Source organism: Megalopta genalis, chromosome 10 (assembly GCF_051020955.1).
Source record: "Megalopta genalis isolate 19385.01 chromosome 10, iyMegGena1_principal, whole genome shotgun sequence".
Taxonomy (NCBI): Eukaryota; Metazoa; Arthropoda; class Insecta; order Hymenoptera; family Halictidae; genus Megalopta; species Megalopta genalis.
In genome coordinates, this window is record NC_135022.1 from 10,647,512 (window position 1) to 10,791,690 (window position 144,179).

Below are 144,179 nucleotides of genomic sequence, written 5' to 3' on the forward strand. Positions count from 1 at the left end.
TGTTAACAAAGCTGCGGATTGCATTTTCGCTAAGGAAAAAGTTACCTCAAATGACCTCAGAAATCAGCTTTTAACATAATTTTATGGGACACCCTGTAGATATTTCCTTTTCTAATGATTTTAATGCGTTGAACATAAAACAATAGCATTTTGAATTTTCTCAAAAAGTTTCAACGTTTTGCATTCAATCTACTCATTTTTATCATGAATGCATAAAATCCGTAGTCTACCAATAACCATTGTAAACAACGGAAATATATAACATAATCATTATAGATGACGAATACTCTTTTTTTGTTATAAATAACAATTGTCGATAAATATATACTTTTGATTCAAAAGTGTTTATGATATGAACTTAATATGCTTCATAGTCATTCGATATCTCTCTGCAGAAGAAACGGAGAATGCAAGTATAGAAAAATGTAATGTAAACTTGTTCACTGCTTGCAAGAGAAAAGTTCGGCAACACGAAAATACCGATTTATTTTTAAATTGTGCAAGGTCGATGACCATGGTTTCACATGCAAATGCACACTATCGGTAACGAAAATAAAATTCTGGTCGTCAGTAATGAATGTTGGCAACGAATATGTAATTTTGGTTATCCGTAATGGTTATTCATAACCCAATATTGTTCTCGTCAATTATAATGGCTATCTGTAACGAATTAACATAATTATGTTAAATTATATTATATTATATTAATATATAATATATTATATTATATTAATATATAATATATTATATTATATATTATTATATAAATTATATATTATGTATTATATATTATATATTATATATTATATATTATATATTATATATTATATATTATATATTATATATTATATATTATATATTATATATTATATATATATATATATATATATATATATATATATATATATATATATATATATTATATTTATATATATATATATTATATATTATATATATTATATATTATATATTGTATATTATATTATATTAATTATAATTTCGATTTGTAACGAAATACAATCTTCGTCATCGATAATGGTTACTTGTAACCGGAAACTATATCTTTCAAATTTTTCTGCTTTTGTTTATAACAGTAATGGTCTCTGGTAAAATGTGGAAGCTCGATATCGCGCAACCTATGCCGCAAGGAACGCGCGCCGCCGATTTTATCGCGCGCGATTTCTAGTTGCGTTCGCGTGCGCGCACGAGTCCGCGGTTATTAATGACACTTACATGTGTTCAGTTTAATTTCTTCGTTCGCGATGCTCACATGCCTGCGGGACTCGCGCGCATCCTGGCCAGAGAGTTAAACTACTCGAGATCAATTACCTGAAACAAATTAAATAGCTTTTTAGTCGACTTCGCAACATCTTCGTTGTCATCGATATGCGAAGAATAAGGGAACATGCTAATCGATTGGAAATTATCTTTAATTTCCTGAGATTCGTTGATCGATCATAAGATTAATATTATTAGCAATAATTAGATTGCGAATTTTATGCACTTATGACTAAAATTAATAGATCAAATGCAAAATAGCAAAAACATTTATGCAATTTGGGAATGTTATTGTATTACTGTGAACCCATTAGAATGATTAAGAAAAGCGATAAATGTCTATGTAATTTCGACATCTTTCTAATTAATGAGAAAAATTTTATTTTGCACATAAATCCGCAGTCTAGTAATAATAATAATGATATGAATATTAATGATATGAATAATAATGATAATAATAATGAATGAATGAATAATAATAATAATTGATTACATCTGATGTGTAAACGTGCAATAATTTTTTCTTCGATATATTCCATCCTACAAAAGTATTAAGATACCTGTTGATTTAATATAAATTGTAATTTCTCGTTCTGTTTTGGGGTAATGTTTTATGTTTAGTATTAAGTGTTATGGCATCGTATTGTCGAATGTACACGTTTAGTTAAAAGCAGTTGTCGCTTGAGCAGTTAGTTTACTCATTTATTGCATTTTGTTCCGAATAGGAGCAATTTTGAAATCAAATAGGAACAGAAATAATAAACGAACTGATAAAATGGATACCGAAGTTAATCCAAAAAGTAATTTAAAAACCTTTATCCCGAGGAACAATACGCTCTCGTTTCTAGTATCACGTTCGGGACCATGCAACGGATCTGCTCGGCGGGTCGATCGATTTTCCCTGAAAATAATCTCTCGGCCGACGACGGCGACGGCTAGAAAGTCCGGAAGGCGACCGGAAGTTGCGCCATTCAAGGATTTCTCGGCACTTTCGTGCTCAATGCCGTCTTCGTCCATTGAACGATATCTTCCAGCCGTGCAATTCGACTGCTAAAAGGAATTGTTCAAACCCCTTTCAAATCCACCGCGAGAAAAATTGTTTCCAGAAATATCTTCGCGTTTGGAACAATGAAATTTCATAACGATTTTCGTCCTCGAAGACGATACAATTTAACCTAATGCGATAATAATCATAAAAATTAGATCATACAAAAAGAATCATAAAAATTTTTACCAATACTGAGATACCAATTGTATCGGAAAGATCCAACTGAAAACGTAGATGCAGTGTGATGCAGAACTGAGTGAACACCTTTCGAAACAAATTTTTATTATAATTTTTTTATAAAACTGGTCTAAGTCACTTCAATCTTTTTAGAGTTAGAGTTAGAGGAACTGGTTTACTGTACAGTGACTAAAATACTTTTTTCTTATTTTTCCCATTACTTGGAATGACACAAGAAAATAAGAAACTACTATGTTTCCAACTTTTTTATTTGATCTTGTAACAAGAATTTGAGAAATGCGTTTCGGTAACTTATATGCATGCTGAAAATAATTTGAACGCACTTTTTACATTTTCGTTATGAGCTCAGATAAAAAGGTTAAAAAATGTGAGTTTTGTTATTATTTGTCATTCTAAGTAACAACAAAATTAAAAAAAGAAAGTATCTTAGTCATTGTCTAGTAAGCTAGTCCTATCATTTTAAAAAGATTCGAGTCATTTAATCCAGTATTGAAAAAGTTTTATCGTGTTTACAATAGTTATTATTTAAAACTCATTATACAATGAAGATCGTTTGCTGGACTTGCATAACTATTTATTTTTGCCACCATATTGGAGCCAAAATTATATTGGATACGTATGCTCTAATTATATATATATATATGTAGACACGAAAGAAGGGTTAAAAATCGATTTTATTCCAAGCAAGTCACATAAATATTAAAAAATATTCTAACATATCATTTTTCGAGGTCCAGCAAAGAAGCCACAACTAGTATCCGAAAAAATAATATCATCGAACATCGAATCAAGGTATTTTCTCAGCACAGGATATAAATAATAGCTATTGTAAATAATTATTTGAAAACTGCGTATACCTTACGCAATAAATAATCTTGTACGTTTTATCTTTTAACTTTGAAAAAAAGACTAGTAGGTAAAAAATTCAAATGAAACTCAATGCAAATATTAAAATTTATGCTCTCAGCTGGAGTAATGTGTTCCCACTCGAAATAAATCAATGTTTTCGCGATCCCGACAAAAATGGCCGAGAACAAAAGCCTCGGATGTAAATTGAAATTTGTTCAACAATAACACGCGATATCCTCTTGTTCTGCATACAACGGACCGACCAGTTCGCGATGTTAATCATCGATCGCCTGTCTGTTCTCTCGTTTGTCAATTTTTTTCCTCTGCTTTTTTTCTCTTGGTTTTTTATTCCCTGCAATGCTATTGTATGTCGATCTCTCTCTCTCTCTCTCTCTCTCTCTCTCTCTCTCTCTCGCTTCGGTTCTTTCGTTCTCGCAAATCTCGTGGAGATCATAAAAATTCTTTATGCTCGATTCCGTTGCTGAGATTAGTCGCAAAAAACAAGACACGCGATAAGAGGGAAGAAAAATGGCCGGTGAAATCGAACGAAAACGAATCTCGCGACGCTAATCTTCAGCGAAAGAGCTGACACGCATTTATACAATTTTTCTTTAGCTTCCCCAAGGGCAGACTTGCAATATCTTTCCTTTAATCGGTGATTTATGATGGAATGGCGATCTCCGGGAATCCTTTTAAAAAATGCACATAAAATGATCGTGGTCGCCAGAACACGTGTCAAATTCATTAATCTTTCGTTCGCATCTTCTGGATCGCTTCCTTTAATAAATAAATATCCTACATCGTGATGGTATTGTCTAAAAAAAAGTTGAACTACTTGGGAAATAAAACGAGTAATAATTTAGACAATCGTACGATCGAATAGAAATGAAAACAAATGGTAAACGAAAAATATTTTGTTCGAACGGGATTAAAATCGATCTCATTGAAACAAATCATTTTTGAGAGTCTACAATTCACAGTTGAGAATCTTCGTAAAATCCACAGTGATAATAGCAATTTCAATTATGTTACAACACGTCGTCTCTAGTAATACAATCTAATCTAATGATTTCAATGTAACGATTTCGTTTTCGAAACAAGATTTGAAAGATTCCTGTCACTGTAGCGCAATGATTTAAAATTCTGTTAATAGGTTTCTAGTAGATAAATTGACTAAGTTAACCAAGGAACGAAAGTATTAATCGTCATTCGCCGAAAAATGTGGTTTAAATACCGTACAAAAATATCCACGAACATTTGGCACTGGAATGAAGACACTTGTCCCCATCGAATCAGAACGAGAATACTTTCGAAAGGAATAAAAATAATCCACACCAAGGATGCACGATTGGAAATAGAAGAGGCAGTCGAAGGTATAAAAATAATTGCGAAAGAAACGATACTGCTCGCGAGAATGAACCGAAATGTGAAAACGATTCTGTCCGAACGGTTATGTCAGTTCGTTGAACCCCCGAATAAAAAAAAAAGAACGAATGTCGCATAAATCTCCATTAGCAATTAATGTTGCACAGCAAGTTGCACGGTGGTGGAGTTGGGATCCTGCACCTCGGAAGACGAGATTGATCAACTTCCTCAAAGTCACGCCGGAACAATCAGCCGTGCGCAATTAAAGACGAGCCTCGCGTAATTCTTTTAATATCACACTCGCGTTACCCGTCTCGGGAATCGCTGGAGCAGATCGCGCGGGCTGCACGCATTCATGGAAAGAGGATAGTCTTTTCAGAAAACGTAGGACACCTTTTTATTTGCTCCGTCGACGGAGAGTGCGGTCGCGTGAACGACAAAACGGCGTCGGGATTTAGTCGTCCGGGAATAGAAAACGTTCCTCTCATCGCTGAAGGAAAAATGTTACACTGAAATGTCCTTTTATACCTTTAGAAAAAATATTTATTCAGATACATTGATATAAATATATTGATTTAAATATATTTATTCAAATATACTGATTTAAATATATTTATTCAAATATACTGAAACAAATATATTTTTGTTTAGATGTATTGATTCAGATATATTATTCAGATATATTGATTCAGATATATTTATTCAAATATATTGATACAAATATATTTATTCAAATATATCGATTTAAATATATTTATTCAAATATACTGATTTAAATATATTTATTCAAATATATTAATACAAATATATTTACTCAGATATATTGATTCAGATATATTTATTCAAATATATCGATACAAATATATTTATTCAAATATATATTTATTTAAGTGACCCTTTGAATAAAATACGAAATGATATAACGTTATAAATAATTACTCTATTTCAATCACTATAATATCGCGTCAGTCTCGTCGCGAAGATTTCGAACAAAGTCGACAAAATAAAATTCAATTTTTTTCGTTGTTGATATTTGACAATTACAACGAACGCAGGCATACAATAAATACACATATATTCTTACCCCTAATAATATTCTCTTTCGAACGAATAAAGAATTGCTAATTAACCCGACTGTGGAAGAAGAAGTCATAAAATTCAATACAAGATTGACAAGATTGATGCATGAAACGAAAAATATAGTAATCTTATAAATATCATAATTGGCACTACTCTGTTTATATCCGTCGAACGGGGATGCTCGAGTTCGACAGATCGATTAATTACGTGGGGTCGTATCAGTATGAATTGTTAGCCAACATCCTGAGTTGCAATTTGACACGCAATTTGGCGCAACGTACTGAACTTCGGATGGCCTGGTTTGACGGACGACGTTATTGGTGCCGTTCGTGATCGAACCGCCCTTAGAGATCAGACTATTCGGTCCCGATCCCCTCGCATTCCTCTGTATCTCGGCTCGCGATCCACCCTTAGACGACAATAACAACACGTACGCTACAATGTTACGGTACGATGGACATCGCGACGTCCGTTACAGGAACGCTCGCGTGTGACCGCAGCCTGAGGCGCATCGGTGGGATCCAGTGACGGGCAGAGAGCGGGGTTTCAATCCGCTTGAGAATTCTATTTTGCCCATTACGAAATGCCGGTAGTGCGCGAGCCGCGCGGCGCTCGGGCGGATTCCATCGTGGCCGTTTTCTCAAAGTTCATTTCGATTTCATGGGCCTGCACGAAAAATCCGGGGGAATTGGCCGCGCCGGCGGGAATGAAATCAACACACAGGGACGAAAGAAGGAAAATATTTGGAGTGATTTGCGTAATTTTCTTAAACGATGTTCGGTAAGATTTTATAATCTGATATAATAATAATATTTATTATTAATTATAATAACAATAATAATCATTATTATTATTATTATTAATTATTAATATTATTATATAATATTATTATTATATAATATCATTATTATATTATTAATATTATTATATAATATTATTATTATATAATATCATTATTATATTATTAATATTATTATATAATATTATTATTATATTATTAATATTATTATATAATATCATTATTATATTATTAATATTATTATATAATATCATTATTATATTGTTAATATTATTATTATTATTATTATTATAAGTAATGTTACAATCCTGTATTTGCTAAACGAACGATCTGATTTGAAGCATTAATATATTAATAAATAAATGAATGAATAAGCTAGAGAAAGAGAGAAATATGAAGGCAGCGGAAGAGAAATATAAAGTCAGAGAGAAGAGCGGGAAAGAAAGAAAGAGAGTGAGGAAGAGAAGGTAGAAAAAGGAGATGTTCCGCGACGAAGCGGCGGGGAGCCACGCAGTTTAACCGATGAAAATTCAGGATTAACGCCCGTTAAAAGCCGTGAGAATATTTTCCGTGCGGCCGGCATGCGACCGCGGACCGATAAGAATCCCGATTTTAATTTCCCCCCCTGGATGCTTTCGATTTCCATCCCGTATACCTACACGGACACCGGCGTGATCTACACGTATCGTTAAGGGCGGGACTAACTAACGTCTAATCGGCTGGCCTAACGACCCCACTAACTATACGCGATACGCAGCCCCGCTAACAGCGGCAGCATCCTCGCATAACGATCCCTACCTTACTGCCTGTTAGTCATCGTTGAATCATGATCCAGTGATACACGACCTTTCCTTAGCAACCGCAGAAAGAAAAAAACCAGCCCGTGGAAGATTTACGATACACGCGATAGATACACCTCGTAGTTTGTCTTTTCAGACCACTTCCGTGTGTGTACCACGGCGACTCGTACCGCGCGTCACGTCGCGTCGCCAACACGGGATCATTTCCAACGTGCCCTCCGCACCGCTTGATTAACCCTTTGCACCCGAGTGATCGCTGTTAGGCACCGACAGAAATTGTTAAGATGACGTTCCAAAATCCTTTTCACATTATCGAATTTGTCCGTATTTAACCCTTCGCCGGCATCCCCTGGGTCTTTAAGTACCCAGGCGATACTTTTATCTCTTTGAATATCTTCGAAGCGGAAGGGTCGGCGTACTAAAGAGACGTCCAAGTGAAAAAGGTAACGAAATTGTGATTTTTTTTTCATTGAAACGATTTGATAACTCGTCGTTTTCCTTCTTCAAAACCTTGAAGCGATCGGATTTGAGATCAGTGTGTTAAAATCTACGGAAAATGAAGTATCATATGCCATTGAGAAGAAAAATTCAACTGTACATGGTGTTGGATTTACATGGTGTCAAAATTTTGTTGGAATATATTTCAAGTTCAATATAAACTTTCAAGATTAAAAGAAGGTTCGACATTAAAAAATGCGCTCTCTATTCCCCCCTATTCTGCAACATTTCAGCTTTAACGTAAAAACTACAGCGTTGCTTTATCTCATTTCTGTTAAAAATTCTTCGATTTTGATACATACTTCGTCACTTTAGCCCACTTTGCGGCATTTAACCAGCTCACAAGCAGCGTACATGTAATCATGTACATGCGAAAATCATCGAACCAATTATTGTGACGATTGTTTCCTGTGAATATTTAATTTGAATCAATAAATAAACAATTTCTTTCCGAAAGTTTTGTTTCTCATTATTTCTTGCGTAGCAATTTTTATTGACGTCTCGGAGTCCCTGCACGAGTGCAAAGGGTTTAAGCAGAACATACATTCCCATCGGTCTCTCCTAGTTCTTGTAATTTACCAGGAACATTTTTATTTTATATAAAAATCTACAGTATGTTTATAGCAACGACAAAATTGAATGTTTTCGGACTTTTCACCATTTATAACGAAAGCTTGGATTAATATATCGATTGAATCATTCCCTGTGGAAGAGTCTTTATATTTTCAACAGCTTCGAAGTGAAACACATGAAACCGGTCGTTTTGACCGGCTCGGTAGGTTTAGTCTTAATGTGCTTTTCTGCATAACTCATAATTCTGACTTATAGCCAGTGGTTTTCTGCTGGTTCATCGGAGATGCATTGTAATATTGCCAATATTGTGCTCGTATATTGACGAACGGCATTGTTTCCGTCGATATTATTGGCATCCTATTGTAGAATTGGTCCATTCTTGTAACCATGATGAATTGTCTGTATCGGCAGAATATGTGAAGTAAAAATGTTTTCCATCGAAGTCTCGCCAATATTGTACATTGTATATTGACAATACGCCAATCTGTTCCATACATGTTCGATGATATTGACGAATACGTATTGATCGTTTCTATATACAATAATCCTGAGAGTCCAGAAATATTAACAATTGCAAAGCTTCGAAGAATTACAAAATATAAAATTCAACAGAATTCAAAGTAGTATCTTATTATTCTTCGCATCAAATCGTCATCAAATATATATATATATATATATATATATATATATATATATATTTTACTTATATTTAAAAACAACGTTATTACATTTTTTAAATGAAATTTGATTTATATATATATATTATATATATAAGTTATTATATATATATATATATATAAGTCGCATCAAATCGTTATCAAAAATTTAAAAAAGTTAGTTTCCGCAATTTATAGAGCTACATTTGACCTGTAAGACCTATATTTGCTTCGGTTATGGAAATTAAAGATCAAATTTCATTTAAAAAATGTAATAACGTTGTTTTTCAATATAAGTAAAATTATCGTAAAAGCATAGTAACCAGGGGGGAGGGGAGTGGCACAGTAATTGACAGACTCGTCCTACTAGAACAGCTCACATTTCTTTCGAAATCAAGGAATACCGCCGGCCCCGAACGCCCAACACGGCAATACACCGCCTCAATATTTCACATCCACCTATCTCCTTTTCATATTAACTTAACGATTCCCCTATGGATCATTTATGATCGATTGACATTTAACGTTATAATTATCAAGCAGTAAAAGCGACACTCCCGATCGGCCTATAAAGCCAACAAGCCCGCGTTATGTAGATTCGCGTCACTGTCATTACCCACGTGCCCGATCGCGAATCAATTCATTTAAGAATTCACCGCGAAACCGCGTGCGTGATCCCAATAATTAACGGTGATTTCGACTGATCCGCCGATTCTAGCGCTAAATCGCCGACGCGTTCTAGTCGTCGCGCTATTAATGCGATCACCGGTGTAAAAAAAAGAAAAGACGATCGAGATTTATGTTTAACTGGACTTAACTATATGGAACAAAGTGCTCGGAGAAAAAGAGATCGACGAGTCGGGGTTCTGCGGGATACGGGATACGCGATAGTCGGCAATTTCAATTTGCATCGCGGCGCGGCGCGGCGCGGCGCGTTGCACGGGTCCCAACGAAAGGTGGATGGAAATTGTTATCACCGACCGGGGGTCTATATCGGAATAAATTAACGCGCATAAGGTCGGTGGCAAACGGCTTCATCGCGTAATCGAGAAAAATCCGTAATACCACGTCCCGCGGTGCTGCGGCCTGTATCCGTTCGTGCGTCCGTGTCGTTAATGCATAATGCACCGGCGCGCCTGCAGTATACGAGCTACCAGACACGATCGTTTTCCCAATCATTAATCGATCGTAGGGGCATTAGATTAAAGGACGATCGTCGCCGCGACCGCGCAAATTACGTCCCGCAGCATCCGACGATCCCCCCGAGAGTCCAGTGATTTTCACCCTACAATATATTCGATTTTTCTTTGCGCCGTCCGTCCGGCAAAAAATTCGACCCCGTTAAAGGATTCCGCGACTCTCGTGGTCTATTTGGCAGAAAACTGGTATCGCCGGGTCGTAAGCTCGGCCGCCGCGCCGCCTCGAAAGTAGAGCGTTCGCGATGATGACGGGGATGATTTGCGCGCGATGCTGAAAAAGGGCGCGCCGGGACCGACCGCGATCGGTCGATTTTATCTTTTTCCTTCGTCTACGCGCTGCATGCGCGTTTACTCGCATACAGGGCGAGTCGCTTTGTACAGAAAGTGAAAATATCACGAGATATTTACGATGAAATTGCGTGCGATGGAATGCGTAATTTTGCGTGATTCAATAAAATTATAGTTGGGGAAATATGCGCGTCTAATTTCGAAGAGCAGCGATATTATCGTGACCCTTTTGACTCTCTGTCGGCATTCTTACACTAAAATTATGATATCTTTTCCTGGAATATTTGCACACGACGCAACGAACGAGAACGAAAATTATAAGATCTTACAATTTTGGAAAACGCTATATATATAAACACACAATATAAAAACACCTCCAGAAATATATATATATATATATATATATATATATATATATATATAAAAGTATGATTTTTGCTATCTAAAAAGTACAACTTCTGCAATTCGAATTCAGGTCGGAAATGTAATTATATATATATATATATATATATATATATATATTTCTGGAGGTGTTTTTATATTCCTAATTACATTTCCGACCTGAATTCGAATTGCAGAAGTTGTACTTTTTAGATAGCAAAAATCATACTTTTTAAACAATTTTATTTTACGGTTATCCTAGGCCAACGAGATAGCAAAAATAGATGTAGAAAGTATTTTCGTGATTGTGTTTTTTCCTATTTCACCTCCTTTCTTATGTTTTCTGTTGTTATTTGATTTTTTCATTGTACATATATTAGGGGGACCGGAAAGTTATGTCGTTTGTTTACATTAAATTCCAACAGATAAATATGCGCAGAAACGACATTACTTTCCGGTCCCCTTAATGTTTATTTCTGTCGCAATCATAATACAACTTTGATATGATAATTTTCAGAACAACGTTTTAGGCAAGGTTTTATCAAATTATTTGTAAAACGAAAATAAAATACAAGAATCAAGTAATTCCGTAGTGTTATTTCCACTTATCAAAATATTATTTACCACATAACCACTTAATAGCAAATCTGAAAACCACACCTACACCATCCAACATCGTACATATTAGGTTTCCTAAATACTTTTTCTCATAAAACGAGTTAGTGGAAAGGGAACTTTCTCCAATATACGTTACAATATTAGTAACCCCATATGGCAACGTGCCGGCAGTCTAAAGGTTAAAATCGCGTGGGAAGATTATTTCATCTCTACGTTAGCTGTCAATGCGAGGAATTGAATTTTGTAAAATACAATGCTGTCGTTTTTAGTTGAAACGTTTTGTCTACTAATCTGCCACTTTTCAAGTTAGTTGGAAATATTTTTTTAGAGAAAATTTACTGTAGCTCGATGCCTTTTATAAGCAGAAATTATAAAATAAATATATAATAATACGAAAAACGCTGTCAAGAATATCTTCCCAAATAATTAGAAATCGAATGAAATAAAAAAATATCACAGTTTCGTTGCGTCATAGGTGAATACGTATGCTTTTGATCAGAGGTGCATAAACTACGGGCGATCTGTTTGTTGTTTTTTTTTAATTAGAGGCGCCGGTCTACCAACATCGCATGTGTTAAGAGATCGTAAAAAAAGTAGTAATTTAAAAAGCCACAGAAATAAGTTTAAATTTAAAATAAACATTTTAGATAATATCAGACAGGCGGAATTAACAGGACTAGGAATAGTTACGGGGTCGACGCTTTGGCCAACCCTGTTTTAAGCGAACACAAAGTGTCGACATTTTCCAACATGGCCGTTCTCTTCTTCCGCGCAGAATCCAGTTTGTCAGACAAAGTGATTGCCGAGTCTCTTGTAGAGCAAGATACTTGCACTAAATTGCACCTCGTAGACAAGAGATGAGACAACACTCTTGTAATGTGAACATAGGCTCTGAATCATGCTCGGCGAAGCTTAACCTATTAACGATCGTAGTTACTTGTCAGCGCACATGCTCATGCAAGAACAGTTGAAAATTAGTAAAACTATCTAGGATATTTTGTTCGAGGAGAAGCACGAAGTTAAAGTAGCTTACATTTTATACAATAATTATTTTCCATAATAATGCAAACTTTATTATTGTAATGCGAGTATCGCGATGCGACGAACAGTGACTCTTTTAATTCTGTAAACGAGCAAACCAGGATATATATATAAAGAATATTTTTATCCTGGTTTGCTCGTTTACAGAATTAAAAGATAATAATAATGCAAACTTTATTATTGTAATACAATATATATACATATATACAATATATTATTGTATACAATATATATAATACAATATATATATATATATATATATATATATATATATATATATATATATATATATATATATATATATATATTGTATATTAATGTCATTTAATGTCATCCATTCGAACGCTTAATATGTTAAATTTGTTTCATATTTTTGAATCTATTTCCTCGAGGTCAACATTAAGTCCCTTATTAGACCTAATACTAATAGATAACGATCTAAAATTCCGGATACGTGAAACATTCGAATTCTGATAACAAAACTTTTGTCCAGATACTTCTATTTAACGCACAGTTGATCGAAGACTCCAATTGACGTCTCCCATTTTCCGAACAGTGTCGACCGGAGACGCCAATTAACGTCTTCCATTTTTTCGACCATTAATAACCGATGATGCCAGTTGGTGTCCTCACATTTCTTAGATGCTGGTGGCATAATTGGACGAATGATATCTCGTAAAACCCTGTAAGCGTATCTTCTATCGTGACATCCGGTCAGCAACGTGTTAATAATGTCGCTCGTATAGCGACAGTAAATGTAGCAAGACTGTATGTACCAGTAAATTCACCGTAATAGACGCTCGGCTCGTACACAAAAATAGACAATTCGAGAAGAGGAGGTACGATACGATCGTTTTTATAGTTACCGATTGTCAACAACTATAAAAACGAGCCGCGAGGCTCGAATAATCGCATCTCCCCTTCCCAAATTGTCCATTTTTCTGTATAAGCTGAGCGTCAATTAGGGAGAATCTATTGTATTCAAGAAACTCTGCTAAAGATAAAAGAGAACAAAACAGCAACCACCTTCGCAAATCCGTGACGGAGATTACGAAAGATTACTAATTGACCAAACTATCGCAGCAGTTCGACTTCAGATAAGATTCTCGTTAGAAATGACTGAGCAGGAATAATATAGGCGTCGCTAATGCAAGTGATCCCGATACCGTAGACAATTTCTTAACTACGTTTATTCGATTAGAAACATGTTCGCGATGCAATCTCAATCGGACATTTTTCCGACGGTTTACGTGGCGGTTAGTCGACTCTATTAGGAAGATCATACACCTTTTCCGATCGAAAAATCCAGTCGTTTTCATAAAATTACTCTCGATCACGTAGCGTCTAGTTAGCTCTACGACAGCCGCGTGCCGATTTAACACGTGGCAGTTAAACACATCGATTCCAACGACCGACGAGGCAACTCTGTACCGGTTTAACGTTCAAATATTCATTAAGCGTAACGACGGGCTGGATATCTTCTGTGCGGCACCACCGAGCTCCTTTTGTGCTTCTGACACAACCACATAGTCTAACGTGAAACACACAGCTCTGCGCGAGCAGAGCCCAGCAAAATAGTATTTCAAATGACAAACAGTGAATAGATATTTTATTTGAAATTATAGTGTATTGTTGAAAATACGATATTTACAAAGGAATGTACTATTAGTAATCAAATATTTTATTCGTTGTCAAACATTTTTTTGAGATAATATTTCAAATAGTATCTCACATTTGGAAAACACTGAAAATATTTGTACCATAGTTCGGAATATTTTATTCATTTAATTTACCCTATCGTCGAATAAAATATTTTTATTTTACTAAATCATCATGTAAAGTAGAATTGTTCTCGTAATTTAAAACGGACGAAGTACTTTTTCTCTGCATTATGAACATACATACAATATAAATAGTTCTTCAACGAATGCTTTTGAAGACGATCAATTCGATTTGCAAATATTACGATCTCTTACGTTATCTCGTTTTACGTTAGATCGAACGTTTTCACAGTTTATTCTCAGGTCAAGAACTGTGGCAAACATTCCATTTTATGCTTTATTTGAGTATTTATATTATGCTTTATTTTATTCTATGTTTCAGATTATCGCAATAAAATATTTATTAACTGAAATTTCATGTCCTACTTAAAATACTATTTTATTTGAGTCGCAAAGAATATATTATTTAAAATAGTATTTCAAATATTTTCTCTATATATGCTACCCAGAGCTCTGTGCGCGAGGATCGCGAGATTATTATGCCGCGTTCATAGCCGAAATCGTCGCGGACAGCGGCGATTGTTCGAACATATTTTACGAGACTTTTTATTCCGGCTTGATGGCCATTTTTATGGTCTCCTTACTGTTTACGGCTGTTTTTGCACAGCCGCATTCTCCGTCGCGTAATGTCGCCGCTTATCTTTCAATAACTACGGCCAACGGTCTTCAATCGCGAGACTGTGGGAAACGATTTTGCAAAAAAACGAACACGGGAACACCCGAGCCTTACATTCTTGGCTGTGAAGCCGCTTTGTAGCTCGTTGATCGTGTCCGTACATCGGCGATTAGCGTCCGAAATTATTTACACAAACTTTCTGTTTCGATAACGCAGTTCGTCTTATATTAACTTATCATTAAGATATTGTCAATAAAGACATTTAAATCATTCGCGAACACTGTTGTAATCCTATCAACCCGTTACAATGATTAATAAGAAAAATGAATGCCCATGTATCTTGCAATTAATACAGACAATTTCTATTTCGCATACAAATCCGCGGCCTACTTATTACAATAGGGTAAATATCCTGAATGTTAAATAATCACTTTTACAAATTAAAAAGAGCATCGAAGACTCGGAAAATTCTTTTCTACAAATGGATAAAAAAAAGAGTATGTCAATGAATCACGCAAATCAATGTTTGGAATCGTCGATTCGTCGAAACAAGGTCCAACTGGATAAATATGTCCGGGCGCGATTATTTGTTCACGATGAAACCGAATTCGGCCGGTAACTCAGAACCGCGGCGAAGGAGAACGACGAAGTCGGCGGATTAAACACTCGATAATTGAATCTATCCGTACAGGATGTGATTTCCTCCGGAGTCGTAATGGTCCTGCTTAATGACCGGAGCAATCTAGCCAGAGGATCGAGACGATCTTCCGTCTCACGCTCCCCCGTGCACGCGTTTCGAAAAGTTGAAAACACGATATAGCGCGAGCCCGGAGGATTTTTCAATTCCGAACGGGAAAATGTATTACCATATTCATTTCGTCAGACCGATTAATCTAATCGCCTACGAGCCAGTTAATCCTACCTGACGTAAAATTTAATTACGGTTCTTCTCATAAATTTAAACGCCATACCGCGAACATCTAATCGTTGCGTTCATTCGATTCTTTTTACGCGGCAGCTAATCAACCGACCACACATGTGATCGGTTATTTACTGTTTTAATAATTAAATAAAATTATGCTCTCCTCGCACAGATCGGCTTAACGCTGGAAAAACAATCACTGAAACTGGAGAGGCCGTCTCGTGATCCACGAGCCTCGGTAAAATTAACTGCATACACAGAATTGTTTACTTCCGACGATTTCTTTTCCCGTAATTATAATGTCTCTATCAAATTGAAGACAATTTTTTAACGCTGATTTTTGAGTTACCCGCGATTTAACGGCCTTTTTCTAAACCACTAATATTTAAAGAAGTATTTAAACACACATTCTATTTACGATGTTTTTTAAATTAGGTCTCGCTGAATTAGGTTCGCTTTATTTAACACGCGAACGCCGGACCTTTCTGACAAAAATATAACTTGCTATGATTCGGATCATTTATCATTTTATTTACCAATGTTTTCAACAGTCGCTCTGCTTACTTTATGTCGTTGTTTACAACATAACCTCTTGTTTTCTAAAATTTTGTGTTTTTGCTATTTATTTAGAATTCTGTATGATTATGAATTATGCAAATATTTATCCACGATAACACTCGACATGAAATCCACTTCACTATATTCATCCGATCTATCGCCAATAGATTTTCACTATTTTTAAATACCCGGAACTCTCTTTTTACGGAATAAACGCTTCGCAAGCGAAGATAGCATTAAAAAGTCCACGGCCGAGTTTATTTATTATTTATAGAAACATTAAAGATAGCATTAAAAACTCGTTGGAAAAATGTATCGAATCGACTAGGTCATATTTTGATAAATAATTCGCTTCAAAATTCGACGTTTCATATACGCCTATCTAATAATTTGACCGAAAATGTGATTTGTGTTCGGAATTTATGGTATTCTCGTCCGACACAATATTTTCCGCGTAACTCTTCCTCTGGAATAAAAATATGACATTTAAAGCAGAACTGGTAAGTTCCGATAACTGTGCCAGCTCGAAACGGTCGGTTGAGTCATAAAGTTCTTACTCGGTTTATTTGCGAAGCGTACGACCGTGCAACGATTGTTGAAATTACGAACAGTGAAATAAGGAGACTATCACTATCGACTGGCACACGCATGACATACAATAAACACTGATGTGGCAACGATAAAATAATATGACGCACAGAGTGTACAGAAACTTGTGACTCAACGCAACAGTTTACGGCATAGTTCATCGAATTTTACAATCGGAATAAACGTGCCGTAGATCTCGCTATTCGACAAAGTCTTCTGAGCGTAAAGAGGAACGGCCGAGAAAAATCGTGGCGGTCTAAATACATAGTGAATCGAAAAATCACAGCGATATAAATAAACAGTAAACTGAGATCATGCAAATGTGAATGAATACTACATTGAAATCACAGTCAGATCTAAAAATAAATTTTGATACTAATTTATTATCTCTCAATTTTGTTCTCTTTATTATATGTTCTATTTATTATTTTGAAAGTGGCATAAGTCACATTATCGTAATGAAAAGTGGTGATTTTTTAATGTTTATACGAGATTATTTATACCGAGAAAAATATCAGTATCCCGAGATAATAAATACAAGTGAATCTTCTCGAAAGATAGCATCCATATTTTGAAACGTGTTAAAACGCAAACCCTTTAAATATATCGACTTAAAAACAACGTGACTTATGCCACTTTCAAAATAAACGGCTCGTATCTTTATTCTCCCAATTTTATTAAGATCCGCAACATCCGTGAACGTTGAAGATATAATTGATGTCATACAGCTTAACTTTCCAGTTTTAATTTGAGTGAATAAAATGCTCTGGTGTTATACAATTTTTGAGGTTATTGGTGCATTAAAAAAATAGTAAACTAAACCGAAAAGTTTCGGTTCAAAATATTCAAATATTTCGGTAAAATAGTGCACTGCGTAAGACAAAATAAAATACGAAACCTGTAATTTTGAAGGCTTCACATTTCATTATTCTCTATATTGTCTCTGAACATGTGAAAAAATTGTTACACGTTGGTCGTCCATTAAGTTTATTAATTAACACGTTCCGTGCCGAGCTTTTTTTACTCGAATCTTCACACTTTGATATTTTACTAAAACTTGATGTATTACGTGCAATTATTAATTCTCGTACACATAACAACGTAACAAAAACTTATCAACGCCCATTCTTGCGGTGGAAATTGATTCTTCGGTTCTAAATTTCTTGTAAACAATTTGTTCAGTTCACTAAGTAAACATGCAAGCGTGTACCATCGATGGTACACGTGGCACGGAACGTGTTAATCTATTGTAAATAATTATATGTTTACTGTATAATTTCTCTTTAAAGAAGGCATTATTTAATTGCAGTGAATTTTCTCTGAACGAAACTTAGATTCGATCTACTATTTATATTGCAGGTTTAAAATTCACTAACTTATAGATTGATTTGTCGATTGATTTCTTCGTCCGATTTTGTAAATAACAGAAATCGCTCGAAGAAAGTATCAAGCATTCGACTCGACGTAATATAGAACACGTTCTGAAACGGGACCTTGTTTGCGGTAAAAGTGTGTTTACGGCAAAGAAGAAAAAAATGATAGTGCACGAAGGCAATGATGACTATGGTATCGTGAATAGGAAAATTGCGTTTCGTGTGTGCTCTCGTTATACACGCTTGGTCAACGATACAAGAGAATTTTCACTAGCCGAGCTATCTGGAGCGTGTGTGTTTGCGATCGGTTATTTTCTTAGCTCGTTTCGTGCCAGCACGGTATTGTCGAAATGTTACTTTGGCTCATGAAAATCATTATCGGGTGACCGTATAACGTGATTTTTCTTACTTCGTAGTGCCGATAAAGCTCCACGGAATTTCTCGGCTCACATTTGTCCTCGATTGAGAGACAAAATCTTGTGAATTTTAACGGATCCTCTTCTCAACATTGTTTGTACATTGATTAATACTACTTTCACAGTAATTCATAATTTATAAATAAGTTTAAATTTATAAATTTACATATATATTATAAATATAATATATATTATTATTATTATTATATTATATTATATTATTATTATTATTATTATAAATATAATATAATATATATATTATATATTATAAATTTATATATATTTATAAACAAATTTATAAATAAGCTTGCGATAAGAATTACCGAAATTTTCAGCGTGAACGTTATAAAATCTATCTATTGCGAAATAATTTTTGAAAATTACGTTAGTATGATACACTAATTGAACGACGTATGAAACGACAAATGATATCAGTTAAACAATATTTATGCGCTATTTCATCTTATATGGTTCATTTGATTCTCATCGCAGTTCAGCAACATAAAAGAGCTGTTACAGTTAATTGTAGTTATCGACCTCCTTTATGCTCTATGAAATATTAAAATATGTATCTCAATTCTTGTTTTTCTATTATTCCTCGCCAGTTCACTAATCAATTTAAATTGATGAATGCTTTAGGAACGTTCACACAAATGAATCATAAGTTCATGGTGTACTCGGTGAAATTAATTTTCCACGCTCCGTACTTTGTTCTGCGTTAGTGTGCCATAAATCCACTATAATTTAACGGAAAACGACTACCGCGCGATATATTTATTACTGTTTTATGTAAGCTGCGGAAAAATCGCTTAGCCCAAACATCTGGAAAAACTGAATTTATCAAGTATTTTACGCCGCATTAACTGCAGTTCTAGCACAATCCTGCGACGTCTCCGTTGAAATAAATAAAAAGATAAATCTACTGAACTGCTAATTTCCGCTGAATAAAGTTCGAACGGTTCGTTCGTAAATAAATTTACGGTCGAGCCAGTAAACTTTAGGAACATTCCTGTTTTCGTTAATTGCATGCCGGAGCCATAAATTTGCATGAAAATCCAATCGACCGACGCCGAACAGTTTATCAAGAGTGACTAAATATTTTTCTGTTTCCATTCCCGTCGTTACACGTGCGAACGCGATGCTGCTGGATGAATGAAATCCCGGCGAGCATAATTAAAAGCCGCGGTGCCACTATCTGTGAATGCAGCAGGTTATTAACCTCCGTCAAAATATACTCCGCGCGAACCGTTAGGCGAACAGTAAGTGCGAGCGTCGGCCTCGCGAAACTCGTTGAAAAAATCATTTATTTTGACAAACGCATGTTGGTGGTTGGCAACCGGTCATTTTAACGGATGCCAAGAATGCAGCTTAGCGTGTTTGCTACCTGGTGACACGTACTTGCGACGACGTTCGAACACTCGCGTGAAAACGTGCCGATACGAAAGCGTGAGCACGTGTGTGCCAGCCATAATTTTACAAGTTACGATAAAAAAAAAAAACCCGAACGGAGCTTATACATATGTGCATACATCGTGTTACGTTCGGGCGCAGAGTATAGCGCGACATTTGAAGAACTTACAAAACCTGTTCCCGGCGCTTTTTAATCCTTAATTAACGAGACATTTTATCGAAGAGAGTAATAAAAATGTGACATAGTCTCTAAGAACAGTTCCTAAATGAGGATCGGTGACGAGCGCGTTTAACATATTTTTGTCCAGCTTTAGGCCAAAAGGAGAAAGCATAGCGTCAAGTAATGGTCGCAGCGTTTTCTTGTGCGCAATAAAGGGTGGAATGCTTTTTTGAAGATTGAATTGCTTCGTTTTTTTTATTGTTATTGTATGTTAGCATGCTGGAGAGATGTGTCTCTTGTATCGCTATCAGAATTATTATTATAATCGAAAAGTACCTGAAAATTGTGAGTCTTTTTCGTATATAGATTTTATGTTCACTATATTCTGACTAGTACAGTGGTGTGCATAATTATAGATTCAAAGTAACTTTTACATTGTTAACGATATCTAAACGGAAACTTAACGAAATATCATATTTGTAAATTTCTATATTAGAGAAAAACTGTTGAAAATATAATATATTTTTAGAAATATACAAATGTTAAATATTTTTTAAATATACAGGACGTCTCAGCTAAAGACGCCGTCTACAGCACCGTGAATAATTATAAACTCAAAGTATCATTTACAGTTTTACTGATAATTAAACAAAAACCAAAAAAAAAACTATATTTGTATATCTCTATTTTCTATTATTTTTAATATAGAAATATACAGATATATTGTTTTGTTAAGTTTTTGTCTAAACATCGCTAAAAACATAAAAGTTACTTCGGCTCTATAATTACTCACACCGCTTTAAGTAGAATTTAAAGGAAACAGAGAAGTTTGTAATCGGCAATTCTATTCTTTCCTGTAATAGTATACAGGGAATGAATATATTGTAAAAGATTCATTCTAAATTGCTCATATCCGCTAGATACACCGAACTGTTGAAGATTTAGCCGATACTTTCTTTGAAAAAAAGAAGAAATATAATGGACGTGATATAGTTCGATTAAATCTTGATTAAAATTAGAAGTAGCCAAGTAAAACAAAACGAAAACCTCCCTCGAAAACAACTAATTTTAGACGATCCAAGCCAGATAGACCGATAGTATATGTAAACTAAAAGTGTCAATAAACATACATATACCTAATTTTATATTCCGTACCATCCTGATGCTTCCATGGCGGTTCGAGCTCTATAAACGTAGAGCAAAAAGTAAAAATTAGCTACTAACGTTTGCCATATTGCTTATCGTGTTTCATTTCGAAATTTAATTATACCTGTATGGAGAAGTTACGGAGTTTATTTCATAAATAATTGATAAACTATAATAATTAAATATACATCGGATAGCATACGATCATTTATATTCAATGCAATCTATATTTATTTTCTTCATTAAAATCTTGATAGACCAATTCTCTTAGAGTTCTGAAGTATCACTATATGAAATTGCTTTCAAATCTATACGGATCAGTTTCTTTTACATAGTTTGAATCTGCTTCTATGAAATCAACGCTACTCCCCTTATTAAACCCAATAATGAATAGCTCTAATCATTCAAGTAGTTTTTAGTTTTTAGTTTGCAGTGTTTACTAAAGTGAAAAAGTACAGTGAATGGAAGAAACATCTGCTTTTTATATTATTTTCACGGATTATATGAAGATCATGGTAGATCAAATTTTTCATTTAATGTTCCAATTACATTAATTAATTAAGAGAAATATAAGGAAAAGCTTGTTTTTCAAAACAATATGTGTCTGTACTTTTTTTCTATAGGTTTACTTTCTCTAAAAAAATATTAATCGTAAGAAATATAATTTCAAATAATTAATAGAAATTTAGACACACGAAAAATACTATTTCAAATAATTATTTCCAGAGTACATCTTAAGAAAATACTGCTTCGATTAATAATTGTTAACATAATCTCTATGACGCCAAATAAATCATGAAACATTATTTCATGCAAACAAGAAAATGACGATTAACTATTTTCAATAGCTCTGCAATGATTTTCATCCAAGTCTGGTTTCGCTGCGAGTCGGATCGGTATCGAAGAATCGGAAAGAGCGTTTCTTTCCGCAGCGATCATTTGCCCCCACTTGTTCGTGGGACGCGAGAAATAGCGGGCATAACTGTTGTGCAAAGCCCCTATCTCGTTGTCAGTCTACTGTAAACTCGATTTTATGGGCGTTGCGCGGCTGCGAGCGAGAACCGAGGCACGGCGCGTAGCTTTTTCGCGGTTACCTCCGCGTTTTGCCTCGTCTCGCCGACGTAACGGGTTGTTCCCCCCGTTGCGGTTGTCGGGCCGGAAGATCGAATCCCCCGTCGACCGACTGGCATTTTTCTTTTCCCAGGAAGTGTGCCACGGAAAAGCGCAGCCGCCGCCGCCGCCGCCGCCGTCGACATTTTCACCGTTGGCGGACAAGCATGGCGCGTGCGATGGCGTTACCAACGGACGTCGACTGAATTTCGAAACGCGACGACCACGCTCTTTAACGAGACGCAATGACGAAACGGTGCCGCACCACGCCGCGCTCCGCGCCGCCGGGACGAAAACGAGAAGCAACGCACGTCCGGCGATTTCTGCAAGGGGAGAAATTACCGTCGACCGCCCCGATACCTCGGATTCCACGATCCGATCGAGAATGTCGTTCCGCGATCCTGCGAAACCGCGTGGCCCGATACGTTGCACTCCTTCGGATGCTTTCGATCGGCGTCGACCCATTTCTTCTCATGTATTCGAGAAATTTGAAAGAGTGATTTATGCTCGTGATAATCAAGCACAATTTTTCGAACTATTTTTGTTCAATGAAAGAAAAAATTCTTTTCTACTTGGAACGAAGTTTAATCTCTAATGTATTTTCCATTTTGTTCGATGACCTTTTGCCATCTCTCCGACAACTTGAAAATTCCACGCTCGTAGAAAGTCTGATCCTTTTCGGCCAAAAACTGAGTTAAGTGAGATTTTACAGCGTCATCGTCGTTAAAAGTTTTACCACGAAGGGAGTTGTCCAGGGATCGAAATAAGTGGTGATCCGATGGCGCGAGATCGGGGCTATATGGTGGGTGTAACATCGATTCCCAAGCAATATCCATGAATTTTTGCCGAGTGGACAAAGACGTGTGCGGCCTAGCATTGTCCTGCTGGAAAATGACACCTTTACGATCGACCAATTCTGGTCGCTTTTCCTTGACCGCTGCATTCAATTTGTCCAGTTGCTAACGTTCACGAATAATAAAAAATAACATAATAATAATAATAATAATAATAATTTTATAATATAACATTTACGGATATCATAAAAATGGGAGTGAGAGACATCTATAACTGAAATCGGCAATTACTTAGTTGCCAACCCAATAGAAGAGAATGAAAATCATTGCAATCTTACTGTTTCTCTTTCGCGTATTGACTTAGCAGATGATCCCAATTTGTAGGTGCGACAGTATTATACAGGATATTCATACAGGACACTCCTCCCTTCCATAATCGAAGGACTACATTTCCTATACGCAATTGCATCCACCGGTCAGCATTGAAACTTTGTTATTTAAACCTAATATTTCCACGTTTCCATATATTTGTCTTTCTTTTTTACAAAAATGTAATCTTAGTGTTTAGTTACTTACAATAACATAATAATAATAATAATAATAATAATAATAATAATAATAATAATAATAATAATAATAATAATTTTGTAATGTAACATTTACGGATATCATAAAAATGGGAGTGAGAGACATCTATAACTGAAATCGGCCCTCGAAAAGCTGTGAGGGCTTCTGCAATCTTTAGGAATGATTATGCGACGACTAGACCGCAAATCAGAGTTGTTGGGCATTGTTCGAAATCAAATTTTATCCCGGAAATATTTCAAGTAAATTCGTCGACTTAAATTTTATCCGGATATTTCGAATGAAATTTGATTCGAAATGTATTACTTGCATCAAGATTGTGAGAGAGAAAAATTACAGGCTCTTTTTCTTTACATTACTTCAGTAAGTATTTCAAATAATATTTCGAACAGAATTTTATTCGAAATATTTACTGAAATATAATATATATATATATATTAGTGTGTTAGATATTAATATTAATATTAGATTATTAAATATTAGAGATTAATATTGGATATTAATATTAATATTAGATATTAATGTTAATATTAGATATTATTATTAATATTGGAAATAATTGTAGTATTAGAAAACTATTGGTAATCAGATTGTTAAACATGAATATTATTCATTACTTCTAAATCGAAACACAATTTGTTTCCTCTGTTATCGAAATAAAATTTGATTCTTCTGTTATCGAAACAAAATGTATCGAAACGAAAAATATCGTTACAAGAAACAGAAATTGTCGTATTGTTTTGTAATATTTTGTAGTATTTTTAACATGTCGGAAATAGAGTATAGCAACATTATTAAATGCTTATAATTTTTCTAACGTTTCACATTGCAGATACTGTTTTCCCATAAATGCATGAAATCCGTAGCCTGACGATGACCTTCTGGGATATTTTTATGTACTCATGATTGTTCCTCCCCAATTGGTATGTGAAATATTCTATGATAGCTCAAAAACAATGTTGGAGTTATCGGCATGGAACAGAGTTATTATGTTGATAGCTTCTAGTTTGACGTAACGTGGATCAGTTGCAATTACACTCGGGCTTTGATCGTTATCGATCACGCTATGTCTGTCGGAACACTTATCACCAACGCGAGATTGATCAGGAATCTTTTTGCACGATTCTTACAACACTCTTTCATTCACACGACTATCATAACGCATATCTATCCGATATTTGCACTGTACTTAAACGTAAAACGTAAGAAATTGCAACCGTACGTATTTTTCGCAGAAAACTAGATCGTGCATCAAAGACTTAAATAATGGAAGAAATGAGCAACATATCCTTCGTATGCATAATTAAATTAAATGTCTCCAACTTGTGGAATAAAAAACATGTAATCTTGATGTCACCGTGTCGTCATTTGTCCTAAACCGATCAAATTACACGTATTACGAGTAATCTTTTGTGTCATTGCTGATTGGCGAATATCATTACAATTTCATTTTATTACCCAATTATTGAAAACTTGAAGGCACTTGTCATCCTGGTATCAACGTGTACATTCGTGACAATGATTCGAGCTCATGGATCGCGTTTGTTATTCTTCGATAGGTTGTTTAATTCGTTCTGATTGTGTACGTTTAGTGTGCGATGACCAGGCTGCGGATTTTATGCAATTTATAGCAAAAATGGGAGCGTAATATTGAAAACAGTGAAAAGATGCGATGTCTCGCAAAAAGGTGATGACACACGACTGTTAATAATTTCGATAAATCGAAAACAGTGTTAACGATATTATTAAATTCTTCGTGTGTCTTCACAATTTCATATTTCGCCTGTACATTTTCGCCATAAACGCATAAAATCCGTAGTCTTCGTATAATAACAGAAAATTGATGTCTACGCCATATTTGTACTTCCTCTACATAGTTAAGCATCAATAACGGAAGAAGGGAATTTCCTTTCAGGTTGAAAGAAACGAATGAAATACGAATTCAATAAACTGTGTTCAAAATCTTCATCGCGAGCCTGGCTCGTTATTATAAAGCAAGTCGTTCAACGGTTGTTTTACCAGGAATAGTATGGTTCATGCGATTTACAGCCGTGAAGATCCGCAGACGTTAAGAATAATAGAAACAATTCGAAAGACATCATTAAGGATAGCCACTGGAGCCTATCACAGAAACGCTCGTTTCTTCCGCCACACAGAAAGATGCATGGGTTTCGCGTGTTCTTCGAAGTGCATTCCTGTATTTCATGTTTACGACTGAATAAATTGATAATATCTGAGCGAACTAATTTTCCCGATCTTCTAAATATTAAACTTGGTTAGTAGACTGTAGAAATCCATAGAAAACACTTATTTTTCTCCTGATCAAGTTTCGTGCCGTATGATTCTCCCAATTCAAGCGAAAGCCTCAAGTAACCCGTTAAAATAAGGATAATTTTCGGCTTATTTTTATAACGTGAAACATTCGCGAAGCTAAACAATACGATTTGATTCGATGCTATCGAATAGATATTCAATCGAATAAAACTTTATCTAGATACAAATTTATCTGAATGAACATTTTACTCGACGCTATCGAATAAATATTCAATCGAATAAAAATGTATCCGAATAGAATTGTATTCAAATAAGAATTCATTTACGTGTTGTATCGAAAGAAATACACGTCGTATGTAGCCATTGTGATTTAAATTGACCGGAAGTTTCATGGAGAACAAGATTTATTGTTTCGGTAAATGTCGATAAAATATGACGGAAAAATAATGCAGGGTGTCCCAAAAATGTCTCGCAATCCGAAAGTAGGGGATTCCTGGGGTGATTTGAAGCAACTTTTTCCTTAGCGAAAATGCAATCCGCGGCATCGTTCACGAGTTATTAACGAAAAACCGTGACCAATCAGAGGCGAGATCATTCGGCGCGAGACGGCCGAGCCAATGAGCAGAACTGGGCTCCGCGCGCTCATTGGCTGGGCCGCCGCGCGCCAGCCGAGCTCGCCTCTTATTGGTCAGTGTTTTTCGTTAATAACTCGTAAACGAAGCCTCGGAGAAAATTTTCGCAAAGGAAAAAGTTGCTTCAAATGACCTCAGGAACCTCCTATTTCCGGATGTATATGTATCCTGAGATGTCAAAGAATATGCATGGTACGTGACGAAAAGTTTCATGAATGTTTTACGTTATAAAACAATTCTAAAAGTCATCCTTATTTTAACGGTTTACTTGAGAGAAAATAACCCGATGAAAAACCAGTCTAACGTGGCCTTGTCTGCAAGGTTCCAACGGGTCGCTGAATTCGTTCTATTCTTATCATTGCCGACAGTGATTTACTTTCACCTTGGCGACAATTCGTCCACTGATTCGTGTCGGCGGAAACGATAGATTTTTCGCGGCATTCCGAGTCGGTTTCGTTGCACGCCTGATCCCTCTGTATTCGCTCCAGCAACTCGATGATCGGCGCTCGTTAACTTCCGCGGTTAATTACATCACGGTGAGTGACGTAAGCCGAGAATCATCTGCATGGAGCTCGCGGTATGCGCGAAATTAGCCGGGAATATTTTCGCGATGCTCGATCCCCGCCGATCCCACCGGCCGCGCACCGTGACAAATTATGCGACGCTCTACCCTCCGTTACAATTAGACGATCTTCCATCGCCGTTTTGGATTTGTTATTGGCCAGTGGACGCGCGAATCGCGAAATTACGTTATTCAGTGTGCACACGGATCCCAAAGCCTAACGGCATCTCTGTAACTGCGCCGCGCTTCGTTCCATTTTATTTAATAACGTAAATTAAATTTCGTTCAGTTACACGCATTTCGAGGGGTTTTCGGAAAAATATTTTGATGAAATAAACTTCAATTTTTTTAAACTTCAAAATTTTAATATAATAAATAATATTATATATATATAATATAATAAATAATTTATATTTATATATTATATATATATATATATAATTTATATTATATAATATAATAATATAATTTATATTTATAATATAATATTATATTAATATATATTATTATAATTTATATTTATATATTATATATATATATATATATATATATATATAATATAATAAATAATTTATTTAAAATAAAAATAATATTCTGACGAAATAGATTTAAATTCAATTAAAATAGAAGATGAATGAGAATAAATAATGATATAAATCGAAAGAAATCATAATGGAAAAAAAGCAGTGCAAGTTAAGAAAGACACGCTAATTAGAAGCAAAAGGAAGGAAACAAAAAGAAAAAAAATACGAAGAATGAAAGAAACAAGAGAAACAGAACGCGAAATAAATTTTTTAAAAATGAATAAAATAAAACTACTTTTACGTTATCACATTATATGTCATTATATATGATCTAACGCCAAGATTTTCAAATACCACGAAGTAAAATATAGAGAACCGAAATTTGTTAAATATTACGCCGCATTTTAATAACCTTTTAATAACCTTCTTTATTATAAATTTATGATAGGTGTAACGTTACATTTTTGAGGTAGTCAGAAATGCTACAAAACATGGCCAGGACTGGTGTACAAGTGGCGACACTTGTTTTTCACAATTTTTTTGTATATTGTAATAATTCTTTAATCACTTCGATACCATATGGCAAGTTAGATATCAAAACTAAAGGTACAAAAAATAATCTATTAACACATTGTTGAGACCGGTCCCAACATAAGTCGTGTTCTTATATCCAAACGTTGTGAAATTGCCGGTCAACAATGTGTTAAAACTTGCACATTTCTTATGCGATTCACGCTCTCAATTTTTCGCAAACGTAACCAGAAGGACGGCGAACGAATGAGTTCGAATAATTTCTCTGGAAGAGAATTGATCGTCTATGTAATCGTGAAAGAAGAAACATGAACTGTGTGTGCCACCGACGTTATCAGTTTGAGATAATGGTTCTTCCGGTACTTCGGCCGATACAGCTGCAAGAAAAGCGAAGAACAATCGAGCTCATCCTGACGGTTACGAAGGTATAATTGTAGAACGCGCGGGCAAAAGAAGCGGCTTTATGGCTTATTAGCCTAAAACGAGTCACGCAGTCGATGCTGCTCGCGCGCGGTAGCCGGTCGCGAAATTACGAGTTTGCACGGGAAGAGCATGCCGCTGAAGAACCATCAGGTTCTATTCTAGTCACATCTGGCGTATCAAGCGCTTAATAATCATCGCCGCCGTGTTCATTTCCACTCGACCGTTTCCCGTTGCATATAATTCCAAAGGATCGTCCATCTTTCCCGCGATTATTAATTAAAATCCGACGCGGCCGATCCCATCCTTAATTCGCGAGCTACTCGCGAGATTGCATTCAGCCGGTGTTTGTGCCGCGGACTTCAAACGTGCGAATCTTCCATCTAATGTTACATAAATCCGTCGCCTCGCGAAAATATCTGTGCGCGTTTACATGTTCGCAGAAAACGAGAATCGCCGCGTTGAGTGGCTGCGTCCGTTACGTACGGGTGACACTAATATTTCACTGGTTCTTAAAATTCATTTTGATACCAATATATGAGCCGTTTATTTTCAAAGCGGCATAAGTCGCTTTGTTTTGAAGTCGAGATATTTAAGGATTTGCGTTTTAACACGTTTATTAAAAATATGGATGCTAACTTTCGAGAGGATTCACTTGTATTTGTTATCTCGGGATACTGATATTTTTCTCAGTATTTAAAAAATCACCACTTTTCATTACGGTAAAGTGACTTATGCCACTTTCAAAATAAACGGCTCATATTCGAAGAAACTGAAATCTTTGCCCAATTCCGTCTAATGGTAAATAACAATTTTATATTCACGGTAAAACAAAAGAAGTATCGTGCATCTTGATTTTTCCATTAACACTTTGACAATGCTTAACACAATTTCTGTAACAAACTTTCAAATATTTATAACGATCAATTAAGTAAGCTTGTTGTGATACAGGAGGTGCAAATGGGTTGCAGATGCTGTTTTGCTACGCTAACTCTTGTCTTTTCTGCTCTTTATATTAATAAACAAGTTGGTCCGGTTTTTGGTGTGTCCTTCACGGGTACTGGTTAAAAGAGTCTAAATGTTGGAACGACCGTGCAAAACATTCTCGGAGCAATCAAACACGTTTCCATGTGTGTCACAGACCTATTCCGAACTAGGGTACTCGAGAACCCCACTCGCGCTAACGCGGATATTTGTCGCTCCCTAGAGACAAACTTCCGCGCGACACTGTTAATCCAAAGGTGTTAGGGCAACGAAAAACACGGTGGAACTTTAAGTAGTCGAATCAGCTTTTCATTCCACGAAAACGTCGCCTTCCTGGCCTTTTTCGTATCTACTACTATTTATTGCGAAAGTACTGTTAATTGCACTATTAACAGAAAATTATTGAAATAATAATTATTCAATACTGTTTCTACACGATAGATACATTCCAAAAAACCGTGTATAAAAGGACATTGTACTACGTACATAGCAAAATAGGGGATTGATTGATGTTTATACACGTATAAACTCAGTGTCACATTATATACTCTCGACAGTGTGACATATTTCTTGATACGCGTATGGACTGATATAAATATATCTAGAAAATTACGATTAATAAAATTAATTGCCCTTAAAATTTCAGTGAAATAACTTTCTTGAACGTGCTAAATCGAATGAAAGCATGTAAAAAGAAAATTGAATTTATTTTTCTTAGACCGTGCGAAATCAAAACCGTGTAACAAAAGACCATGTAAAACAGAATCGTGCGTATTTTCTGTGCCAATAACAGGTTGGAATAGAGCTTAGATATCGCAAGAATTCTGTGCTAATTAATAAGCAGAGATCATTCTCTGCGAATTGAAAACGCGAACAGTAAATCGTTCAACGATGTTTCGTGCATAAATACCTATGTCATATGAGCGCTGCTTTCTCCGATAATGTTTAAACAGTGGAAATTGTGATGCTGGCGAAAGAAAATGTTGTTCGCCAGATAAACATACATCTCGCTCGGAACCAGAAATCCTAGAAATAGAAGTCCTCTAACTTCTTATTCCGCGTTCTAATAAATACAGCAAGCAATTAATTTCACAGTTAAAATTCACTTCATAGTTATCATCTGGTTACTAACGACCAGTGGATGCAATTTGAACGGAATGCTAGATGCAATCGAAAAATAATTCAGCGAACGCTGAATACATTGCGAAATTTTTTCCTGGAATTAAATCTCCCTTTGATAATCGGATCGGAGATTACAATAAATAAATATAAGAGCTAATAGATCACGAAATAAGTCGTCCGAATTATTCTGCCTAAACTCCTCCGCGGAACGTGAGTACAATGCTAATCGGTCGAACAGAGATAAGGGAAGAAAACATTTGCTCGACGAGATGACACGATTTCTGCTTCTCTTGTTCTACTCGTCATTATGTAAATCGGATCAAGGATCCCGTGAATCAACGGAACGCCACGGCGATCGTTTCTCAGAGGATGCGAATTATTTTTCGTGAGATGCAACAATAATTTGCGACCCTATTATCGCGTGGAAGGATCTAAGACGTCGATGGAAAAGTTCAGGCGATCCTCTTGCAAGCACCGCACGCGGGACGTGGTGTTAGCGATAATATCGGGAGTTCGTAGCGCGCCAAAGTGGAATAATTTTCTGATAGAACGTGAAGAAACTTCGTCCGAGGTCCGAGGCAATTTTCGATGTCATCTGCATCGGGGGAGGTAGCATCAGTGTGTTGCACCGTGAAGTTCCCGAGGAACTTCGTCGCAAAATCCAGAACCGCTGCGAGCTGTGATTTTATTGATTTAACCCTTGACCCTTCGACGGCACCGCTAGGTCCTGCTTAATTCAACTTATCGGACTCCCAGGTTAAATTGTCCCAGGACAAAATAGACACGTCACGCCCAACGAAAGGTCGTCGAATAACATTATTTTATCCGATTCATCCCGCTAAAAAATTACAAGTTAACTTTATAATCTTTGTATGTTTCTTGTAAAACACTAACAAAAATGTACGTATGGTATATTTGGTAATACTTGTCATTTTTTGTAAAATTGTAATATGTAATGTATCAATCAGAGTTGTTTTGAATACATTTTTAATTTATAAATCTATATCTAAATATTTATCATACCGAATGAATATTTTTCAGTCGAATATTTTATTCAAATAACAATCATTTATTCTAATCTATTCACAAATTATTCTAGCTATTTATTCGAACGAGCACATCGACAGTGTCGATATAAACTTATTGAAAATATTGAAAGAAAAAATAACTTCCCACTCATTTTCCGTTCGTTGCAACTGATGCACTTTTTAATTTTCCCCTTAATGATCCACAGTCCAGTAATATGCTATAACAATTTAAACACAGCAATTGTACACGAAGGCACTGTTCGACAAAAATCAAAATTAACTTGCAAGTAAAGTATTTAGATCGAGTGTTAATCTCGGATAATTCTACAGTGCACCGAAGTATTGTCTTCTATAACTATCCCTTTCTCTTTTTATATGGAACAGAAGACGAGCACGAACGAAATGTAAAATTCAAATTTCAAATTACTGGAAAAAGGTTCCGAGAAGCTGATGGTTTTGCTAATCTGTTTGGAACACAGCCTCGTAATAATCGCATTCTCCGTTCGACCTCGATGTAAATTAGTATCAGCATTTATGGAGATGCAGCGGAGCTGTATCAGAGAAAGGCTGGCATCTCTTTTTATCCAATATATTAACTCCGAAATTAATATTTGATCAATAGAAGTTATCATTCGTGGCACTGTCTGCGATATTTCTGGGCGAGCTATTTCACAGCACGCGTAATTCATCGATCAATTACTTCTTGTCAGCTGAGTGGTAATTTCTTCATCTTGATTTCTACATATCTGGACTTTTCACTTCCGTTTACCTAACGTGATCGATACTGTGTCAGAATTAAATTCGCGTGGACAGTTCGACGATGAATTAAATCCGTCAATTATGTTAAGCATAATCATGTTAGGCGTGATTATGTTAAGTGTAATTATGTTAAGCATATCTTCGTGACTCGTTAAGCTGAAAATAAAATACAGAATCGCATAGTGGCAAATTTGCACTTCGTACTGCGATTTATTTCGCTCGATCGTAAGCGAAATTACAATTGTAAATGTTTGTACGTGCTATAACTTACTGAAGACTTTCGTGTACACTTTTATGTACACTTTTATGTACACTCTTATGTACACTTTTAATGCCATTTACCTAAATATAATACAAGCCTAAGGAAAAAGTTCCGAAGTTTGAAACACGAAAAGATGTTCACAAGAAGAGTTTTGCCACAAATGTTTCAAATATCATCCCATTCATTCGATACGATAGACCACAAAAACTCGTAAATCGCAAAACGTTCGCCGGTGTCATCGGACAACTGTAAACATCGTTGTTTTGATCGTTCCGCATAAACGATCTTGAGAATTCCTATTCAGATTTCCAATTGTAAAAACTCATTTACGCACGCATGTTAATAATGTTAATCTGGCGGGAACGCTAAACGAAATTCAATTCTACAAGTCGATTTTTACGTAATTACTGTATACCATTGTTATACGAAATTGCAAATTTCAGCTGAAATAGTTGCATTAGATAAAAGCTATTAAAAGTGAACGTACGATTGCATTTCTGCTTTCCAATTTTTACGTGTTTCGAATTTTAGTTCGCGCAAGCTTGATCATTTATAGCATTTCGCCGCATTCCAAACTGATCTCGACTACCAATACGAATGAATTTCCAATATAAATGTAAATTTAAATTACAATGCGTTCAATGCATTCGGTAAAATTTAATGGATCATCATTCACCCCAGACCGTTGCAGGAACTTTTAAATTATTCTTTACCATAATATTTCCACGCACCTTGAAAAAAGTTCTAAAACATTTCCAAATACAGTAGAACCTTGATTATCTGAATCTTTGATGTCTAAATTCTTTATTATACGAACGGGTCTCACATTTAATTAAATTTGTTCAAGAGGATCTATATACAACACCATTTAAGGAAACGAATCAACAAATATTTATATTAGTACTGTAACCAAATAACTCGGGTTCTAACATGCGATAAACTCAACCAAACAAACGCAACGACTGGTTCGCAAGCCATGGATAAATGCATCGCGTAACTTGGAAACAATACTTTAAGTTTCCTAAAAACCGACGAACTTTCGATTTTCTGGAGAAAAGTAGAGGGTGCTGGTACAACAGAGATAACTGTCAATCGTCGTCACCGATTAATGTTCTATGATTTTTAAAGTACCAAAAGTATTTTCTTCTTTATGTTTAAAAAAACTTGAATAACGAAGAAAATAGACTCTATATCTTGATATTTTGTTCTGTAAATAATGATATTAAACATTTGGCACTTCTGTAGTAAGATGCAGTGAGTAACGGTAATATTCTGACACCCTTTAAAACGTTATAACTTCTTAAAAATCCCACCAAATGATTTAAATTCTCTTTACATATTATTTGTTAGATATTTAAATGTTTTTATATTTTCACAGATATTGCACGTGGCCGGAATGACAAAAAAAAAAGAAAAATAAAACACGATGTGTTTCCAATTGTTTTATCTGAGCCTATAACGAAAATATTATTTATATATTATTAATGTACAGTGAAGTTACAAACATCAACTGAAAGTTGTGAAACACGATGTTTGTGTGAACATAACAATGTTTTAATATTTGCAGAAATTTCAATTATGCGTATAACTTCTCAAGACCTACGAAATCGATTATTTAGATTTTCGTTCCAGATCCAAGTAAAATCAAAAGTAAGAAAAACATCGTTTTCATATTTTCTTCATCATCCTAAACAATTACAATTTCCGCAAATTACTTATTTATCTAATAAACCGGTCGGTCTCTAAAATCTCACAAAAATCCAAGTCACTCGGTTCAATTTTTCAAAAATCGTCACATCTTAAAAAGTATACGAATATATTCGTTTCTCACTGTACACAGTCCTGACACGATCACTATGTCTACATTCGTCCTCGAAGGACTGAAATTTACCATCCCGAGGATCAATTAAAATGAAAATAGTTGTTTACCTGTGATCAAAGAGATCCACGGGATCTACGCACAAAGCTGCAGAATCACGAACACAGAACTTTCGGTCGCGACGGTCGTTCCGTCCGCGGTCGCGAAAAACTCCCGAGCGATGATGTTGCGCGTTTGACGGTCCAGCACCGACTGACGACGCGCCGTTCGCGACGACGTCACCGTCTGGCTACGGACGGCGCCTAACTACTCGCTACCACGCGATTGGTCGCCACGGCCGACCACCTTGCGCGCGTACTCTTCTTCGAGTACACCTGGCTAAATTGCGCGCGATACTCGTGCACGTTTCAGCGGCCGGGAACAATAGAACTGGAACCGATACCTTTACAGCGTGACGCTTTTTTCCGCCGTTTGGGACGAATGAATGAGATGCGTCCGCTCCACGCTGACTCGCGTCTAGTGACGGGGCTACTCAATGCTCGATTAGGGAAGTTCCCTTGGTAGGGTGAAGGTACCTATTCCTGCGGAGATAAGCTTTGGTTGCACTTTTTTCCCACTATTTTCTCTTGATTTCTTATGAAGAAACGATTTGAAATACGAAAGAAATGAGTGATCTCTGAAAATGTAGCTTAATATAAGAAAAATATTGAGAATGTCATTTGGTACGAATTACTGCGGGCGAAAAGAGTCGTGTACTAATTATTGTACACGCTGCTGCGGATTTAAATTTTACACAAACATTGTGATGAAGGGAATTTTGTGAAAACCTAAATAGCTCATGGAGATAATGGAATTATACGGTGTTTGACTGAATGATAAATTTGATAAATCATTTAATAAATTATTTAATGCAGGAAAAATGAATACAGATTATTTATTAAAGCTTTTGTGCTCGTATTAATTATTTATTATAGCAAACTTTTAATATTTGCGACCAACACAAAATTATTCTTCCTTCATTATTATTTAATATATTCATTATAATATACACACATATTACAATATATTCATTACAGATTTCTATTTTCTTCAGTCTTTCTTCCTGTTCTATTGGTCTGTATGCATTTAACAATTGGTTTTCTCATTACTGCAACTTATTTTATTCATTCGTTCTATATTTATTTGTATCTTTTTATCTCAAATCTCTTTGTATCTCAAATTTTGTATTTCATCTATTCGTTTTTTTTTTTAGAATTGCATAAAACCCGCAATCTAGTAATCATAGTAATTCAGTAACGATGAAATATCATATCGCACATTTCTTCCTTTTAAAAATGAGCGCGAAGACAATACAAAAAAAATGCTCTTCAAGACCGACGATCTTCAAAATCGGATAAGCTTCTAGATCACTTCTGTTTCTGCTAATAACTCTGCTAAAAACTCGAATCAGCATGACAAATCGCAGTTATGAATATCGTAGAAAATTAATATTTATAGTAAAAAAAAGTTAAGATCTACAGTTCAGACAACATTTAAACTGGTACAAAACTTCCGGCACGTTCGATGATACACGAAGGCGACTGCCATAAAACTTGCCACTACAGTAAATTCTCCCTAATTGTCCTTCAGCTTGTAAACAAAAATGGACGATTTGGGAAGAGTGGATACGATTGTTCGAGCCTCGCGGCTCATTTTTATGGTTTGCCAATTGTTAACAATTATGAAAACGAGGTGCAAGGCTCGAACGATCGTATCTCCTCTTCCCAAATCGTTTATTTTCATTTCTAGGGTGAAGGAAAATTGGGAAGAATTTGTTGTGACAATCGGCGACTGTAAAAACGAGTTGCTAGACTCGAATAATCGTGTCTCCTCTTCCCAAATTGTCCATTTTCGTTTACAAGCTGAAGGAAAATCGAGAAGAATTAACTGTACTTAGATGTGCTTTCTGACTTACGACACAACAATGGCGGCACAACAATCAGGATTATGAATGACAAGCCTGACGAAAGATACGGCGCGTTGTAATGGGTGTACGAAACTTTATCTTGAATTTCGACGACCTACTACGGATAACTTCATGAAAGTTTCGGTGTTAACACATTAGCGACCGTTGTCATGTGCCGTGCAGAGCTGAGAAGTTGGCTAGCGGGACTGCATGCAGGCGTGGAGAGGCAAGCAAAAGCACTCTACTTGCTCTCCCCGCGATTCCGGCTGTGTACGAGTTGATGGGCTGTCATAACTCATGCAGTCAAAAAACGCTTGAGAAAAGAATACCTTCGTGCGAGAAACGTCGGGCAAATCTTTAAATCGACCAAACATTGTCTTCTTTAATTGGAGGCATAAACAGATGCTTGGCTAACCCAATCTAAAGCTATGCTAATTTATTCCACTTTTACAAAATGTGCAGTCAAAATCAATCCTTTTGTAGATCATTAATTTTTGTTTGATTATATCCATTTTTTATACTCTAAAATTAATCCTTATATGTGTGTAGTATAGATCGCATTCATCACTTTGTGCTCTAAATTAATTTTTCTATTTTTATTCTTTTTCACCTTTTTGTGGATTCCATATTGATCTCTTTTTTTTGTCACATTCGTTGTTCTGCAAATTAGATCTTTTGCTGGTTCATCTTTTTCCACCTTTTCGCAAATGAAATCCGCTCTTTTGCAACTGAAATTTATTTATTTCTACTTATTTATAATAAAATTCATACCAAATTTAAGAATTTCACTACATTTTATAAATAATTAATGAAGATTAATGAAACTATATTATTCCTAACGAAAGTATTATTTTATGAATATGTGTTTAAATGCGTATCTTGAAAAATTGAATAAAAAACGATCAATTTTAATCTCTGATAGGATTCATTTTATAAATGATTTTCAAAAGGATGAATAAAATCTGCGGTAGGTTTGATTTGATTCGTGAAAAAAAAAAGTGAATACGATAAAAGTAAATTTTTCCAATTACTTACAGATCTCTCTGTTAATTTATATTTATAAAATGTCACATAGATATGAATTCTATACAGGTGCTTCCTGCATTCATAAAATTATTCTCAATTTAGCTGAGATTCTCAGTTTAAAAATTTGTTCACTCGTAGCGTTCACTGCCACTTAATATTCCAGCGGTTGAAAAATGTTCTACTAACTAACCAGTTGGTACAATAATCGCGAGAACATAGATGAATTCCTCTGATAAGCTCAGATTTAATGATCTTTAACGATTCCTTGTGATTAGGTGAGTAAAGATTTCAAATTCTGATCTTATTAAAAGGATGTGCGTAAGCCGCGAGGGAATACCATTTAATCTCGCGAACCATTTCGAGGAAAATTCAGACTAACAGATATGAAATGGAACTAGGAAGAAACCAGTGACGTGGAAACCGCGACGCTCCGGGAGTACCAGGGCATTGTTATCGGGGAAAACAATGAAATGAGATCGTGCCGCGGATTTCACGTTTCCGCGATTCCGTCGGGTTTTATCCACGCTTGTCATTCGCTGCCGAAAGAGTACGTGATCGCCGCGCACAAAAGTATGCAAATAGAAGGAACGAATTCCCCGAAAGAAAACTCGTGGAACGTTGCATCACCGGCGACAGTCTTTTACACGGCGACATAAAGAATAACAACTTTCGCCGTCCACCATTTATAATTTGGTGAAAGTGCGCGCGCGCGGCACTTCTTCCATCTGAATTTCGTTCAATCCCGTTTCGTCGTTGAATTATCATTATGTTTCACCGTTGCGTTTAATTAGCCGCCTTGTGTCATCGGCACGAAATCATTCGCATCGTTTTATACGATTAGCTAAAATATATCTGGAATATTTTCTCGCAGCTTTTCAATTTTACGGATCCGTCGGAAATTATGCAATCGTGTTGTTCAGGGGAATAACGATTGCAGCTATCGCACGAGTCTAATTGTAAGTCGAGATTTAATTAAACTCAGTTGCAGGGAGGAAAGTTCATTGTTGGAAATCTGCTGTGTTTAAGCCCTGTTATAGCACGAAATTAAAATTATTTTAGAAGCATATTTCAATTTCGTGCTATAACAGGGCTTAAACACAGCAGATTTCCAACAATGAACTTTGTGTTTGAAATGATTATGTGTTTGAGAAACACACGAGCCACTTTTCTGCGTCCCTTAAAATTATTTTAGAAGCATATTTCAAGGAACGCAGAAAAGTGGCTCGTGTTTTTCTCAAACACAAAATCATTTCTAAAAAGTATTACACATCGAAAAAAGCATCGTTAAACACTATTATTATTAAACATAATTTCGATACAGTGTCTGTTCTAAGAGTAGCTCCATATCGTGTGCATCGAAAAATTGTAGACATTTCAAAATTATAATTAATTGGACCATGTGTCTACTCGAATGATTGAATTAGGAAATGAAAACCTATATTCAATTCTAATTTTTCTTGATATCTCTAAAAAATAGTTTTGAAATCAGTGTACAGTTTTCTCGAATATAAAATAGTCTTTGAAACAACAATAACTTCGGGTCGAAAAATGCACGCATTTAAGTTACAAACATTGCCAAATAACAGTTAATAACATCTTGCGTTATCTAATTCAGCTTAAAATATTATTTTATCTTACTTCGAGCATGGTGAAACGATTGAATAAGGAAATAAAAACCTGTTTGTTCCTCTGAGTGTGTCTAAAAGAGAAACATGCGCACGTAATCTAATGATCGGAAACGAGGTGCACGAGAAATCTTGATGTTCCGAAAAATTGCGGAAGAAAGTGAATGGAATAAATCTGATTTCTGGGTCCGGGAAGACCCAGCGGAGAGTTCGCAAGTGTTGGCGGCCATCGGGAACACAGAGCTCGTTCACCCGGCTCGCTAATCCACGTGTGCCGCGCTATTGCAAAATCGCAGAACGGACTAGCCACGCGCGGAATATCACGCAAGGATACGCTGCGATGCACGTAAACACGATAAGGGCTGCGAGCTGAATGTTAAAATAGAAACGGCGATTTTCACCTGTTTGCAAAATACCGATTGGTTCATCTTATTTTAATGGCGATCGGTGTTCAGCTGATCGGAACCTGAATTCACGTTTACGCGGAAGCGAAAGACTCGATTTTACCGATCCGGTTGCGATAGCGAAAAGAAACGCGTACAATTGGAGGTCATCGTGCTCCCCAATCTTGCCGTAACTTAAACGGTAGTTAGACAGCAGAGTTTGCTTATTTGTCGAATGAGAGAAATTTTATTCGAATAACATCTCGAACACATTCTTCGAATAAAATTTTGTTCGACAAATTTTTTAAATAAATTATTCGAATCAGACTTTATTCGAATAATATTTCAAATAAATTCTGCGGATGAAATTATATTCGAATAAATTTGTCGAATAAATTCTTCGAGGAAAATTTGATTCGTTGCTCGCATAAAATATGCCCAACTCTGTTAGACAGTTAGTTAGATTTGTAATATGATTCTCTATGGTACTGCGTAACATTTTTAAGTCCCACGTTCATTGTTGGTGTCTTTTAAATCTGATTTTATTTCTTTATCGTATTCCCTAACTTCTCATCTTAAACTGTAGTTACACCGTTAATTAATTAGATTTACAATTTAATTCTCTATAATACCACGTAACTTTCAAGTTACACATTTACTATTTACGTTTTCCAGGTATTATTTCGTTTCTGCATTGTGCTCCCGAGCTTTTTATCGTAACTTAAACTACAGTTACACAGCTAATTGTTTAGATTTGCAATTTAATAGGATACCGTGTAACTCGCAAGATACACATTTACTATTTACGTTTTTTCCAAGCCTCATTTCACTACTTCATTGTGTTCCTCTAACTTCTTATCATAATTTAATCCGTAGTTAGAGAGTTCGTTAAATTTGCGTTAGTATTTAACGCAATTTATAAAATTGCGTCAGTACTAATTTTATGTAACACAGCGTTACTTTTAAGTGACACAATTATTATTAATAGACCGTGGATCTTTATGCAAAATGAAAATGTCCTGCGTGTGATGCAAGAAACAGGGGTTACTTTATCGGTTTCTATCATTCTTTAACATTTATAACAAATAGAAAATGGTGCATTGAAATTCTTTCGTTATGTTAACCCTTTGCATTCTCGCACCCTTCGTACCCTTCCCGTCTCCCTTGTGGCTTTCGATCGCCACTTATATTGTTGCGACAACTCGAGTGGTGACTCTCGCTCACTTCTCGATTTGACGCGATACGTCGAGCGACGTATATTTATTTGCGTTCGATTTCTGGTGGCGAAAACTATTTCTTTGGGTTTATAGAAATATGTTTAATCAATTCGTACATTCTATTTAAAACAGTAAAACAGCAGAGATATAAACAACCGCTTAGAAATCTGCGATATGGGAGAACCTCAGTTGAGCAATTGATTGGCCTTCGAATTGCCTTCGAATCGTGGCACGAAGCCTCTGAATTGCCTTCGAATCGTGGCACGAAGCCTCTGAATTGCCTTCGAATCGTAGCACGAAGCCTCTGAATTGTCTTCGAATCGTGGCACGAAGCCTCTGAATTGCCTTCGAATCGTGACACGAAGCCTCTGAATTGCCTTCGAATCGTGGCACGAAGCCTCTGAATTGCCTTCGAATCGTGACACGAAGCCTCTGAATTGCCTTCGAATTGTCTTCGAATCGTGTCATGTGGCCTTCGAATTGCCTTCGAATCGTGTCATGTGGCCTCCGAATTGTCTTCGAATCGTGGCAAGAAATTAGAAATAAAAAAATTATGTCATCGTTTTTATTCTAGCATTACTATGTATTCATATCAATGTACACCGGCATGCTGGCCGCTGTCTTTTTCTTGTCGACTGCCCCGAATTTCTATAAAAACGAGCCGCGAGATCCAAAGAGTCGCGACTTAACTGGAAATACAGATTGACCTATACCCATAGATTTCGTTCAATATATAATTGCAGCAACAACGCTGTATAATCAGCAACATCGCTGATATAATCGCAGATGTTACCTCATATCCCCGGCGACCTTAAGACGACCGCATTATCAGAAACGGTGACATAAAAAAGTCACCTCGTCATTCGAACGCCTCTTATTAAGTTCTCTGCTATTAGCAAGCCGTGGTTGCGCTTAATCACAGAGCCGCCGGTTAAGTTGGATTACTATGCGGGAAAAAAAAAGAACGAGCTGCGACGTCTCGCGAGTAGTACACACAGTGTTTACGAATGCTAAATCAGATGCTAAAACGGGTATTAAAACTGTATCGCGATTAGCCGTTTTAGCATTCGGCCGAAGTGGGCGTGTATACGTGAACCGAGGGAAATGATTGTTGCCGGCGCGAGCGTATATCGGGCCAGCCATAAGCGGCAGGAATCATCGGCCTAGGCCTGGCCGGTCGTAATCTATATCTCCGGCGACTAACTCGTACATTTTCTCGAAGGTATCTCCGTCCGTGACAGTGTACTCGTAGCAGAGTACGAAACAGTTACAATCTTGGTCGCAGGGCGACGCCGACATAACTCTCTGTCGCGGTCCGGTGTCGTATTTAATCGAGACTAGCGTAATTTATGCGTTTCTTGCGCACGTCCCTTCGCCGTCATCCGCCTGAAATTGCCGTGGGGAACGAGTTTCGCGTTTTTTACGGGTTGACCGAAATACGATAATTGATACCTGAACCGATTAGAACGACGACGATCGCGTCTTGCCCCTCCTCGGGCCATGCTATCTATAAATATCGCGTGAAAACAAGAGATTTGACGATACCCGGCCGCCTTCCGACACACTCGGATAACAGGTGGCACGAAAATAATTATTACCGAGCGGTCTCCTCTACCTGTATGCCAATTACACACGCGAGATTCTGCGTTTATCGATGCGTGTTTCCAGACGCACGCAACACACCGGCCCGCGATCACGATGATGATAGGGATCCTGGACCTTTGTTCCACGACGTTTTATCGAATCATTAGCATTCGCCGCCATTATGGTTCCTGGGAATTCCGGTCGAATTCGTGATATCTTAATCCCGTGGGCTTGCCAATTTCCGAATTATAGAGATATTACGGTTTACAGTTGCATTGTTTGCACATCCTTTCTGACTTTTTTAAAGCGAGTCGCGAGAACAGCCGATTCGTCTTCTCTTTGCATTTCCTTAAAGAATACAGTCTCAGAAATACAGTAAATTCTCCCCAAGTTGCCATCACGCTGGCAAGAAGTCGTAAGTAACGATGGAAAGTATATTCTACAATAAATATTATTAAATGTATGAAAACTGTGTTATATTTCAATTCAAAAACGGACAGAACTCTTTCCGGTAGACCTAATATATATTTTTTGATTCGTGATTTTATAACTTCGTAGTCTCTAGTTCAACAAAATGGATGCCATTATTTTATTCATTGTTTTATTAGGCATTGGTTTCAATGTTTACTTGTAATATAGTATATCGTATTTATCATAGAGGAGCTCTTAATCCTTGCCACTTCAACAATTTTATAGAACGCTGGAACGCTGGCTTTAAAGCTTGGCAGCATTACTGCCGGTTGGAACGATAAGGGTTAAATATAATACACTATATTTTCAATATTTATACAACTATTTTTTCAATGGTTACAGTGTCATCTGTAACACAGTAGATTCGAGGAATTTCTTTCGTTCTCACCGCAGATTCTAATAACGATTGTGCACTAGAGAAAACTTCCACGGGCGATACAGTAGAATTCTTCCTATTTGACTCTCAGCTTGGAAAAACAAAAATGGACAATTTGGGAAGTGGAGGTAGGATTGTTCGAGCCTTGCGGCCACAGCTTTATAGTTGTTGACAATCGGCAACTATAAAAATGAGCCGCAAGGCTCGATTTATTGTAGCTCCTCTTCCCAAATTGACCATTCGTGTTTCCAAGCTGAGCGTCAATTGGGGAGAATTTACTGTAATGATATAAACCACGACGATCTCTTCGAAAATCGGAAGATTAGTGAGCGCACATTTCTTGAAACCAGCGTATAGTGACTTTCGCGTAGACAGGAAACGATGTTGGGTCAGGGTCTCTGTAACCGGGAGAGACAAGGCGAGGGAATACGTGGAAAGAAAGACGAGCAGAAATTCTTGGCCAGACGCGTAACCTCGCGTAATCGAGTTGACCCCGTAGGACGATTAGCCAAATTGGAAGGTCTCTTGGATGACACTGAGTCATGACTCCTCCTTAAAGTTCACGATCGTCGGGTTTCGCGGCTGCTGCCGCGCGCGTACGCGCGACCGCTTCATAAATATCGCCAGCGACGGTTTCAGATTCGTAAACGTATAACGCGACCACGATGCAAACGTAAAGATGATTAACAGATATACGGATTTTAACAAGCTGCGTGCTATCGCGTGCGTTTTCAGCCGGGAATCACCGATCTTGGGGGATCTCGAGATAACGATACTTTTCGTGACGCGTGGAATTGTTTCGGATCGGAATGGTTCTTGATATCGATCGTGGGACTTTTTCTAAAAATTGATCGCTATTCTTAGTTTCTGTGAACAGTGACCTTGAGGGACTATTTTGTGAAAATGATAACTCGTCAAGAGATTGCGCAATTGTAATTAAACATTTGCTTATTACGGATCTTTATGAGAAAACAAAACTTTATGCAAAGTAAAGACAGAAGTTAAATGAAAATTTGTTTTCATTCTCAATATTTTTAATAATTCGAATATAATCGAACAGTATTGTTAAATTTTTGTCATGAACGTATTATTTGGCAATTGCAATTGAAATTCGTCTTGTTACTGATTTATCTTTGAGATCGTCGAAATAAAATGTTTATTTTATGCTTCAGCTATGGATTATCAAACTAAAATATTTTATTTACTGAAATCGTTTGTTCCATTTAAAATGCTATTTTATTTGAAATATCAGCTTGGATTGCAGCTTAAGAAAACGTGAACAATTTCTTCATAACCGAATCATATTATCTGTACAATAGATTTGAAACAAAACTGTAAACTCAGAAAATGATTTTAGGGAAACAAAATATTTCATAATTGCAAGAAATGTGCGGTTTCAACATTTTAAACATTTCGGTATGCTTATATTAAATCTTCTATTAATGTTGAATTAACAGAATTCTTTGTTTACGTTTTCAATTCTAACACCGAATTTATTATCATTTTTCGAACTACTTAATTTAATCGAGTCTGGTAGTTTGGATCGTTATCCTAATAGACGTTCAAAGTTTTTTTAGTATTCTTATATAATGTACACTTTTTAACAGTTCTTTTTAGAGCATCCAAATATTTGTTCTCGGTCTCAGATGCTATTTGTGCAGTTTTTTCGCCTGACAAGCTACGAATATAGAAAGAAATACCAAAGGCTGACTGCCAACTCACTGGTTCCATCGAATTGTAAGCGGAAACTTGATTAAAGTTTCATTGAATGTTCTGAAATGTTCTCATGGTACACAATGATTTCCTATATTTCTCAGAAATAACAAACTCTTTCAGTTTAATAGCTATTGGGTGAATCATATAAAGTTCGGCTCTGATATAAACACCTAATCGTCGCACGATCTTCCCAACCCATTTAATTCGCATCCTATCAGATAGCAGAAATTGGAATTAAACGTTGTATCGTGCCACGGCCAACAATTTAAGAAGTTCAGGTAAACACCGCCGCCATTGTGAGTGTCATCGATCATAATAGCTATTTTCGTGAAGAACAACAGGGCGCGTAAAGTAGCTATCGCGAAATAATCTTTGATCATTAACGCTGGATCTGCAGAGCCCTTTGAAATGACGGATCTTGAATGTTTACTTCTAGATTATCGAAATCGTAATCTCAATAGCATTTCTTGGGACATACAATAAAATTTGTTGAACATCTTTCACAACGTGAAAATTAATAAATTATACTTAATTATACCTTTTTACAAATAATTATTATTTCTACGAATTAATATATGTACCTAGTTATTATGTTTGCAAATTAATAAATGTACCAAGTTATCATTTTTCGACATATTAACAAATGCATCTAGTTATTATGTTCACAAGTTTCTATTATTTGAAACTTCTTATTAGCTGTTATTTCTACAAAAATATAATAATTTATTATTATATTATTTGTTATTTACTATTTATTATATTATAATAATTTATTATATTATATTCTACAAATATAATAATAAATGTACCTACTTAGTATTTTTACAAATCAATAAATGTACCTAGGTACTATTTCTACAAATTAATGTAAAATAGTCGCTTTTGCTGCTGTGCAAATCTAATGTTAAATAATTCCCATCGGCTGATATCAGTTTTTCATTATCAAGTTCGGAGAAACGTAGCTTGAAAACACATGATTCGAATTACGAGCACTTCAAACGGCTGTTGATTATCTTTCGCGACAAACTTTATCAGACAGTGTCAGCTGAAGGTAATATCGTCTCAGGGGGCAGGAAGAGCGATTGTCTGATATTTTTGTACTAATAAGATATACCATCGTTTATAAATAAAAAGCAGATATCTATACCATACTTTCTTTCTGTAATTGTGTATATGATATTACTGATAATAAGTTTGTATTATTCATTAACGATTTTAATCCATCACAAAGAAAATGGAATTTTGTAGATTTCATCATTGTTTTCACTGTAAAATGTCAATCAACGTTATAACATGTTGCAAATATTTATATTCTATCTCAACAGCAGGTTAACATTGTTTAAACACATTTGTTGCACCGTTCTTGATGTCCCTTTTTGTGACACATGTTTTGCTTGCTTCTTACTCGATAAATGTTTCGATTTCCTGGCAGTCTTGAAACTGGTGGTTCGCTAATCATCTCACGTAATATACAACTGGTGTTAATTACAAATTGATGTGAAGATTCCTAAAAAAATGTGTCCTTTGTTTGGTGTTACTGTGTTGCGTAACGAGAAATGTGCTAACAAAATTTCTTAGGGATATTACATTCTTTAAAAAATTGCAAATGATATGTTACCGATTACGTAATTATATATGTTCAATCGAAAACTGCAATGTGAACTTGCTAATTGTTCTCTGCAATGAATTGTACAGATCTTGAAAACATAATAGTTTCTTCGTCTTCAAGCCTAGAGAACATTTAATTAGTTCAAAATAGCTAATTTTCTAAAGTTTTGCATTCGCACGAAGCTGCATTCGATACTGTAGTCAAAATTGCATTCAACATTGCATTCGAAATTGCGTTCGAGATCACATTCGAGATTGCATATAGTTGTGTCAAATAATATTCCATCAGGTCGCTATTTAATATAATCGATTAAGTGAATAAATTTTGCATGACAACATAATCATAACATTCAGATAATCAATAGAAATCGTGAATCATAAAAGCGTCAATTATTATCAATCTCCGTGTATATCTTTTTTACATGAGCATCGATTAAACGCATGATGCATGAAAAAAGTATAATATGGAATCGCTGGTCGATTGAGTTGTTTATTGATCAACTTCAAGGAATTTGACGCGATAATTGCTCGATTTATGTACATCCAATGAATAATGCATGGTATATGAATATCGACGCGGTTTCAAAAAACATTCTATATTTTAACTCTTGCACATCATGCGTTCGTACACGAGGATACTTGATCATGACTACATCAATGAAAGATATTAATAAAGATCAGTGATTCCACTTCAACGTTTAACGTTGTTTCAATCGCATGCACTGCATCTGATTACTAGAATGTTTAATAAAACTAAGAACTACGTTCGCGAATATGTGACAAACCAAATGGAAGATTCTATTGGGTTGGTAACTAAGTAATTGCCGATTTGTTCGATGAAATAAAAAATTTTTTTTTTCTTGGAACGAAATTTAATCTGTAATGTATTTTCCATTTTGTTCGATGACCTTTTGCCATCTCTCTGACAACTTGAAAATTCCACGCTCGTTGAAAGTCCGATCCTTTTCGGCCAAAAACTGAGTTAAGTGAGATTTTACAGCGTCATCGTCATTCAAAGTTTTACCACGAAGGGAGTTGTCCAGGGATCGAAATAAGTGGTAATCCGTTGGCGCGAGATCGGGGCTATATGGTTTTTGCCGAGTGGACAAAGACGTGCGCGGCCTAGCATTGTCCTGCTGGAAAATGACACCTTTACGATTGACCAATTCTGGTCGCTTTTCCTTGACCGCTGCATTCAATTTGTCCAGTTGCCAACATTCACGGATAATAAAGAATAACATAATAATAATAATAATAATAATAATAATTTTATAATATAACATTTACGGATATCATAAAAATGGGAGTGAGAGACATCTATAACTGAAATCGGCAATTACTTAGTTGCCAACCCAATAGTATATTTTCAGGCCACCTTAGCGTCTTTTATTATTGATCCAACATCATTTCGTCACGGTCGTGCACGGATATTCCAATTTTTTAACCGAGGCCTTGAAATAAGAAGTTTCAGGACGGCTTTCGGGACTGATGTCCGAACAAAGATCCTTTTATTTACAATGGCCTGTTACATGCACTCGTGTGTTTAACCTTCTGGCTTTAAAATGCGTAAGGGAGACAAGAAATCTTGACGAGCACAAAAACGACGAGAACGCGAAGAATAACTGATGATAATGTGGTTAATAAGAGTGCCGCGTCCTTGAGAGACAAGCATGTAACGGAAACAAGTTCATGAAGTAAGGAAGAGAATTGCAATACCACTGATAAAGAAATTACTTTATTTAAAAAGATACGCAAACGATGTTAAATTGTATCATTTTAGATAATGATTATCGCACTACATACAAATGATTATCGATCGTCACAGAAGCATCGATCAGCAGGAAGCAGGATGTCGAATATTAATTTCTTGCGATAACATATTGCATTTCTCGTTCGATGTATGAATACTGCATTCAAATTAATTATTAATGAATTATTTAAACTAATAAAGGAATATAATTGGTTATGAATAATGCATAATTATTATCTGTGTATGTACAGGATGTTCATTTGAAATTTTTAAATGAATGTTTATTTAAAAATGTTCAATAAGAGTTACTCGATTTCACAGGGAGGATACAACTATCTTATTTATTTTTTTATCATCGATCGCTTTGAAGGTTATTTGAAGGGTAATTTTGTTTATTTAAATGTAAACCTGTATTTTTTTTTGTTCGTTAATTTTTATTCCACGCAAAAGAAGAATAAACTTTTGCATGAAACATTTTTAAATCAGACTTTATCTTGCTCGGATATTTAATAAGATGAAAAAAAATGTTTACATATAAAATATTTTCATTTCTCTTTAATTTCCTTGTATAATTTTACATTGGAAACGGCAATAGTTTATTGTTTTGAATCTTTACATTTTGAGCACGTGAAGCCTGCTCTATAGCATGAGCACAGTCACCCTCCGAATAATAAATAAAATAGTTGTATTTCCCCCTTGAAAAATCGAGTAACTTTCGTATTTGATGTCTTTCCCAAAAATATATTCGAGATATCTAAATTTAAAGTTTTCAAATGAACACATGTGGTATGTAGTTTACAATATTGATCTGCTCTAGTTTTGTCTCACTACGAGGAATATCTGCAACACTTTCTAGGTCCCGCAAAACGAACGATCAGAGTCGGAATTTGCATGAACGTCCGCGATATATAATTATCGCATTAATTACAATCTCAGTCAACTGTTGGTCAGATTTCAATTGAAAAGCAAGAAGTATTTTGCAATCGATGAAATCGTGGAAGATACATGGAAGACGCTGAAGCTAGACTAGACACTCTAATGAACACGGACATGAAAATAGATTATTATGAATGATAAAACGATGCTCGATAAACATAGGCAAGATACGGGTGGTGCTTTAAAGCGTGGATCGTTATCGCGAAGTCCTACTTTCTGGGATCGATCTTCCTAACGACATAACGCGAAACGTGGAACGATCTAGATTACTCTATGTATGCATGACTCGATCGGATCTATCTGTGCCGAAAAAGCGTTTCGATAAAACGAGTCCTTTGGCAATCTCGTAATCTGTAATCTCGCAATATGCAGTTTCTTCCTATATACGACATCCGGTGATTTTATCTTCGACCAAGTATAACAAGGCGAGTGTTCAGCAAATATATTAATTTGTATTACATTTATGTCGCTATTTAAAAAACTATTTGAAGACGAAGTAGCACGGTCAGCGGTTGATCATACTTTCGAGAAGCATTTTTCGATCCATATTTTCGATGCAAACTTTCTAATACAACTCAGAATGTAGATCAATTACAACTTGCTGCATTCTCGGCGAACCTTGTTCGACACTTACGATTTTTAGGCTCTTTGCATTTTTCTTAACATCCCAGATTTTTCGTCTTTCGCATGGTAAACGTCAATGCGAGAGAAAATCGATGCGATCTGATGCTCTAATGCTAACAATTACAATTTGATGAACAAAGGAGTGCCAACCTATTTCGATGATTACGATTTTCATTTACATCATTGATGAGTCTGATACAGCTTACTAATTGCTTGCATACTAACTGCTTGCTTACTAATTGCAGATATTCATGATATCAGTTAGATAAACGAAGGATATTATCCTATTTCGATCATCGCAATTGTGATATAACATATTAAAAATCTTTGTTCTTTCGAAACTATACAAATATTGTTTCACGATTTCCTGAAACATTTACAGGCACAAAGGATTTGAGGGCACAAAGGACAACGATGTTCCTAATATGCAATACCTGGAAAAGCTTAAATGAAATAATTCATACGCTACCTCTCAAAATGAGATAATAAAAGCAAACAGTTGAGAAAGTCAATGCTCTCTTCTGATATGGAAGAAAAATTTGTACGGTATGGAAATATTAAAAATTTAATTAAATAAAAATACGTTCATTTTTTTAAGACGTAGGGAACGTTTCGGCAATCATAATTAATAATTAAGATTAGTTTGCAGTAAAATTCTGCTAGATTTCATTGGATTTATGAGAAAGTCCTAATCATGAATTTATTAATTATTTAGTAAACAGTAAATTACTAGAAACAAGGAACAAACTCAGTAATTTAATAAGTGAGTAAAATATGGGAAACAAAGATCTCGGTAAAAATAATAAGCATTGCCAATCCTGTTATTATATTATGTTATTAATTATATTATATTATTTAATTATATTATTATATTATTATATATTATATTATTTAATTATATTATTATATTATTATATTATTATATATTATATTATTTAATTATATTATTATATTATTATATTTAATTATATTATATTATTATTATGTTATATATGATGTTATTAACAAATCGAAAGTACAGGTATTCGAAACTAAGGGCAACTCGCCCTAATATGCTTGCTCAGACCAATTCTCTCGAAATTTTTGTGTTCGTCACAGAGAGATTCGAGACGCGGACAGGATTATCAGGAATCTTTCGTTGTGAAATGTCCTTCCGTGCAAGATGTCCGGTGAAAGTAGTGCAGCCGAGTGAAAGTCATATTTATCACGCCGAGCCTCCGAAGCTGCATAAAGATGATTAATTAAGCCGCGGAACGGGTGAGCGTATCGATGAATTCGAGACGGAGCGTTTCTCATGGACTCGGGTTTCCTGACGCACACAGTGCCTGTAATTTCCATAAAGCCACTTGATATTTTAATAAAACCATCTCCAACAGTTACGTATACTGTGTCCAATTTATCTTACGATTAATTCTACGGATTGATGCTTTTTTAGTGGCTCCGAACGCAATCGTCAACGAACTATCACCGAAATTACAACTCGTTGCAACGTTGATTTTTTTTCCTAAATTGGTATACATACAGGGTGTCCCATAATTATGTTAACACCCGGAAAGGGATGATTCCTGAGATATTTGAAGTAACCTTTTTCTTAGTGAAAATGCAATCCGCGGCTTTGTTTACGAGTTATTAACGAAAAACAGTGACCAATGAGAGGCGAGCTCGCCGAGCGCTAGGCAGCCGAGCCAATCAATGGAACTGGGCTTCGACTGCTTACTGGCTGAGCCGTTTTACGCCAGCTTATCTCACCTCTCATTGGTCAGTGTTTTTGACGAGATTTTTTTGTTAACTGCATACCGTTCGTTGAAAGAAGACGGCTATTGGTCTCGCCAAGCCAAAGGGAATTCTTTGGAAATTAAGTTATTTCAAACTTGAAAAGAAAGTGATTCGTTTTGATGAGAATCAGATAGACGAAGAATAAAAATTCCGTTCAGGGACGAAATATTTCCATTAATCACAAAATTCCTAGGTGTATTTAGGACAGTAAGTATATATGTAACTTTTGTTTTTATAAAATAATAAAGTTTCCTGTACGAATCCCCTCGTTTCAGCTATTTTCACAAGTTTTAACGGTGTAGAACCAATCTTTCTTTTTTACACGGTTTTCTTTTCTAGAACGTATCTATCCCATAAAAACGGAATTAGGTGCACGCGTAGTTCTTTTTATTATTCCTGAAATGCTGTTCATACACTATCATATTAGAAGATTTCGTCAAAATACGTGGTGGCTCTATGGAAATTTCAGGCGCTGTACTCGAAGAATCATTCTCTCCCTTTATCGAGCCCGCGGTAATCGCTTGTATGAATACGATAATTCGCACGTAAGTGTCGACTACTTGAAGTTAGGGTACACGTTACGTGTCTTGTTTAGATACATATTAACGCATTAGACACGATCTTGTTGCGCGCTACGACGACGGGAATTCGTAAAACCATCTGTCCGATGTTGATCCATTAGGGCCTCAGGAATCCTTTGGTACCAGATGAATATCATTAACACGCGATGGCTCGAATAAATAAACAACCGGGTGGTTGTACCGCGTAAATGAGAACGCATCCGACGTTGCCCCTTTCAGACATTCTTCGAACCTTTTTATTCGGGTTATACGCAAAAAGCTCTGTCCCTTCCCCAAGATTCCAGTGCCGTTCTCTCTCTGCTGGGGTCTTTTTTGTAGAAGAATATGATGTTTATGTAGTCCAGAAGGTTTTATTAACCGTAGCCCCTGCTTAACACGTTAAGCGCGGAGCCGATTTTGCCGGGTTTTCCGTTCAGGCGCGGCAGGCCGGCATTATTTTGTAACCTTGATACTACCGGTCGCATGCGCCGATGTCGTCCAAACGATAGGTTCGCTGTCAGTCCCTGGAAACCGATGCCGCCCCCAAAAAAGTACACTGTCAATCCAAGAAGACTGACACCGTCCACACGGAAACTCCACTGTCAGTCCCAGCGAGCTAACGCCGCGGTCAACGGTTTCGTGGCCAAAAAATGGCCACGGAATTTTAAACATGTATTTTTGTACTAACGATGTCCTTTTATCAATTTTTTATATGTTATTTCTACGTTAATAGGTACCTATATGTATCGTTTAATAATATAACAATTAATATTTATAACACTTTTCCTTACATGGATACAAAATGAACCACCTTTAACCCGAGAAAGATAACCTACGTCGCAGAGGCGCCTGCGAAGACTGTTGATTTTTGTTAATTTTTCATAGAGGTCTAGTGATTTAAGTTTAAAATTACTTAAAATATAAAAAAATATAATATAAATGCATTTTATTTTTACAATAATGCCAAACCTTTAAAATGACTAGATTAACTTAAATAAATATCCATTGTTAGTATAAAATTGACGCCATAGAAAAGCATGCGCCTCTGAAGCGTATGGTTATCTTTTACGTACGTTGTCATATGGTTATCTTTCTAGGGTTAAGCAGGCTTAAGACATTTTGATACCTTAGGCGTCCTTGGATTAATGGAATAAATAATAAATCGACATAAGGGTTGCATAAAGATAGTGAGGACACTTCAAATGTTAACGCTTTGAATGTCCCGATCAAAAATAGTAGATGGAATTATTTATCAAGAAATTTTGCGTTGCTGCATTTGGTTTAAAAAAGCCTTCGGTTTGCTTCATAGAGCAAATTACTTTGACTTCGGCGCATTTTTCTAGTTTTTAAGTCGGGAAACAAAGTGATAAAGATATCGTGTAGCGCGTATCCTCGATACGCAGAATTTCCTCGAGATTGAATTATTCTAGTTTCAATTAATGTTCGTCAGGATTAATGTTTGTCTAACTAACTATTTGAAGGGAAATCTATCGGGAAACTTCTTTAAAACAATGTTTTACACATCGTAAATTCGAATGGAAACGTATGAATTCCGTGAGAACAGGTTAACCTAAGTTCTAGAAAGTAAAAGCATTCGTTTAAATAGAACTTCTGTTGTTGAAAGAAAACGTTTTAGATCAAAGAGGATTTCCGTTGTTATAAGGTAAAAAATAATAATAATAAAATAAAAAATAAAAATAATACAGAAGTTATCGGGAGTACAAGTTTTAATTTAAATAGAACTCCGGATCTTGAATGTAAGAATTTTAGATAAAACAGAACCTCGGATGTTGAAAGTAAAAGTCGTAGTTGAAATAAAATGTTTGAAACATAAAAAGAAATATTGTCCCATAACAGGATCAGATATTTTATTGGTTAATATGGAAGAGGTATTGGAATGTTGTAACAAATATTGAATATCACTCAATGAATAGTAGTACTGCGATAAAATTAGATTGTTATAGATTATAACAATTAAATTGATATTAAAAGTACGTAGATCATTCACAGTTCAAAGATTGTTTGTGTTCCCATATTGTGGAACTCTCTTTTTTGATTAAAGATCAAAGAAAAATAAAATTTTTAATTTGCAAATTCCACCTTTGAAAGTGGAAAACTGAGAATATGATGAGCCAGTACGTGGTAAGACTACTCATACTATTCACAAATGATAAATTGATACGCGGGAAGCATATAAATAACAGTAAAATCTCAAAAACTGCATTCATTTCCAATGTCTTAAGAACGTATGCGACCTACCAAAGTTATTTCTTAAGCTTACTTCAACTTGAAAAAGTCTAATAATTTCGAAACATTCTGAAGTTTATTCGCGTTTAATTAGTGTTTTTTTATTATAATCCGCACAAACCATAATATATGATATAATTTACGTGTAAGATATATATTGCCAACCTGTTATGTATATTAGAAATGACGATTCAAAAACAAGTTTTAGGAATGACGAAGAGCTAAATAAAACTTACGACGCGGAAGTAACTATATGTGATGATCTTCTTACACAATCTTGCAACTTTTTTTGCATACCAATTTTTACTTTCACTTTATCGCTAACTCTCAGTTTCAGCTTTACAGTTTTTCAATACATGAATCTACGAAACTGAAGTCTTAAATACAAATTTATATTGGTATCCAAAAATTCAGTTTGAATAACGGATAATTATGTACGATTTTCTTTAATTGAAAGAAATATCTATTATATTCGTCGATTTTATACACTTCGTAGATGCACGTTAATAATTCTGTTACGATAAATTTTTATTACAGTAGTATTAAAAGACAATTCAATTCTTGATTATACCACTATGATTTAATAATTCTGATCCGAGTTAGCAGAGAAGAAAATTCATGTTATATTTATAACAATAGGAGATTTTGCATAATTCTGTTTTCTCAAATATCTAATAATGCATAATATGCTTTTATGCAAGACACGCGTCACATACGATTACATATAAAATGCGTGAAAATAAAAATTCTAACAAAGTTAAGCACAAAATTGTTTTTCTATATGTATTAAAAACATTTTTCAGAGTATCAATTCCAATCCTCAATTTTCCAATCCTCGCAAATAATAACGTCCATGTCTTATAGCAGAACATAAAAACACTGTTAAAAAGTTCTATTTCATTAAAACAACATTCTATCAATTGTTTTATTCTTTTATATACTTCAATTGAAACTGGAGAACACAAATTCTATGTTCTTATAACAGAACATAAAAACACTGTTAAAAAGTTTTACTTCATTAAAACAACACTCTATATCAATTGTTTTATCCTTTTATATACTTCAACTGAGACTGAAGCATGTTAAAAACATTACTAAAACAACTTCGTTTAAATCGATATCTGGTCGAGACATAGTACGAAGTTCAGCTGACAGAAAACATTGTACATTTTCGTGAATTTTTAAATATTTCTTCATCTAAATATTGAATCATGCACGATATTTCCGATCAGAAGAATATATACCAATGATATAACACTTTACAAAAACCAGGATCAAACAAAACTTGGTTTACTTTAGCGAAATTCCTATCCGGTCACAAGTAAAATAAAAATCTGCGAGCATCATCGAACATTCAAAGAAACTATGAACTATGCTGCTAAGACTACTACTAAATACTACTGAACTAATGCTACCAAATATAATACCTACATCTTCTCAATCTTTTGAGTATACCGCCCTCTGAATACTAAATTCCAATAACATATTAACAGACATTAATAATAAGACGGTGCATTTTTCGAGAACTGAGATCAAACAAAACTTGATTCACTTCACCGTAGATCCTAGTCCATTTCAAACGAAACGATACCCTAGACATAGTCGAGCATTCAAAGAAACTATCGTCTATGTTACCAAAAATACTGGAACAATGCAACTGAACATCTAAATTTTCACAATTTATTGAATGTCGAATATATATCGCGAACACAAAATTTCAATAACACGTTGCCCCAATAGTTAGGCTGTTTACTTTTCAAAAACCAATAACAAACGAAATTATGTTTACTTCATAGCAAAACGAAACGAAACGAAGCTTTAGACATCGCGAAGCCTTCAATGATCATCTACGCTATTAAAACTGCTAATAGAACAATGCTACCAAACACCTGAGTCTTCGCAATTTCCATATCGTCATTTCAAAACACAAAATTTCAACAGCACACATTTAGAGATACTGATAATTCGAGATTTATTTGTCGAGAACCAGTATCAAACGAATCTGTTTACCCGATCGAACTTTCTATCCGGTTCGGGGCACGGTAAAAATGCCGGGACGCCATGGAGCATTGCAAGAAACTGTCGTACACGCTAGAAATGCATAAAATCCTGGACTGGATGAATCACGAATGTTCGAATTCTTTGGCGAATCGCTGTAACCGCAGCGGCAGGAGCTGCGGGCCCAGGCGAAAGACAGGAGTCGCAGGCAACGCAGAGCCACATACCTGAACGAGTCGCTTCGCGTCGCTGCGATCGCGATTGTCAGGCCCCACGGCTATGTTGGTCCCCGCATTCCACCTGTCAGAAGGTGGGTCCGCTCTCTCACGGACCATAAAGGAAGCGACGAAGCCCCTAACGGCAGGAAACGGATCGCGTCCGAAAACTTATCCCCGTTTAATTATCCTAATGATCGTCTCCAATATGGCAGGCCAGACACAGATCCCGTTCCGCAATTCTCCGCACTTTACATACCTCTCTAATGTCCATTTTCCATCAGCTCGGGTGCCCGCCGCATGCCTGCTCGCCGAACAGGTCCCCGCTCTGAAAACTTCTGGCTCCCTTGAGAAAAATCACCGGGATCCACGAGAAGGTCCTCGCGCTTTTTCCCGCGAGATCGCGATCGAGATCGCTGGATCCTTAGCACCGGAGACCACGCATGGGTATGGAATGTAAACGGTCCCCGAGACAGCGGCGCGGAAAAATGCGCGAAATATCCGAAGAACTTCGTTTGAACCGCTCTTTTTTTCACGGTCGCTCACGCACTGTCGCACGTCCCGATTATACGGGTTCGGGTAGTCAGCGGCAGGTGAATGGAAAAAATCAAGAAAAACAATGGACGATTTCTCGCGATGCGAATGCTCAAACGAATTGTCGTCCCAGCAACGTTCGCCACGACAACATAACTGGACACCGGTAGGTAGGGGAACTGATCCGTGGAGGAACGAGTAGAAGGGCGGTCCCGAAGGTGAGAGGAAGGACGAAGGATTTACCTGCCGAAGAGAGGGAAGAATAACCGTGTGGCCCGAAGTGGGGGTAGACCCACCACTCTGTCCTGGTCAGGAAGGAGGATGGTCGGTAGGCGTAGGGTTCAACACAGTTCCGCGCCTATGCATGCACGAGAGACCCTCTGGACGCACGTCAAAGTAATTGAAATATCCTTGTTTTCTTTCGGACCTTTCCATCGGTTTTCCCTAACGGCCCTAGCCAGTACCCCGGACACTGTTCTCCTCGTCACGCTGACGTCTAACTTGTTGTCTTTCCCAAAATGTTGGCCGAGAAGCAATTTTCGAAGTAGAAAGCTGCTGTAACTCTCGTCGATATTCGGACACCTTTTAAAACAGAATAACCATTTCCAAAGTGAACGAAACGACTTGTTTACTAAGCAATGTCTAAAAATTTTTTATATTTATATATTTTTATTAATTTATATATTTATTTAATATTGCAATATTATGTAACAATCTATATATTTTTTTAATATTGCAATTGTATATTTATTTAATATTGCAATATTATATAACAATTTATATATTTTTTTAATATTGCAATTGTATATTTATTTAATATTGCAATATTATATAACAATTTATATATTTTTTTAATATTGCAATTGTATATTTATTTAATATTGCAATATTATATAACAATTTATATATTTATTTAATATTGCAATATTATATAACAATTTATATATTTTTTTAATATTGCGAATGTTAGGGATGAAAAATATAGGAGAAACTCGTGCTTTTTAACTTCGAATCTTGGAAACTTATATATTTACATATCGAAAATTTTATGTTACGAGCTGCGAACGATTAAAGATAACAATAATCGCAGTTTTCCATGACTTTCAACGAAAAACTCTGAGAAATCTATAGATTTTTACATGTTTCAGTGCTTGTAGCTTGATTCTGCGTCAATCGATTTCGATAAAATCTTCAATATGCATATAATGATAAAGTTGAAAAAACATCATTCTTTAACTTTTTTTTATCATCCCAGCCACTCTTAAATGCTTATTTTTTACTCACATGGAATCATCAATTCCAGGTCCATATTGGTAATCTTCTGCTGAAGCACTAGCCTTCAAAATATGTATTTATTTGTTGTTGGCTGCGAAACATTCCACCCTCGTGCGTTGACTCTTGCGTGCGGCGGTCGTCGTATTGTTTCACAAAGCACAATGATTTCAAATCCAAGTCCACGTGTATCGTCGATTTGACCTTTTATTTTACCGTCACACATTTTACACTTGACAGGTGTTGAAATTGTTGCAAAAACTGTAAGAAAACTCTGATAATTTTATATTCCACAGAATTACCTTGCGCCGCAGTAATGTCTTCCTGCAGTTTAATTTTTTTTCGCTGATGTACTGCCACTACTCTCACCACTCTTAGGGGTTTCTGGATTAAAAATTGATTTCCGTTTTTTCAATCTAATACGTTAAACTACATGCTAAATTGAAAATTTCCTAATCCTCAAAAATAGCAGTTATATTCACCTGTATTATACATTTTAAAAGTATAACAGGTATAATAAGTATAATAAGTATAATAAGTATAATAAGTATAATAAGTATAAGAAGTATAAGAAGTATAAGAAGTATAAGAAGTATAAGAAGTATAAGAAGTATAAGAAGTATAAGAAGTATAAGAAGTATAAGAAGTATAAGAAGTATAAGAAGTATAAGAAGTATAAGAAATATAAGAAGTATAAAAAATATAAGAAGTATAAGAAGTATAAGAAATATAAGAAGTATAAAAAGTATAAGATGTATAAGAAGTATAAAAAACATAAGAAATAAAAGAAGCATAAGAAGTAAAAAGTATATCTCTTATATTTCTGTCTAAGAAGAATACTTATTATTTATTCATTTCCATTTCTATTTGAAATGTACTAGATCTTTTCCTTACAGCCTTTTCAATTTATCCTGTAGGAACATTTGTTAAATTGAAATGACGAGATGAGAATATCTATTATAGATAGAAATACAAAGATTCGTACAAAATTATTAACTACGTATTGTTTCGTAAATTGTGGGAGTTTGTTCTTGACATTATCGTGTCCTCGGGAACGCATTCTTTATTCGAGCAATTAAGTTGCTCACACTTCGGAAGTCCGCGAAATAGGAAGCAAACAATTGACCGTCGTCGATGGTTTCAGCTTTTAGCGCGCGCAACCGCGAGCCGGACATTTAAAAAAGGAAAATGATTCGTTGCGTAACCAAGGATATTCACACGTCGAGTATCCTTTGTCTTGACCTTTACCGTACAATACGATGAAGTAAGACACGCGCGCGCGCACACACACATCTACAGACGCGCGCGTGGCTGCGTAACGAAATACGAATTTACTGTGTCAAATTTTATGCATTCGTAGCGGATGCAGGGAAGTGAAATATCTCCGAAGAAACAAGAGCTAATCAAATTTAACGCATTCTTCGTTTATCCTTACGCTAATCAAAGTTATTAGCCGCGGCAATCATTCTCCAATTGCATTCCATTTTTTGTGAATCAGGTCATAAAATGTAAATGTGTACATACAATAAATGAATACAACTGTTGAATAAGCAAACACGAATGGTTTTGGTATGTTGAATCTTGTTTGATGTATAAACGTATGTCAATGAGTCCCCACCGCGTCATTGATAGCGAAAGTTTCGGTGTAAAAAATAAATATTTAAAAAAACGGTTGTTATCAAATTAGGCCGTGTTCGAACATAAAAATGTAATTTCGGTCATCTTTAACCCCTAGGAGAGAGAAAAGAAATGACAATAAATGAAAGTTTCAGAATAATATTGATCCGAATATGCGACGTATAAAAAACAAATGTTGAGAAAAACAGGTGTTGTCAAATTAGACTGTGTGCTCGAATTAAAATAGGAATGAAGGTTAAAAAGAAAAGGCGTTGATCTAAAAATAAAACTGTCACATTTTGAATTCCTTTTATGTAGGGAAAAGAATTTGTTAATTTATAATTTTGTTTACTAACGATGTCTCCGCTGCCAAATAATTATACGAAATAATGGTCGATGAACAATAATCGTGCATATTACGAGTTCATTTCAATATCCAATGTCGTCAATATTTATACATAATGCAGTTTATAATAATAATATAAATTATATAGTATTAATAATAATACTATATAATATATATAGTAATATATATTATATTAAATTATATTATTATAATTTATATTAATATAAATAATTATACGAAATGATGGTCGGTGAACAATAATCGTGCATATTACGAGTTCATTTAAATATCCAATGTCGTCAATATTTATACATAATGCAGTTTATAATGATAATATAAATTATATAGTATTATTATATATAATAATATATATTATATTAAATTATATTATTATAATTTATAATAATATAAATAATTATACGAAATAATGGCCGGTGAACAATAATCGTGCATATTACGAGTTCATTTAAATATCCGATGTCGTCAATATTTATACATAATGCGGTTTATAATCTGGAACGTCTTAAAAAATTAAATGCGTGACGAAAGAATTCAATATCGCGTTGACGTGCATAATATTACGGTAATAAAACGACATGTACGTCGTCGTTACTTTGAAAGTGCGCGAGCTTTTTCCTGGTGCTACACAGCTTTATCTTTAATCTTGACCTTGTAATGAGGAATTTTGCAGTACACGATTTATGTTACGGTTAATCACGATGAGTTTGCTCTTGATCGTGTTCCTTTCATCTTTATAGGTTTTATCATACGCTAACGTATCAAAGTAGAGCCGAGATAGATCCTTATCTACGTAGAGGAAAACCTTCGGAACAGAACACTTCCGGGAATGAAATTTTAATTGACTAAGAATTGCACCAAAAAGTATAAAATAGTGAAATCCACGTCCATATAAAAGTTTCTAAAAAATATTACGGCTTCCGGCGTACTTTCCACATTTTTTAAGTAAGAAATCGTTAAATCGCTTCTTCTCATAATTATTCATCATTCAAAATTGAAAAGATCATGTTATTATATATACTGTATTACTTATATATTATAATACTTATATTATAATTAGATCAAATAGAGTTTCTCGTAAAATAATATGTCGATATTTATAAATTGTTTTAATATTTTCATTCACACATGTTAGTCACAAATGCATAAAATCTGCAGTCTAGCTATAATATATATATATATAATACTAATTGTAATTCGAGGGTATTATATGAAGATACAAACTTTTTCCGAGAGTATCGTTTCATATCAAATGATTGCTTTCTATCTGTGCCATGAGATAAAAGTCTAATGCAATGAACAACGCGAGGATGATTTGTTCTTAAATAGCTGAGCGCATCACTATTCTGTTGTTCGTGTTTACAATGCGTGACTAACATTTCCTTTTTTTTCACAGCGACTGCTACATCGCATTGTGGTATCGTCCATAATTAAGAGATAGCAAGACTAAGTGTATATAATAATGTGATTAACGGAATTCTCAATTGTATTTCGAAAATTTCTGTGTCTTTAAACGGAACAACTAAGGAATTTGTAAAATTGTAATTTACTATTTCGCATTCTTAAATAAATCATTATTTATATTATAAATAATACATTATCATTACTAATAATTACATATTCTTAAATAATACTTTAAAGCACCAATTTTTACATCTTATAAAAGTCAAGTAAAAAGATGGTATTTTCCACATAAAGTTAAAAATTATTGAATTGTGCAAAATAGGAAATAATTCAAGAACATTAGTAAGAATAAAAAAAACTTTGTATTTCCCACTTTTTATAGTACTTCGCGATTACTTTAAATTCTCTTTAAACTCTCTTTCGTTAAATTTAAAATTTTTCTTGAGTGTTCATATGCCTTTATTCGTAAATTTGAATGATATGCATGCAATTGTATTAAAATGTATTAAAATCGATAGCCCTAGATCTTAATACATTTGAACTGGAACTGTATATATGTATATGATGAGTATGAGACTTATAACTGTTTCCGATTTCCGCTACCGCTTTTGTTCCGTTAGCTTTCAATATCCATAAGATTAATTATCCACCACAGTATTGCCTACATATCACAAGAATAATGAATCAAGTGCATTTTTTTGTGAAAGTAATAAATTTAATATGGGATCGAATGCATTCATAGAGCGGGAAAAACTATTCGTACCGTCACCACCGAGTGCACCGCAAAATTACATAATAATTCCTTTTAGGATTGAGGCCAATAGCATTGCGTAAAAGATTCACAGAGTTTGCTACAAACTCTAACTGTACATGCTAACTTCTACGCATACAGTATGCAAAAATATGCATGAACATCTAAAAAATGCATATAAGTTCAAAAATCCTAAAATTCAGAAGCTTTGAACAAAGAAATTACTATCATCTATACATAATATGGGATTAAACAAAGATCAAATATATAAAATGAATAAAAATGTAGTATCAAATGTAACAATATTTATTAAATAATGTAATTATCTTATTGATTAATTTGACTTATTTTGAAATAATTATCATTAATTTATTTGCATAAAAAAATGATTTTAAACGATTGATCTAATTACAGAATATTTTATATTAGGATGTAGTTATATTTTTGTTTTACTTCAAATATTATGAGATATGTTTATATAATATTTATATAACAAAAAGTAAGAACGATTTATGAAACGTCTTTAACATATGTTAAAATTTTATGTAAATTTATGTGTAAAATCATATGTAAATTAAATTTAAAAAGTTACTTTCTATGATTTACTCATACATAGCATATGCCATTATGTTCATACATATGGATTGAATTGTATATGTGGAGTAGTATTGCATACCTAACCTCTAAAAAACATAACAAAGAAACGTGTAGCGATATATGTTAAAATACAATGGCAACGATAATGGAATTGATTAATTTCTACGACCACTCTTCAAAGGAATACGAGGAACTTTTACAAGATTTACTTTGTTCTAATGGAGATATACCATTTAACGTAGAAGAAGTAAGAAGAAATCTCAAATAACCTCACAATTTAAAATTATACATTTTCAACGATTCTTTACATAAATTTATAATTTTTACTAAAGAACAAATTTCATTTATATAAATCATATCATTTTTATTCTAGGTGGATGAAGCACTGAATATAATAATATCAACTATCAATAATTATTTAAATCGTGTTAACACCAGGTACAATGGTTTAGTAATTTTAGACAAGAGTTTGACACAATATTCGGAAACTACAATTTTAAAATATTGCACACTATGGATATCGAAAGCCACACAAGTACTAGAAAGCATTCATAGTGTCCCACAGGAATTGAATATTTCATGTAAAGTGCTTGGGCAATTAATTATACGAACAAAGGAGATTCCAGAAATACATAAGCAAGTGTCTATGCAAAATGTGAAACAGCTTATAAATGCTGTAGGCAATTTACATTCAGAAAAGCGCTCTAGTTCGATATATTACTTAATTGCTATATTATTGTATCACTATCCTGAAGTTTGCGAGCGTTTTCAAGTAATTAAATTTCTTTGTTATACCAAAACAAAATTTATTATAGCAAATATTAAATTTTTTATCATTACAGGTAACCATAAGGAATCTAATATTACCACAAATAGATTCCACTCAAAACAGTTTAATTAACTCAAGTGCAAGATGTTATGCACTTTTAGCTAAAGCTACAGAACGTTCATTTAAACCACCTGCTTCAAAACCTACTTACACTGGTTGGTTGTACCACCAAGCACTTATTTGTAACAGTTTACATACTATAATGGATATGTTATTTTCTAGTTTGATAGAATTAGAAAACGTAAGCATTTGGGATAAACTGGATTTACCAGATATATCTGAAGAGAATATTATCCAATTTTATTTCAAACAAAAACAAAGATTTTTAAATCTCTGCTCTTATTTGTCTTGTATGTTACGGTAAGTGAATAATATAAGTTTACATATTTTGGTACGATGTTAACCTTAAAATAATTTACAATTTACAGTGGATTTGATAAAAAAAATTCAGTATTGCCTACTGATATCTTAAAAGTTTTATGCAGAGGATTAGCAATACAACCATCAAATTTAAAAAATCAGGAGTCTATCAAAGGACAAATGTTATACCTTATTTTACCACAATTGCATATTGCATTATTTAATGTACTGGATGCATTAATAAATGGGTATGAATATATACGTATAAAACACAGAATGTAAATAATATTTAGAACAAAATTTATTAATTTAAAATGCTTAGATTTAAGGAGCAGTTAATACCATTTGGATCAACCATATTACAACTGTTTCTTCAATCATTGCAATGGACTGAGCCAGTCTTAAAGAATAAAATAACTCTTAGTGGTGACAAACCATTCAAAAATGTTAGAATATCCGTTTACAAATGTCTTACATCTTGGCTAGTGAACACGAATTCCCTATCAGGTGTAGAAACAATTGCAGATGAATATCTTCAGTCTATATTAAAAGATATTGTACCGGAAAGGGATTGTGTTCTGTTAACTGTAAGTTTGAACTATGCTGAAATCTGTTTTAGTTTAATAAATCGAAAAATTAAATAATAAAATGGTAATATAACTAACATGAAATTTTTGTTCTAGCTTCAGAAAACTCATAACTTATCGAAACGAGCGTTAAAACGACTTCGAGATAGTCAATATGAAAAAGGTGCTTATCTGACTAATGGATTGGATTCTAGCAGAGAACATTATTTAGATATAGATACGTGTAAAAGTTCTCTTATAGCATCACAACACATATTTCTGAATGGTGGTAATTGTTTAAAGCAAACATTTTTTAAAGTAAGCATTTCGTTTTTACGTTTTTCTTTTCAATTCAATGTTTAACATAAGCTAACATTTACAGACTATACAAAATATAATAATACCTCTTCTATATGATTGTTACCTGAGTTCTGCAGAGCAAAAGTTTTATAAAGATAATCCCGATTGTCGTTTGCAATTACTGAGACTTCTGAGAGCTTTACAAATGAGTCCTCATTGTTTAGTGCCTTTGCCAACACAGTACTCTTTAGAAATATTTGAAATGGCTCTATGCGATGCTAACTTATGCATTATTCAAGAAGCAAAAATAGCGTTAGCAGAACTAGAAAAGATCATACATCCCCATGCACCATCTATACAGTTGACTCAAGTAGAGTAAGTTATACATATTTACTATTAAAATATCGATATTAAAAGTGTCATAATCTGTCCAAAACAAGTTTAAGATCCAAGACATTATCTTTTTTAGAACGATACAAAAGGAATTTGTTTCTGAAGATGAAATAGCAGAACCTAATCAAAGGGAAGAAATTGTTGTTTCATTTGATACCGAAAATGTAGTTGTTGAAAACTCAGAATTATCAAATAAAAAGAATGGAGCAACAATTTCTGATATTGAGGAGAATACATTAGATGAAGATAAAACACCATCAAATGAAAAAAGTAAATCAACAGATTCCCATCCTGAAGAGAGTATTTTAGATGGGGATACACCATCATCAGACAGAAATGATGAAGCATCAATTTCTCAATCTAAAGAAAGTATTTTAGATGATAATATAACACCATCTTTAGATACCGAAAGTAAAGAAGCAACTTCCCAAACTAAAGAAACTATTGTAGATGAAGAAATGACACGATTAACAAGTCGAAAAAATAAAGCAACGGTTTTCCATCCTGAAGAGAATATTTTAGATGATGATGTTGCACCATCTTCAACTAAAAAATTAAAATCAAATATTCATCTTGAAGAATCTATTGAACTTGAGAATGATAAGAAAGATTCAGCAGTAGAGAACAAGAAAGAAGAACAAGAAGAAGAAATGTTACAATTGTTTCAGGATGTACTAAAAAATGATTAATTTTAGAAAATATTATCTCTTATTACTTATATATTACTGGTTTTCTATACTCATTAAAACAATGGGATCAAACATTTAACTTGAAGTTGATTTATCGAATTACCATTAAATTTTGACCAGTATTTATTAAAAGTGCATTTGATGTTAATTACATATCAATAAAACCTATTCACTAACCCATGTAATAATATCTACATTATAATTTCAAATAAATAATTTATTTAATTATCTGCATATTGTCTAATTTACAACTAAAGTATTTTATTGCTGGAAATTTTGAATATCATTTACAAACATATTTCCGTTAGAATATTATAAAAATATAAAACATATTTAAAATATCTATTTAAAAATAGAATACCTCAATGAAGTTATATATATCCTTTTCTTGCCTATTTGATTATGTTTATGGGTATATTTTTGTACATTCGTTTCCTCAATAACTAAATTTTATTGAAAACGGAATCGAGCTCGTCAGCACAACTGAAGTCCAGTAATCATTTGAGCTGTTATTATAATTTATAAATATTCTCAAGTAAATCAAATTTGTATTGACCTATTTAAGAAAATTGTTAATTATCAAATACAAATATTTTTAATATATTTTTATGTTTTTAAACGTTTTAATACGGTTATAAATTTACTAGTTGAAATTGTACCATTTACACTAAGTTCTGCATTCTCCATGACTACATTTTTAAATTACATAAAAAGTCTTCTCTTGCATATAAAAAATAGAGCGTGTTACACCATGAATTCCTCATAATATTTTCTACATTGGAAATATCAAAATAAACAAAATTCTTGACAAATATTATTCGCTTATACATCAGTAAATTCTTAAATCTGTATTACTTTGGCGGGCATGCAATGCAGCCAACTTAAAAATCACAGCATACAAAGAGACTTCCGGCTGCATCTTTCTCTGTTTGATATCGGTTCATTTGGTATGTGACCAGCTTATTTTCTGCCGCATTAAAATCCTCTTAAATTCATGAAACGGCAATACATCCATCGAAAAGTTGTTTTGATTAAAGATGCTTAGTCGATTTCTTCGATGTTCTAATAAATATTTTTACTAGTTGAGAGAAATTTGTGTTATATTTTAGTTGTCCCGTTTTGAGGTTATATTGTGCCAACCAGCAGTCCATAGTGTCACGTTTTGTATTATACTGTACGCCTTTTAGTGAAGAAGTATTTTACCGTGTTTAATTATTTCTGTGCAGGTTTTAAACCATGGGCAGAGTAATTCGTGCTCAGCGAAAGGGTGCTGGGTCTGTTTTCAGATCCCACACAAAAAGGAGAAAGGGAGCACCCAAACTTCGTTCTCTGGATTATTCTGAAAGGCATGGATACATCAAAGGTGTTGTAAAGGTTTGTATAATTTCGTAATTTAAGTTTTTGTTTAGAGTTTTTACATCAACTTAGAGCATACGTATGATGAATTCTATTTTATCTCCTCTGATTAATGCTGAAGTAAATGTTAGAGGCTCTTTCTGAAAATGTTTTTATGCTTCGTAAAAGAACACTTACTCTAAATAAATCGTTTCACATAATTGTTTTATTTCTTTTGTAGGACATTCTCCACGATCCTGGTCGTGGTGCACCTTTAGCTGTTGTACATTTCCGTGACCCATACAAGTTTAAAACACGCAAAGAATTGTTTATTGCACCTGAAGGAATGTACACTGGACAGTTCCTATATTGTGGAAAGAAAGGTAAACAAATACATAAAGTAATTTTTAAAATGCTATGAAAATTACGATAGATAATAAGCAACTTAAAATGTATTTCAGCAAATCTTCAAATTGGAAATGTGATGCCTGTTGGTCAAATGCCTGAGGGTACTATCGTTTGTAATTTGGAGGAAAAGACTGGCGATAGAGGCCGTTTAGCTAGAGCATCTGGAAACTATGCCACAGTTATTGCTCACAATCCAGATACAAAGAAAACCAGAGTAAAATTACCATCTGGTGCCAAGAAAGTCATTCCATCCAACAACAGAGCTATGGTTGGCATTGTTGCTGGTGGTGGACGTATTGACAAGCCGATTCTTAAAGCTGGCCGTGCTTATCATAAATATAAGGCTAAGAGAAACTGTTGGCCAAAGGTACAGAATTTCATAATACAAACAAATTTTAATATTTTACTGAGAATATTTGAAAATGAATGATGCTTTTAGACATTTGAAAACTGAAAATTACTTATTGTGGACGATTTTTACTGAGTCATACAAATGTTTATTAATACGATAATCTTCTTAGTGTATGATATTTTAAATCCTTTTATTAATTTATAGGTTCGTGGTGTTGCTATGAACCCTGTTGAGCATCCTCACGGTGGTGGTAACCATCAACATATTGGTAAAGCATCTACAGTTAAACGTGGAACTAGCGCTGGTCGTAAGATTGGTCTTATTGCTGCGCGTCGTACCGGAAGAATCAGAGGAGGAAAAACCGATACCAAGAAAGACGATTAAACCTTGATTAAATTTCGAAACTTGTACAATAAAAACGATAAAAATACCATTGCTTCGCGTATAAAATTACTTATATCTAACATGTCCATGACCCTTTGATCCTATGAAATTTTGAAACATTCAAAATGCACTAAATGATATTCGTGATAGTTCCTCGTTTCTTTTTGAATATTATTACGTAGCCCACGGTAAAGCCTGAATTTAGCTCTATAATTCGCTCTGAAATGTGATTATTATCTTGAATATAGGTATCAATAAACAGTAAATTGAATGGGTAACACGAATACGTTCACAGACTTCATTTCAATATCATGTATAAAGTATAAATCTAAGTTTTAAAACACATGTATTACGGCGAAAATAATAGGAATGATAAATATCAAGAAAATTATCCAGCAGAGTGTGCTCTTATAGTTTTCGCAATATCCGGCGGAAATAAGTTGTCAGCCATCTTGCTAGCAGTATTTCGGCGCTCGGCCATTTTTGTTGCGTCGACGTCAAGTGTGGCCAGAGGCCTTTCATAGTAGAGAGTCTTCGAATTTCCTTTGCATCGAAGTAGCGACAAGCGGATACTGTAAATTGTAACAACTTGACTTAATCGACAAGTTTCGTTCGTAGATCAGCAAAGAGCGGAAGGAGAGAGGAAAGGAGCGAACAATTGAAATTTTTTGCTTGGTGATTGTCTAGGCGAGAAACAGCTAAAGAGCTTCTGCGGCAGAGCCACGAAAAATACGCACCGAGGCGGAGTAATATGAGTAATGCAGCCAACCAGAATGGATCAGGTCTAGAGCAGCAGGTAAAATAGAGAAATAATTTCGTCTCCTACATTTTTGACAACCGTTTCTCTATTCACCCTCTCCATTCAAGCTTTCATTGTTCCATGTTATTCAAAACTTTCGTTTCAAGCAATCATGTTCGAACGCGGATGCGCGTAATTTCATAACCTACATCCCCGTGATTTATTTAATCCCGCGTCTTTCCTTCGTCGTAAAAAGTTTTATAGACTCGGGTCATCGTTGAGATCGTTTGTGACGTACAGCTTTGTAATGGCGGCAACCAATTCTGGGAACAGCATGCCTCGTGCCATGACGCACTCTCGCGTTGCTTTTATATCATGTTGTAGTGCTCATGATTAGGTACATTGTACACGTTACACATATTTTTTGGTTTTCTTTATTATGACCTACTTGATTATGTCTATTAAATTTCAATATTCTTGCGTTTTCAAATTTTAGTTGCGCTCTAATAACGATTTTTAGCATATAAACAGTAATGATTACAATGACCTACTATTATTCAATAAAGCATGTAGTACTTGACTGGTACACATCATACTTTTAATCTGTAATTTATAGATTTTTGTTAAATACATTTCGAAATTTCAGTTTATAATATCTTTTAGCCGTTGAGATTCTAATTATTTATATTTTGCATTTTAGTTAGCTGGTCTGGACTTGTCAGGCTCCCGCCAACCAAGTGGGGGCCGCTACGTACCACCACACCTACGAAATAAATCCGGAAGTGAGTATTTTCTTTTACATCTTATTTAAATTGCATAGTAGATTTTGCTTGGAAATGAACATTTTATTTAATTTATAATAAGATGAGGTGATGCTACTGAAAGGATTCATGAGTCAGTGAAACCTCTTGGTGATGCTGTATTCATTATTCAAAAATACTCGTAGGTGTGAAGGGATATGATATATTGAGCCAATGATTGCTCGTAGGTAACGGTCCTTCGGCAGGAGATCAGCATTCTTCCAATTCAAGATCATATTCTGAGAGAGATCGAGGCGGTGAACGTGATCGTGAAAGGGAAAGAGATAGAGACCGTGATAGGGGCAGAGGTGGTTCAGATTATAGGGAGCCGCGAAATTCTCGCGATGTCGATTTTGGAAACTTTGGCAACTATGGTGGACGTAACAGACGTAGCGGGCCTGAGGAGAATGGACGAGATTATAGATTCCCCAATTCCGAGCGCGATCGACCTCGTGATCGCCCGGCTAGCTCCGGCAATGATAGTTGGGCACAACCACCTAGGAATAACCGCTGGCCAGAAACAAGAAACGATCATAGAATGGGTAGCGGCGGCGGCGGCGGTGCTGGTAGATGGAAGGACGAGAGGGAAGGAGGCGGAAGAAGAAATTCCGAAATTGACTGGACGATTCCTACTTCCAGAGACGAGCGACTGGAGGTGGAATTATTTGGTACTGGGAATACTGGTATTAACTTTAGTAAATATGAGGATATCCCAGTTGAGGCTACTGGAGACAATATACCTCCACACATCACATCTGTAAGTTCGAACTTTTTGTAAAGGGACATACCTGAAGTCAGAATATATGCTAACTACTTGTTCATGTTATTTAAAAAGTTCGACGAGGTTAAGCTGACGGAGATAATAAAGAACAGCATTACTTTGGCTGGTTATGATAAGCCTACACCCGTACAGAAGTATGCGATACCGATCATCATTGGACGTCGTGATGTTATGGCCTGTGCCCAAACGGGGTCTGGTAAAACAGCGGCCTTTTTAGTGCCAATATTGAATCAGATTTATGAAAGTGGGCCACGTCCACCGCCAGCACATGTCAATTCTTCTGGCAAGCGCAAACAGTATCCACTAGGTCTAGTATTAGCACCTACGAGAGAGCTTGCCACTCAAATATATGACGAAGCAAGGAAATTTGCGTATAGATCACGTATGCGTCCCGCTGTAGTATACGGTGGTTCCAATATTGTAGACCAAATGCGAGAACTAGATCGTGGCTGCCATCTTCTTGTAGCAACACCTGGCCGTCTCGTAGATATGCTGAGCCGGGGTAAAATTGGTTTACATAATTGTCGGTACGTAGGGATTTTTCTAATGAATACACGAGCAAGATAAGTATTGGGAAGAATTTTAGATTCTCAAACGTTTAACTTAGTTTTAATAAAAGATTAAATTCTGTATATTAGATATTTAGTATTGGATGAAGCAGATCGAATGTTGGATATGGGTTTTGAACCACAAATAAGACGTATAGTCTTGCAAGATACAATGCCTCCGACTGGGGAACGACAGACACTTATGTTCTCAGCTACGTTCCCGAAGGAAATACAGATGTTAGCTAGGGACTTCCTTAGCAATTATGTCTTCTTAGCTGTGGGCCGCGTGGGCTCTACATCTGAAAATATTACTCAGAAGATTGTATGGGTAGAAGAACATGACAAGCGTTCATATTTGCTTGATCTGCTTCAAGCTAGCAACTTTTCAGATCCTTGTAAGCTAAACAAATTTTGTAGATGCATACTCATAATAATATGTAATCGGCTATGAGCAAATAAATTACACATTTAGCTGCTGAATCTTTAACTCTGGTGTTCGTGGAGACAAAGAAGGGTGCAGATATGTTAGACGAGTATTTGCATCAGATGGGATATCCGGTTACCAGTATTCATGGTGACCGTACCCAGCGCGAACGAGAAGAAGCTTTACGACGCTTCCGTGCTGGTAAAGCGCCAATACTTGTTGCAACTGCCGTTGCTGCCCGTGGGCTTGATATTCCACACGTGAAGCATGTGATCAACTTTGATTTACCAGGCGATGTTGAAGAATACGTTCATCGAATTGGTCGTACCGGCCGTATGGGCAATTTAGGTGTGTTTGCGTTTCTGTAAAAGATATAACCTGCTTTTATTTTACGTATATTCCATAATAATAATGTTCTTATTGTTTTTCTAATAGGTCTAGCAACATCGTTTTTCAACAATAAGAATCATAACTTGGTGCGTGATTTAGTATCTTTGTTACTTGAGGCTAACCAAGAACTCCCACCGTGGTTGGACGATATGTTCAATGAAGTAAGATATTCTGGTGGTGGATCCCGACGGGCTGGTGGCAGCACTAAAGGACGATTCAGTGGAGGATTTGGCGCAAGAGACTACCGCCAACAGCCGAGTTCCGGGCCCGTTCGCAATAACGGTTCCTCTAATAGACCCGGCAGTTATGGAGGTCAGTAGTCACATATACTGGCTGTATCTTTTAAACTATTTTCATCGGTTTTTATTATTATTTGATTTATTTTAATAACTTACATTTTTGTACACCGAACGTGTTGTATAAGAGTTAATATTACGATTTCTTATGTTCCTTTCTTTGCAGGGAATTATGGAGGATATGGCGGCAACTATAACAGTTCATCACATAACAATTCAGCTAACAACGGAAACAGCAATGGCACCGATTGGTGGATACAGGTATCGGACACGTAATCATCAACATTTAAAAATTTTCACTCTTTAACATTATTATTACTGTACACGTAAATTCAAACGTATGTAAGAAAGACACGTTACGACATACACATTGGACATTAAGTGCACGTGTATTTTTGCTCGCGTATATACATATACACAACACAAGACAGACAGTAATCACGTATAATACATCACGTTCGCTGACTGCCTGAGCACGACAATTTTTGAACTTAAACAAGAAAAGTAATAATCATGTTTATTCTCAATTCCACAAAAAAGAAAATAACTTTAAAAAAAGCAAAAATATATAAAGAGATATATACATTATAATACTTTTATTCGCGTGTGACGGAACGTTTTGACAAATCCTAAGGGCAATTTCAGCATTAACAACTGGGAAGGACAGTGACGCGTGGAAGGCAGTGATCTCGTTTCGAAAGCATTCATGGAGGCATAGATGAGGATTTGTCAGGCACTAGACAAAGATATGTAAGATCCATCCAAAGTTTCGTTGCCGTGCGTGTTGAGAAACACAAGTAGTCTAAATCACTAATGAATCGAATCGTTATTGCCTAGACGAGGGCAGGACGATGCAACACATAGTAGGTGGAGGAACTTAGTAAAATTTTTTAGAACTCCTATCGAGACTATGGGGCTCGCTGCAGCTTCATTATTTAAATTTTCGAAGGATGTTATAGGCGTATCTTCGTGTATACCATGGCGTCTAAGAAAGAAATTAAATATAGCTTTAAAATGCACAAGTGCTCTAGTACAACCCGCCTGAAAGGCCAGTAACTTGTGTAGTTTGATTTAAGCTAATGGCGCCGTCTTCTTTTTTTGTTTCTTTTTCTTTTTGTTTTGTTAGTTTCTTTTTCTTTATTATTGATAATTTTTTTTTTAATGTAACGCACTTAACAAAACTTGACTAGACGCCTGGGATACGTCATATCATCGCCATCGCCATAGATTTCGCGACGATTCCTGTTTTTAAATTTACTATAATCCAGCGACGAATGGTACTTTGTTGTTTTGCCGTCCCCAGATACAGACGACGACGTTGCGCCGACAATATCATGGTTTAATCGACTGAATCGCGATGAAATATTCCACTTCTAGTCGAAGAGCTTTGATATTATGAGAAGGACACAGGCTGCGTCTTAGGATTACTTTTAGAAATCTTCGTTCGTATTTCTGTCTCGCGTCCTCTTAAATGATAAGTGAGCTTCAAGGTTCAAGAACACTGTATAAAACACAAATGCTCGTTTTTAAATCTAACTTAATTGAAAAATGGTGTGTTGTTTTAATTTAAAAGAAAAGAAAAATGAGAAAACTTTGGTCGCTGTATCTAGAGAGTAGGCTGTGTAACGTTTCCAGCAGAGCGCGTCAGGTATATTGTAATTCGTTGTACCTGAATCTTTTAATGTACTCTAATTAGAATTTCTAAACGTAACGAAGACGTTGTCCTGTAAAAAAAAAATGGTATGGTGCGTTATGAAGAAAAAAATGATTAAAAAGAAAGTCTTAGATCGCAGTTACTGGGTGCGAGTGCTCTACGAACGAAAGCATGACATTGTGAACGTATGACATCGTGAACGGGTTAGAGAAAAAAAAATGGTGAACACGGTTGCAGTTACAGACGGGGGTACAAACTTCAAAAGAGAGAGAACGAACACACGTACACTGTTAGTGGAGTTGGTTCAACTTTACAGGAAAGAGAATTAAAAAAATGGAAATAAAACGAACGAAAGAATAAAAAACTAACGATGAGAATTATACAAAGAAGCAAGCCCTTTGAAACAAGGAGGTGAAAGGCGCACTAATATTTTATAACTGTATTTATCAGTACGCTATATATATAGATATATATACATACTAAGTAATATTCGTAAATACATAAACATTAAAATAATTGAAAAACGACTGTGATATCGAACGATCTTGTGACATTCAATTTCCACGCGAATTGATGAACATGAACAATTTAACGAAATACAAATGCTAAATGTATTAATTAATCGGTATTGAATGTCAGGGAAAGCATAGAAAAGCTCAGTTTTGTTTGAGCCGTGAAGAAATGGGAATATTAAGTCGTTAAATGCATGATGAAGAAACCACGTGGCTGTTGTCCGATCGGGGAGGGCTGAACGCCTCGGCTCTTAAGTCCTGAAAAAAAGAACACGTTTTTTAGGGCATTGTTTCTACTTAAAAAAAAATGAAAATACGAAAAGAAAGAAGGAAGAAAACAAAGCGAAAAAAATGAAAGAATAATTGTATCGCGCATCAAACGGTATGGATGATGAACGGCGGAACGCGTCATTACTGGATGATGATGATGTTGGTAGGGCTTTACAGAATATCGATATCTTTTGTGCAAACGTCGGATTCTTACCTAAACCTATGTGAGAAAAAGTACAAATTCGATTTGCGTGACAACTGACAGGATTTTTAGACATGTCATAACTTATACCTGTTATATTAATAGATTTATAGTGCAATCGCGTGCGTGAATCGTATGCCGTGTGACCGTGGACCAAGGTGTGAATGCCCCCCTGCGACAGGGGGGGAGAAAGAAATAATGATTTCAACTAGAACATTTTCAAATAGTGTTACGATGGAAATATTGTTGGCTTCCGAACCATTAATGGTGTGTGTGGTCTATCAAATTCTCTAAATATGATTTCATCGTCGAGTTCATTTGTCAACTCGGAGGCCCTGCCAAGAACATTAACGAGAACCCACAGTGAAGAGTGACTATATCGATCATTTTTTTCCGTTATATATTTTATATATAGTGTACAACTCCTTTGCGGCAACAGGATGTTTCAGTTGGACGATCGAGTTCTGTCGAGAAAATAGTAGATCTTGCCGTAATACTACTACTATTACTACTACTATTACTACTACTACTATTACTACTACTGTTAGTATCGCTATTGCTATAATATTACTCTTAGTTACAATTATTACTGTTATAATATTCGTTTTCTGAATAATGTCTGCGTTGGTATATAGGTGTACACGAAACTTTTGCATAACGGCTCTGCGTTTTTGTGTTAATTTACACAGCGATAGAAAGAGAACGAGTATTACGGCGGCTATTGGACACTACTGTCCTGAATTGTTCCATATGTATATGTATATTTTCACTGTTCTTTACCAAATTGCGACCGTTCAAGCAATTCAGTGCGACCAACTTATACATACTAGAACTGTAAACAAGCTTCGAACTTGAAACTACGTCATATATTCTTAACGAAAACAATATTATCAAAAATATGCTTTGTATTCATCGACTAAGCATGTTTGCTCGGTCTTTTAAAGATCTTGTTTACTACTTCCAGATTAATCAAATTTTTGTCAAACTTGTCAGATCATTTAGTTACCAAAAATCAAAGTTTTGAAAGTTTGATAAAAATTGTTAATAGCATGTAACCTTGAAGTAGTAAGAAGCATTCGAAAATACAATGCAGTTAAATCAATGAGTAGGAAAATGTTCGCGTAATGGTTTTCGACAAAATAATAATGATATATCTAAGGAAGGAAATCACTAAATTCTTTTATTTAGCATTGTTTAGTTGAACTTGGAACTCGGTGCAAATTGTGTGTGACTGTCATAGATAGCCCCTGTGTATAGACAATATATACAGTCTAATCTTTACAATGCTTTTGAAATTTAACTTTTAAAATTTGATAACAACAATATATTGAGAATTCTGACGGTGCAGTACTCGCATTACAAGGAATTAAGAATTTAGATTTTGTACTTTGCATACTGTTAGCATTACATAAGAAAATTTGAATTGATTGCACAATCTGTTTATTGTTACCATTTATATAAGTCTACATTCTTCTGCAAAATATTGGTTTTCTTTACGTTATCGATAATTGCAATGTAACAATCGCAATATTAACACTAGAACTATCGGAGAAATCAAAATAATCCACTTTAGATTCTTTGTTTTACATTCATCGAAGCTCTAAACAATATCGATTCGTTTGTGTTTACATTATAATAAAAATTACGTCGTAAATTTTATTATAAAACATGATTTCTAATGCTCGATAAATCTCCTGTTAATATTGGACTTAACTCGAATACAACCTTCAATTTAGATACATCTTTGCTATCGGATGTGTCACCATTCTCAAATTTTGAACAATTCCTAACTTTATAAACCTGGCCAAGAGTCTATACCGCGCGTATTAAGAATATTTGAATAGTTCAGAATATTTAGTAGTGTACGAAGTTCGAGCATCCGAGCGTTTGCAGTTCTAAGGCACATTCGTGTTAGAAAACTATTTGTAATGACATTCCGGATTCTACTGTCCAATCGATCGCCAAACGCAACGAATACATATGACGCGTCGATGTGTAAGTTATTAGTCCTGTGCAGTTGGAAGATAATATGTTCATTTACGAGTAACATGGTGGACAGAGATCATGCAAGTAACATCAACTAATACGCAAAAATATTTTTATACTTATTTCTCTCCTAGTTATAACGATATTTTTATACACAACAGTGTTGGTCGCGTCGAGCAGTCATGGTGTATCGATTCCATGTATCTTTTTTTTTTCTTCTATTTTCCTTGTCGTCCATTCAACTGTATCGCAAGAGAAAATGATTGTATTACGAGCGGTTCAGTTGTCGGTACGTGATTTTTGAATGTGAAAAACTAGAAAAGAAAAAACGTCGAAATTTGCGAACTATAAAGGAATATATAGGTGTCCACCGCGTTTTCGTAGTCGGTATACGTGTAGAAATTCAACTACGGCATTATGATTTAGAAAAAGGTATTAAGCACCTTTAGGCGAGGTAGGCGAATGATGTAAAGAAAACAAACAAACGAAACTATTATTTATTAATGTTTTTAAGTATTTATTCTAGTTTTTTTCTCTCTCTTTCTGTTATTTCTCTCGGAAGGACAGTGGTCGCGTATTTCTACTGTACACACTAAAGTACCTTCGAATAATTATGTTTGGTCCTCTAAGGTATATCGGACGAGCAGCCTTAATAATAAACATGTACGAATCCACACAGAGCGGAACGATTAGAAGAAGCAGAAAAAAAACAAAGAAAACGATCAATTATAGTGCGAAACGAAGCAAACAAAAAAAAAATGTATCGTGAGAGAGAGAGAGAGAGGGGCGAAAAGCAAATCGTATAATGTAGAGAAAAAAAACGAAGGGCGAGGGGGAGGGGAGGGAACGTGAAAAGGGAAAAGAATTGGTGGTGGCGTTTGACTGTGACTGCAATCATTAACTACAAAGCAAAGAATGCGCAAGTTACGAAAGCACACATACACACAAGATAGAAACATATTGTAAATCCATATATTTATCATATACGCATCACGCAACAGCGTCGGGATAGAGAGACGGAGCACGCGAATGCGTCGCCGAAAACACAATCGTTGTCGCGTGCTGTAGCTATATATAATAGTTTCCTTTACCTTTATCTCTTTCTTTTTGTATTGTATTGTATTGTACTGTATCGTATCGTATCGTATACGTTACGCATGCTCGATGAATTCGAATATACTCGTGCGTTCGATTTGCTCTTGAGAGAGTGAAAGTGTGAGAGGATGTCGAGGATTATATGGAGGCAGGCAACGAGAGAGAGAGCGACACTTTTCTGAACGCGCTTGTAAGTCGTGTGTCTACTCGAGCAGCTTTTTCTTTATGTTTCCAAAAAAAGCGTAAAGGTAAAAACAAAGCAATATAATACTCAAGGGAGAACACATACACACAAAAAAAAAGAACGAGCGGTGAGAGGAGAAGCATCATCGAGCGAATTGTATGCGCGAGTGAAATACATGTGGAAGAAACAGACGAAACGAGAGAAACGGAGGATGATAGAAGAGCACACGCGTTTAGGGTGGTAACGAAAGTTCGTTAGGCGAAACAAGGCGGGATGGCAAACGAGAATAATGATAATGGAGGAAACGAATAACGAATGTCTTCGAACTTATTAACGAATGTTATTTCGAGTCGAGTTAGAAAAGAAAAAAAAAGCGTCGCTTGTTGGGTCGAGTGTAACGTGGTCGACGAGGCCCGCATTTAAAAGAAAACGATGAACAAAAGAGGAATTCAAGAAAGACCTTCGATTGGAAGCGTGTGTCGCACACGCTTCCTGCAAACGAGTCTCAATGGCTGTGCGCCCATATTATTCCACGGCCAATGACGCTCGTGTATCATTCAATTGTAACTAATGATACTACTATATACATACATATATATATATATATATATATATAAATATATATATATCCGTTTCACTCCGAGCGGTGAGCAAAATGGCAAAAGCGCGGGAGAAAAAGATGAGATAGGCGATGAGAGAAAGAGCAATGAAACGGAACGGTGAACGTACCATTCTGTCGGTCTCTTTATTAGTAATTGCACATTTACACGCTACATTAGGTGAACTGAGAAAAAAAATATGAGAAGTAGGAAAAAAAATCTGCAAACAACTGTACGTCGTACGGCTATTGAATGAATTAATAAAAATAAAGTGTCTGAAATTGAACAAAAATAGAAGGAAGTCAACTTAAAACCTTACGCAATGTGTATGGTACATATATATATATATATAAAAAAAAAAAGAAAAAGTATATATGCAAGGTATGTATATTTACATATGCAGAATGTGTCACTTGAAACTGGAACTTGATTTACTGTTTCTAACAATGCGAGAAGATTTCTTAAGAAAGAAAAAGTATTTATTTTGAGATATACTTTCGTTTGACTTCACGGTAATAAAATTGATGCATCCATGAAAATTAATGGTTTCCGATTGTGGATGATTCTGTTTGAAGAAAACACTGTGATAACTTTGAAGAAAAATCTGAATACGATATTTATGCAGAACATTTCTTTGAACTCTACATTTTGTTTTCTTTTGAACTTCTTGGGGAATCTTATTGATGGTACATAGAAGTTAAAAGACTCGCGCAAGAGCCTATCCGTTAAGTGGACTGAGTATTAGGGTTGACGCACCCCTAATCAGATTTATGTTCATAATTATTTAATGTATATTGATGTAACTATATAAATAACTAAATAAAATTGTCATCACTCAATGTGTTTCCAATATTAGAAAGGTAAAATTGATCATCATTTACAAATAAAATAAAAAATTAATATCAATCGAGTTGTGTTGCATTTTTTAAGTTCGTTCGTCCGTCCTGGATTTGTTAGAACAAGCATTTGTTCCAGTATTAAGTGATCTATTCTGCATATTCGTACATTCGATATGTATGCAGTTGTCGTTCATTAGCAGTAAGTTATGGTCGCATTGCAAAATGCATGTGCATCTCGTGCCGAGGTAAAAGAACACGTGTTTCCCGTGGAGAATGATGTAGATTGTCAACATTGTTACAAATACCTCATAAGAGACGATGGGTCTCGTGTATTATTTACATGTTTATTCATTTAGTGATTCATCCGTTTATTTATAGTATTATGCAAAACAAAAATGACAGAAGGATTCTACAAAGTGAATCGTCTAATAAACAAGGGAAAAAGATTATGCGATGCAGACTCTCTTTCTACGCATGCCTTTTTTTTACCCTCTAATTGACATAGAAATTAATAAACGCGCGTTACTTTGTGTATTGCATACGTAACGTAAACGAAATTTTTATTATATCGCTACATCATTTTGTTCTCCTATGCGACTAAAATTAAATTGGAAAGTTCGAAATAAAAATTGCATAATCTTTTGCGCTGGGAAAATTTCAATCCGCTATAATCGGCATACACGTTACACATTTATGTTGTATATTTTTCTGTATTCATCCTATCGATAGTGATAAAAGATGCTTTTCTTTAATAGACGAGGGAATATAATATTTATTCGGACACGTTTGTTTAGAAAAATATTTTAATCGGTTACCGAATAAGCGCATATTAATAAAACATACAATTTTTCAAAAACATTTGTGTGCGAGGCATTTTTTTTTGTTTTTGGATTCTAACGGTAATTTTGGAATGTGAGGAAGTATGTATCCCGTGTTAATTTATAATCTTCAGTAAGGAACGTAACTGAAATAAATTTTTAATAAATGTTTAGACGCGAATCCATTGATTTCTATGAATGTCGGTCTGGCAACCCACGTGATAGTTGGATTGATTGTCAGAAAAGCTGGATGAATCATCGTCTGCGTATCATCTTTCACGAGCTATCGTAGATAACAAACAAAGGATTAAGTTCAACAAATAGTTTCTATCCGATGCATAATAGCCCACAATTTTGTAGTTCGGCAAGCATTCCCGTTCAGCGGGGTGAGAAAATCGATCCTTTAAATAGTATATTTTCCACGCATAACTTATTTAATATAATTTGCTAAAACAGTATACGTCAATCTCTTGAAATATCGACGTTTAACATCTTTAAGCGATCAATGCAAATATGCAAAATTGGCAAACTAACAAATACATAATATTTCAATGCCAGCAAGGTGACCACAGAGATACGACTAAATTGCGTTATGTAAGCTACATTTGTCTCCATTTTTCGTCAGGCATAGCTGCTTGAAGATATGTGCTACATACGTATTTTTCTCAAAATTACGTTTTTCAAATTTGCTGCTATGATTTGATAATGAATTGATGAATTTCCTTTATAAATTATATATTATTATTATATATATAATAATATATATAATTCTATTATATATTAATATATAATAATAATAATAATATATAATTTATATATAATAGTATATAGCAGCCAATTATATATATATATATAAATAATATAATTATCTACAATACTTTTAAATTATATATGTACATATAAAATAGAAATCCCTTTACGTCTACAATACTTTCGTTTTTAATGCATAAAGACGTTTCAATTTTAATGAATTTTTGCTCTACACGACTGCAACATTTTGTTAATCAATTTTTCTTCTGCATAATTCTAGTCCGTAAGATAACCGCTTTTATGCACACGCATAAAGATATTGGATTATGCTTTTTTTTAGAATGCATACGGCAACTTAAAAATTGTGGCGTCCATGAAAAAATGTTAATAATAATAAAGATAGTTGCCTAAACACACATTGCGCTATGTTATTGTTATGTGCCGAACAGTATTTTTCATCTTATTTTTCTTTCCGTCCGACGAGTATCTAGTCGATAATACGTATTAGATGGGAGCTCCCTAATCGCTCGTGGAAACGGTTTTTGATGATGTTGGGTTTGGTCCCACGGGCTAATGTTAATATAATGCATTCCTTCCTTGGAGTCAACGTGTGATCCTCTATCGGTATTCACTCAGTCCAAAAAATTAAGAATTCCGACCCAAATTGTGAGATCGTGAGGTCTCACGATATCGCGCGAGTACAAGGAAATTCGCGAAATTAACGAAGACGGATGAGAAAAGAAAGGGAAAAGGTTCACTCGTGCCTATTGACCGCTTAACACGTTGAATGCCACGCCGATTTTACAGAAATTGTCCGTGGCGCCGCGATGAATTTTCTTTTATGTGATGAATATAATGTTGAAATATTATCTGCAATAGATAAGTTACAGTGTATAACCATGTTTGACATATTAATTGCGACAGGGCTCACTGTTTCAATTGACGATGGCAATAATACAAAATTTTAGATGTTGACATTTGTTTGAAATTATATATATTTCTATCAATTTGGGCGCGCCGGTCACCGGTGACCCCCATGGCATTCAACGTGTTAATTAACGAATCTCGATCCTGCGTGTGGCAAACTCGCGACCTAATTCGCTAGTGATAGCGATACAGTGTAAACAATTTCAGAGTAGGCTTAACACTGGTCTTCGCACTTCACCGTGAGTGCGAAACTGCGGCATTCTTTGACGTGCAATCGCGAGTCGTGGGTCCTTGAGATGTTCAAGTTTAAGCATAGTTTGTCGCGTTCATTGAAAATTATGTCCTTCAGTTCGGGTAAAAGTCTTCATCCGCGCATAAAAAGCATTAGCTCAATCTATCAAATTTATATTTATTATTTTTTTAAATTCTTCTAATTCCTAACTTTCATTATTTCATTTAATTGAGTTCATTATTTATAAAGTTAGTGAGTGAATTTCATCTTTACTTCTCCCAGGACTACTCCCGATAGTATAGAAAGCGTATCTTCAAGACCATTAAAATCATTCTTACGTTTGGTGAGTAAACTCTATCGTTCTCTTCCAATATTAATATTTAATGTGTGAAAGAAACGTAAATGCGTATCAACAATTATATTTCTATACGTTTATTCTGATAATAACGTTTTAATTTCAATATATTTTATTTTGTCGTACAATTAAAAAAAAAAATATATATATATATATATCAACAATTATATTTCTATATGTTTATCCTGATAATAACGTTTTAATTTCAATATATTTTATTTTGTCGTACAATTAAAGAAATATATATATATATATATATATATATATATATATATATATATATATATATATATATCAACAATTATATTTCTATATGTTTATCCTGATAATAACGTTTTAATTTCAATATATTTTATTTTGTCGTACAATTAAAAAAAAATATATATATATGTCATTTTTCATTTTTTATTAACATTGATTCCAATCGTATTTCAATACTTTTATCATGAAAATTGTACCAACCCTCCTACAATTAATCTAATATCGATCTTACGAATGGGGCCTGTATGGAACTAGCGCAATTGCGAGAACTTATAAATATAAATTATTCTTCGCGCAAGTTTCTTTGCTGTTCATTCGTCGCTTTGTAATATTAATGTTTGATCTATATCCATACTGCTCATTATCTATTCGTATCTCAGTATCTCATATCTTGCTTCCATAATAAATTGGCAGAGCAGTCCGAACAGATGTGCGCGCGCCGAACTTACCGCGAACAGAACATACACATATGTACATATATGATGTTTTGTATACTGAAATAAGATGCAGAAGTTTGATTACGTATTCTTCTCAAAACCATGTTTTTTAAATCGGTTGCCTGCTGATATCTCGATAATGAGTTCCCTTTATATTTTATATATTTATATAATATACACATATGTATACAATATGTATACATATAATAGAGATTCCTTTATCTTATGAATTACAATTATGCCAATATCTACAGTACTTTCCTTTTTAATATATAAAAACGTTTCAATTTTAATAAATTTCTGCTTCGCACGACTGCCATTTTGTTAATTAATTTTTCTTCTGCACAATTCTAGTGCAGAAGTTCCATATGCATAAATAGATCGAAAAACGGTATAACTTTTTCAAAACTGTATTAAACGATATGAATTTTTGTTTAGTTGTTAGAGAGGCCAATCTACTAGACAATGACTATAATATATTTTTTTTTAATTTTGCTATTACTTGGAATGACAAAAAAATTACAAAGCTCATGTTTTTTTATTTGAGCTTATAACGAAAATTGAAAAACTGCATTTTGTAGATCTCGGTAACATATATGCATGCTGAAACATTCACTGAAATCGGTTGACGCATAATCAAGCTAGAGACACTGAAAGATGTAAAACCTGTTTTTGGTTGAAAGTCATGAAATACTGTGATTTTCGCGATTTTTAATTGTTCACAACTTATGTCAGTTGAGATCTATAGAATGTATTTTTTAAATGTTCGTTATGGGCTCAGATCAAAAAATTTGAGAAACGTGAATTTTTTATTTTTTTGTCATTCCAAGTAATAACAAAACTTAACAAAAAATATTATATATTATTTATAATATTATTTTATATTATATAATATTATAATATATATATATATATATATATATATATATATATATATATATATATTAAATATTATAATATCTAAAAAAAATTCAAGTCATTTAGTCCAGTTTTAAAATAGTTATACCGTTTTTCAAGTTTCCATATTCATATGCTCGCTGCTGTACATATAAGATATTAGATTACGCTTTTTTGTAGAATGTGTTCATTAATTTAAATTGTGACATCCATGAAAGTGTTAATAATAACAAAGATATTATTTTCGTAAAGATTACGAAAAGTAGTATACTATACTATATACTATACTATACTGTACTTGAAGTATAGTCAAATATGTATACAAAATGTTCAAAGATTAGACCCATAAAAGCGGAAGCATTTTTTATTTCATAAATTGCTGAAAATTGACGGCTCCGAATGGGAATGCATACGCTTTATATTCGTGTAGGTGTAAATACGTAGTGTGTAGTGGGAGGGCAATTCTGTTGGACCAACTTGGACCAATCATATAAGACCACGATCGCAATGGCGGTGTGGCTGATCAGTTTTGCATTATCTGGTGGTTGAGTGGAGGCTTGTAAAGCCAACGGGTCTATCTTCTTGTTTAGTGAACTGTTTGTATTATCGTCTTTCAATTTTGTATTCAGTCATGTACCATTGCGGTTTGTTACTGGTCTTATTGGATCTGTCTTTAGACGGTAAATAATCCTAACCTGCAGTATCTTTGCGTATAATTATTTTAAAGTATAATAGTTAATGAGTTTGCATTGCAGTGGTTGGCAGTGTGTCTCAAGCAGAGATTAACAGACATTTGGAATTAGGTAAAGAATTTTTAGCGAGAGGTCAGTTACAAGATGCACTGACACATTACCATGCAGCTGTTGGTGAGTTTTGTCTCCAATTTTAATAGTTACACGTTTTCATAACCATCGTGGTAATTCGAAATATCGTTTCGCACTGTGAGTTCAAAATATTGTAGGATGTTATTTTTTGCAGAGGGTAGTCCGAACAATTATTTAACATACTATAAAAGAGGCATAGTATATCTAGCATTACGTAAAGCTAAGCTTGCGCTCCTCGATCTTGACAAAGTTTTGGAGCTAAAGCCAGATTTTACATCTGCAAGGTTACAGCGAGGTAATGTGCTACTTAAACAGGCTGAATTCTCTAAAGCAGAAGCAGATTTTCGAAGTGTGGTAAGTACAACTACGATTGTAAGCTTAGTTCTGCCATTTTAATAATTCGTATGGTTTTGTTATGGTGCTTTCATATTTTATTTGATGTTTCTTTTATAGTTGAAAGTAGAACCGCAGAATAATGAAGCTCTAAATGCCTTATATAAAATTGCACCTGCACAAGAAGATTTAGAAATTGTAAAAAAGTTAATAAGAGATCAAGATTATACTGCAGCTGTGCGACAACTAACTAGACTTATTGAACTATGTCCTTGGGCAGTCGAACTTAGGGAACATAGAGCAGAATGCTATGAAATTCTTGAAGATTATACAAGTGCAATTTCTGATGTGCATTCCACAACTAAGTTACAATCCGATAACACTAATGGTTTCTTCAAATTGGCAACTCTACGTTACCATCTTGGACAAGTAGATGAGTCATTGAAGTAAGTAACAATAATGATAAATGAGGGAGACTGGTTAGGCCGATAACAATAAAGTGACTATTATGACATTTATTTAAAAATATCATCCTACGCTATGTTAGTACTACTGTTGATGAAAATAAGAAAGAATCGACTTCTTGGGGTTGGTTAACCAGGCTTCCTCTTTAAGATAAAACAAATATTTAATGCAGAAGATTATTCAACGGAAGTTCTATTTATTTAGGGACATTCGAGAATGTTTAAAGCTTGATCCGGAGCACTCAAAGTGTTTCTCATTTTATAAAAAAATTAAGAAGATAGCTAAGTTATTAGCAGATGCAGAAAAATTCGAAAAAGGAGGAAAGTACGACGACTGTATAGGTTCTGGTCAATCTGCATTGAAACTTGAACCAAGCATAGGCAATGTTCGTTTTTTCGCCCATCAACTTCTTTGCAAATGTTATACCAGCAGCTTGGATACAGATCAGGCAATTACTAATTGTCAAGAAGCGCTAAAAATGCGAAAAGAACCTGACGTGTACTGTGACAGTGCAGAGGCGTATCTCGCTGCTGAAATGTTTGATGATTGTAAGTCATGCTTGTGTTATAATTTTTCCCACTACTTTTACCGGTTACAGGTACAATTAACATAATTATTACTTTAAAACAGCGATAAGAGAATTTAAGGAAGCTTTAGAAATTGACTCAAGCTCGCAAAGGGCGAAGCAAGGTCTTCACAAAGCACAACAGCGTCAAAAACTGTCGGAGTCACGAGATTATTACAAAATCCTGGGGGTGCCAAGGACAGCTTCAAAACGAGACATCATTAAAGCGTACAGGAAGGCCGCGCAGAAGTGGCATCCTGATAACTTTCAAGAAGGAGAGGAAAAGAAACGGGCGGAGAAGAGGTTTATTGACATCGCAGCTGCCAAAGAAGTATTAACAGACGATGAGAAACGAGCAAAATTCGACCAAGGAGAAGATCCCTTGGACCCAGAGTCAGGGAAACACCAGCATGGCTCGAACCCCTTCCAAGAATTCCACCACTTCCATGGTTCTCCCTTCCAATTCAAATTTCATTTCTATTAATAGCTGTTGTTTTCCTATTCGATGGAATTTGTCTAAGGAGAAGACCATTTAAACTTTGAACCCAGAATCAGTCAAAAATCAGCATGGTTCCAGTCCCTTCTAATTATCACTTCCATGGTTTCACCATGAACTACCTTCCATTTTAAGTTCCGTTTCGATTGTCAGCTGTTGTATTTATTTCCTAGTTTACTACTTTCGTACCGGTTGCGTTTATCCTAACGGTGGTAGCTCGAATATAACGACAAAATTATGTTACCGTCGTTCGCTACACTTTAGCTAAAATTTTATTTTGCTAATCTACCTCTTTGGTAGTCACGCATGTTGCAACAACGTGGAAACGGAGGACTGTACAAGGGAAAATGTCAATCATTCAGTAAATTGACAAATAATTAAGTGAAAACGCATTGAAACAAGTTTAGTTGTCCGAAAAATCGCGACTAACAAAATTTAATCTGTACGTAATACAAACAACGCCTACACGTAATAGAATACGTTATTTATTAATGATGCGTGAGCAATACTGGAATGCCAATTCCAGGTAAGTTGGCTTACCGAACATTACTGTGAATGAACGTCGTAGATGATACAGACTGATCATGTAACTAGTTTGAAATGAACATTTTCTCACTCAAGAAATTTCGTGCCAGCAACATGTGAACCGGATGCCGTGTTTGAACTCGCGTCTTGATGAAACTCAAAGATGTACTATAGTGACACTGCCACATCCGAGTGTTACGATGGACTGTGGATCATTCATTTTGAATAGCTCGATTTTCTGCGACGATCGTGTTGAATGAATATTACGAAAGTCATTTTTGCAGTAATACAGTCGTCGGGTACAAACACACTTGTTCCAAGTGTGAATAGCATAATAGTTACTGCATAATACTATGCACTGGCTGTATATGACATTTATAAAAAAAAAAAGTATGTAGGACAGTGCTGTGAGCATGTGTTGTGTTCGCATGAGTGCAAGAGAATTTTCTGTAAATACTGTAATCTCTGATATTTGTTTAAATATATTTGAATAATTTATACAAAGACACTCGTATCATTTGTATATAAAGTCTACGGGCATTTTTATACAAAATACAGAAAAATGCGTCGTGTACAATATTCGTTTCTTTAATACCGGCTTTATTGCATCAAACGTACTTCTACATAAGGATTTGGTCTTTAATGTTTTCTTGTCGATATTGAATAATATGAGTAATGAATTTTTCATTTGTATTTATTCACCTACTTGATGAAACAACAGAATTATACTGAAATATATTATAAATTGGTTATAAATATTGTGAAACGATCATAGTTAATTTATACCGACACAACGAAACACATTCATTTTATTTCAAATATAAATGTATCGTTTTTCGAAATAATATTTCTAGAATTAATTTCACATTTTATGGTGCTAAAATTTATCATCTTAATTTCCAGTTTGCATATTCAAAGAAAAATTTTGGATTTACAAGATAATAGTATATATTAATTCTACCTCTGTTCTCAGGTATATATATATAATTTATCTTGTATAACAAGAATTCTTATTAATTTGTCCCTTTGTACATTTACTTTCACATTTACTTATACATCGATAACATTATAAGTTAAGAATGATTCACGTACTAATTTGCTTTCGTTTGTCAAAATAATTAAACGATATTTTTCACATACATTTTCACCTCCTACTGTTGTATATCCCTATCGATATTATTAAACGCTTATTTTGTATTACATCTTTGTAGTACTTGGCAAATATATCGCGCAAAATATCATTATAAGATGAGTATGTTCGATTGATTTTGAAGTATATGTCTGCATAATATTTTACAGCTAAAATCAAATTGAAAAGCTTATGGTGATTTGAGGAAGGGATAAATACAAATATAAATTATGCACATCACAATATAATTGTCTAGATTTATTTTCATTGACTATTACAATCATTTATGTATATCTTGAACACATCCATGTAAGCTTTGTATCCGTACTTGTGAAGGGAAGATATACAAATGTAAAACAATTTATGCTAAATCGATAAAGAAAATATTAAGTAGAATTTTTCTATATGCAAGTAGTTTCAATATGTCATTTAACATGCACAATATCTCCATGATTCTCGTTCGGATACCATACCGCCATATTATAGGCAGTAAGAATCATTCGCACTGTGAGTGTACATTTTGTATAATAACAGAAAATACTAACATGAAAAAAATAAGCTCGGTGGAAGTATAATCACAGTTACTAGGAACAGCCCTGTTAACTTAAAACTTCTGTATCCTATTTATTCTAAATTGTACTTTACTATAAAGACATAGTAGAATAAGTTTTATACGTCCACTTTGCGGTATTTCATCTATGATATATATATATACGCTTTGATAATAGACTCTGTTATTTGTAATGTTTAATACGATCGATTTTGTACCTGAATAAAATATATATATATATATTTTAAAATATATATATATTCCATAGAGAATAAAATATACGAAGCTCAACAGTTTTTAAATTGTTCTACAAGCAGTTAACTTCTATTATTATCTACGAATTATTTTATACGCTGCGATATCAAGCGTTATTGATCTTATCGTTTCTGTTTGTACCATCGAGACCTCTACCAAATTATTTGATTCAATTGCATTGGTAAATAGGACCCGCGCTACGGTAAGTTCGAGCAAGTTACCCCATTGAAATAATTATACGTTACGCTAAATACGTTTGTTTGGACAACACAGTGGATTTATGCTTGCCTTTTAACTTATAATTTGGCTCGTAGCAGTCTGATATTCTCTTTTTATTTACACCAGGGGAGAATACTCGTTAACACCAGCAGAGAACTTCTGGAATTTTAACTCGCTTTATAAAATTGTCAAATATATTACCAACATACAAGCTCTTGTATCAAATATCAGAAAACGCGATAAATACGCATATCAAGCAAAAATGACCAGATATATTTGACCGATGTATGATCAGCATAACATATCCGTTGTTTTTGAATATATTATGGCTCTCGAATCATTTATTTTACACAGATTTAATAAATTTCCATTCTATATAGGACATTCACTTTGTAAATTTCTTTTACCACGTGGTAAATACTGATATATTTACGATCAGCATGATTATTTCGCTTTGTGAAAAAAGCAAATTTCAAAAATTCACATCCAAAATCTCAAGTAAAAAGTGAAACTCGGTAGAAGTCGTTTTGGCTTTAAGCATTCAACTTCTACAATTGCAATATTTTCGGAGTATGTTGTCAGAACATTTTTGATTGTTTCTGTCGAAAGCTCTAACGAATAAGCAGATTCGAAAACAAATACGGCGACACACAGCTATAGCTGCGAAGCCGTACACAAACCCGCATATTTAAACGAAGTAGCTCGTGTATTCGTGAGGCATCACGCCTCTTCTAGGATAAAACGTGTGAGTGGTTGAGTATTCATACAGGTTTGTGATCGAGCTCATATAAATGTCGGCGAACCTAAAGAGTCTTCTAGAAAAGTATGTGGGATTGTGATATGTTCTGAAAACGGAACCGAATTGCTTGTTGAACACGCGTTTTATCTCGTTCCTCAACTCGTCCCTCTCTTTGATCCACTCGTCCAGCACCGTCTGCACATCCGGTCCCTCGTAATCTTGGTGCTCCTCGATCAAGCCGGTCAGCATTTGCAACCAATTTGCATTCTCTTTGAACCTCGGATTGTTTAACGTCGATATTTCGTGCTACGGATAAATTATAACGTTTAGTTGCTGTTATGTATCATATGATATAGAAAACTACAAAGTAAACGAAGCATGAGAGTCTTTTTAACTCTCATTGACTCCTCAGAAATCATTAAAGGCTTTAGGATAATGCTTCAACTATTTTTCTACAACACACTTTAAATCAAGAAATATTATGTTGCATTTGCAATATTACATTTTACACAACTACGATATAGTATACGTTGACTCTGAATTATGAATAAATGATAAAACAATTCTTTTTTTCGAATTCTGTTTTGTCTTTATTGAAAAATGGATCAAGAACGAGAACCAATTAATTATTATTAGAGAAAAAAGTGGTAAAAATATCTTAGAATAAAGTTGTCTTGATCTGAGCACTATTTAAAAGGTAAATTTTCATCTTTTTGTTGCACACATGCAGATACGAGCAATGTAAAGAAACCTTTATTTTAGCTACTTCTCGGTTTGCCAGAGATAAAAGTAGATCTTAATCTGTGCTGTTGAAATTAGATTTACTATTTTCAGCGTTTAAGTCAATATTGGTCTGCGGATCTTCATGCAAAATAAGAATTTTCTTAGTCGATTGCATCGTACATTAACCAGGTAGAAAATTTGTTTCTTTCTGTAATAATTTTAGTAAGCTGAACATAATATAATTATTTTCTTTTCTATAAATGCATAAAATCCGCGGTCTAGTCATTCCACTTCTAAAACGTTTGATACAACATACTTTTCCAAATAATTTCTACAAATTTTCTGCAATCTATTATCAATGGAACTGTTACCCCTATTCGAAAATTCGCTGCTTACAGTTAATTCTTTGATGATAGCGCCAGTTCTCCAGCCATGTTCCAAGGTCACGTCCGCCAGATCGCTATAGGGATGATCCCCGAAATACAATACTTGCTGTCCTCGCCATCCGGTCATGTCCTGCAGTTGTTTAACCGTGCCCTAAGAATAGAAACGTTATTACTCAAATTCAACGGCAGCGAACAGAAAGAGATCGTACTTACTTCGAGGTATATGACACCTTTCTCGAGCTTCGTGACTCGATCCCACAATTGAGTTTTATTTACTTCGTCGTAGATTCGGAGCGGCCTGCTCTCCTCGGTGAAGAATTTCGGTTTCCGCGCTTGTACTATTACTACGTCGAAGTAATCTTTCCAACTGTCGCCGACCAAAAATTTCATTCCTATATCACTGCGAACAAAATAATAACGAACTTCGTAACGAGCTATATTTTTTTTTAGAAAGTCATATCGATATTGATCATACTCCGAACGTTTATGCAAAATTTTCTATCGAAGGCGGATTTCGATTTCCATCGATCATACTTCGATGTAAATTCAAATGTTTATGATCTTAATCGTAGTTTACAAAAATTAGTGGACGAATCAGTCGTCTAAAGAGTGAAAAAACGAGCAGCAAGCCTCGAGTAATCGTATCTTCCCAAATTGTCCATTTTTGTTTCCAAGCAGAACGTCAATTAAGAACAATTTACTGAACTTTGTAAGAGGAGATCGTATGACTAGAAACCTGCACGACTAAAAACATTTTAAAGCTTCAAGCTTCTACTTTCACAATTAATCGTTCATTTGTTTTTTTTAAAGTATATCTTCTAAATTTTCTACAATTTTTTTTCGCGACTGAATCTATCGCACATTTGCACATTGAAGATTCTCCTTTTGCAGCGAGTTTCTATAACAGATTCGACTTGCCCTAGAATATGATATATTAGGTCTACCGGAAAGTTCTGTCCGATAGTGTCACTTCAAGTTTCAATCCATATGCACATGTTGATTCGAGGCATATACGACTACCTCTCTTTATCATTGCATTTACACACATGTACTCTCCCAAATAAACTGAAACAAAGATGTCTCATGTCATTATTAAGCGAGACGCGATCGTGAAAACATGGCTACCGACGATAATGCCAGACCACATGCTGCTTTGGCGACTCGTCAGAAAATCGCAGAGCTAGGCTGGCAAATTCTGTCGCATCCACCATACTCCCCAGACCTAGCCACCCTCCGATTATCGCTTGTTTCTCTCTTTGCAAAACTTTTTACGGGAAAAAATTCAAAACCGAAGCTGATGTCAACCAAGCACTGGTTGAGTTCTTCGCCTCTAAAAATAAATCATTTTTTAAAAATGGCATTCACAAGTTGCCATCGCGCTGGCAAGAAGTCATAAGCAACGATGGAAAGTATATTCTACAATAAATATTATTAAATGTATGAAAATTGTGTTATATTTCAAATTCAAAAACGGACAGACCTTTCCGGTAGACCTAATATAATTTGGAACTTTGAATCTTGTTCTTACTTATAAAATGGGAAATCGATTGCGTGCTAATTTATTATATTTTGTAATGTTCGATCTTCGGAAAAGTTCAAATCGCGATGCAGATGTGGTTAAATTAATTGACTGCAAATTGCAACACTCACACAAAGTGGAAGGGGCTGTTGGTTACCAGGAACATCTTCTTGTTGGATTTTTTCAGTCGATCGAAGAATTCCTTTAAATCCTTATTCTGTTCCAAATAGTCCGCGACATTTTGTACAACTAGTCCGTGCATTATGGGGTGACAACTCTGTACAGAGTTCTGATAGGAGAAAAGAAAACAAGGTCGATGTTAAGATGAACATTTGTGATCGTTGAGGCAAAGTTTTTTCAAAATGGTTCAAAATTAATTACGCTTCCTTGATCTTTCCTTCGAATCTATTTGCATTAGTACACAATGGTGAATATCATATAAAAGAGACGAAACAATTGAAAGAAAGATATTTACTGATTTTTGAAACTCCGATTTACGATTTTAAGGAAACGTAGATTAGATCGCAATTTCTTTAACGGCAAAACCTGGTAGAATAATTTACAATTTACAATTTACAATTTACAATTTACAATTTACAATTTACAATTTACAATTTACAATTTACAATTTACGATTCAAGGTATGTTTCATTGTATCTTTTATCACTATAAGTAAAATTGTTTCGTTGTATTTCAACTGTTTAACCCAGGGGTGACAAACTCAAAAGCTAACTTGGGCCAAATAAACAATGCTTAACTTTAGGTGGGCCGCAAAAAAAAAGATCAATGTTCATAGAAACAAATATTTTTATTTTGACTAGTACATTGTTTACGTCCTGATGCTTGACATAAAAAATGTTCATCTCGGGCCGCGAGTTTGACACCCCTGGTTTAACCGATCATTTTCAGCTTTACTCATTAGCTTTTCAAAAGATACCTTTGTAGAAACTTCTTGCAGACCTATATTAGTCTTCCTGTTCCTACCGTAATTTATCTTATTTAACTGTCAAAAATTAAGTTATTGGATGACGATTGAAATATTTAAATACTCTAGCTCGAAATGACCTTGTAATCGCAGTTCGAGGGTTAATAAGATTCAGCAACTTCGTTTCATGCCTAATCTGGACAAATGAAATATAACATAAATGTGTCGAAGTTTTCTACTCGCCTTTACGTCCCTGAAAAGTATTTCAGGATGGTAGTCTATATGGTTCCGAAGGAAGTATTCCGTGACATTGCAAAGAAGCCCCATTTCCGGCACCGAGAATAAATCGGCGAGTTGTATCATTTTCGATCGGTGCAACGCCTCCTGCAAGAAAACTTCCATTACATCCGCGTACGCGAGACCCCCGAATGAAACGGACAGCTATACTCACTTTCTATGGCACAACGTTGCGAAATTTCCATCATGAAAAACACACGTATCGACGCATGCAAACAAACAAAAGACGTTTAAGTTGCTGTAAAGTTTGTCCGGTTTTCGATTTTTGAGCGGGAAAATCGGGATACGCGTACGTGCATGCAAGGTATCAACCTTGAAGAGTCAAAACAATCGTGAACTCGGTTACATAATGGAGAATTGTTGAATATTTAATTGTTGAACCTCGTAGGCAGTTACGACGTTCATTATCATTGTGTCAAATGCAATGACACGAGCGACTTGAAATTATTCCTTTCTAGTTCTTCACGGCGCGGTCGTTGTATTTTCTATTCGAACAATATCGGACGCAACGTGAAGTTTGAATTCTAGGCTTTAACAAGGCATTGCTACGGGTTTGCGTAATATTTCTATAGATGTTGTGTCTCCCTCTCACGAGACGGACAGAACGTGTCAAAAACAATGTTCCCGACAAATATCTTCGATTAGAGCAAAAACTTCATTTTTTAAGCGTATTTGAATGTAAATATTCGATTTTTATAGAACTTATGGTTGCGGACAATGGACTATTTGTTATCGCAAATAAGAATGCCGATTCTGAAAATGTATCGTTTGCAATACGTCATTTTTGCAAGTATACTAATATTTTAACGAAAAGTGTCATAATTGTGCAAACTTCTATTATTTTACATCTAGAAAATATTAGAAAATCATTACAACCACTCGTGGTCTTTTCTGAGTTTGAGATTACTATGTACAACGTAGTGGACTCACTCTTGTGGATTCACACAATTGGTTCACAATAAGGGTGCAAGTAGGTCTACAAGGTAGATATAATTATTATAAAATATTTCTGATAATTATTCGAACGATTTTGAACACTCAAAATACAGAAGTTACATTTGGGAAATACAATCATTTCGTATGGAAATCATCTGGATCATACTGAATGCTAGTAAATGAAATAATCTTTACATGTATTTGTATATGTATTTATTTATACTCTAGATTCAACTAAATAGTTATTCAAGTAAAATAATTATAGATTATCTTATCACAACTGCGCTAATATCAAATCATTCTACTTGAATGATTTAAGTAATTCAAATAAAAGAAACTATTTGAGATTTCATTAAATTTTGTAATTTTTCGAACAAAAATAATACATCAGCTGAGATGATTCATCATGTCAAAGTAGTATGTTTCACTATATTCCAAATACCGTGGACTGCGAATATTTGTGTAAATATTTTCCAAGACAATTGTAAGAAACAGAAATGAAATAAAAATAAATCATTCTTTATAGTAATTTATATAAGTTGAAAATAGCATAGCTATATTATTAAAATTCTTCTTATAAATGCATAAAATTAACAGCCTAGTAATAACATATTATTCACAAATCATTTACTAATTTTCATTAAAATGGAGCTGATCCGTTACATAATTCGACATGCTCGTAAATTGAATATTCTATGTGAATATTTTATGAATGTTTTATAGTAATATTTCACAGTATTTCCATCAAGAAGGAAGTAATTAATAATTTCGAACAAATCAATACTAACACAGTTTGGTAAATAATCCCTGGAAAAGATTTTTCATTTCTTTCAGTCAGCACCGCGAACATACGAACGTTGAATGTTTCATAATTTTTGGGAAAAAATCCGGTCGTTTAACGCTTAACAGACGGGTTGTTTTTTCACTGTCTTTCTCGGTTCCCGGACATTTTTTAAGAGAATTAAATAAACATGTACGTATGGTTTTAAAGCGTTGCAGTTTCATTAAATCAACGCTACACTTTCGATACAATTTTACGAAGTTATTTATTTACATGTTTTGTATTAATAAAATATTGGGTTGGCAACTACCGGTAATTAACTGCGAACTGTTTGTATTCTACGTCAGAATCTCTGGATGTTTTTTCTGTTAACAGAGATCGAACTGTGCAATTATCTTCTCTTAAGGTGTCCAAAGAAGAAAACGGTAGACTTTTTCTCGTGTAACGCGCACATTCTAAAGCGTCGTGTTTGAAATGATCATTGCTATGATCAATTTTATTTTCTATATTCTATGAAATAGGACAGTATTTCAAAAATAAACGTCGCGAAGAATCGAAACTGGAATCAGCCAGAATAGTTATATGCATAACGGCTACAACGTTTTCTCGGTTCTCGCAACTGTTTCAATTTATTGGGTTGGCAACTAAGTAATTGGCGATTTCAGTTATAGATGTCTCTATAACTCCCATTTTCATGATATCCGTAAATGTTATGTTATAAAATTATTATTATTATTATTATGTTATTTTTTATTATCCGTGAATGTTAGCAACTGGACAAATTGAATGCAGCGGCCAAGGAAAAGCGACCAGAATTGGTCGATCGTAAAGGTGTCATTTTCCAGCAGGACAATGCTAGGCCGCACACGTCATTGTCCACTCGGCAAAAATTCATGGATATTGCTTGGGAATTGATGTTACACCCACCATATAGCCCCGATCTCGCGCCATCGGATTACCACTTATTTCGATCCCTGGACAACTCCCTTCGTGGTAAAACTTTGAATGACGATGACGCTGTAAAATCTCACTTAACTCAGTTTTTGGCCGAAAAGGAACAGACTTTCTACGAGCGTGGAATTTTCAAGTTGTCAGAGAGATGGCAAAAGGTCATCGAACAAAATGGAAAATACATTACAGATTAAACTTCGTTCCAAGTAAAAAATAATTTCTTGTTTCATTGAACAAATCGGCAATTACTTAGTTGCCAACCCAATATTAATGAAGTATCAATACAGATTTAAGAAAAAAATCTAAATCTACGTGGCCCGTCCGTTAAGTGTTAAAGGAAGATAGAAGTGCACATAGAGCACACTTCGATAAGTAGATAATCGTTCGCGCGAAGGGACCAAAAACGCCGGAGACATTTACGCCTTTCAAAGGCCGGCTAAAGCCACCGTCGTTCGAATAATTATGAGCGGTAACGCATGCTCTTTATCCGTTAAACCGTGCTTACGTGAGAGTGTTTATGGGGCGCCTCGACATAGGCGATCGGTATTATCCTGTTTTTATAGAGTCGGAGGACCTCGTCGTCGGGGACCGGATGCAGGCCGCGGTAAACGGCGCCAAATTGGATTTGCAAGAAGCTGTCGAGTTTCAGCAGCAGACCCTTTTCGATGTCATAATGGAGGCCGCGAACAGCGAAATTCTCCTTGTACTCGAGGTCGCTGATTCCCTCGGGGTACTGTACAGTCGATTAAACGGGTTTGCCTCAAGTTTCAATTGAAATTCTCGTTCGGCCGTAATTGTCGCTTGATTTTCGAGAAAACGCCGCTGACGAGCCGAACTTGCGAGCAGAAACGAGTTAGACGAAGTTTCATGCGCCCCGTTTTCGTACGAATTAGTCTCGTTGCGACAGAGCCTCGTCGGCGTCGCGTCGTCGTCGTCGTCATCGTCGTCGTCGTCCTCGTCGACGGCGTCGTCGTTCTCGTCGGCTTTGGAACTTTCCGTCGGCCGTTCGTTCGCAGACGCAACGATTTTTCTTTTCATTACCAGTTTGTTAGAAATGATATTCTAGGAATTAAAGATACGCGTTCCATGGCGATCAGTCGCGTTCCGCTCCCCAGAAGACACCATTGCCTTCCTCGCTCCGTGGCCAGATCCTTCGGGAAGGCTGTCATCCTTGTTCTTTAACCCTTTGGCTACGGCAGATTTTGATACGTACCGTGCAGACAGCATACGATAGCTCAACCGGAATCTATACTATGAACGATGTGCGTGTATTGTTTCATTCGCTTCGAAATAGTCGAAACACCGAACCGTATTAACCGTGTCAATCGTCGCCGAAGTTCGTTTTTTTTAACCCTTTCGCTACGGCAACTCCATCCGCCGAAGTACCCTCACCGAACGGAAATTCGCTCCGGAAATCTGCACAGTGCGCGTGCTTTCTGTGTATATGTTGTTCCAAGCCTTAAATAATAACTGTGCCGAATAAAACAATCGTTGCTCTAATGTAGCAAGTATATTTACATTTTTCATTTAAAAAGACTTACAAGATTATAGGTAACATAGGTATTTATGTAATTACAAAGCCGAACGATTGAACAAAATTATAAAAAAATAATATATAATATTATTAAATATTATAATATAATATATTAAATATATATATTATATATATATTAAATATATATAATATAATATATTAATATATAATATATTATATAATATTAAATAATAATATTATTAAATAATAATAATATATAATTAAATTATAAAAATCTAATAATATGTAAAAACCAATAATATAATTCTGTGCGATACATTTGAAAGCAAGGATCTGTACAAAGACGAACATCGCAATCTTTGCACTCGTACCGCGAATCCGTTCTTTTATCATTTTTGCTACAAATTATACACATCGCTGTCTTCTGTATACACTTCGTTTCGATGCCGGATGTATACGGCACCCGTACGCACAGGTCGTCGCGCGGATGCCGGATATATACGGCACCCGTAACGAAAGGGTTAAAGAAGAATCTGTCGCTAAGAAACTAATCGAACTCCCTCGTTTTCGCGTGCGCGTACCTTGTATCGTTGGATGAGCATGTCGCGGCCGAGGTTGTAGAGCAGATAGTCCATGGACGGTTTGTAACAGGCCAGCGTGTAATCGTAATCGAACCCGTACACCTGCACCTCCTTCAAGTCGAGCTCGTTGCAAGCGAACACCCCCTTCAGATTCACGTCTTGGGGAAGCTTTTTGGCTGCACGAGACAATTACACGGTTAGTTTCGATTGCTACACGGGTAGCGTAATTGAAAAGGGTGGTCAACTGTTGGGACTATTACGTCGCAAAGCCCTTGGCACGATTGCTTCTGTGCTTCAAGTGTGCTGGGCAGGCTGCATTATCAATTGGACTAGAGAATTACGAAACCGCGCGAGTCCAATTTTTCGCGCCGCAGTGGCGGACAGCGTACTCGTGAGTTGGATTTTCACGGAAATTCGCAGTTTTATATGTTATTTTGCGAGAGGCAGAGTTTTAAATGAAAGCTTTCTTCGCCGACTTAAAGATCGCTTATTCTGGAAAGAAAATGCAAAACGTAAAAGAAATGCATAACTTTCGTAGTAGAATCGTCTCTCACTCTAATTTTTTATTGTATTTATATTGTATTTATTTATTTTATATTATAAAATATTATAATATTATTCTAATATTTTATTTGATTAATATAGCCATTGAATTTTTCTTTTCTTTTCAGAGAAAGACTTTCTTCTCAACATAATATCCGGTGGACTCGTTTAAAAAGGATTACTACTAATCTGCTTATTGTTATTCAGATTAATTGTGCGAATGAAAAATATTAGGCTATGTAAAGGAAACGTAGATTTATATTATAAAGCGAAAATAAGAGAAAACAATGCGAATAAGAGAATTAGTGTCAAGAACTTGTAGAAGATAATATCTTGAGAGTAAAAGTACGTGACATGTGGCGTTTTTTCTTGCAATCACGGGTCGAATGATTATACGTAATTTTATATACCGGGCGGCATATCTCAAGGCGGTGAATGTAAATCAGAGATTTTTCTCTGATTGCAACGAAAAACGCTGCATGCCACAATTTCAAAAAATTTGTTCATACGTTAATTGAGCTGTAGGATACAGGATTTACGTATTTGCCAGAAAACAAATTCGACAGACTTAAAAATATAATGCAATTTAAAACACTACTGACTAATGTTAAGAACTTTGAACGAGTGATGATATCTCGAAAGTTAAAACGTGACGGCGTTCTTCCTGCTAACCATAGAAATATCGTTTTCAGTTATGACACCAAAAATGTTTTGTGTGCTATATGATTTAACGAATATGATAAGAGAATATTTTCTAAAGGCTAAGATAATTCAGTTCGGGATTTTCAAGGTCACCCCGTTGTTTTCCAACCTTGGTTGATTATTTAAATATGGATCCAGCACGGATTGATACAATTTTCCGTTTAAATAAAAACTTGGCGGTCGTGAAATTTCTCTATTTTTTTTTTCGCAAACGACGACGTTTGCAAGTTGCAAATACATATTGCCTCATAAAATTAAAATTAAAAACTCTGAGCAATCGGAGAATATTCTCATATCACCTATCAGAAACTCGAACGTATTTGCTCGCGAAGTAACGCTTTAACCCCTAAACATAAAAATATTTTTACCCATGATATCTCAAAAACTACTTAATGAATTCCTTTCAAAGTTTAAGTGCACACTCGGTATACTTATGCTCACGTTTCGCATGTTTCATTGATGTTTTAACAAAATTTCGAAACGACGTTATTTTTTTAATCTTCGACTTCTTTCTTTCGTTTTTCTACTTGCTATCGCCAAACTCATATCAATTAATTACACGTTTTTTGATTTCGGATAAACAAAACGTGTCCGTTATGGGACGTTTCTCAGACTGAACTTTGTTTCAAAGAATCCAATGCCACAAATTTCAATGTTTTCTAACCGGACAAATTTGTAAACGCGCTTAGAACATGCATAGAAAAAAATCCTGTAAATTTCACTGCAAAAGGTGATATTTCTCCACAAAAAAATCTCGAAGAAGTTAAATAAAACGTTGTTGACATTACCACCTTACATAAAATTCAATAAAAGATTGCATTCGTGCAGACATCGGAAAACAAAAATTGTCAATTCCGAAAGAGTATCGTAATTACCGTAAAAGTAATCTCGTTATCTCCCCCGAGAGGAGAGAGGAGTACAAATGCTGAAATATGGAATTCATTTCGAACGAACCGCGTAAAAAATATTCCTCATACAGTCGCAACTGAAGGAGATATTCAGGTGGTTTGTCGGGCCCCCGCATAATTAAACGCGCGTGTATCAGGAGCCTGACACCGCGAGTATTTGCACGCTCGTTAATGTTTCTGCTATTTCTTATCGCCCCGCGCGCATCGGGCGTGGCATAATTTAAAAAAACAGACCGCGCTGCTCTGTGCACAATGTTTCGCGTTACCTCGGATAGGCCCTATCAGATGGACGCGGGTGCAGAATACGATTCGTATGCACGTGACACAGCGCGCACGGCCTTGCATCGGGCCCCCTGTTCGCATAATCCTGCAGGATAACGAACGCCACGTGCGCTACTCCTCCGACTTCGATTCGCGATAAGTCCGCGCTCTCGTTTCGTCCCGCAGCTGCTCGATACCAGACCGTTTTCACCGTCCTAGATTTTTCTGACCGTCCGCCCCTCCGGTTTTCTCGTTTCTATGGTGCGCCGCCATTAATTAGCCCGAAATTTCCGATGGCTCTTACTGTGATTATCTTTGCCGGTGATATGAAAATTTTCGATCCATTGGGTTGGCAACTAAGTAATCGCCGATTTGTTCAATGAAATAAACAATTTCTTTTCACTTGAAACGAGGTTTAATCTGTAATGTATTTTCCATTTCGTTCGATGACCTTTTGCCATCTCTCCGGCAACTTGAAAATTCCACGCTCGTAGAAAGTCTGATCCTTTTTGGCCAAAAACTGAGTTAACACGTTCCGTGCCACGTGTACCATCGATGGTACACGCTTGCATGTTTACTTAGTGAACTGAACAAATTGTTTACAAGAAATTTAGAACCGAAGAATCAATTTCCACCGCAAGAATGGGCGTTGATAAGTTTTTGTCACGTTGTTATGTGTATGAGAATTAATAATTGCACGTAATACATCAAGTTTTAGTAAAATATCAAAGTGTGAAGATTCGAGTAAAAAAAGCTCGGCACAGAACGTGTTAAGTGAGATTTTACAGCGTCATCGTCATTAAAAGTTTTACCACGAAGGGAGTTGTCCAGGGATCGAAATAAGTGGTGATCCGATGGCGCGAGATCGGGGCTATATGGTGGGTGTAACATCGATTCCCAAGCAATATCCATCAATTTTTGCCGAGTGGACAAAGACGTGTGCGGCCTAGCATTGTCCTGCTGGAAAATGACACCTTTACGATTGACCAATCCTGGTCGCTTTTCCTTGACCGCTGCATTCAATTTGTCCAGTTGCTAACATTCACGGATAATAAAAAATAACATAATAATAATAATAATAATTTTATAATATAACATTTACGGATATCATGAAAATGGGAGTGAGAGACATCTATAACTGAAATCGCCAATTACTTAGTTGCCAACCCAATAATTACCTTTGCTGGAGACATCTTTAACACTAACTGTATCATCATCGGTCAAATAACCGGTTTGTTCAATTCTTATTCTACAATTATTGAAATTATAAAGACACATTCATCGGAAGCCATTTAATAAATTTATTTATCCCAATATATGTTATTATAAAAATTGTAAAAAATCTAAATAAATTGAAAAACTGTAACTTGTATAAGGCAACGCAGACGAGTAACTTTTAACGTCCGGTACGGTCAGTGTTAATACTAAACCTACCGAGTATTGGACAAATGTATAGTGGTATGTATAATTATAGATTTATAACATTTCTATTTTTTATTATTTCTAATATAGAAATAAATAAATATGGTATTTTGTTAAGTTTTTTCTGTACATGCTAAAGAAGGCCACCTATAGATCGGTGAATAATTATAAATTCAAAGTGACTTTTACATTTTTACTAATATTTAAACAAGAACCAAGAAATGATTTGTATATTTTCACATTTTTTATTATTTCTAATGTAGAAATATACAAATGTGATGTTTTCGTTACATTTTTGTTTCAATATCACTAAAAATGTGAAAGTTACTTTAGATTTACAATTAAAAATGAAGACGGCATAAGAAGACGGCAGTTTGATAAAGGCAAAATTTTTTCATTCACTAGACAAATTCAACGAATTCGGACATCTTAATTTCTTGATTTTTGTTCGATTGAACAAATTGTCTTTTTGCAGCTGCCGAGACGGCAGGCAAAGTGTTGAAACTTCAATTTTGTTTCAAAGGGTGTGGTCGGATAGGGGAGCAAAAAGTACCCTCTCCACACTGCCAAGAAAAACCATCTTGCGTCAAGTTTCAACCCTTTGTCTTAGCCGGAAGGGTAGTTACAGGAAAAAATTGCGTTATCGGGTTTTGTTCTATTTTCACGGTTTAATTGCGCGCAAAAAATTCCACAGAAAAATCTGAAACTGTTACGTAGCATTAGGAAATTGTGCAGTTATTTTTATTAATATAGCGTGTATACAATATCAATTAATATGACTGAGTGATTGAGAGACGTGAGAGAAATTCATGTTACCACACGGATTTCCAGTTGAGAGAGTTTCGTAATGTTTATAATCTGATTTATATAATGCGGGAAAATAATCGGTTTAACGTATATGTATATTGTATATTGCGTGTACCTATATGTTCTGTGCATTTGTAATTAGTTGTTGTTAAGATTTCATAAAGTGAAGACGTGCATAAATTTGCATATTGATTTTCTGTATTGTACGTTTACGTGTTATATTTAATTTTTTAATTATAACAATAATTAATATAATTATAATATATATATATAATTATTAAATATATAATATATAATTATATATTTAATAATTATTAAATTATTATTATTATATATATATATAATATATTATATATATAATATAATGATAATATAATAATAATATATTAATAATATATTATATATATATATTCATATAATTATTAAATTTAATTAATTTACATCAAATTTTGCTGCCTTACCTCACCAGCTTGTCTTACAATATATCTGTTATAATTTGATAGTGTATTTAACCGAAATGCAATTGGAAATTGTCTCCAATGCTAATGAATTGGTATTTTAAGATCATATTGTCGAGAATTGGGTAACTCCATTTTCAAATAGCAGGCGTCGAGCTCCGAATGGAGAACAACAAGTTAGATAATCCTGATCGAACCTGTTCTAACGGTATAATGTAACCAGTCTATTATTGTGTCACGTTCAATATTAGTCTTAATGTGATAGGCATGGATGTTTGCGCGAAATTGTTTCCCGCTTTTTAAAGCATGCCGACATAATGTGATCAATTAACACGACGGTAAACTTTGTGTTTACCTGCGTTATCGAACAAAACTTGGCTTCCGCCGTGCGGTTAAGTGGATTCTATTATCATCGGAAACTTATTTAAAGTTCACAACTTTTCAAGGTTAGTGACTCTGGTGATACAATAAGCTTCCATATATCAAGAACTAATTATTTTTATCTATGAAGATAAGTGAAAGACGCGTAGAAGAGAATGTACGTTTGCGAGAGCGCGTATTTCCGAATACGATAGCTAGATGTGTCTGTCTAGCGCTAACTAATTCTACTTCCAATAAACGTCGATATACTACTGAAACGCATCACATATATGCATGCATTCGCTGTTAACGCTAAAACTATCGGACGAGTCGAAATAGTTAGTTTCCGTGTTTTATCTTATAATTGCTGAAATTGTTTTAACGAGTTTATTTATTCAAAGGCACATTATAATGAAACTTCTAGGAAATTTAAATAAATTGATTGAATCTTGTATATTAATGAGAAGAGAATATATGTATATCAGTCTGGTTTAGTGTTTGATAGTTCCATCCAATGACTAAGAAGCTGAAAACATGATAAATTAAAGAAGATTTATATTCTCGAAGAAAAATTAATCTCACCGAAGAGCTTGACTAATTAGTTTTAATTGGTAGACAGAAATATAATTAGTGATAAGGTCACGTATTCGATAAAATAATTAAGACAATAATTACGTTTCAGTATGCAAAAACAGTATGTGCTATTATGGATATAAAAAAAAAGAACGAGTATTAAGAGTACAACATTAAGTTATCTTAAATGCAAAATTGTTAACAACTGACGCTACTAATTAATGAATAAATGACTCAAGAAGCAACGCAGAGATAGACAGAAACGTTAAATGCAAAATTGTCTTGCCTCCATGTGACAAATAACGTGACGTAAACAGAATTTTGAAAAAATTAACGATATTATTAGCGCACCTTACTTCACATTCGTAAACATTAGCGAAAGTAGAAGCAGTCAGTGGAGGACAGATATTCCAGCTATGAGCTAAGAGCTAAGATCAATATAAAATATACACAGGGTGACCTGTTTGTAAGGATAAATTACAAATCTAGTGAAAACGGTTTTTTTTAAATCTTGTATTAAAGATTCTTTAGCAACTCCTTTATTAGTTGAACTGTTCTTTTATTGGATAAATTTTGTCATTTAAATTTAAAAAGAATTTCAACTAACTATTGTTTTCATAATTGGAACACACACCTGCAGCATACTTTTACTCGAGCGTTAGTATGATCAATGTATGTATCGCTGAAGGATAATTTTTCCTCGTTTAAAGGAATTCTATTTTATAGCAGAAATTTTTGTGGCAGAATTTTATAACAATATTAAATATAACAATATGTATAATATATTACATAATATAATTATATTACATAATATATACATAACAATATTAAATATTAATATATTTAAATATTAAATATTAAATATTAAATAAAACGAATATTAAACTATCGAAAGTCCCTTAATGACAGTGCTGTATCTAAAAGAATTTCGATATCCATCGTTTCTGCCATTGAAAATAACCATTACTATCGCACCATGTCCTATAAAATCTTTAATTACTTGTTAGTGACCTTGATACCATAAAATTTATTAATTCTCCTATTATTATAAATCGAATTGAAATAGTAAATCAAAAATGAGTAAAACCTCTGTTTAACAGTTTAACGGCCGCATCAATAACTTGAAAAGTTTCATAAAATTAAAGTATTCTCTATTCGATTTAATTAAAATTGCAAAGCAAAGTTATATGACATCAATTATTCTTCCAACATAACCGCGAATCTTTATAAAATTAAGAATTTAATTTGAATCAGCTTAAGAGAATTAATTAAAAAAAATTAAATTTTAAACAATTGTGTTCCCACATAGTGACGCGACAGTCAAAAATGTCAATAGTGTAATTCTGATGCACTTTTTGAATAGTGGAATTACGATACACTTTATGAATAGCATAAAAAGTATAAATTTTGTTAACAACAAAACTTAAACTTCTCGAAAAATCTACGATCTCTCTGCAGTGCCGAAATACCGGGCACCCGTTACACCAGCTGAGTACAACTAGGTTGGGTATCCCTCCGAGATCTATAAATTATGTCGATCCGTTCAAGCAGAGCGTCGTTAATAGACTCGCGGAAGACGTTGGCGGTTTGCCAGTCGTCGGAGACACGCCATCGACGTACGCGCAAATATGTAAAGAAAGCCGCGTGTAACGCTCTCGTAACGTTTAACGATAACATTGCCCCCAAGATCAACCGTAAATCGAACGCTTCCTGAAAAGGGGGACAGGGAGCGGGGACGGGAAGACGAGAGACAAAAGGCAATCAGAAGAGAGAGAGAGAGAGAAAGAGAGAGAGAGAGAGAGAGAGGGAGAGGGAGATAAATACGGACGCTCATTGAAGCGTCAATGAGAATTTCCGTACGGAGACGCGATCAACGCGGGATCGCGTATCAAGGTCCCGCGCGCCAATGCCATCGATTCGAAATATTGAAATGGCTGTCGGCGCTGCGCATGCGCGAAGGGGGGTGCACGCGACTCGGAACCGAAGGAGAGACGAGCAGACGACCGCGCGCTAGAGCGAGACGACGGTAAAAATGGCCGCGCGGCTCTGGTGCTAACTACTTACATTTATATTTCTCGCGCATCTTCTGGTAGTTCTCGTGCATGACCTCGCGCGATATGGGGCCATGGTGGAAGCCACGGACGCCGAGGCCGCCGAGGCAGCCGACATGGTAGCCGGCCACGCGAGTCAACCAAGAGGAGAGGAGATTTTCGACAACGAACTGCGATGCTACGGCGACGGCGAGGGTCCTCCTGTGCAGCATCACGGACGATTGGCGGGTATGCGGTATGCGCCGACGGCAGCGGTGCTCGACGATTGGCGCTCCACTCGGCGGGAAGTTCAACTCGATTCCACCACCCGAACAACACCCCCTCGCTCGTCCTTTCACCAGCCCCGCGGGTATTCTCACGCGCGAGCCGACGACGCTCTGTCGAACAACATTTGAACACTGTACCTTTTCTCTGTAGCCGATTGTAAGTACGCGATTATCTGTCTCTGGTTCGCAACCAAGTATTCGTCGTATCGGTCACCACCAACTGCCCGCTATTTTTACACCGACCGCGTTCCGCTCGCGGTTGTCGAAGTTCGAGCGCGTTCGGGCCGACCACCAGCTGCGTGTGCTGCGTGAGGCTGACTGTCACTGGCCGTTCGAACGTTTTATTCTACGCCGGTAGGGGTTGAGGCAGCGCGCGATCATGCCACTCGAAATAGTCGTCACGGATCACGGAGCTAATGCTTTGCAGGGCGAGTCGCCGATGACAAGCTACAGAGACGGACAAAAGATTCAGACGAAAAGTAGGTATATTGTTAGATGTTATGATATACTAGGTTAATATACTAGGTATATATACTAGTATACTAGGAAAGGTTATAGGCAAATATATATGAAAAGGAAAGGAAATATAGAAATTGTTAGTTTAGTGATGTCTTAAAACAATTTGACGACTAAATAGTCGTTATAATATATTAGGTTAATATACTAGGTATATATACTAGGTATAATATAATAGGAAAGGTTATAGGCAAATATATATGAAAAGGAAAGGAAATATAGCAATTGTTAGTTTAGTGATGTCTAGGTATATATACTAGGTATATATACTAGGTATAATATACTAGGTATAATATACTAGGAAAGGTTATAGGCAAATATATATGAAAAGGAAAGGAAATATAGAAATTGTTAGTTTAGTGATGTTTTGTTTACAAGCTGAAGGAAAATTAGGAAGAATTTACCGTATTTCGTTTCATAAGAATTCATCAAACATCTATTTCTTGTCCTTTCTTATGTTTATGATTTTGAATGATCCTGAATAAATATTGCCATTAGCACATTGACGGCCTCGCCGAAAACATCTCAGAATTTCATTAATCAATTAAATTTTAAATCATTTAAATAAAACTTGCAAAGCAAAGTTATAGGACATCGATTACTATTTCAACATTCTTACCTCTTGCGAATCTTAATAAAATTAAGAAATGTTTATGGATTAGCATAGAAATTAAATTTTAAATAATTTTGTTACCCGCATACGGGTAACACTAGTCAAAGTGTTAAAATTGCTGTCAAGAAGGATACAATTTAGCCGTTTATTTTGAAAGTGGCATAAGTCACTTTGTTTTAAGTCGATATATTTAAGGGTTTGCGTTTTAACACGTTTAAAAATATGGATGCTAACTTTCGAGAAGATTTACTTGTATTTGTTATCTCAGGATACTGATATATTTTTCTCAGTACAAATAATTTCGTATAAACATTAAAAAATCACCAGCTTTCATTACGGTAAAGTAACTTATACCACTTTCAAAATAAACGACTCAATTGTAGATGTTTAAGATGACACGGTTTTGTTTGAAAAAGTTAATTACGACCTCCGAATCTCCTAAACATATCTGTCTGAAAAAAACTTCTTCACACCATAACAATGTACCTCTCGAAACTGATCGAATTTCGTCTGATATATATTTTTGTCTACCTAAACAAATCTAGGAGCTCATCAGACTGCTTGTCTTAGGTGACTCACCCTGTATAGGTATGCACTGGCTCCCGAGTGGACAAGCCGATGATACCTGAAAGACGGGCGGCTGCCAAGCACAACTTCCGCAACGATGTTTCGAATTCCACTGACCCGTGGTCGGTTGTCTTTATCAACAGCTGGGAAGTCGTACATGGAATCGGTGCCTGACGGAAATTAACGACCTTCTTATATTACCGGTTTGATTATCTCGCTCTTTAGGGCTTATCTTTTTGGAGGCGCATACGCTGATAACATGGAGAATGTACTCGATGTTTTGTAATCGATTACAAAAACTAATGGAAATTTTGTTAGTTCTTATGCAGGATGACCCATTTGAAGTAGCGCATTCAATTATCTCCTAAACCATGGTTTGTTTAAAAAACTGTGACAATTGAAACTTATCCTGTTTAATATCTTGGAAACTACTAAATGCTCAATTTTTGAGTTATTCGTGCAAAGAAAAGGTTCTTGCTTATAACTTTTACAGTTAAAGTACTTCGGTATATAAAATTCACGTTTGATCTACTTGAATAACTTCATTACCGATGTATCTTAGATTATTGTCGTATATATTTGAATTTGAATTATAAGTTGTATTGAAATTTCGAAGAAAGTTTTATATGTCATGTGACCCTACGATAATATTGTAAAAGTAATTGGCAAATTATCATCCGCGATTGAATAAAAATACGATTGAAAATTTGAATCAATGAAATTGTTTCCTCCAAAAAATCAATATTTATGTATTTGTTTAGATAGGATAACAAAGAGATCCAGAAGCACATGATTTTAAGTATTGATGATTTTAATATTATACTTGACATTATAGTATGATTCTGTTACATTTAATTTGGTCGTTATGATATTTTATTCCTAGATTGGTTTTAGTTCAAAGTACTAAAATGAGAAATATATGGTAATATTTTGTTCAAAAATGTTTGCTACAAAATCTTAACAATACGTGCGTGGTCATGTGTGTTTACATATACGAGGCATAGATTTCCAGAAACAGTAAATTGTTTCAGCTTTCTATAAAACACTAAACAGTATTCATTTTATCAAAAGATAGAATGTCAACACGTAAAATGGCTAAAAAGTGTGGACTTTTACTTCCTACAAAGAATTTGAGTCTTTCAGCGAATTTCGTACAGTAGATCAGCAAATTTTAAACAATTATTGGGGAAGAATGTCAATTCGATAATATTAAAAAAGTGTAGGCAAAACCATTTCCAATGGCAGCAAAATTTCTAACAGAAGATACAGTAAGATAAAAAAGGAAGAGATATCTGAGGTCGCGTAGTGTTCGCAAATAAGTACAAAAACTGAACTATATTAACGACTGTGAAAAGTTGATGGACGCAGTTGATGTTGGTTTCGACGACGAGAGAAATTACAAAAATGGCACGCGAGGACGAGTGTAGAATTTGATGGTGGTGCACTCAGGACATGGGGATGTTTTATGTGGCATGTCGGTGGGCCATTGTGTCGCGTTAAAGGACGAATGAGTAGTCTTTTATGAAAGTAAATATTACAAACCACATTTTTCAAGCAATTCAAAATATACCAGTCGAGGAACACAATATTTTGAAATAAATATAAAATCGTGTACTTCTTACGTTTTCTATGTGTTCCAATGTTCCTATGTGTTCCAATACACGACTTCATGAAAATTTGAATGATAAAAATCGATCAAGCACAGTTTCTTAAAAAAACGTATCATAATTATATCATTAATCAAATTTTTATCCTATTTATACTATTAATAAAGTATATCATAATTGCACTATTAAAATAGTGTATCATAATTACACTATTAACAGTTTGATTGCCACATTACCGATATATTGGCATAACCTTGACAGAATTATTTAAAATTTAATTTTTAAAAATTTCACCAACATTCGCAAGACGTAAGAATGTTGAAAAAGTAATTGATGTCATATAACTTTGTGTGTGTGTGTGCTTTGCAAGTTTTAATTTAATTTTGAATAAAATACTTCAATTTTATAACATTTTGGAGGTTTTTGGCGCCGCCGTCAAAGTACTACCATACAGGGTGTCCCATAATGGAGCGAATTCATTGGCTGGACCGCCTCGTGTCAGCCGAGCTCGCCTCTCATTGGTCACCGTATTTCGCTAATAACTCGTAAACAAAGCCGCGGATTGCATTTTCGCTAAGGAGAAAGTTACTTCAAATGACCTCAGGAATCACGCCTTTCCAGGTGTTAACATAATTATGGGACATCCTGTTTATTTATATCGATTCATCACCTCAAAATACCGACTTTCTAGTTTCACTGCAACGGTGCAACAAAATTCGAAGAATTTCAAACACTTAAGTTTGTTTTTCTTAAAATCGTAACTCTCGAGTTATGTCATCGGTGCAGTAAACGAGCCATACGATCTAGCTCATGGCACATTAATCAAATTGCCTCGGTTGATCCCTAGTCCCGTGTAATTGCCTCTCGAGGACAGAGGTTCAAGAATCGACGACAACCGACGAATTTTCGAAGAGACGCGACTGCCACGATAACGAACGTAGATTCGTAGGTATACAATGTAACCGCACAATAAATCGCAACGTGCTCCAGATTAGAAAAGAGGTCTACGAATCCTATCCGTGTTTTGCCGTCGGAACAATTGCGATTTATCGCTGGTAATCTGAGCCGGGTATCTACGCGGAAATGGGTTAATTAATGCTCTAATCCGAGTTAGGCAGCCTTGAAACACGTTTCGCTTGGGAAGGACCATTTCGCGACCACGACAAAACCCGTAAATCGACGATCTCCTTACGATGCTCAGCATACATACGCCACTCTTGGCTGATCGTAATCGCGTGGAGGATCGATCAGGCGCGCACGTGGACGGACCAGTTCGCCTATCTTGATCCGATCTATTGATATCCAGAAAAATTCGCGGCCGCGACCGGCGCGGTGTCGCGGACTGATGTTATGATTAATGATTGGTCGCGGCCTTCTGACGGTCGTTCTCACGTTTCTGCTTCCGTGGCCAGCGCTTGACATTATTCTGCCAGCGCAGCAGCCCCGCTAAGCAGCGAATGCAACTTACTTTCTCGGATTCGCGATATGAATAGCGACAGAGCTGTTACCTGTTTTGATAGCCGCGATCACCGCAACGGTTTCCAGACACGCAGGCAAAACGGTCGTCACGAACAACTCGAATGCGGAGGTTTTTAACATATCGAGTGCCACGTGGCACAGTGGTTGGGGTTACCTTGAGATCGCTAACAATTATTTCAACGACATTGTTTTCAGCGACATCGCATTTTAACGGCATCGTTTATTTACCGATACGTTGAAATCACCGACAAATGAGCCGTTTTATTTTGAAAGTGGCATAAGTCACTTCACCGTAATGAAAAGTGGTGATTTTTTTTTAATGTTTATACGAGATTATTTATGCTGAGAAGAATATCAGTATCCTGAGATAACGAATACAAGTAAATCTTCTCGAAAGTTAGCATCCATATTTTGAGAAACGTGTTAAAACGCAACCCTTAAATAGAATATATTTAAGTCGATATTATCGATATTATCGACTTAAATATATTCTATTTTCCCTGACTTATGATGTATTAAAAATGATTCTCGATTGAATATATTGTTCTTCAATCATTCTATGACGAACTTTTAAATAATAGTTTCGAAAGAAATTGTTAAGTTGTTGTTGTGAGTTATCAATTGAAATTATTCATATTGTTAAAGAATACGTTAAGAGAGTAAGTAGTTAACTATAAATTATAAACCACCAAATTTAATACAAAATACATTCACACTTACATTTATCCAATCGAATAATTTCATAACTGTTAATCTAATATGAAATTATTAGAAAGCACGGTGTTTATAATCGATTATTTTTTTTAGGCAAGTTTCTATTTTAGAAATTCGAAGCTGTCTATATTTTATGCAGCACGGTAAGACAGGAATTCGTGTCGAGAAATTTTTCTTCAAAATGCATCAGAATTGAGAACTGCTAATTTGAAACTCGTACCGAATAGTGCATTCAGTTAGGCGTTAATAATATGAACGGTCTCTAACGTTACCGGATGTAGCCGCTCAATGGTTTTAATTCACTTTCTTAATATGGCCGACGATACGATTTAATAAGATAAATAGAGTTCAACTTTGTGTGTGTGTGCGTAATCACACAATTACCGTTGGTGAACGGCCGCCGACCATCTGCCAACTTTCTCATCGATCAATTACTTGTGTGGCAAGCATAATGAGCAGATAGAATTATTCGTATTCTTCGATCCATAAGGATATTAAACGATTATACATACAAAGTTTCACCACAAGATGCTTTTATGTTTTGTTTACAACGAAAGCAACTTCGTCCCCTAAGGTTTCATTAAAGCACGTTATTTTTCAAACTCCGAACGAAATTCAGAAATTCAAAAATCCGACGAAAATCAACGGTGTTCTTCTTTATGTTAAACATCGAAGGCCCGGTCAGGATTGTATTTATTATAAAAGTACAACTAGTTCATGTCGATACAACTTACTACAAATTTAGTTCTTGATTTTGAACCAAAGATGATACTATATTATATATATATATATATAATATTATCTTTTAATATTTATATAATATTTTAGTATTATTATTAATAATACTAAATAATGCTAAATAATATTTTAGTATTAATATTAATAATACTAAATAATACTAAATAATATTTTAGTATTATTATTTTAGTATATATTTTGATATTTATTTTAATATTTATATTTAATATATTAATATTTCTTTTCTTTTGTTTTGCTGATATATTGTATTTCTCACATTAGAAATAAGAAAGTAACATCTATTTTTGCTTCATATATGCTGAGAAAAGTTAATAAATAAAATTGTAAATGATTCTAAGTATACCATATACAGTTACCGTAACCAGTTAGCTGTTGCAATCTCTTTAAAAAGCGTATGTGCGGCTGTTATAATATAGAAATAAGTTCTACTGAACTGGCTGTTTTATTTTTTATAATTTTATTACTAATATTTATTTACAAGAGTATTCTCGTAATAACACAAAATGTTGATATTCCTTTAAAACGAATTTACTCGTCGAAATCTGGTAACTGGGTAAAACAATGTAATTTTTTAAAATCTTTTGGAATGCTAGGAGAGCTATTTTGCTAGACAATGCGTTAAAACAGTTTCTGCAAATATTACAATTGAATGGAATGACAGAAAAAAATCAGAAAATCACGTTTTTTAACTTCATTATCTGGTTTTATTTGGAAATTGGTTAACATGGCTATGTGGTAAACTTGGCTACCAGCAGTTGCATAATTGCAATATTTGCAATATTGATTAACATCTAAGAGAATTCAACTCGTGTGTTGTAATTCTAAAAAGTTATATGACGTAAGTCACATTTTTCTCATTGAGAAAAACAAGGAGCGTTATCGTTTGCAGACAAAAATTTATCGTTAAGATAATTTAGAGTTAAGTTAATCTATACTAACTTTATCATTTACTTCATTTATCCTTTTAACATTTTGCCATCTATGGATTACATTTTAAGAAATAAGTCAACATTTCCGAGAATGTCACTTACGCCGCCATGATTCCAACCCATTCGTATATTTATCCACGAGTGTACATTTTTGTCAAGAAGATCCGCCAAACAAGTATTAACCCTTTGCGCTCGAGTGGTGACTCTGAGGCACCACTAAAATTATTGCATCACGTACCAAGATAACATTTCTATTATCAAAGCTTAGATATAAAAAGATTGTTAAAAGTCTAACTGTTGAAGTCTAATTGTTTACTAATTGTTTAAAAGTTTAACTACGAATCACAAGATTCAATTTCACATGCATGAAATACGCTTTGTCATTAAAAATGGGGATACTGTAAGTTAGAAAAGTTAATTTAGATCTACAGTTAAAATGGCTTCGGGTGCAAAGGGTTAATATAGCGTTAATACATGAAAAAAATTGCAAATTTTCCAGGTCCATTCGAAGCGTGAATTTCCGAAATGAAACCGGTCGGCCGGCCGTCCCGCCGATTTTTCTGCGATTTGACGCGAATGGCTCATACGTAACCATGCTGCTGCTACACCAGTAGCACGTGACCTCCTTGCCTTAATCTAGCCCAGTCGTCGGTCGTCGTACTCCTCGCGATGCCTCTGATTGGGCGTACACTGTGTACAATCTCGAGCGACGTCTGCGGCAAAAAAAAGAGCCAGCAGTCTCAATCAGGAATTGTTCCAGTATTTCACAGCAATTCGTTTCACATTCACACATCCCGCGCGTACGCCGGGCAGCCGGAGTGGGCGGGGCCGTAAAAGAAAAGGAATACGCACCGCGACTTTCCATTCTTTATGGAATGCAATTTCATGACGCGGACTTTCTATGCTCTCCGCGCCTCTCACCTGCTGGCTCCACCCTTCCGGCCGATTATCATTCCCCGATCGATTCTTACCTTTTTCGCGGTCCATTGTGGCGAAGCTCGCCGGGCACTCGGCCGATTCTTAGACCCGGTCCCACCGTTTCACGGAGAATTGCTCTCGTCTAGCTTCGCCAGCCATTCATCTCCGTCGTCGCGTTTATTCCCGGCCGCGTAAATTGTTTGAACATTCGGCTTTACGACGCGACACTCCATTCGATCGGAAACGGATGCAATCCGGCCGCGAACAAAGAATCCGAACTGCTGTCGGTTTTGCGCGATTTGCTACTTCCCGCACGGCTAAGTAGTTCTTCTTTCGGGCAACGATTTGCAATGCTGATTTGCAGCCCGGCGTTCTTCGCTGCCGAGGGAATCCGTTCATTTCTGAATATTTGGCTGTTGTTAGAGCCGAACGAATTTTTAACGAGACTCGCGAAACTCCGCATTTTTTTTCTATTACACGGTCGAAGAAATCATTTTCTCGCAAACAGATTCGAATCACACTTGCTTCGATAAGGTTCTTGTGAAATAAAGTGTACGTTGCTTGGGTTTCGTTCGATTTTTTAAGGGAATGAAATATTTGTTTGTTTTTACTACGTTTTCGATGGAATGAAACGTTTTATCGCTACTTCATGACATTTGGCGCGAAACGAAATCTTCTTGTGTCATATTTTATTACATGTTGTATAAAACACACCATTTTGTTTCAATTTTATTGCATTCATTATAAAATACACCATTTTGTTTCAATTTTATTACATTTAGGATGACACAAATATTTTGGTTATATTTTAGAACATTTAGAAGAAAACAAACCATTTTGTTTCAATTTTATTACATTTATTGTAAAACACACCATTTTGTTTCAATTTTATTACTCTTAGTATAAAACAGAATCATTTTGTTTCAATTTTGTTACATTTAGGATGACACAAATATTTTGGTTATATTTTAGAACATTTAGAAGAAAACAAAGCATTTTGTTTCAATTTTATTATATTTAATATAAAACAAAGCATTTTGTTTCAATTTTATTACTCTGAATATAAGACAAAATCATTTTGCTTCAATTTTATTACATTTAAGATGATACAAACATTTTGGTTCCATTTTAGAACATTTAAAATAAAATGCATCATTTTGTTACAATTTTATTACATTTAGTATAAAACAAATAACGTTGTTTTAATTCTATTACGTTGAATATAAAAAGCCATTTTGTTTGAATTTTATTACATTTTATTTCAATTTTACAACATTCATTGTGTAACAAAACATATAATATGTTGAAGCAATCAATATTATATTTTCGCAAGAATGTGTTTTTTTAAAGCTATTATTAATAAAATACTCAGCATAAAAATATCGTTACATGAATGTTTTAATGATTCCAGTTACATTGTGTAATATTAAATTTATTATTGTGTAATATAAATTTATTGCACTCGGAAAATATGATACCAAAATATGATACCGTTACAATTCTATAAAATCAAAAAGGTTCAATTGAATGTCCTTGCATTAATGTAAATTGGCACACTTGAAAAGAACAGAAAATGTCCAAACCAGCCAAAAACGTGTAATTAGTTACACCTGAGAACCTGTAGAAATGATTATGGAAGCAAGAGTCCACTAAATAAACGTACGTACCTGTAACAGTCCTGTATTTTCGAAATAATCCACCTAGTTTTAAGCATTGATAAATGAATAAATAAAACGTCTACCAGTTTCTTCCTCGATTCCCATTAGTCTTATCATTCGCGATTCTCTCGATTTTCGACAGTGAGCTTTCTAGACGCGAAATTAGATTCGAAGCATGCACCAGTTAAACCGATGTAACATTGTGTTCACGGGCCGCAGAAGCACAGATTAATTTGTTATTCTGTCGACCGCTGCGCTGTCGTTAGCAGAGCGACGCTTACAAGGTTGATCGATTATTGTCGATCGATGTGATTAAGTCGGTTGTTGATCGAGCCACTGCTGGTTCAAATCCAAAGACGGCGTCAGCCGTTGATTAAATCGCTTGCAGATTCGCTGGATGTGCTCGCGACCGTGGCGTGACAGGGATTTAATAAAATGCAGATAACACCGCATCTGAATATGTATTACGCCGAGCGACGACTTATTTTCATTCGTAATGGCACTGGAAAGTGGGTAATAAAGCTCGTGGATACAGGATCATAAAAGATTCGTTGACCGCGCAGCTTGTTTCGCTAAAAATAAGATACATTAATTATGTCTAATGTGAAACAGTTGCGCACGTGCCATGTATCGTCGCCCAGATTCATAAAATCTTGCCGCCACGGCTCAATTAAAAAATTCCATTTCAGTGTACACCAGCGGCGGCTAACGGTCATTCCGATACCACCATCAACCGTGTTCATCTAAACACGCATGAAATCGATTCACACGCGGAGAATATAGTAAATTATCTGCAACTGTCCATCAGCTTGTAAAACAAAAGATAGGTAATTTTTGAAGAGGAGATACGATTATTCGTGTCTCGCGGCTCGTTTTTGTAGTTGTCGACAATTAGCGACTATAGAATCGAGTCACGAGGCTCGAACAATCGTATCACCTCTTTCATAATTGGTCATTTTTGTTTGCGAGCCTGTTTACGTTCATTTAATGTTCATTTTATGTTCGTTTGAGACATATATTTTTGAAAAATGTTACTCAGAAATTGCCATCACGCTGGCAAGAGGTCATAAGTAACGATGGAAATTATATTGTACGATATAAATATTACTAAATTTATGAAAAATCTATTATTTCCTTTCATTCCTTCAACGGACAGAACTTTCCGGCAGAACTTTCCTAGTAAAACAGGTCACTTACGATAATATTATTTAGGAGATTAACCACACTTAGCTGTGTCGATCTATTTCTGAGATCACACTGGATGCAGTTTCTTACAGCAAGTTGTCCAAGGATTATTTTAAAATGTGCGAAACTTACGTTTGAAGGAATATATTTGTACGAACATGTTTCACAAGCATTTTAATCTAATTCGTGGGAGGTGTATTTTCGTTGTAAGATGTAGAATTGCCATTTTCTTATGACGTGTATACACGTCGTTCTCAGCTGAAGTTAAATAGCGATAGTTTTAACAAATATGCCGTTCAAGTGTGCATTCGCTGGACCGATCACTTCATAATTACGAATTATATGTATTGGGCTGGCAACTAAGTAATTGCCGATTTTAGTTATAGATGTCTCTCACTCCCATTTTTATGATATCCGTGAATGTTATATTATAAAATTATTATTATTATTATTATTATGTTATTTTTTATTATCCGTGAACGTTAGCAACTGGACAAATTGAGTGCAGCGGTCAAGGAAAAGCGACCAGAATTGGTCAATCGTAAAGGTGTCATTTTCCAGCAGGACAATGCTAGGCCGCACGCGTCTTTGTCCACTCGGCAAAAATTGATGGATATTGCTTGGGAATTGATGTTACACCCACCATATAGCCCTGATCTCGCGCCATCGGATTACCACTTATTTCGATCCCTGGACAACTCCCTTCGTGGTAAAACTTTTAACGACGATGACGCTGTAAAATCTCGCTTAACTCAGTTTTTGGCCGAAAAGGATCAGACTTTCTACGAGCGTGGAATTTTCAAGTTGTCAGAGAGATGGCAAAAGGTCATCGAACAAAATGGAAAATACATTACAGATTAAACTTCGTTCCAAGTAAAAAAATTTTTTATTCCATTGAACAAATCGGCAATTACTTAGTTGCCAACCCAATAGCAAGGTTTCTGGCAGCGTGAAGAAGTATTGCATCGATTCCATCGTTGACAAATTAGTCCGTGGAAAACCTGTGTTTGCACAGAGAGATCCATGGTTATTGTTCGCATTCGATTATTCTCGTCGCGAGATGGTATCGGTCGAAATGGACAAGTCGAATCGTCCGGTGCACACGCTGGAAACACCACGCAAAAGGTCATCGAACAAAATGGAAAATACATTACAGACTGAACTTTATTCCAAGTAAAAAAATTTTTTATTCCATTGAACAAATCGGCAATTACTTAGTTGCCAACCCAATAGCAAGGTTTCTGGCAGCGTGAAGAAGTATTGCATCGATTCCATCGTCGACAAATTAGTCCGTGGAAAACCTGTGTCTGCACAGAGAGATCCATGGTTATTGTTCGCATTCGATTATTCTCGTCGCGAGATGGTATCGGTCGAAATGGACAAGTCGAATCGTCCGGTGCACACGCTGGAAACACCACGCAAAAGGTCATCGAACAAAATGGAAAATACATTACAGACTAAACTTCGTTCCAAGTAAAAAAATTTTGTATTCCATTGAACAAATCGGCAATTACTTAGTTGCCAACCCAATAGATAGGCGTCGCATGTTTTGTTGCTGGCATTTTTCTACAATGATAGAAACAACGTCGAAGTCGGCGGCCGTTTCGGCCAGACGACATTACCGGGTCTCCGACTCGTTTCTTGTCACATGCGGTCGGCGTACCTTTATCCGTGTTCACGTACTCACGGTTACACACCGACACAACGGCACACGTGGCACGAGCACCCGTATATACATAGGAGCCGAGAAGCCGAAGAACGCAGATTGCTAGAGGCGCTGTTCCGGTGACCTACTCTACGATTATCACTCACTATAGCCGATCACCGCGAGCGCGCGCCGGTGCAGGTGCGTGTGCGTTAACTAGCGTTGCCAACTATACCTCGCCGAGGAAAGGAGGACGCGACATGGGGACATAATCAAATAAATGTTTTCGGTCGTTTGTCCGGGCGTCGCGCCCTCCGCGTCATCGATTTGGGGATGTTTCGTTTTTGATCGCTCGCGCGCTCACGAAATGCCATTTTAAAGTTATGGCTTTGCGTTGCCGGGCGTGCGCTGCGAGTATATGCAATTTGCTAGTTAACGTTATGAAATTTTCTTGTTAACATTGCCAAATTTTCTAGTTAATATTATCAAATTCTCTTGTTGATGTTACCAAATTTTCTAGCTAATATTATCAAATGTTCTCGTTAATATTAACAAATTTCCTTGTTAATATTAGGAGATTTGTACGTTCATCTCGATATAAATGTTGAATATATTTGCGATACCTCAATACAGTGTGCACTGCTTTTTCGACGATGCAATTTGATGGATCTGTTTAAAAACTACCTTGATTTATTAAACGTATTTCGATCGATTTTAGAGCGTTAACTTACGAAGAATGTAACATATGATTTTTGTGCTGAAAATGCGTCAAGATAAACAGTTACTGCAAACGATATCGAGTCTTTCGTATCACAGTACCTTGAAGAATTACTACACTGTGGATTTTTACGCAAAATGAAAATTGTTTGCTTCAATTGTAACAAGCTAAAGTAAAATAAAACTTAGTTTTCTTTTTTAATAGGTTCAATCGGTCCTTCCTTTTGAGAGTGGTATTAAGTGAAGGTAAATAATAGAGGGGGTGACGCGGTGTGCAATTAATTACTTGTCGTTAAGTCCACTATGTATCCTAAAAGATATCGTACTGTTATTTATTTTAAGATGATAAAATTATTCTGCATAAATTATTGTATGAAAGTGCAATTCTCTAAATTAATTACTACTTTAATTCTAACAATATTTATATTTATATTTAATAACCGACAAAAGATACATTTACAAATGCTTCTCGTGTGTTTTTCGTATATTAAAATATTTATGCGAGAGTTGTTAATAGTGTCGACAAATATTTGAATTGCACGCTGTCTCATAAAATTAAACGATCCCAAAATTCTAACAAAAAAAATTATCCCCGTTTAAACGTCTCAGTAATTTCGTGTAAAAAATCTTACAGCGTACTTCTTGGCTCTTTTCAAAGGGCGAAGTTCTTTCTTTGATACCTTTGAACTCGGTGTTCTCAAAGACCCTTGTTATAAAATGCAGCGAAGAACTAAAGCTTTTCTTCGCGCAAAATTTTACTAACTCAAAGGTCTCCGCAGTGTTCAAGAGATCTTTTTCCAAATTCGTTTCGCCGTGATCTTATAAGGAGCAGTCGTTTCTTTGCAGTGACCCCTAAAACAGTTGATCTACGATTTCCTGTCGCGGTTTCGTCGTATTTTACACGAGAAACGTACCACCGTAACGTCGTTTGACTTTGCACCTCAAAAGAAAAACGGGGACTTCAGATTCTCGTTTCGTTTATGAACGAAAGCGGGTCTTTGAAAAATCTAATTTCAAGGGTACAGAAATATAGACCTCGTCTTTTGAAAATGAGCACAGCCAGAATATCATTAGACTTTCCTGTGCAGAAAGTTGCAAAAGGTTAAAGATCGACGATATCGTGGTTTCAATTTCGCGACATCTTACGAAAGTAAGACAGTGTAATTACTGGCCTGCGGACAATTGTGTTAATCGTTAGCACAATTTAACACTATAAGTATCGAGTCCTTAACGAGTCTAATGTTTCTTGTTTTTTAACAGCGACAAGATTGGATTTGTTGAAACTTTGTACGATTTCTGTAATAATATATAGTACATGCTTGGATAAGAACGGTTAGCTAAATATTACTCACTCTTAAAATAAATAACAGTACGATATCTTTTAGGATACATAGTGGATTTAACGACAAGTAATTAATTGCACACCGTCACCCCCTCTATTATTACCTTCACTTAATACCATTCTCAAAAGGAAGGACCGATTGAACCTATTTAAAAAGAAAACTAAGTTTTATTTTACTTTAGCTTGTTACAATTGAAGCAAACAATTTTCATTTTGCGTAAAAATCCACAGTGTAGTCATTCTTCAAGGTACTGTGATTCGAAAGACTCGACATCGTTTGCAGTAACTGTTTATCTTGACGCACTTTCGGCACAAAAATCATATGGTACATTCTTCGTAAGTTAACGCTCTAAAATCGATCGAAATACGTTTAATAAATCAAGGTAGTTTTTAAACAGATCCATCAATTACATCGTCGAAAAAGCAGTGCACACTGTATTGAGGTATCGCAAATATATTCAACATTTATATCGAGATGAACGTACAAATTTCATTATATTAACAAGGAAATTTGTTAATATTAACGAGAACATTTGATAATATTAGCTAGAAAATTTGGTAACATCAACGAGAGAATTTGATAATATTAACTAGAAAGTTTGGCAATGTTAACAAGAAACATTTTTATAATACAAAAACTAGTTTTTCTTTTTATAAATACAATTTTATAAATATTTTTATAAATACAATTAGTTTGATTTGTTTGATAGAGAGATTGATCGAGACCTATATACCAATTTTAATTTATCAAAGCCATTAAAGAATAAATGGAGTCTCTGAAAATAATTGAAGAACACCAATATATATCATTCTCAATTTGTTATAGTTATTAACCAGTCAAGTGTTTTTGACATTTTGTGTTATGACGAGTATGCTCGTGAAAAACAGCTGTTTGGTTGGGTTAAATAAATAAATAAATAAATGTTAGCAATAAGATTAAAAAATACAACGGTCATTTCGTTACAACTTAATTCTATATTATAACATCCGTGCATACACTTTTGAAAGTTATTGCAAAAGCTAACTGAAAGAACGAATAAAGTCCCGAAGTCACCGGTGATTCTTGCAGTGAACGCGGCCAATTTTTATTTCACGCAAAGATCCACGATCTAGTAATTGCAGAGATTTTGCGGCTTAGGAATTGAATCTACCCCGATTAATTGGTTTTAGTCGAATTGAATCGAATCTCGTGCCACGGTTGACCGGTTCGACAGTCAGTTAACGTGTTAACGAGGAATCTCGATCGGTCGAGCGATCGCTGTCGCGATTTTCGGTGGCAAAAGTATGGCAGATCAATTTCGCGATCGCCGTCGCCGATGGAGCATGACCGATTCGAAAGCGAGCATGTTTTCTGCCTTGATCTTCGTAGCACTCTTAATCCGCTCTATCAGCCTTTTTTCTGCTTACACCAACGTCTGCTCGTTTTTCTGGCGCACGCCTCTGGACACGCACAGCTCACTCCATTTCTGTTCAGGCTGACAGCGCGGCGCGGCGGCTCGAAAACTTTCTAGTGGGCAAAAAAGTCGTCCCATTCGAATACCCGCTGGAAATTCGGCAGTGACTTTTTCCACGGCCCTGGACTGCGAACGATTCTACGGATCGACTGGATGGATCGGTTCGACGGAAACGTATTCGTCGGTTTTTAGCGCGATTTAATGTCCCGTCGACCTACGGATACTTGTTACTATTAACGACGCGACAAGTCGGATTGCTTTTTAGCAGATCCTGTCGTATCGCTTCTACTGGCGTTTTGAGAACAACAAAAAAATGCGAAGCGTTGTGGGCTGAATTTTTCTGAGAAACTCTGCAAATGCACAGAGAAGATTTGTATAATTTCAATATTTAAACGTGTTAGCTGAAGCATGCAATCGTACAATCAATATACGCAATGTAATCGATGTTAATGAATATTGTAATGAATGTAATAATGTAAAGCTTGTTGTCTTGTTGATGATGCGTTGGCGATTGTATATCGTTATTGTTTGCGTTGTCTCCGTTATAAATAAAACGTTTATATGATTTATAGTTAGTTATAGTTATAGTTTCCTTTTATTTGTTACTATATATATTATATATATATATATATATATATATATATATATATATATATATATATATATATATATATTGGTCGAATTCTGCCAAAAACGGAGTGTTCATCATTAATGAATTTAAATACAACAAAAAAGTTAATGTTACGATTTTTCAATGTGCTGTTAAGAATGATCGATTCGATCATTTTTCGTACATCGACCATTCGATCATTCGAACGATCGACCTTGTTGCTTGTTGTTTAGTTTGAAAGTTAGGCAATTATATTTTCTAAATTGAAAATTCGTATGAGAAATATATATATTTGCTCTTTCTGCCAATGTACGTGTAACTAATACAATAGAGATACTTGAAACAAGTGGAAACGTTAAGTCATGGTCAGATACATCAATACATTTTTATTTGATAGCACACGTGCCTGAAGAATTTTCTAACTTAATTTTTCGAAAATGTAAAGTTATATAAAAGTTAAGCACAGTTATTACTAGACTGCGGATTTCATGCATTTTTGACAATAGTGATTAAATCAAATACAAAACTGTGAAGACACATTAGAAGAATTTTTTATATTATATTTTTATTATATAGGTTAGGTTAAATAAATATAATATTAAATATAATATAAATATAATATTAAATAAATATAATGATATGTATTTTATTATTATTATTTTTATTATTTTATTATATATATTATATTTTTTATATATTATTATTATTTTTATATTATCTGTAATTCATTAAAATGATCAAAAAAGGAAAAGAATTTATGTCAGACTTATGTTTCTTATAATCAACTTAGAAAATTTGTATTTTGCAGAAAAATTCGCAGTCTAATTATTACGGTTTATAAAGGATTATTAACTGGTTTTAATTTATTTAAGACATTCTTATCCAGTGAAGAATACGTAAAGAGTTTCTTGTATTATCATCAATTTATCATTGAAATACAGAGTAAACGATAAGTAATAACCTGAGAGCTATACTTCTTTTTATAAAGGAATGGCTTAAAAATGTTTAATATTGACAATAGCGATATAAGAAACGCAATTGCATCTGGACGGTTGAATGAATTTTAATTTCGCGAGTCCTACGTCGCAAAGTGTTACTCCAACTGTAGGCAGAATGCTTTATATAGTGATATTGCTATACGTGCAGTAATATTGGGGAAGAAGCATCTGTCAAGTGTAATGTCATATTGTATATGCAACATATTGCCATGCAACCTTGCCGCACTGATACGACGTGCAAAGAATGTCACGTGCGTCGCTATGCATCCGTGAAATTGTGATAGAAGCAAGATATTTATTGTCGTCGAATATGCATAAGGACGAATTGCACACTTTCAAATAACTCGATCTCAAAGCGACTTGTTACGTGAAGGCTTGGTCCGTAAAAAGTTGTCCTTAATTCGAATAACTTTTTTATCATCACGAAGACGACAACTTTTAATGTAATAAAACAGATTTATGCTGTTGATATTTTTAGAAACAATTTATTCCTCATTGTTGCAATTGAAATAGCTAATCATACTTTATTTAAAATTTTTTATTTGAATAATGTCGAAAACAATCATTTTTATCTCGGATTTCCAGCTAATGAATTACTGTGCCGTCATTATTTATTTCTCAAAGTGAGTTCATACTTGGAACGCTGCTGTGAAATGTTTACAACTGTAACATAGTTTTTCTAGATGACCATTTCATTATGATTCTATTATAACGAACTATTAATTAGATTTACAATAAATTATTTTGAAAGTGTTTCGATGTACAGAATTACAGCAGAAGCCACTTTTATCAAGTACATAGAAGAACAAATTATATGGGCGTTTTGCCACGCGCAGATTTCTTAATTTTTGTAACGTGATATTAACATTGAATGAATTAATTGATAGTAACATAATTGATAGTAACATGACAAAAGATGGTATGATATAAAATAATATTGACGTAACACTTTTCAATGGTTGAAACGATAAAGATAACCATACAAATTGCCAAAAATATTCCTCAATGCTTGGGAACGAAACGTTTCCTTAAGTTAATCTCAGTTTCTTATTTTACACCTTACAGAGAAACAAACACGTTCATTCAAATATTTATGGTTTCTTTACATTTTACTAGTTCTGCTACTTTATTTATCCTTATCGCTAATAATAATGTTTTACACATCAAATGTGTGAATACATATAATTAGGCTGCAAATATTTATGCAAAATAAAAATTGTCTACATCAATTGCAGAAAACAAGAGTTATATATATCATATTTCAACTCTTAACCCTAGACAGACGAAGCTTCGAGCCGCAATGTAAATGTTTTCTACAGCTTGGGTTGAAAAATGTAGTTCAAAAACTAGTTCTTATTAATTAATTAATTAAACGGTATTCATAGATTTATGTATCGGGAAATTAGTAATACAAATAAACGTACAATTATATGCATACAATGATAACGTAAAAGTAGATTCATTTTGCTTATTTTACAAAAATTCTTCTTCCATTGTTCTTTTATGTCTTCCTTGGTTTTTCATTTTCCATATTTTCCTTTTCTTTCAATTTCAATCTTTTTCTTCCAAATTTGGTTTTTCTTCGTTTCTTCTGCTTTCGCCAGTTTTGTCCCTTTCGCTATTAATTGCATTGCATTTTCATTTTCCACTAATTTATTTCTTCTCTTTCTCAAGCTATGTCTATGTTATACATATTGTATTTTTACATATTCCGTACGTTTAGTTAATAATTGCAGCTGTTCTACCTTCACGTTTATTGTAAGAAAAGCTGTTTGTTGAAAAGAATGTTTTGTGGTGTAGAAAACAATTTGTTTTCCATTAATTGTATGCATCCAATAGAAACAATATATTCACTAGTTTGAAGTTTTGTTAATTACTGGCAACTATAACCGACTTCGAATAAGAAAATATAAATAATAACGATCAGAGACGGTACGTCGATTCTACGTTCCCGGACAAGTGAAGTAAATTTAGTGAGAATCGATAACATATGCATCGCGGAAGAAGAACGTCTGCGCGTTTTCACTGGCAGGAATCGGCCAACTCGGATATGCAATTCACGGCGCGTGATACAATTCAACAGAAACTCTGTTCCAATTAAAAGTCCTAACGAGCCTGTAACTCGCCACGTAATTTCCATTGCGTGATAGAAAGCAAAATGCCGAGTAGAAAAGGGCGCGGATACGACCGGAATTTGTAATAAGGTTTCTTACATCACCGCACTGTCTACGTTACGCGATATATCAGAACGCGTTCATATCGTGCCCGCGCCGATTAAACTGTGCAGAAATGATTCTGCCTTGGTAGAGAACTCTGTGAAACATCGTATCCCGATGGAGATGATCGCCACGTGGCCAGCTAACCAGGTCAAGGTTGTTTTTCAACCTGAATATCGCGGATGGGAAGCTGTCGGTCATGCGCTGTGGTCTAAAACACGGTCCTAAAAAGTGGCAGGCTACGTGAAACGACCGAAAAAAATGGATTGTCGCATCAATCGTTTGCGCGACTGATTTAAATTAATTTAAACAACGTTATAAAATCAACGCGGGAACAGTTGGCAAGACAGTTGTATAAGATTTTCAATTAACAGTACGAAGATACGTAAGAAACCAACACCGAGAGTGCCAAAATCGAAACATGAGATTTGCATCTGCTAAGGCTTGTAAATATTGATCGAGTCAGGATTGGCAATGAACAATATTCTCGGACGAATCGAAAGTTCGATTGTGTATTTCTCGAGAAGATTTGCAACCACAGTGCATTTTACCAATTTAATTCTTTTTTCTCTTCTCGTCTCAATTTTCTGTCCACTGCTGTACATGTCTGTGTGCATTCTATATATGTAAGTTTACAGTATATAGTTATAATAATATATGTATTAATATTATAATATTATATTAACTATTATATTAATATGTATTAATAATATATGTATTATATAGTTATAATAAAATTAGAATATAGTATAGTTAGAACATAATTAAATATAATACTGAGAATAGCGAAGAATACGAATCGGAGATTCAATGAAATGACTATAACTTTGTATTCATATAATTATAGTTCTACTATTTATTATACTGTATGCATCGGGTATGTGTTATAATTGTATATTTATATATATCTGCACATGTTGCATGCAAGTAAGTTATATAGACATAATTAATCACTTTATGATTTTATTATATTTTATTATTATTATTATATCAACTTCTTGATTTTATATTATTATTATTACATCAACTTTATTACAATTTTGACTTCAGTTTACTATGACATTTAAATATATAAATTGCAAGAAACAGAAGTTGAATTGAAAATTATTTGTTGTCGCGTCTAGCAAGAAGCTAAATGTGTTCGAACATGTTTGTTTACACCGCGTGCTTTATTTCTAAAGTTTCCTTATTTTTGGCCACAAACGTTTGTTTCGTGAACCGAGCATCAAATGTACACTTTGCACAAGTTTAATCCAAGGAAAATTTATTGTATGCCACGTAGAATGTAGTCATACTGTCTACTCTGTATATTCTTTTTATCAACAATCAATGAATTTCCGAGAACGAAAGGTAAACAATACCTTCTGAGAGAGCATCGTATTTCTTAATTTTTGTGAATAAAGATATTAATATCTTTATCATTCATATTGTCAACGGGCACGCGTGCCAAGTTCGTTGCACGTGTACAGACACGAACCTGTCACAATGTGAATTGTGTAACACGAGTTACCAGCGGTTTGGCAGCCGAAACCAGAAAATAATGTCGTTTGTACGAGTCACCTCGAATCAGGAATTATTTATAGTCGTTGGGCCGCAGTATTTAGCAATTGTTATTAGATGTGTGAAATTAATCGGATGCCCTTCCAAAATAAATCTATCGTTTAGTTACAGGAGAACGATAAATCTTTCGGTCCTCAAAATATTACTTCCGGCTATTAAATGATTTTGTTATTTCTTCCAAGCAACTGAATTAATTTGTAGCGTAAAACGGTAACAGTGGCCTACTTTTTTTTATAAATATCTATACATCGTAAATTTAATCGATGTGTACGATGAAAGTATATTTGTAAAAATGAGCACACGTGATATAATATTTATATAGATAATCAGTTTCGCACAAAAGAAGTTGCATCTAAATTATTTGAGTAAGAGTTGGTATGCCATAGCACAATTATGTTTGCATCTGTCTTAATGTTAAGAATGTGTTTCGCTGCTTTTACAAGTTCAGAATTTTTCAACTTCAGTTTTCTTTTTCAGACAATTTTGAATACATCGTGTTTATAATTATTTAAAGTAGTTCTAGTAAGACCAAATTTTGGAAGCATCTGTACAGCGTGAGCGGTAGCATATTTTATAATGTTATCCAAGATGGCGGATTGAGTGACAAACTCCAATGTCTTTCCGTTTCCAATTTCAATCTGCAAATGGAAACTTATCTTTCATTAACCAGACTACGTAACACATTGGTCTTTTTCTCTCGCCTTAAGAGAAGAATATCAGCAGTTATTTCAGAGTTTGCGACATTATTAGAATTATTTGTTTCTAGAACAACAGCATCAGGAAAGTTATCGAACAGTTTTTATCCAGTCTGCATCTTGTTAACTTATTTCATATAACAACAAAATAAAACTGTGCGCGACGATAGCAAATTTGGTGTTTTGATGATTGAAATAATATTTCATTTAAACTATGATTAAATTATTATTATCTTTTAGGAAGTAATAAAAGTCTTAAGTGATTAAGATTAAGTAATTAACTGTACACGACGATAGCAAATTTGGTGTTTTGATGATTGAAATAATATTTCATTTAAACTATGATTAAATTATTATTATATCTTCTAGGATGCAATAAAAGTCTTAAGTGATTAAGATTAAGTAATTAACTGTACACGACAATAGCAAATTTGGTGTTTTGATGATTGAAATAATATTTCATTTAAACTATGATTAAATTATTATTATCTTTTAGGAAGTAATAAAAGTCTTAAGTGATTAAGATTAAGTAATTAACTGTACACGACGATAGCAAATTTGGTGTTTTGATGATTGTGAAATAATATTTCATTTAATCATAGTTTAAATGAAATATTATTATAATATATATGTTGTAATAATGAAATATATATTACAATATATTTATTGTAAATAGTTGGAGTTTTCGAAAGAAAATGTGCACGTACGTTATTTATTGAGCGACACGGAAATTATAATGCTTCGATAATGGCGATCGAGTGATAATAATAATAATATTATAATAATAATAATAATAATAATTTTATAATATAACATTTACGGATATCATAAAAATGGGAGTGAGAGACATCTATAACTGAAATCGGCGATTACTTAGTTGCCAATCCAATACTTATCTCTATAACGTCGAATAAATCTTGAAATATTATTTCATACAAACAAGAGCATTTTATTAACTATTTCCAATATTCTTTCAAATATGTAATTTTTCCCAGGTCTGATCAGAGGTCATCGTGTCCACAGCGAAACCCGAGTATACACGCCAGTCTCAAGTAAAAATGTTAATAAATCCGTATATGCAAATGCAATATTTTCATACCCAGAAATAATTCCTACTTTTATCAATGAGTTTCGAGAGCCGTGAATTTGCATGAATGGCCCGCGGGTCAGTCGCCGTATCGCCGTACGTACATAGAGCGACTGGTTAACGTGGAGTGGCAAAAATTCAGCTGTTTGCGCAAAGACCGCGCGGGGATGATGCTTCGTATCGGAAACGACTTCTGTCCTATCATCGAGGGTCCTCGAGCCACCGGGTAACTCGAGGCCCCGCGTTAATGGAACCAGAATTGAAGGAGGTTGGTCGAGAAAGGTAAAAGAGACGTAAATACGAAATGTTCGATGTGCCCGGTGACGTATCTTCGGGGAAAGGTAGGCAGGTTTGGAAATAACAGGACCATCGGCGATCCACGTTCCACATGTCAACCAACAGACATGTAGGTTCGTGTAAGCAAAGCCATCTACTAGCGGCCAGCATCCCGAAAAAAAAATGCCAACACCATCCGAGTTTCCAATTCCTTATTTCCAGCTTGTGTATCCGTTCCTCGCGATCGCCGTTTCTCCCTCTTCGTCCGCTAATCGAGCTTGCAGCCGCGGAAACGCGTCACGGGGCTCACGGCAGGGAGAGACGAATATTTTCTACGGATAAAAAGAGAAATTTACGGTATATTCTGATAACCTACGCTGATACGTGACGTCAGGGCCGCGTACCGTTCAAGAGAGAATGGCTTTCGAATATTTCTGCGGGATTACGACGCCGAGTTTCCTCCGCCTCGACTATGACGGCCTGGTTCTAACAACCGGCGTGATCGCGGGGTTTATGAAACAGTTTTCCTTTGCGCACGAAAGTACGGCTTCGATCGAAACCGGAGAATCGACGTTTTCCACGGACAAACCTCGACTGAAATCGATCGTTTCGCGTAACTGTGCGCATTACGCGCGATCGCGGCGCCATTACCTAGATTTCCTGCGCAGATTTATGCTCCTTGGTTACGGTGTCCCTCTTCGGGGCTCATTATCTGCGAGGTCCCATTACGAGGATCCTTGGTATTCGTGTAATACCGATTGCGTTTGACTTCTAACTCGATTTCAGCTCGCCGGTTTCTCTGGAGTATCGGCAACGTATAAAAACATGCTCGATGAGCATGAGGAATTTTTTCCATTATCCGAGACTTTTCATGGAAATCGGGGGAATATGAAATATTCCGAACACCGTCCGTCGCGAAAGTTTATTGATTTTAAATGTTCGGAGAACACGAGAATTTTTTGCACGTTCTATGCTTTTGATACGCCTGTTGTTCGCCTGCACCGTCTAGAGAGAAATATTTTCAAAGTCAATTTGATATGTATATTACAATTGTCTTGATAATTACGGATGTTTATTAGTTAAATGGAAATTAATTTTATTTAATAGACTCTAAATAGTATGCCATTTTTAATATTCAGAGAACACGAGAATTTTGCACGTTTTACGCTTTTGATACGCCTGTTGTTCGCCTGCACCGTCTAGAGAGAAATATTTTCAAAGTCAATTTGATATGTATGTTACAATTGTCTTGATAATTACGGATGTTTATTAGTTAAGTGGAAATTAATTTTATTTAATAGACTCTAAATAGTATGCCATTTTTAATATTCAGAGAACACGAGAATTGTGCACGTTTTACGCTTTTGATACGCCTGTTGTTCGCCTGCACCGTCTAGAGAGAAATATTTTCAAAGTCAATTTGATATGTATATAACAATTGTCTTGATAATTATGGATGTTTATTAGTTAAGTGGAAATTAATTTTATTTAATAGACTCTAAATAGTATGCCATTTTTAATATTCAGAGAACACGAGAATTTTGCACGTTTTACGCTTTTGATACGCCTGTTGTTCGCCTGCACCGTCTAGAGAGAAATATTTTCAAAGTCAATTTGATATGTATGTTACAATTGTCTTGATAATTACGGATGTTTATTAGTTAAGTGGAAATTAATTTTATTTAATAGACTCTAAATAGTATGCCATTTTAAATATTCAGAGAACACGAGAATTGTGCACGTTTTACGCTTTTGATATGCCTGTTGTTCGCCTGCACCGTCTAGAGAGAAATATTTTCAAAGTCAATTTGATATGTATGTTACAATTGTCTTGATAATTACGGATGTTTATTAGTTAAGTGGAAATTAATTTTATTTTTAATAACTTTAGTAGACTCTAAATAATATGCCAGAATTTTTAAATACTCTTTTCTGTTTTGTGTTTCATCTACTCATTTTTGTTGTAAATGTAAAAACGAAAATAATTGCGTTAATTGCGTTAATTCTATATTTAATGCTGTCCGTATAACATGATTATAAATACATCTTTTTACAATATATTGCGTCTACAATAGAACAATTTATTAATAATTTGTAATTTTTAAACTACAATCAATTTAAACGTGGTTTAAATAACAATTTTATAAAGAAAATATGCTTTCTGGATAAAATAACGAGTATCTGTATCTTGTTAACAGTACATGATTCATTTCGACAGCATATTTTTAAATCATCATGACCTAGATGTTATGAGTTAGAAGACTTGTATGTGTTAATACAATTTAAAGGCAATACATACGTATAAACCTCAACGTTCTAAGTTCAAGGCTACGTGAAGGCCACATCACGGCACACACTGGTATTTCTGAGAAATTCTTGACTTCCGTATAAAAAATGAATTTTCTATTAACATACATACTCTCGTCGACTTGTTTTTACATGTAGAGTTGTAGCTACTTCTCGTTATTATTACTAATTGAGAGGATGTCTCTAAAAGGTAGTTACGGCACAAATTTATGGCACGACTGAAGTGGGTTTTCTGGTTTTTAATGTTATTTTTCGAACAATTTTTGAACATTTTTTTCTCACATATTTCTTTAACATATTCGCATATATTTACGGATATTTAAAGTACGTAATGAATTTTTTGAAAAACAATCACGATCATGTGAGTTGTTTCTGGTCTACTGAGAATGTTTTACAAAAATTGAGCTGACCGTTGACACGATTTCGGATTTTCTGCTGATCGAAAACATAAAAATGGAGAATTTTCTAATTTAGTATAACTAAAGACTATGCTCTGATCACAAAATAACATGGTAATTTTAATTATTTACAAAATATTATTTACATTTCGGATAGAAAGAAGCAAGTTTTTAGATATTTTTTCATCAAAATTAGCACAGTTCGACAAATTATCCAACGAATAGCAATTAAATAAAAATAAGTAATAAAGTAATAAAAATATTAACTAACGAACATAACCGTTTAAAAAATATTCAGCGATATTTTAACGGGTAATATAAGCTTTTTACGCTAGTTTTCTATGATTTCTTGACACACAAATTGACTGTCCCGAAGTATGTATTTCATTACTTTTTGAAGCATCATCTACTCAACACCTTTACCGTCGTTTCTGTCAGAATCCAGTGACCCAATTCTGTGTGCGGATTTAAAAATCAACGTTTACATCCGAAGAAACTAACACGATTGAAAACGTGATCATTGTAATAAACATTAACTTTCGAATTTCAATTTGATTGAACGATCTTGTGTAATTTTTTTGACGAGTTCGCCTTGCAACCGACCTCCTAAATACAATTTTCCATGAAAATGATCTGACTGCGAAGTTTATGCATTTATTGGTCCTTCGATCTTTCAAATATTGTATCAGAAAAATGTTTAAAAAGTCCATGATGCGTTTACCCTGTAATCAACTTGTCAAGTACACAATTTTCTGTGAAGATTATTAGACTGCGAAGTTGACGTAATTACAGTATCTTTGATCTTTGAAAATTAATACGGTAGAATCTCGATTATTTAAATTCTTTTTACCTGCAATCGTCCCAATCAAAGCCGAATCATTGTACAAAACGGCTTATTGTACAAATCAATGAAGATGCATCTGGCACTTTAACTAAGTAACTGTTCTATTATCAGAACATTATCTGTTTAGCCTGAATAATCGAGGTTCTGCCGTAGTTCCGAACAGTATAACTTATAGTTCATGACAGTATATGTAACTTATAGTTTCTAACAGTGTAACTAATAGTCCCTAACAGTATAACTTATAGTTTCGATCAGTATAACTTACAGTTCCTAACAGCATAACTTATAATTCATAACTAGACTGTGGATTTTATGCATTTATGGCATATTCATGCGAATTTAAAACAATGAAAATATTGTATCAATTTAAGGACATCTGTGTATTATTTTCGAGTTCTTGAAATTATCTAAAAAAGAAAGAAATTTCTGCTTGACTCATGTTTGGTGCAATCGATGAACATTATTTCTAATCTGCATAAAGATCCGCAGTCTATTTATAACACTGTAGAAAAATATTTACGAAGTCGTCAACAAGATTTTTATTTTCATTGCAATCTATTGGGTTGGCAACTAAGTAATTGCCGATTTCAGTTATAGATGTCTCTCACTCCCATTTTTATGATATTCGTAAATGTTATATTATAAAATTATTATTATTATTATTATTATGTTATTTTTTATTATCCGTGAATGTTAGCAACTGGACAAATTGAATGCAGCGGTCAAGGAAAAGCGACCAGAATTGGTCGATCGTAAAGGTGTCATTTTCCAGCAGGACAATGCTAGGCCGCACACGTCTCTGTCCACTCGGCAAAAATCGATGGATATTGCTTGGGAATCGATGTTACACCCTCCATATAGCCCTGATCTCGCGCCATCGGATTACCAGTTATTTCGATCCCTGGACAACTCCCTTCGTGGTAAAACTTTGAACGACGATGACGCTGTAAAATCTCACTTAACTCAGTTTTTGGCCGAAAAGGATCAGACTTTCTACGAGCGTGGAATTTTCAAGTTGTCGGAGAGATGGCAAAAGGTCGTCGAACAAAATGGAAAATACATTACAGATTAAACTTCGTTCCAAGTAAAAAAGAATTGTTTATTTCATTGAACAAATCGGCAATTACTTAGTTGCCAACCCAATAGCAAGGTTTCTGGCAGCGTGAAGAAGTATTGCATCGATTCCATCGTCGACAAATTAGTCCGTGGAAAACCTGTGTCTGCACAGAGAGATCCATGGTTATTGTTCGCATTCGATTATTCTCGTCGCGAGATGGTATCGGTCGAAATGGACAAGTCGAATCGTCCGGTGCACACGCTGGAAACACCTCGAGCCTCAAACTGGCGTGGCTTGGGAGGGATGTGGACCTTGCGAGCGGTCAAAGTCGTGGCCTACTTCACTTCCTGCCATCGGAACTTTCTCCTCGTGGCGTCGGTCGTGCGTTCACAAGTAAGCCTCTCTCGATTCGATCTCGGCTACATGTGCCACCTTCTTCTTCCTCTCCTCCTTCACCTCCTCTTCCTTCCTCCTCTTCGCGGACCCCCTAAGCCTTTGAGATAGTCCTCAGACCGAGACAGGATGCGCGCATCTACTTTCCTGGGCGATGGTGACGTCGCACAAAATGCACAGTGGTCTGGGAAACAATGATTTCTGGCCAAAATTCAATTTTTCAATTTTCACACTGGAACGAGGTTTCTTTTCTACGTATTGACAACTCCAAAATATTAACAACTTCGCATAACGGTGCGATTAAATGCAACGTTGTAAAGATAAAAATATGAAATTAAGATTAAAAATAATTGTTTTAATTAATAAACTCGTTACAAGATATCAAAATGCATGTTCCTGCTATGCAAAACCATTTTTTAGCCTATGTAGGAAGAATATTAGGCTTTCAACGATTTAAACTTTAACAAGGCTTATAAAAGAAAATTTTAAAATGTAGTGCTTCTTTTTTTGCGCAAGTTTAAACTGTTGTTAAGAAGGACACGTAAGCTGTTTCGAGGAGAGACTCTTATAAAAACTGCATTTAATATATTTATTGTCACTCGTTCCTATCTTTTTTTGAAAATGGCATTAATGTTCTTCGTATCAAGTTAAGAAAAGTGTCCCGAAGTCGAAGGAGACTGTTTTGATTAAAGAAATATTTATTAAGATTGTTAAACGAAAGTTAATCTTAAAAAACCGTGTTATGTCATTTTACGTATCAACTGAATAGCTTTTCGTTGAATCTCTTTATATATTTTTCATGACAGAAAGGTCATGGGTGACGTGGGTGGCGTTACTTCGATCGAGGTACTCGATAAAGTAAAGTAATTCTGAAAGAAACGAAAGTAAGGCCCTCACAGCCTTAGCCTTGACATCCACAGGCCATCCTCATTAACTCTCGTGCTGTAAACCGTGCACCAGTACGATTTCACGTCCTCTTCGTCATTGTTACTCAAAGGTAATCCGGATGATTGCGTCCTTGGCTCGTGTACCAGCCGCTGCTAATAATCCGTAATTAGAGTAAGCTCGCGCGTTAAACGCCTTCCGACATCGGATTTGCTAATCGCGTTGTCTACATTATTTATGGAAGTCGCCGAGCATTCCTTACGACTCGTGATTCTTTTTTTTTTTTAAACCGGGTGTCTATAATTAATATCTGATTATTAAATAGAGCAATGCGGATGATAATTAAATTTGGAGAAATTTCTCCTCGCGATCTGCGGATTCGTTGCTCACTTCTTTCAAGAAATATTGTGCTCTTTGTAATCGTTTAATCACATGATTATATATTATATATTATAATATATAAATATATTGTATAATATTATTATTATAATGTATAATTCGTATTCGTCACTTGTAATATTCTTTTCTATCTAATTATTTGTCGTTACCGTCGGTTTAGAAATAAATACGTACCGTGACATTATTTTGGATATTATACGTTATTCTTTCGTTAACATTTTTTTAGTTAATTTTGCACACGTACGATGAACTGTTATTTGTAAATGTAGTGATATGCATTTATAATGCATGCAAATTTCGGGAGGCCTGAGGAACGCGTGCATTAATGAAAGCGAATAATACGCTTATTGTTTTTCTTTTTTACCACAACGAGTCGTTCAGATAATAACAGAAGTTCTTTTTCTTTCTCCAGTTTTCATGAAATTATGTATGTATTAAGTAAAACCCGCAGTCCAGTTATTGTCGTGGTTCTATATATAGCTTGCTGTCAGACCGTGCACTTTCGTGCAAACTTTTTTCTTAATAATTTGAACAAATGAAATTAATTTTCTTGTTTCGAAAATTGCTTGTTATCGTTCTACTGTATCATAATTGTGCAGAATATAGAATTACCTGTTTTAAGAATTGCATTTCTATTTAAGAATAACAAAGTGTGTTTTCTTTAAATATATAAATCTCATTTAATCGGTTTTCTACGAACAGACTTTTTAATAGACAAAAAAGTGTACGAAAAGTGAACCAATAAAGCAAACGTCACGCATAAAAATGGCATAATTAAATTCTCAGCTAAACGAATGATTCATTTATAATTTAACGTGCCCGTTGTTTTGGTATAGTCACTATTAAAACCGCTGCGAAATAAATCGATGAAGGTAATTACATTGTTCTCCCTCGTTCACCGTTCGGGTCTGTTTAACCCAACACCGAACCTTTGTCCCGATACATTTTTATTAAAATACAGTTAATTTAAAACCGACAGTTGATATTGTAATCGAGTTACAAACGGGTATTTCCCTCTTAATTGGATGTATGTAATATGCGATCCCGTTTAAACCGTGAAAGGGTCGGCTGAACTCAACAGCGAAACTTTCTTGCAAAATTACCTTTGCAAAGCTGCAATTAATTTAATACCGAAGGTTTATATTGTAACCGAATTACGGGCGAGCTATCCTTTCTAATTGGATGCCAAGCGTGATTTCATTGAATTCGTTCGATTGGGGCTTGCTCAAATCCGCAACGGTGAACCTTTGTTATAAAATTTCCTTCACATGACAACAGTTCATTTAAAAGCGACGGTCACTTTTAATTCTACGACAAATATGATTCAATACAAACTTTCGTTTTACAATGTCCGTTGCGAAAGCGCAACTAATTTGTGAAACAGACAGTTTATATTATGATTAAATTACAAGTTTTCCCTTTTTTAATCGGATGTCAGTTTTTATTCAAATCACACAAGATATTAGCGCGAACATCGCAGCGTTAGTGTAATCAACGTTATTGTATTATATATAGTAATATTATTATAATACTATAATATTACAGTAGTAATATTAAAAGTAATATTATAATAATATTATAATAATACTAGTATAATATTATAATATTTTTTACAGTAGTAGTATTATAGTAATTATGATATTATAATGTTACAGTAGTAATATTAAAAGTGATATTATAGTAATATTATTATAATACTATAATGTTACAGTAGTAATATTAAAAGTGATATTATAGTAATATTATTATAATACTATAATATTACAGTAGTAATATTAAAAGTAATATTATAATAATATTATAATAATACTAGTATAATATTATAATATTACAGTAGTAGTATTATAGTAATTATAATATATTATAATGTTACAGTAGTAATATTAAAAGTGATATTATAGTAATGTTATTATAATACTATAATATTACAGTAGTAATATTAAAAGTAATATTATAATAATATTATAATATTACAGTAGTAGTATTATAATAATTATAATATTACAGTAGTAGTATTATAGTAATTATAATATTATAATGTTACAGTAGTAATATTAAAAGTGATATTATAGTAATATTATTATAATACTATAATATTACAGTAGTAATATTAAAAAAGTAATATTATAGTAATATTATTATAATATTATAGTAACACTATAATATTATATTAACACTATAATATTATATATATATTACGATTGCAGTTTTTTTTTCCCCTCATTGTATGCGAATGGAATGATTTAATTCAGGAAGGTGTTAACGCATTTATCATAGCGCGAGAACGGAAAATTTGGTAAGTGACGAAGAATTTTGCAGGTTCAATTGGAATCGCGAAGATCGCGAAAGAATTTCCGCGTGAAACAGGTTGGAATACTTTTATCTGAATATTGATGTAGCTACCGGCTACGATATCACAACGATCGCGTTACCAGCTGGCACTTGGAAGACTTTGCGTGCCACGCAGGAATCCTGAAAAACTACAAAAATGGCACTTCCATCTTCTCTCGCCGTTTGCAACGTCGTCGGTGCCGTTACAGCTTGTATTTCAATCGTGGAACATGTATATACAATGGTTTTATGCTTCGGCTTATCATTAGCATACGCTCCGATATTGTAAGAATAATACTCTTTATCGTAGCACGAAGGTACTGTGTACCACCCCGACCATTTGTTCGGTTTATGAAACCATGATAAAGTTGAAACGTTGGAAGCGTTACCTTTCCCGACTCTGCGAAATGTATAAATTTTATCAAACGCGGCTTTTTATTACGAATTACGTTGTTCTTCCGTCCTTTATTTATAAGTACGAGGCTGGAGATCCTTTTTATTTTTGTGTAGCTACTCGCAAAAAACAGCCGACGTTGAATAATTTATAAAATAATAATAATCCGATAAAATAAATAATCCGATAATTTTGTCAATACTCAAGCATTATTAACTTTAGATTTCTCGAATAAGACGTGTCAACTTTTATCTTCATATTCGATTAATTGATATATTAATTATATATTATTAATATTATTATATTAATTCATAATCGATAATTTAAAATGTCAGAAGAATTATATAAATTTTTGATACTGGATTTGTGAAATTTGTTGTAAATCTTCGGATAAGAAAATATAGATTAAGAAAAAAAAAAGATTGATCAAGAAAATATTGAACGAACGAAGATTAATATTCGGTAAAATAATAAAATAAATAATAATAATAATATAATATAATAATAATAATAATAATACAATATAATAATAATAATAATATAATAATAAATATAAATAATAAAAAAATTAATAAATAAATAAATAAATAATTACTAATTAATTCAAGAGTTTTCGTACTTAATTCTTAGTCAAATAAGCACAATGCTATAGTTAGTTTGCTGCCTTTTAGCACCCAAGAAATATAGTTCAAATGTTATTTCAGTTTTTTTAAAATAGCACCAAAGTGGTACCACCGGCATAGAACAAGATAGTTTTTGCATGGCACCAGCGTGGTGCCACCGGACCGCACAGCGTTAATATATTTATAGTTTCGATATAAATTAGAAATTGTCCTGTTTCCTTTGCCAACGCAGTTTTACCGTGGTTCTTTCAAATCATCGAAGCTGCGAGAGATTTTCTGAATCCTCGTGCATGTAGAATGCGCAACTCAAAGTATTATTTGGGACGTTCCAATGGCCGAGTATCCATCACATCCGAGTATGGGCCACGATCCATAAACTGTGCACACGAACCGTGCACTGGACACATTATTTGCGTTTAGAAAAAAAACTCTGCTCAACAATGAATTCCTTTCGTTCAAAGGAGAACGTTATTTCACGTTATCTACGCGACGATCAAGCGCGTCTGGATGCACCTTTATCAAGTCGAACGAAACAAACAGCGTAACAGCCGCATCGCTGAAAGCTTTATGAATATTCGTAAGATCGGTTGAAACAACGATTTCGATTTTGAAAGTTCGCGAAACGATATTGCGATCGCACGGAGAAAAAATGATAATTAATAGGTCTCTTTTTTTCTTCTTTTTTCTTTATCGCGAAGTCTACTTTCGTCGAATATCTCATTCACGCCGATTCGACTTTCACCCGGGCGTAAATTCGCGGATGATATTCTTCCCGATCGTTTCTCGAGCGTGATACTTATTTTCGCGTTTCTCGGTCGGCAGCATTTTTTCGCGTTTGTCGAAAATTCGTTTTCGTATCGTGTTCAGGACGAGAACCCGCCGATCGCCATGTTCTGATTACCTGGGGAATCAGAGCGTCTTCCTCGCCGGCCGCGGCAGATGAAATTTTAGCAAGTCACTACACCATCGCCGAGCCACCGTTTCTCATCGCAATGTTAGCGTAATTAGCCACCGGTCAACGGGCCCCACGGTATTCTTAACACGTTCCGTGCCAAGCCATTTTTGCCTAACTTGTCGTTCAGGCCATTTGATGTTTTGACTAAAGATTGATACATTATCACGTAATATTTCATTATATCATCAGTAGATAAGTAGCGATTGCCCGAATCAACCGTTTTTATGCAGCTCTTGCTTTAAAAAAGTCAAATATCGTAATTAATAGTTATTGTGTATATAACGATTAAACAAATTTATGTGCTTTGTTCTATACAGCATTTTTTACAATGCCTCTCATCCTTTTGGTGGAAATATATTTTATACAATCAAATTTGTCACAAAATGTATGTCTTCAGCGCTTTAAATAAATATGTCCGCGTGTACCATTTATGGTACACGCGGCCTGATGGTCAAGTTTAACGTGTACCATTTATGGTACACGTGGCACGGAACGTGTTAAACCGACTGCGGAAAGAAACGATGCCTCGGCGACGCCTCCGATTAGGCGCGATCCATTCGTCCGCTGCGCCAAAATTCGAATGGAATCCGAATTTCGCACACGGCTAATAGATTTTTTCTGGGACTTCTAACGGCACTGGTCGGCCTGCAGTCGATGCTACGCAGATTTCCAGATAGACGTTCTCGTTGCGTCGAATAGCTCAGTTATTCGAACTAATTTCGAGAACATGTACGTTCGGATAATATTGGCTTGGCAACTAAGCAATCGCCGATTTGTTCAATGAAGTAACAAATTTTTTATTTACTTGGAACGAAGTTTGATCTTTTCGGTCAAAAACCGAGTTAACACGTTGACTGCCGCGTCACCCGTATTCGGGTGACAGCAAAAGTTCTCGTCGGGCCACGTCACCCCTAATTCGGGTGACGCTGATTCGACTACTTACAAAGGATTTCTGAAAATATTTGGACAAATATTCTACAGGAGGTAACGAAACTATCGGATTCTTATAAAAATGGTTTAGTAAAAAAATGACTCGCAGTGTACAACATTGAAACATTCTCTGCAAAGTTGAGGTCGATCAGGGCAGCTTGAACAAAAAGTTGTTGGTTTTTTCAGATTTTCTCGTGTCTCTGATCGGTCCATTTCGTATCTTTTATTTGAACTGTAGTTTCCTCGGTATCGTCAACATTCCTTTCTTCTTCCATGACCAATTCCCGTAAAATCTCGTCGATGGTATCTTCGTAACATTCATTATCGCTAAGATTGTATTTATCAGTATCCGAATCAGAATCTGACGATGTAATTCTATTTATGCTTTGTAATTTTATTTATGCTTCTCCTTCCGGGCAATCCGATCTCGTTTCATTATTGACAAAAATAAGGGCAGAGATTTTAAGTTATACCGTTCGGTACTCAGCAAAGATTCCAACTGTTCGTGCAGGAACAGAAACAGACATGAATGAACAGCGCACGCTTCCTATAGCGGCGCGGGTGGCCTGTAGGAGATTTTGTTGTAAATACGCGTGGCAGTCAACGTGTTAACACTTTATCGTCCGGTCGTGGTTGAGGCTGCCACTCAGTAAGGACTGGCTTAGTCGCGCGCGCATTTGCTCCCAGTACCGGCTAAATTTTCGCTATTCATTGTGTTGTGCTTATTCCTTTAAAAATAATAATAAATAATAATATAATTATTATAATTATAATTCATAAGGATATGGGGAGGTCAGCATACAGGAGGTCAGCTACTA

The 144,179-nt window shown here is 35.0% G+C and overlaps 5 protein-coding genes across 5 annotated transcripts; 4 read left to right on the forward strand and 1 right to left on the reverse strand.

The window, feature by feature from the left end:
* The first annotated feature begins 63,702 nt into the window (after positions 1 to 63,702).
* On the forward strand, positions 63,703 to 67,008 carry LOC117219975 (proline-, glutamic acid- and leucine-rich protein 1). Its single transcript, XM_076524709.1, has 8 exons — positions 63,703 to 63,890; positions 64,017 to 64,415; positions 64,486 to 64,832; positions 64,901 to 65,080; positions 65,155 to 65,419; positions 65,516 to 65,716; positions 65,781 to 66,073; positions 66,168 to 67,008. Exons 1-8 carry the CDS (start codon positions 63,777 to 63,779, stop codon positions 66,778 to 66,780), a joined length of 2,412 nt encoding a protein of 803 aa, XP_076380824.1. The 5' UTR covers positions 63,703 to 63,776; the 3' UTR covers positions 66,781 to 67,008.
* A 597-nt stretch (positions 67,009 to 67,605) lies between these two features.
* Positions 67,606 to 69,308, forward strand: RpL8 (ribosomal protein L8). Its single transcript, XM_033470110.2, has 5 exons — positions 67,606 to 67,727; positions 68,007 to 68,154; positions 68,357 to 68,498; positions 68,577 to 68,890; positions 69,080 to 69,308. The coding sequence occupies exons 2-5, from the start codon at positions 68,017 to 68,019 to the stop codon at positions 69,257 to 69,259; spliced, it is 774 nt and encodes a 257-aa protein (XP_033326001.1). The 5' UTR covers positions 67,606 to 67,727; positions 68,007 to 68,016; the 3' UTR covers positions 69,260 to 69,308.
* Positions 69,309 to 69,714: 406 nt separating this feature from the next.
* Positions 69,715 to 81,569, forward strand: bel (ATP-dependent RNA helicase bel). The gene is made up of 9 exons (XM_033470109.2): positions 69,715 to 70,055; positions 70,699 to 70,780; positions 70,987 to 71,555; positions 71,634 to 72,106; positions 72,218 to 72,522; positions 72,600 to 72,899; positions 72,987 to 73,253; positions 73,404 to 73,498; positions 73,883 to 81,569. The coding sequence occupies exons 1-9, from the start codon at positions 70,011 to 70,013 to the stop codon at positions 73,886 to 73,888; spliced, it is 2,142 nt and encodes a 713-aa protein (XP_033326000.2). The 5' UTR covers positions 69,715 to 70,010; the 3' UTR covers positions 73,889 to 81,569.
* A 4,169-nt stretch (positions 81,570 to 85,738) lies between these two features.
* On the forward strand, positions 85,739 to 89,219 carry P58IPK (dnaJ homolog subfamily C member P58IPK). Its single transcript, XM_033469808.2, has 6 exons — positions 85,739 to 85,935; positions 86,011 to 86,121; positions 86,234 to 86,433; positions 86,533 to 86,858; positions 87,082 to 87,425; positions 87,508 to 89,219. Exons 1-6 carry the CDS (start codon positions 85,887 to 85,889, stop codon positions 87,924 to 87,926), a joined length of 1,449 nt encoding a protein of 482 aa, XP_033325699.1. The 5' UTR covers positions 85,739 to 85,886; the 3' UTR covers positions 87,927 to 89,219.
* A 610-nt stretch (positions 89,220 to 89,829) lies between these two features.
* On the reverse strand, positions 89,830 to 108,852 carry Nt5c (5' nucleotidase C). The gene is made up of 8 exons (XM_033469730.2): positions 108,048 to 108,852; positions 99,950 to 100,125; positions 98,379 to 98,606; positions 95,152 to 95,292; positions 94,115 to 94,272; positions 92,678 to 92,864; positions 92,475 to 92,615; positions 89,830 to 91,661 (listed from the first exon to the last, which is right to left on the reverse strand). Exons 1-8 carry the CDS (start codon positions 108,244 to 108,246, stop codon positions 91,305 to 91,307), a joined length of 1,587 nt encoding a protein of 528 aa, XP_033325621.2. The 5' UTR covers positions 108,247 to 108,852; the 3' UTR covers positions 89,830 to 91,304.
* Positions 108,853 to 144,179: the final 35,327 nt, after the last annotated feature.

Excerpts from the sequence above, each read along its gene's own strand:
- P58IPK (XM_033469808.2), top strand. The coding sequence starts at position 85,887 with ATGTACCATTGCGGTTTGTTACTGGTCTTATTGGATCTGTCTTTAGAC. Across the intron at positions 86,434-86,532 it reads AAGCAGATTTTCGAAGTGTG|TTGAAAGTAGAACCGCAGAA; the intron begins GTAAGTACAACT and ends TTTCTTTTATAG. Across the intron at positions 87,426-87,507 it reads TGCTGAAATGTTTGATGATT|CGATAAGAGAATTTAAGGAA; the intron begins GTAAGTCATGCT and ends ACTTTAAAACAG.
- LOC117219975 (XM_076524709.1), top strand. The coding sequence starts at position 63,777 with ATGGCAACGATAATGGAATTGATTAATTTCTACGACCACTCTTCAAAG. Across the intron at positions 63,891-64,016 it reads TACCATTTAACGTAGAAGAA|GTGGATGAAGCACTGAATAT; the intron begins GTAAGAAGAAAT and ends TTTTTATTCTAG. Across the intron at positions 65,717-65,780 it reads TAAAGCAAACATTTTTTAAA|ACTATACAAAATATAATAAT; the intron begins GTAAGCATTTCG and ends TAACATTTACAG.
- Nt5c (XM_033469730.2), bottom strand. The coding sequence starts at position 108,246 with ATGCTGCACAGGAGGACCCTCGCCGTCGCCGTAGCATCGCAGTTCGTT. Across the intron at positions 98,607-99,949 it reads TGCTCATCCAACGATACAAG|TACCCCGAGGGAATCAGCGA; the intron begins GTACGCGCACGC and ends TCGACTGTACAG. Across the intron at positions 95,293-98,378 it reads CGCCCCATAAACACTCTCAC|GAGGCGTTGCACCGATCGAA; the intron begins GTAAGCACGGTT and ends GTTTTCTTGCAG.
- bel (XM_033470109.2), top strand. The coding sequence starts at position 70,011 with ATGAGTAATGCAGCCAACCAGAATGGATCAGGTCTAGAGCAGCAG. Across the intron at positions 70,056-70,698 it reads GATCAGGTCTAGAGCAGCAG|TTAGCTGGTCTGGACTTGTC; the intron begins GTAAAATAGAGA and ends TTTGCATTTTAG. Across the intron at positions 70,781-70,986 it reads CCTACGAAATAAATCCGGAA|GTAACGGTCCTTCGGCAGGA; the intron begins GTGAGTATTTTC and ends GATTGCTCGTAG.
- RpL8 (XM_033470110.2), top strand. The coding sequence starts at position 68,017 with ATGGGCAGAGTAATTCGTGCTCAGCGAAAGGGTGCTGGGTCTGTTTTC. Across the intron at positions 68,155-68,356 it reads ACATCAAAGGTGTTGTAAAG|GACATTCTCCACGATCCTGG; the intron begins GTTTGTATAATT and ends TTTCTTTTGTAG. Across the intron at positions 68,891-69,079 it reads AGAGAAACTGTTGGCCAAAG|GTTCGTGGTGTTGCTATGAA; the intron begins GTACAGAATTTC and ends ATTAATTTATAG.